We start from the raw sequence: 142,735 nt of genomic DNA on the forward strand, positions 1-142,735 counted from the left end.
TTCTAACGGCTTGATGATTGCGGTCACGTCATCAGTCTGAACAACTGCCTCTCTGGCGTCACTACCATCGAGTTCCTAGGCCACCTTGTTACCCCAAAAGGTATCGGGCAATTCGCCAACAAAAGGAAGACAATTCAAGGCTTCACTAAAAAGACTCGGAGTATTCCTGGGCCTACTGAACTGTCATCGCCGCTTTCTTCCGAAGTGTGCCGATTTCCTAAAGCCTCTGACCGGCCTATTGGCTATCAAAAAAGATCCGGTTGCATCACTTGAGTGGACTGAGGAAGCAACGCCTGCCTTCTGTGCTGCCAAGAAGGCGTTCGCAGACATCACCATGCTCATCATCCCCTTCCTGATTCCCTAATTCGTATCATCACCGATGCCTCGAGCATGGCAGTCGGCGCAGTTCTCAAGCAACACGTATCTGGTTGGCAGCCGCTTCGTTTTTTCTCGCAGGAATTGAAGCCACCTGAAACGAAATACAGCACATTCGGTCCGGGAATCCTTGCGGTGTACCTCAATATTGCTACGGCACAATATGTGCGATCACGAAAGGCCAGCAGTGTGAAGACGACGACGACGATTTAGAAGCTAGGGCGGGCTGTTGCCTCTTGGCCAAGCGCAGCGTATTTTCCTTGTAAATATATTTGTACATAGCTTGTCGTCTGTGTCTTCCTACGTAACATATTTGGTGGAGGTGGACGTTCCCTGTACCTCGTCACGGAGCTTCGCAGTGGACGGTACGTCGAGCCTACCTTCATGGCTCCCGGCGACGCCAACCCGACTCCACCGGCTCCGACACCTGCTGCCACTTCGACGACCTACATCACCCTCTCCGCTCCCCGTGATCCTGGCGTATTCTCGGCAAAAGATGGGGAAGAAGTCGAGGACTGGATCAGCCTTTACGAACACGTCAGCCGCAATAACCGGTGGGACCCAACTATCATGCTCGCCAACGTCGTCTTTTACCTCGGTGGCACACCTCGAGTTTGGTATCGGACGCACGAAGACGAGCTGACCAGTTGGGATTCGCTTAAGCAAAAGCTTCGAGACTTGTTCGGCAACCCCTACGGTCACCAACTTGCCGCGCAGAAGGCGCTTTCCGGTCGTGTGCAGATGTCAACGGAGCCCTACGTCACGTACATTCAGGACGTCTTGGCTCTGTGCCGCAAAGTTGACACCCACATGACTGCGTCAGACAAGGTTTCCCACATCCTCAAAGGCATTGCCGATGACGCCTTCAACTTGCTCGTTTGCAACAACGTAGCCACGGTGGATGCTGTTATAAAAGAGTGCCGCCGCCTGGAACTCGCCAAAAGCCGACGTATTGACCAGCAGTTTGCCCGTCTGCCCAACACCCCAGCGACATCTCCCTGTGCCGACGCTCCTCGTCCCAACAACACTGCCGATGTTACCAGGATCGTCCGGCGTGAGATCGAGGCCGCCTATCCGGCTGCCTTCGACTCCAGTCCCACCACCACATCTGCAGTCACGGTCTCACTGATCCAGGCAGTTGTCCGCCAGGAGTTTGAAAACATGGGTCTTCACACCATCTGCTCGGCCCATCGCCCTGATACCCGCTCGGCTTCTTCGCTTTCGCCCCGTCCCGCATCTTCTTACCCACCACGTTTCCGCAACCCATCTGAATGGCGCACTGCTGACGACAAGCCTATTTGTTTCCACTGTCATCGCATCGGGCACATTTCTCGGCACTGTCGTAGTCGCTGGAGTTCCCCGATCCGGTCTACTTATACTGCCTACTCTCGCGCCTCAGGTGGCCCTTCTCGTCCCTATGCCACACGCTCCGATAATGCCGCCACTGATTCTCCTGCAACGAACCGCCCCTATTCTCGTTCGCCTTCGCCCCAACGACGACAATCTCGCTCTCCCCAGCCCCGTCGCTCCTATTCGCCGACTCCCTTCGGACGCCGCTCCCAGCCGGAAAACTAGACGATGCAGCGCCTCGAGGTGACGCTGCATTGCCCCCTACGCCGCCAAATCCTCTACTGACTTTGCCCACTCATCTGAACCTTCTTGACGTGCAAGTCGACGGTGTTTCTGTGTCTGCTCTCATAGACACTGGGGCGCATTTGTCCGTCATGAGCGCTGACCTTCGTAACCGGCTCAGGAAAATTATCACGCCCGCCACGACGCCTGTTGTCCGTGTCGCCGATGGCGGAAGAGCCCCCGTCATTGGTATGTGTACCGCCCGCGTCTCCTTCGCCGATGGCTCAACAATCGTGCTATTCACAGTCATCGCCCACTGTGCCCACGACATCATCCTCGGCTTAGACTTCCTCTCCGCACATTCTGCTCTCATCGATTGTTCCGCCAGTACCCTCCGCCTTGACCTGCCTGTTCTGGATCCTGCTGAACCACACCCCAGTCGCCTCTGTTCCGCCGACTTCGTTCGCTTGCCACCTTCGGCACTGACCTACGTTGACCTAGTGTCATCCCCACCAGTCCCCGACGGTCACTACATCGCGGCTCCTATGCCAGACGTCCTCCTTACACACGGGATCACAGTACCCCATACAGGTTTATCTATTACGGCGGATTGCGTCTGCCTGCCAGTGGTCAACTTTGGCTTGACGACACAAGTGCTGCCACGTGGGATGTCTTTGGCCCAGCTTTGTTCTTTCGAGGATCACTCAGTAGCATCCATTGCAGTAGACGACACTTCATCCGATACTCCTCTCCCATCGCAGTCGACAAATTGTACCATCGCTGACTTACGGAAAATGATTGCCCCCGACTTGCCCTCCGAGCACGCTCGTGAACTCTACCGCGTTCTGTTTTCCTACCACGATATTTTTGACTTTAACGATCGTCCTTTAGCCCAAACTACAGCTGTCAAACATCGCATTAATACCGGCGATGCCCCTCCCATTCATCGCCGCCCGTATCGAGTGTCACCAGCTGAGCGTCAAGTTATTCACGCAAAAGTTCGCAAAATGCTTGCCAAGAACATTATTGAACCGTCATGTAGTCCTTGGGCGTCACCGGTTGTGCTGGTAAAAAAGAAGGATGGCTCATGGCGCCTTTGCGTGGATTATCGGCACCTTAACAGGGTTACCAAAAAGGACGTGTATCCCCTACCTCGGATTGATGACGCCCTTGACTGCCTCCACGGTGCTCGCTATTTCTCCTCTATTGACCTTCGCTCCGGCTATTGGCAGATTGCCGTGGACGATCTCGACCGCGAGAAGACTGCCTTTGTAACACCCGACGGTCTTTATCAATTCAAGGTGATGCCGTTCGGCCTATGTAACGCTCCTGCCACTTTTGAACGCATGATGGACTCCCTTCTTCACGGTTTCAAATGGTCCACGTGCTTGTGCTACTTGGACGACGTTATCGTATTCTCCCCAACGTTCGCTACGCACCTCGAGCGCCTCTCAGCAATCCTGGACGTTTTTCGGCGAGCCGGTCTGCAACTCAACGCATCGAAGTGCCAATTCGGCCGTCGCCAGATTACCGTCCTTGGACATCTCGTTGACGCGAACGGAGTGCAGCCGGACCCAGGCAAGATCCATGCTGTTACGCACTTCCCTGTTCCGAAGTGTGTCAAGGATGTGCGCAGCTTCATCGGCCTTTGTTCGTACTTCCGCCGTTTCGTGAGGAATTTCGCCGCCATAGCACGACCACTAACCGACCTTTTGAAAAAAGACGCTCCTTTCCAGTGGGGCGATAACGAGGCCTCTGCATTCTCTCATCTAATCGACATTCTCACAACGCCTCCCGTTCTCGCCCATTTCGATCCTTCTGCGCCTACCGAAGTCCGTACTGATGCCAGCGGTCACGGAATTGGAGCAGTACTGGCACAACGCCAGCGTGGCCACGACCGTGTTATCGCTTACGCCAGCAGGCTCCTCTCACCCGCGGAGCGCAACTATTCCATCACTGAGCGTGAGTGTCTGGCCCTAGTTTGGGCGGTTGCGAAATTCCGCCCATACTTATATGGCCGATCCTTTTCCGTTGTCACAGACCATCACGCGCTTTGTTGGTTATGCTCATTGAAAGACCCTTCAGGGAGAATTGGTCGCTGGGCCTTACGCCTCCAAGAATATTCGTTCTCTGTCACCTACAAATCTGGCCGACTACACAAGGACGCTGACTGCCTGTCTCGCTACCCGGTAGACGAGCCTGACGACGCCGACAGTAGTACCGCCGACGGCATTTTCTCTGTGTCTGCCTTCGCTAACATCGCCGATGAGCAGTACCGATACCTATCGCTGCGAGTACTCATCGAGCGTCTGCGCTCTACACCTACCGACGCATCCGTTCGCCGATATGTCCTCCAGGGCGGCATTCTGTACCGAAGGAGCTTCCTCCCTGATGGCCCTGATCTTCTTCTTGTCGTGCCAAAACATCTACGACAGACTGTGCTCTTTGAGATGCATGACGCATACACTGCAGGACATCTTGGGGTAACCCGCACGTACGACCGCGTCCGCCGCCGCTTCTATTGGCCTGGTCTCGCTCGCTCCGTTCGACGCTATGTTGCTGCCTGTGATCCCTGCCAGCGTCGGAAGACACCTCAGGTGCTACCTGCCGGTCATCTCCAGCCGATCACCGTCCCTGTGGAACCGTTCTTTCGTGTTGGATTAGACCTGCTCGGTCCCTTTCCCACGTCATCCTCTGGGCACAAATGGGTAGCCGTCGCGACTGATTACGCCACCCGATACGCCATCACTCGGGCTCTCCCTACCAGCTGCGCCACTGACGTCGCGGACTTTCTCTTGCGTGACATTATCTTGCTTCATGGCGCCCCGCGACAGCTGCTTACTGACCGTAGTCGAAACTTCCTCTCGAAAGTTATCGCTGACATTGTGCGTTCCTGCTCCATTCAACACAAACTGACGACTTCATACCATCCTCAAACCAATGGCCTGACAGAGCGGTTAAACCATACTCTTACCGATATGCTGGCCAAGTACGTTTCCAAGGACCACCACGACTGGGACATTGCGCTTCCTTACGTAACATTTGCGTACAATTCTTCCCGGCACGACACCGCCGGATTTTCTCCCTTTTATCTACTGTACGGTCGCGAACCTACCTTGCCCCTAGACACGGCACTTCCTCCTGCTGCGGTCTCAACAAGCGAGTATGCGCGCGACGCCATCGCCTTCGCCGACCATGCACGCCAGCTTGCCCGTGCTCGACTTACGGCCTCACAGACCACTCAGCAGTGTCAGTACAACACCCGCCATCGTGACGTACAGTTTTCACCTGCTGCGCTCGTGCTCCTGTGGTCGCCCTCTCGTCACGTCGGACTTTCAGAGAAGCTTCTTTCGCGATACACAGGGCCCTACCGCGTGCTGCGCCAGGTGACGCCTGTGACTTACGAAATTGCTCCTGTGGGCTCAAGCTCGTCCTCTCCTGTGGCATCTAGTGATGTCGTACACGTCAGTAGGCTCAAGGCCTACTACACTGCTTCCGAGTCCGATCTTTAGTCGCTCCGGGACGGCGCTTTTGCAGCCGGGGGTAGTGCTACGGCACAATATGTGCGATCACGAAAGGCCAGCAGTGTGAAGACGACGACGACGATTTAGAAGCTAGCGCGGGCTGTTGCCTCTTGGCCAAGCGCAGCGTATTTTCCTTGTAAATATATTTGTACATAGCTTGTCGTCTGTGTCTTCCTACGTAACAATATTAAGCACTTTCGCGACATTCTGGAGGGCCGGGACGTCAACTTCGTGACAGACGATAAGCCCCTGACATTTGCTTTCCATCGAAATCACAGCAAATACACTGCGCTGGAGATCCGAAAAGTCTGATTTACCTTCGGGTTCACAGTGGATCTTCATCACCTTCATGGATCGGAAATGCAGCCGCTGATGCACTCTCCCGCCTCCTGCGTCGATGCCATGGTGGCGCAACCACCTATAGAAATGGAGGGGCTAGCAGCCACCCAGTGCAACGATCCTGAGCTGCATCACCTTCGTTCCTCATTCACCTTCCTGTCATTCACTGAGTGCCCTCTTCTGTTTTCTTCCTCGTTGATAAAGTGCAAGGCGTCCAGTGGTGCTTCTCGACTCCTCGTGCCTTTGGCTTTTCATCACGCCATTTTTGATCACTTACACAACATGAGCCACCCTGGAATTTGTGTGACCCAGAAGCTAGTCACAACTCTCTTCCTTTGGCCTAGCGTCAATGAAGACGTTCATCACTGGGTGCGAACCTGCCTTCAATGCCAGCGCGTTAAAGTTCACCATTATATCGTCACGTCTAATATGCCATTTCGGCCTTCAGACACAAGGTTTTCCCACGGCTACCTCGACATTGTCGGCCCTCTCCCACCATCATTTGGGGCCACTTACCTCTCACATGTGTGGACCGCTTCACCCGATTGTCAGAGGCGTTTTCCATTACAGACATTACGGCAGAGACAGTTGCTACGGCTTTCATGAGCGGCAGGTTGTCGCGTTTCAGATGCTCTTCTGTCATCACCACCGACCGAGGCTGTCAATTTCAATCGGCCCTATTCACCGCACTTGCCAACATCCTGGGCGCTCGACACATTCATACTACCGCCTACGATACTTCCGCGAATGACATTGTGGAACGACTTCATCGACAACGGAAGGCCGCCCTCTCCAATTATAAGTCGTCGAAAGTTTGGCTCGTGCACCTTCCCTACGTCCTTCTGGGCATTTGATCAGCACTGAAGGCTGACGACGTAGGTTTATCTTCGGCTAAACGCGTCTAGTGCGTTCTCCTTCGCCTTTCTGGAGAATTCGTCGCGCCGTCGTCGCCATCTTGCGCCCATGATGCGTCCACCTACATCCGGGAACTGCGCACCACGTTTCATGACCTTGCTCCTGTAATTCCTCCTCACCGGCAGCACCAGTCTGTATTTGTCAGCCGGGGCATGGACTTGGCACAAGAAATCAAAGTTGCTGTCACAACCTGCAGATTGCTGTTAAAAGTGCAGGTTGTTAACTTGCACATGGTGGACAGTAATTTTCATACATATTTCAAACACGTTTTTGTCGCATGCCTTAGAGTCGTGCTGTGTTCCTGCCATCAGGCTGGTGTCATTGCGGGTCGACGTCATTCTTCATTGATGATCAGATCAGAAACAAGCCCATGGAAATCTGCTAAGGTTACTTGTACCTCTGATCTTAACGGTGCATTTTCGTGTTTGTGACCACTGAAATCGATCCTGTATGATGACTAGTAAATTGTATAGCTTACCCGTGACCTGTTCTGTTCTGCAGCTGAAACCAAGGATGAAAGGCTGCACCGAGCGTGTGGTAACTTTCTTGTGAGCTGATGTACCTGTGAACTCTGGGTTAATTTTTTTCTCTGTGACTGTTCAAGAAAGTCCGCAGAAATGCCCCGCTAAATATCTTAGTACATGTAAACTTCAATGTAGCTGTCTGTGGCCGCTAAGCCAGCGTGCAGTGACCCTTAGTAAAATGTTTAGACGCCAAGATACCCACGATCTTTTCAGAACTATTTCTATCTGCTACCAAGGAAGAACCGTCACGCTCTGCCTCTAGTACCTTCCATCGAGGCTGTCTGATACCCGTGAAATTTCAGGATGAGCTTGCGTTTATGTGTGGCCGCTGAAGCAAGCCCGCACATATCCTTTGTTGGCTTTTGGCACGGGCGAACTCGTATAGTGCATTTTTCTCTCTATGACTGCTGAAGCGAGGATGCTACAAGTATTTAGTTAATTGTGTAGTCGCCAGGGTACCTGTGACAGCTTGAGCAACATTTTGCTACGACCACGGAAAGGCCGTATTCGGCTTCTGTTTACATGCTTAGAGGCCTTCGAGCCTGTGAACACTCACTGTGAATTAGTGTTTCTGACCGCTCAAGTACACAAAACATCTTGTAACTTCTAGTACCCGTGAAATCAGTTTGGTTCTGTGCAGAAGCAAGTGTCTTGTAACTGCTTTTGTTTCTGCGAACTCTTCAGTAATGTTCGTGTTTGCAGCTGCTTAAGTGATCCTTAAATAATTTTTTAATGCCCAGTGTATCTATCAAATATTTAGTACTTTTACTGTGTGCGACCACTGAAGCAGCCACGCAGAAAGTCTGGAGCAGCTTCCTTCATGTCTAATAAACTTGTGAACTTTAGAGCCAAATATTGCATTTATGTGCCCGCCACTGTTTAGGGGAGCCAACCCGTTTTAGTCCTACTTCCTTTCTACCACCTCACCCTTGAAGAGGACTTTTAAAGTTATTTTACTGGCAGAGTTGCATCTGCAAATTATTAGCTCAACTGAAATGATCTCGTCACCACATGAAAGTGTTAGTGAGCTTTACCAGAACCTGTTATGGATGCATAGCGAATTTGCTATATAAATGGATCATCATACAGCAGCTGTTTCTGTTTATATATGACCACTGAGCTATATAAGACCACTCAAGTAATTTCGTTAATGCTCAATGTAGTGTGACATCTTTAGCATAACTCGTGTTAGTGTCTGCAACCACTGAATGCGACCTAAGGAAAGGCTCTGGCAACTTAAAGCGGCTAACATGTCCGAACTTTTCAGCAAATTTGGCGTTGATGTGCATGCGACCACGGAAGTGAATCCACAGCAAACCTCATGATAACTTTCGTAGTAACCCCAATGCGAATTCTTCAGTCTTCTAGCTACGCAAAGTGCACATGTATATAGTTTAAATCATGTGCACTTTTACTAAACATGGTGCGTCATAAATAACTACTAATGGCTGAGCTTGTATGATTAAATTATTCAGTTTATTGGTTGGCTTTGATGGGCTTTACAGAAAGCTGCTGAGTGCGTTTGAGCGTTGTACTCGTGATCTTCCTGCAACTGTTTTACTGACATAAATGCGGTATTTTAACGAGATTGTGAAATGATTCAGCAGCCTGCAGAACTTAGTTTTGTCGCTTGGTACCACTTAGCACAAGAAAGTATAGCTTGCATGGATGTATGCTTCGAGTTTATGCATTTTATCAAGCTGTATATGATGTATTAGCTTAGTGTAGCAGGGAATTGTGTGCACAATGCTCAGCTGCACTGCAGCCTTCTTCTAACGTGCTTTGAGATGAGGTGGGTTTTATTCCTGGCCTGTCTCGTGGTACTTCAGCTTTTGCATGACAAAAAATGTTTGCGCGCCTTATAAGATTGCTGGGATGGATCTTCAAGAGCCATGCAGTTCGTTTTCACCATTGCCCCACAATACAACACAAAACCAGGCCAAGCCTATTTTGTTAATAGTATGTAAAATGCAGTAGGCTTGCTGCACTACTACTGCAGGGCACATTCTGAGACGCGTCCCAATTATGGTAATTTATAATAAATGTGAACGCCCCGTGGATATCCTATATCCCATAGCGTTGCCCGGACTCACCACAAATCGTTTAGCTGGCCTTTCGGGCTACCCTGCGCCTGTATAGCAATGTAATTCATAGCGCAAGAGCTATGCCGCGCCCTTGTGCCATAAAATCCCAATAATCATCGTCTACCCGAAACGACCACCACCAACGCTGGGCTGAGGTGCGCCATTCGAATGCAGAAGGAGGAAATATATAAAACCAGAAAAAGGGATATGGTGAGGAACTAGAAATTACCAAAATCTATTACAATATTCACTTCTTATGAACCAAGAATCAGTGAGAAAATGAAGAGAAACTGAGTGATGTGAAGGCATTTCACAACAGTGGGTGCTGTAATATCACTCCGAGTTCCTGACGCACTTTAAGAGCTTTGAATGCGGTGCCTTAATGTTCAGATATCTATGTATGACATACGCTAATTAGTGCGTCGGTACATAGAAGCTATGCTTAGCCACGGGGTTTGCCTGCTCTAGGCTGGCTTTGAGAAGTCACGGCGTTGAGAAGCCACATGCGTGTTGCGCTCGGAACACTCTCGTCGTACTCTTCTTGTATAGTCGTCAAACACTCAAGGTCTCCTTCTCTCCTTCAATGTCTATATTGTCACGTGGTGGTGACGTTGAAGAACACAGTAGCAATAATGTGAAAGACAAAACTAAATATCATTGGGCGAGCTGTGCCCACAAAAACAGGCTACACTTATAGCGCAACAATAGAAGCTAATACAGTCGGTGATCGTCAAAAATCTGATCAGTGGGTCAAGCGCGTCGGCTTTTATACATAAGTCATCGAATGTTCCAGAGTAATCGCTGAGACCCGCGTGCCTTCCACAAAGTTCTACATAATTCGCGTCGCGCACACATGCAATCAGACTGCACAAGGTTCGGTCGCAGACAGCAGATGGAAGCAGCCATAACATTCCAGAAACTTCCGATACATGCAGGCGGGTCCTACACTGTGCGATAACATTTGTTAGGTGGTGAAACGTGTCGCCCGATAAAGACAAACACGTACACGTGTCAATATCCCATTCTTGAAAAGCATCAACCCGATGGTGCAAACAAACGAAAGCAATAAATAAAAACACGCGTAGCAAAGCAACAACAAACTAACGAAGTTCGTCAACGTGCGTAAGAGGGCTTAAGACGCACCACGTGGACCACTTACGATAGTGCGCGGCGCCGCTGTGAATGCGGAATGCCGTCTGGCACGACCTCATAATCTATTGCGCCAATACGTCGGATGACCTCGTAGGGTCCGAAATTGCGTCGCTATAGTTTCTCACTGAGTCCTCATCGGCGTGTCGGGGTCGAAACCCAAACACGGTCACCAGGCTGGTACTCGACGTAGCGTCGTCGGAGGTTGCACTGTCGGCTGTCGGTATGCTGCTGCTTCTTGATCCGTAGGCGGGCGAGCTGTCGGGCTTCTTCGGTGCGCTGGAGGTAGGTAGCGACGTCAACATTCTCTTCGACAGTGACGTGCGGCAGCATGGCATCAAGCGCCGTCGTCGGGTTCCTGCCGTAAACCAACTTTAACGACGTGCTCTGTGTTGTTTCTTGCACCGCCGTGTTGTAAGCGAAGGTTACATACGACAGGACCGCGTCCCACGTCTTGTGCTCGACGTCGACGTACATTGCTAGCATGTCGGCTAGGGTCTTGTTCAGGCGCTCCGTGAGACCATTCGTCTGCGGATGGTAGGCAGTTGTCCTCCTGTGGCTCGTCTGGCTGCACTGCAGAATGGCTTGGGTGAGCTCTGCTGTAACGGCCATTCCTCTGTCGGTGATGAAGACTTCTGGAGCACCATGTCACAGAAAGATGTTCTCGACACATGCAATCAGGTAACACAAGGTCCGGTCAAGCGGATGGAAGCATCCATAATATTCCAGAAACTTCCGCTACATGCAGGCGCGCCCTGCGCTGTGCAATAACATTTGTTAGGCGGTGAAAAATGTCGCCCGATAAAGACAAACACGCGCACGTGTCAATATCGAATAGTCCGAGACCACTCTGAAAGCCTTCAGGAACCTGCAACTAGGTAAGAATGTTACGCAGCAGGTCGATATGTTAACTGAATAAATTATTCAGTTCTAAATATGCAGAGTTTATGTGACAAGTACGGTAAGAAACATCATTTTGGTCATATCTTATGAATATCTAGCGCCTTGTGGCTGAACTGCATCGACAACGATGCCTTTTCCGGTCATCTTCAGGCAATTAAGCGAGAAGCACTCCGTAGCAATGACTTTAAGTGGATTTAATCATGCATGTCCAGCCCACCATATGGGTTTGTCGCCTTGTTGGCAGGGACCGTAAGATGCATTCAATATTGAAAAATGCTCTGGCGCGGGAAAATGAGCTATTCCTGCTCCTGCCGCAATTGACGATGTCATACTCGATACACCATCGATTGCGCACTGCACACTGTACTTGCGAAATGGTACCGTAAATTTCTCATTAAATTATCGCCGAATCTCCTAATGCTAGAATTGAATATGTAATTGCGTGGTACCGCACTCAATACTGCAATAAAGTTCACTAACTCCTAAATTCTTTAGCAGCAGAAGTGCGGGTGCGAGTCTAAGAAGTTGACCAATAATAATGGAAGATACAGGAAAAGCAGCGATGCTTTGAGCCAAGCAAGTGTCTTTAATTCATAGCTCCGCGCTGGTAGCAAAGGAGCCATTATTTGTGCATAGGCCAAAGTAAATTTGGGTGTGATCCGACGGGAAATTTGAACGTAGGTCCGCTGAAATCGCGTGAAAGCGTCCCCAATACTGCAATGAAGTTAACTAATTCTGAACTGCTTTAGCAGGAGAAGTGTGGGTGTGACTGTAAGAAATCCACCTTTAGATAATGGAAGATATAGGAAGAGCAGCGATGCTTTGAGTCAAGCAAGTGTCTTTAAATCACGGCTCCGCACTCGGGGCAAAGTAGCCATGATTTGTACATGGGCCAAAATAAATCTGGGTGTCAGCCAACGGGAAACTTGAATGGGGTCAACTGAAAGCGTGTGAAAGAGTGCTAAATACTGTAATAGAGTTCACTAACTTGTAACTCCTTTAGCAGGAGAAGTGTGTCTGTGACTGTAAGGAATTGCCCATTAGATAATGAAAGATATAGGTAAAGCAGCGATGCTTTGAGTCAAGCAAGTGTTTTTAACTCACGGCTCCGCGCTGGAGACAAAGCAGCGGTGATTCGTACATGGGAAAAAATAAATCTGGGTGCGAGCCAACGGGAAATTTGAACGGTGGTCAACTGAAATCGCTCGAAAGAGTGCTAAGTACTGTAATAGAGTTCCCTAACTCGTAACTCCTTTAGCAGAAGTGTGTGTGTGACAGTAAGAAATTGCCTATTAGATAATGGAAGATACAGGAAAAGCAGCGATGCTTTCAACCAAGCAAGCGTCGGTAACTCACGGCTCCGCGCTCAGGACAAAGGAGCCATGATTTGTACATGGGCCAAAATAAATTGGGGTATGAGCCAACGAGAAATTTCAATGTTGGTCCACTGAAATCGCGTGAAAGCGCGCTCAATACTGCAATGAAGTTGACTAACTCTGAAGTCCTTAGCAGCAAAAGTGCGGGTGCGACTCTAAGAAATTGACCACGATATAATGGAATATATAGGAAAGCGTGCGATGCTTTGAGTCAGGAAAGAGTCTTTAACTCACGGCTCCGCGCTCGGGACAAATGCGCCGTGATTTGTACATGGGCCAAAATAAATTTGGGTGTGAGCCAACTGGAAATTTGAACGTGGGTCAACAGAAATCGCGTGAAATAGTGCGAAATACGTCAATACAGTTAACTCGTAACTCGTTTAGCAGGAGAAGCGTGCGTGTGACTGTAAGCAAGTGACCATGAGATAGTGGAAGATACAGGAAAAGCAGCGATGCTTTGAGTCAAGCAAGTGCCTTTAACTCACGGCTCCGCGCTCGGAACAAAGGAGCCGTGATTTGCACATGAGCGAAAATAAATCTGAGTGTTAGCCAACGGGAAATTCGCATGTGGGTCAAATGAAATCTCGTGAAAGAGTGCTAAATGCTGCAATAGAGTTAATTAACTCGTAATTTCTTTAGCAGGAGAAGTGTGGGTGTGACTGTAAGGAATTGACCATTAGATAATGGAATATACAGGAAATTTCGTGAAGCTTTGAGTCAAGCAAGTGTTTTTAACTCAGGGCTCCGCGCTGGGCACAAAGGAGCGGTGTTTTGTACATGGGAAAAAATAAATCTGGGTGTCAGCCAACGGGAAATTTGAATGGTGTCAACTGAAATCGCGTGAAAGAGTGCTAAATACTGCAATAGAGGTAACTAACTCGTAACCCCTTTAGCAGGAGAAGTGTGGGTGTGACTGTAAGGAATTGACCATTAGATAATGGAAGACATAGGAAAAGCAGCGATTCTTTAAGTCAAGCAAGTGTTTTTAACTCACGGCTCCACGCTCCGGACAAAGGAGCGGTGATTTGTACATGGGAAGAAATAAATCTGGGTGTGAGCCAACGGCAAATTTTAATGTTGGTCCACTAAAATCGCGTGAAAGCGCGCTCAATACTGCAATGAAGTTCACTAACTTTGAACTCCTTAGCAGCAAAATGCGGGTGCGACCTTAAGAAATTGACAATGAGATAATGGAAGATCTAGGATATAGGAAAGCGTGCGATGCTTTGAGTCAGGCAAGCGTCTTTAACTCAAGGCTCCGCGCTCGGGACAACGGAGCCGTGATTCGTACATGGGCCAAAATAAATTTGGGTGTGAGCCAACTGGAAACTTGAACGTAGGTCAAATTAAATCGCGTAAGAGCGTGCTCAATACTACAGTAAAGTTCACTAACTCTTTAGCAGCAGAAGTGTGGGTGTGACTGTAAGGAAGTGACCATCATATAATGGAAGATACAGGAAAAACAGCGAAGCTTTGAGTCAAGCAAGTGTTTTTGACTCACGGCTCCGCACTCTGGGCAAAGGGAGCCGAGATCTGTACATGGGCCAAAATAAATTTTGGGTATGATCCAACAGAAAATTTGAACATGGGCAAAATGAAATTGTGGGAAAGAGTGCTAAATACTGCAATAGAGTTTATCAACTCGTAATCCCTTTAGCAGGTGAAGTGTGGATGTGACTGTAAGAAATTGCCCATCAGATAATGGAAGTTATTGGAAAACGTTCCAAGCTTTGAGTCAAGCAGGTGTCTTTAAATCAGGGCTTCACGTCCGGGTCAAAAGAGGGCAAACAAAGAGACTGAGGGTGTAAGTGACACATCATTGAATGATGATATCGATTATGATGGTGAACTAAGATCCCGAATAGTTCCGTTAACACAGTGCAGGCGTAAACCACGGCTACATTAAAGGCTGCCTCCGAAAGAAGCGAAACCTGTGCAAGTCCATCCGTTAACAATGACGAACAAGAGACAACAAGCAAGGGACGATAGAAAATATTACTAACAGCACAGCTGCTTGTTTTTTTCTTCCGTCGTCCTTCGTCTCTTGGTGCTTTGACCTAACGCGAAAGCAAAATGCTGCTTTATTTATTTAGGGTACACTGCAATATATGTTTATCTATACATATATCTAAAGCTGCAAAGGTGTCGTGCCGCCACCTATCGTGTCCCACTGCCACACATAAGTAAGACCTAATGGTACGCCTGGTTATAGGAGTGGTTATAGGAAAGGTCAAGAAGTGTGTCATCATCGGCGTACGTTTGCTATTTCGGTGCTGTATTTTAATTTCAAAGTGCAGACAGAACATGAGATGCAGAAGAGTGGTGTTTGAACAAAGTGACTAATGCATGCCAGGATCTGTGAGCTGGGCGTTATTCGAAATGCGGGAACATAACAGCAAAATATATTGTTGAAAAGGGGACAGCAATGGGAATGAGCATAAAATGGGGGCTACGTTACCTGGGCAACTGTACGAGTGTAAGTTTAGCGATGTTAGGGGCAATATCTCGCAGTTACAAAAACAGGTTGCGGAGAGAACAAACGTTGTTTTTATATTTACAGGCTATTACAACAGTGCGGACCGTACAAGTTGAGAAGTAGTCTGCATGAATTAGCAAACGTCGCTGCCTTGAGTACTGTCATCAGATTTGTGTCTGGCCCTACTTCGTAACAATTTTATTGAGTAGTGGAAAGAGTGAACCAAGTGCCTAGCCAGTAATTTTTTCTCAAACATGGCGGCATAGATAAGGGTTCTAAATGTAGCGAGATATTCAGACACACTACTCTGAATCAGCACAACAGGGAGTTAGCTAACTACTTAACTATAAGAAATAGCGAAAGTTGTGAAAACAAATTTTGTGGTGACTAAAGCCGGTAGTAACCTTGTGCTCGTAACGAAATCACAGTATCAGAAAGCGAGAAGTTACGGAAAGAAATTCGTAAGATGGATGGCATCTTTATCCATGGCATCTGAATATGATGTAAAAATGATTCAGCATGTCCAGTTTGAAGGTGACGGTATGTGCCTTGCCTGTGGTGCATGTACATGTAGCCATCTTGCCCGCGATCCTGGCCTTAAGACTAAAGGGCCTAAAAAAGTGCGGGGTAATGTTCAGTTACGTCTATCACCCTCAGTCAAATAGTGTAGAATGGTTGCATTCAGTGCTTAAGCGAGTTTTGCGGGCGCTCTGTCACGAGCACAAGGAGGACTGGAGGAATTGTCTTCCGGCCACTTTGTTTGCTTTGCAAGCGGTTCCTCATGAGGCTACAAGGTTCTCGCCAGCAGAACTAGGGTATGGGAGGACACTCCGTTCTCCGCTGAGAATGTCAAGAGAGATGGGGGAGGAAAGAGGAGAGAGCCCAACAGCGGTAGAATACGTGATAAATCTGCTGGAACGGCTAAGTGCATCCCAAGAACTAGTAGAAAAGAACATGGGAGTAGCTCAAAAGAACGCCAAGCTCTATCACGACCAGAATGCGAGGTTTTGTACGTTTAACGCCGTAGACAACGTAGTCATACTCAAACCTTCAAGGAAGAACAAGCTTGAAGTTCATTGAGACGGACCCTTTAAAGTGTTGCCCAAACTCATATACTAACTATGCTCTGAAAATGCCCAGCTGCGCGAAGGAGGTAAGGATATACCACTGCAATTTGATGGAGCCGTACGTAGAGCAGAGCGGAGTCGTTAAATGTACCACCAAAGAGCAGGATGACACGAGTACCGAGTTTAATGAGTATAAGGTGACCTCCAACTCTGAAATCAGCCTCGAAGAAGTGGTAAACAATTCCGTAAGCTCGCACACTCTTAGACCCGAGCAGCTACATGAGCTAAAATGGATGTTAGGGGAATATCTCGACAGATTCAGCGATCGGCCGGGTGGAACCGAACTAATAACGCATGAAATAGAGCTGACATAAACCGAACCCGTACGATCAAAGCCTTACAGGGTGTCTCCACGACAGAGAAAAATTATGGAGGCAGAGATACAGCGCACGCTAGAGTTGGGAGTTATTGAGCCCGCTCACAGTGACTACACGTCACCGCTAATACTTGTAGAAACCCATAATAAGGACCCTCGTCCGTGTGTGGACTACAGGAGGTTGAATGCCATCACTAGGGATAAGCTGTAGCCAATACACAACATTGAGGAACGAATTGAACGAGTTAGCGCTGCTAAATACATTTCAACCATAGATCACGTGTGGGGATCTTGGCAAGTTCCCCTTTCAGAAAGTGCCAGGCGCTATGCCGCATTTATCTTACCTGTAGGCACTTTCCTTCCTCTCGCCCCCAGCTTCGGGCTGAAGAATGCGCCGTTTAGTTTCTCTAAGTTAATGTATATTAAGTTAATGTATATTGTCCTAAAAGACTTGCAGGAGTTCGCCTTGCCATATCTTGATGATGCAGTAATTTTTTCGGACAGCTGAGAACAGCACGTATCGCACCTCAAGTAGGTGTTTTCACGGTTGACAGAAGCCGGCTTAACGATGAAGGTGGAACAGTGTAGGTTCGGCTGTTCGCAGGTTACTTATCTGGGCTATGTTGTCGGTCAGGCTATGTGGTCAGTAAACGTTTCTCAGCCGCACACGGAAACAAACATTCGTTCATTTTTGAGACTTGTGGGGTACTATCAACGGTTCATTCCGAACTACTCGCAAATGGTAAGTCCCTTAACGGACGCCCTCCGAAAGGTAGCACCGAATAGCGTGCACTGGGATAAGGACAAAGAGAACGCTTTCCAAAGTTAGAAAAAGTTATTGGTTTCTCGTCCTGTGCTTCGCTTGCCAGACTACGCAAAGGAATTCATAGTTCAGTGCGACGCAAGCGACAGGGATATGGGCGTGGTACGTAGTCAGGTCGGCGACGATAATGAGGAACATCCTATCTTCTACGCCATCCGTAAACTAACTGTAAGAGAGGAAGCCTACGGCGCTTCAGAGAAGGAAGGTGCTTGTTTAGATTGGGCAGCGCAGAAGTTGTCGCGTTACTTGTACGGAGCGAGGTTCATCTTCGACAGCGACCACTGTCCTCTGACGTGGTTCAATCAAATGTCACACAAAAATGGCGGCTTGCTCCGGTGGAGCGTCACTCTCCAATAGTACAAGTACTCCATTAGATATAAGAAGGCAAAGTTGCACAGCAATGCGGATGCTTTGAGCAGGCTAATTTGCATTCTGCGTTTAAGGATCCCGCCTAAATTTTGGGGTGGTTATATTTAATTTTGTTAAGCCAAGAAGGTCCCCTCTCCTTTAGCAGGACTCCATCCATGATTGCTGAATTTGTCAGCAGGAAATTGCTTCGAAAATTGGCGTCGCAAAATGCAGCATTTTTTGTTTCTGCACTTTTGTTTTCTTTGAAGCCTAGCGGGTCGAATGTGAGATTCAAGATACGTCATCTCGACGCAGAGCCGTGTTGTAAGGTTCGCTTTGCAGTTGCCTGTCTTTGTTGGATGTTTTGGGGTTGTGTCATGAATTTACAGCTGGTCGCCGCAAGCCAAGGCATCCCCCCTTGCCACCAGCCATTCTCTTCCTGCCCAGCGGTTATCAGCTCTGGCCGGTGGAGATTTTCCGGGCCATTAAAGAGCAGTCACGAACGGCCTGCAAAGGTACAGTCCTACAAAATTTTCCCAGCGAGCTGCTACTGCGAGGGTGGCGAGCTTCCCAGAAGCGACCATGGTACCCTTCCCCACCTGCTGCGGCGACACGCTTTGTAGGGGTGGCGATGTGCCGCATCAACAACCCTCGGCACCGCTATGACTAAACGCGGTCAGCGGTCCAAGTAATGTTAGTGGGTTCACCGTCGCCGTCACGGCTGGTTTGAAGCAGTGGAAATCCTGGGATATCTTTGGCGGCCGTCTCACGGGGCCTAGGAGTAGTCGGTCAATGAACCGACGCAGCGGCCATTGTCTGCGGAATCATCACTGGGATGAAGAGGCGCCTGCTCGGGGCACGACCCGAGTCTTCTCTGGGCGTGACGTTTTGTGAGGTGTTGTGACGCCATTGCTTGATGCCTTCTTGTGGCTATATATCTTATCAATCTACCAATCAAACCAGTTAGAAGTCACTGCTCTCTTCCTTCTTCCTTCTTCCTTTCCATGTTGCGCTGTAGCAGTTTGGGATTGCAATACCAACTCACCTAATTCTTAGCCCTAACACACTACTTTGCCACAACAATCGATTCCAGACTTCAGGTTCGCACAATATTTACAATCTTTTTTCTCAAACGCCCTCCACCGCATCCTACACACAACTTACAGACCTTAAAACTGAGATTTGTTAGATATAATGCTAAAATTTGTTTCATGAATACAAGCCTATCTATCGAATTGGTGTGTGACTGTTCCGACAAAGGGCGGTGAATCGGACTATCTTATTGTTTTTTCTGGTGTGACGCATCGATCGGCGCAGGGTGCTATTCTGTGGTTGCTATATATTAAACAAGTTTACAAATTTTTGGAACCAGGGGGAACAATATGGCTTTTCACAAACGAGTGTGTAATTTACTGCGCTGTATAAATAGCTGTTTACCGGATGAGTGTATTTTGATGTTTTACAACAAATGAAGTATGCAAGTTAAAACAACCTAACAATGTGTGTGACTAACCTCTCAAAAAAGTGTTTGTAAGTTCAATATATAAAAAAATGAATACCTCTGTGGTACGGCAGGAGTCTCAATAAGAATGTCATTGAAATAGGACATTCAGATCAATGAAGCATGTGCACATGCGTTTAATGAAACCGTATTTCAAGTTAGAAGAACAGCGGTGGCTACCCTTCCAGTAACATTACCTGCTTAGATAACACTGGGTAGGTCAATATTAGGATATGGCAGCTTAGTATGCAACCCAGACGAACAGGACCTAAATAGGCAATAGGATAGTTTATAAACGGGGCACTGGGATACATTCACATCAGGTGCAAGACATGACAGCATGGCCGCATTTTGCGTATGAGCATACAAATGAACACTTGCATGCTGGAAGTTGGCATCTTTGAAGCTTCTTTACCGTGACCTCACCAACTTTACAAAAACCGACTACTTGTTGCCTCCAGGGTGCCATTCCGGCAGGACAAACCATGGTAAACACATCATACCACTTTCATCACACTGCGAGACACTAAGATACCTTTTTTCTCAATAATGGCAGGCTCTGAACTGCCCGATTCATTGGCGCCCTCACTTCAATCGCACCTTAAGTCATTGCCAGAATGATTAACGCGTTCTTGTGCTCCTGGCGTAGCGCTAGTTTAGGGATAATTTTTCTCTATAGCGCATTTTTTAATGTGCTTATGTGGTGGTGGTGGTGGTAACAACTTTATTAACAATCCGGCAAATTCGTGGCCTGGGCCTAGGCCACCCCCGAGGAGGTCCGGAGATCCTGTCTCCTCGCCGCCTCACGGGCTTGCTGGATGGCCCATAGTTGATTTTCGAGGTTTGAGCTGCGCAACGCGGCTGTCCATCGCGCCGCAGCTTCATCTGGGGAAACTGCATTTTCTTCGCATATAACGTCACACTCCCAGAGAATGTGTCTAAGAGTTGGGTGAGCCCTGCTGCATAGCTTGCAGTTATCGTCTGAGTAGACGTCCGGATATATCCTCCTGAGATGGACGGGGTTGGGGAAGGTCTTTGTTTGTAGCTGCCGCCAGTCTACCGCTTGGGCCCTGTCGAGTTTGGGGTTAGGGGCGGATAAACCCGCCTTGAGTTTTGATAAAATTTTGTAATGTCACAGTATCTGGTCATTCTGTCCCTCTCTGTCCATGCCTCCGTTGGATTACCAACCCCAAGAGAGGATCCTTCTTCGCGGGCGCGGAACGTGAGACCTCGCGCTACGCAGTGGACCTCCTCGTTGAGGTTGGGTACGGGGGTGTCGGGGGACGTGTGAGCCGGGAACCATATAATGTGTCGTTCCTCCGTCTCCTCGGAGGTGACATAGTTCGCGTTAGCTTTGAGTATAGCCTCAGCCTTCGGCGAAATTCTGCCTTGTGCATAGTTTCTGACCACCGTCTGCGAGTCACTGATCACGTATGTTCAATTATTTTTTAATGGTTTGTTTCTACACCTCTCTTCATACGTTAATGCACGGGTCTTCTTTTTCCTTACTATACTTGACTCTGACATTGCAAGCAGACAATAAATATCCCTCAAAGTTCTATATACAGAGACTACTGTGTGTGAGCAACTACAGCGCTTGTTGAGAGATGCGTATTAGTTTCCAGGTGCACTCGAAAATTAGAAGACGGAATTGTTTAGGAAGCAGTCCTTGGATTTTATTCAGGAAATTATACACTACCTTCTAAAACTGGTATAGCGCAATATGGAGAGCAAGAAGCAGGCCACCGTGTCTGGATGTTGCAAACTTTATTTCTATTCACTTACCTATTCTTTGTGCCTTTCATTCTCTACGCAGGATTTGTTTCACCTCAATGAAGATTCATGGTTTCTTGCATTTGAAAGTGATATCCTCTAAAAATAGCACTGGTTTACCCAGCAGGATCTATTTCGCATGGGCACACAGTGACTTGTATGCGTCATGATAGCTAATTAAAGCAATTTCACGGTTTCAGAAGCCATTCACTACAGAAGTTTCTCATTTTTCAATTGACGCTATAATCCAAGTACTCAATGCTGTGGTCGATGTCCCTGTGTTCTCGCAAAAATAATGCGATTCAAGAACACTGGCATAGCATATTTAATGACTTTTATTTAGTTTGGATGCATTTTCCTAAGCTACATTGCTGTAGCACAGTAGTATAGGTTACCCGTGATGATCCCCACACATTGCAATAGAGATCAACTACATTGAATGCTTTGATAACTTCATTTCTATGTTGTCATTTTCAGCAAACAGTGTTTTGTGCCCTGTGACCACGGGGTGTGTTTCTCACAAAGAGTGAGCCTTACAGAGGCAAATTTTCTGATTACCTATTAAACATTCCCCATTCTGAGGAGTGTTTCACAACGCTTGCGTTTCTCCAAAGGCTTTGGACACTGCTATTTAGTATACCAACATGCTACTCTTAAAATATTAGCATTATTGCTACACACAGCGCGCACTAAAAAGACAGACACAGAAGATGCAAACGTACCTACTCGCCCAGCCAGCTACTGTAATCTTAAAACAGTTTTAAGCTTCAGTGTAGCCTTACAAGTGTACTCATCTGTAATGCTCCTTCAATTTTCATTATTTCTGATAGAGTTCAAAGCATTCATGCCACAGATAACAAAAGTTGGAAGTTTAGCGTAGGGAACCCAAATCAGTTTCCACTAGCCAGCAAAACATTTGTACAGCCTTACTTTATTTACAACGTTATACTGTGGGTTGTCTTGCCTGTAGCATCACTGCATCATGCATGAATGGGTGTGCTGAGCAACACACCTTTCCATGTTTCATTGTTAAAGTGCTTTATTAATTCAATATCCAGGTCTTTATAGTGAAATGAGTGCTTGAGACAAAATAAGAATTATGATATACTGTAAATGAATCACAATGTAATCACCTAAAAAGCATAGTCATATTTCGTTGTTTTTAATCTTGAATTCGTCTTGTTAGCTACTTAAGTTTATGTAAGATTTTAAATATTGTATTATGGCATAACGCTTACATTAAAAGTTGTTAAATCTACCCAGAAACACAAACAGAAGTTGCTGTCAGGGCTTTAGCTCTTAGTACTTTCGTGTGGGGCTCTGAAGAATGCTAGCAAAATATTTTGGGGGGAATCTCACTGTACACAGGTTCAACAAAATGCTACCGGCCTTTTCCGTTTTTATTTCACACGGTGCTGCGTTTCCGCAAGGACTGAACCACAATTCCTGCACTACAGCAGTGTCACGTAGCTGCAAGCATATTTAGCCTGCACTGATGCACTCACCACAGTTGTGGAGGGCTCATGCCGCTTGTCATACCACTGCTGCATGAGGAAGCAGTGACATTGAACTAGAAAAAGCTATTTAACTAAATCAGTTCAATTGAATGGAACTTGTGATAATACACGCTTGACAGTTTTTTTGAAATCATTGCTCCCTTTCTGCGATAACTGGGCCACGTGTGCTTGTTTTCAAGTGCTCGACAGAGGTCATTGTATAAAATCCGCAATGCTACTGGCTGATGTTTCTCGGCATGTCGTACATGCATCATCATTCTCCTGAAAGTCAAATAAAAGTTGTAGCGCTGAAGTTTGACAATGCAGCAATTTTCAAATATATGGCGTATACAAAATCGTTAGAAAAAGCATTGAGACCACAGGTTACGTCACATAACTATTTTTTTTCTTTGCAGCCTTGGCTGACACCAAGTGGTAAAGTCTGCATGCTCCTGTTAGACCAGTGTGATGCATTAAATATTTTATTCTGCATGGTTGTACTGGGCTAAATTTAAATTTGTGATGATAACATGGCTTCTAGACTTTCGCTTCCAACTTTATTTTATGCTGTTTCGCGAGGGCGCTCTTCTTGGAGTCAAACTTGTGCATGTCGTTCCGTCTGTTGTAATGTCGCACCTTTTCAGAGGAAGTTCTCAACACCACCCTTCCCATTGCAAAAGGTATTGCACTCAGATTGTGGGTTTCAGTAGGCAACACCTGGCACTCTTTAGTTAAGAAGGTGGTTCTTCAGCATTAGCAGGTATAGTGCCTGAATGTGAATACTGGTTTATAGGCTAGAACTCCATGGTACTTTACAGGTGAGGAAATGTCTCCCAAGGTGTCTGCTTGATGTGTTTGGTGGACATGGGTCTGAGGGGGAATAACACTGGCGACGAGGAATGCTTTGAAAGTTCATTTATCCTTTCGCCTACAAATCAGTCCCAATTCTATTATATTTTGACCTCCGCCTTTGAGGCGCAAATCTTTGCTGCTTTTATATAATGGTTTCAACTACGGATGCGGCGCCATTGCTTAAAATCGTGTGCAGGAAACCAACCCACACTAAGCTTTGCAGTTTTGGTGCCTCGCATTTGTCCTTTAGGAGCGGACTAAGTTGACTGTTCAATGTCATGACAAAAGTATGGTCAATTTCTGATGTTAACAATATATGAATAGTGCCTATTACAAAAACAGGAAATAGTATTTACAGCATATTATTGGAAACTGAAAGGAGTTTGGGATATCTCTTCCCTTGGTAAGCAACAAATGCCACTGCAATGCATCGGACACGTGAAAAACTAGCCAACTCATCAAAATTTCACATGAAGTTTGCGAATTGGAGTAGGTTTATCATTTCGAGGAATGCTGCTTTAACATTTAAAAAAATTGGTTTATGAAAAATATTCTTGTGCCAAAGATCTGGTGTGGGTAGTTGCAAATTATGCATGCAAAAATGTAATCCACGCTGTGTATACACAGCCATATTGTGGCAGCACAACCTCCCTAATGAGCAACCTTGTTCAAGCATTCTTGAAGCAAGCAAAACTAGCAGCAGCAATGTCACTGTGGCATCCGAACCTGGCAACGTTTAACGCTAGAATGTTATCTGTGAGGCAAGTCTAGAAGTGCTGTTGGAGGAATTAGAGGGCAGTAAATGGGATATAAAAGGGCTCAGTGAAGTTAGGAGGACAAAAGAAGCATATACAGCGCTAAAACGTGGGAACGTCCTGTGCTACCGGGGCTTAGTGGAGAGAGGAGAACTAGGAGCCGGATTCCTGAATAATAAGCTGGTAACATACATGAATTCTATAGCATTAACGAGAGGGTGGCAGGTCTTGTGAAACTTAATAAGAAGTAGAAATTGAAGGTGGTACAGGTCTATGCCCCTACATCCAGTCATGATGACTAAGAAGTCGAAAGCCTCTATGAAGACGTGTAATCGGCGATGGGTAAGTTCAACACAAAATACACTATACTGATGGGTGACTTCAATGCCAGGGTAGTCAAGAAGCAGGCTGGAGACAAGTCAGTGGGGGAATATGCCTTAGGCTCTAAGAACAACAGGAGAGAGTTCTTAGTAGAGTTTGCAGAACAGAATAATATGCGGATAATGAACACCTTCATCCGCAAGCGGAATAGCCGAAGGTGGACGTGGAGGAGCCTGAATGGCGAGACTAGAAATGATATCTGCACTAACCCTGGCACCACACAAGATGTCGACGTGCTCGGCAAGGTACGCTGCAGTGACCATAGAATTGTAAGAACTTGAATTAACCTCGACTTGAGGAGGGAACAGAAGAAACTGCTACATAAGAAGCCGACCAACGAGTTAGCGGTGAGAGGGGAAATAGAGAAATTCCGGATCAAGCTACAGAACAGGTATTCGGCTTTAACTTAGAAAGAGGACCATAGTTTTGAAGCAATGAACGACAATCTTACAGGAATCATTAAGGAGTGTGCAATAGAAGTCGGTGGTAACTCCGTTAGACAAAATAACAGTAAGCTATCGCAGGAGACGAAAGATATGATCAAGAAACGCCAATGTATGAAAGCCTCTAACCCTACAACTATAATTGAACTGGCAGAACTTTCCCAGTTAATCAACGAGCGTAAGACAGCTGACATAAAGAAGTATAATATGGATAGAACTGAACATGCTCCCAGGAAACGGAGGAAGCCTGAAAACAGGGAAGAAGAAACTAGGAATTGGTAAGAATCAGATGTATGCGTTAAGAGACAAATCCGGTAATATCATCACTAATATGGGTGAGATAGTTCAAGTGGCTGAGGAGTTCTGTAGAGTTATGAACAATACCCGTGGTGCCCACGAGGAGAATGAAGAGACAATAGTCTAGAGCGATTTGAAATCCCGCAAGGAACCCCGGAAGAAGTAAAGAAAGCCTTGGGAGCTATGCAAAGGGTGAAGGCAGCTGGGGAGGATCAGGTAACAGCGGATTTGTTGAAGGATGGTGGGAAGATTGTTATAAAAAAAACTGGCCAACCTGTATACGCAATGCCTCATGACCATGAACATAATTCTAATCCATAAGAAACGGGACGCCAATGACTTGACAAATTATAGACCGATCAGCTTACTGTCCGTTGTCTACAAAGTATTTACTAAGATAATCGGAAATAGAATCGGGAACACCTTAGAGTTCTGTCATCCAAAGGACGAGGCAGGATTTTGTAAAGGCTACTCAACAATAGACCATTTTCACACTACAATTCAGGTTATATAGAAATGAGCGGAATATAACCAACCCTTGTATATAGCTTTCATTGATTACGAGAAAGCGTTTGATTCAGTCGAAGTTGGTAGTCAAACTTAGTAACTCAGGGGACCCATTGGGATGCCTGCTCACTGATCTGGAGAGACAAAGCAGAAGGGTGGGTCTCAAAATTAACCTGCAGAAAACTAAAGCAATGTTTAACATTCTCGGAAGGGAACAACAGTTTGCAATAGGTAGCGAGGAACTTGAAGTGGTAAGAGAATACATCGACTTAGGGCAGGTAGTGACAGCAGATCCCGATCATGAGACTGAAATTATCAGAAGACTAACAATGGGCTGGGGTGCGTTAGGCAGGCATTCTCTTATCATGAACAGCAGGTTGTCATTTATCCCTCAAGAGAAAAGTGTATAACAGCTGTGTCTTACCACTACTCACGTACGGGGCAAAAACCTGGAGGCTTACGAAAAGGGTTCTACTTAAATCGAGGACGATGCAAAGAGCTATAGAAAGAAGTATGGTGGGTGTAACGTTAAGGGATAAGAAAAGAGCACATTGGGTGACCGAACAAACGCGAGTTAATGACATCTTAGTAGAAATCAGGAAAAAGAAATGGGCATGGTCAGGACATGTTATGAGAGGGAAGATAACCGATTGTCATTAAAGGTTACGTGCTGGATTCCAAGGAAAGGGAAGCGTAGCAGGGGGCGTCAAAAAAGTTAGGTGGGCGGATGAGATTAAGAAGTTTGCAGGGACAACATGGCCACATTTAGTACATGACCGGGGTACCTGCAGAAGTGTGGGAGTGGCCTTTGTCCTGCAGTGGGCGTAACCAGGCTATTGATGATGAGAATGAATGTCGCTGTGATATCTTGGGCTCTTACTCTCTGCACTTCCCTGTCTGCTGCTTGAGTTTCGCATTGCGCATACATAAAATAGCGCATACATATCGCGCAAAACGTGTACATGCCCTGGTACAACATGAAAACTTGTTATTGCTTACAACAGGAGATATTTAAAATTTTAAAGCACACATAGTGGCTCATAGATGTAGAAGTGTTTCAAGTAGTTAGTGGTAATGTGGGGACTAATAACTAGCTACATTCTCTTGCTTTCAGGTGATGAAGCTTCCAGCATCCTTCCAGTCATGCAGTCCCGTTTACGGAATCGGTTATAAGCTGCAAGTACGCTTTGTGCATGCCGTAGACAGAGACCAATTTTACAGTGAAATGTAAATCAGTGGATCGTCATCATTATCGCTTCATGGCTCGGTTGATGTCGTACCGCCGTCATCACACCATGGTCTCCATCTCATTGTCCTCTTTTCGTCATCGTCGCCACGTTGTGGTCGTTATTCCATGCTCATAGTCTAAGAACCTCTATCTCATTGTCGTTGTGCCGTCGTCGTTCTAAGTATTTGTCATGCCATTGATGTCATTTCTTCTCCCTCGTTCCATCGTGAATGCGCCATCGCCACACAGTCGTCAACATGCCACAAGGCTCATGGGCAACCTTGGCATGCGCGTGTCATAGCAAAGTGCAGCGATATCGGAGTATATCGCATTAACAAATTCCTTGAAAGCCTCAGAATTTACACTACCCCTGTTTGATAGACACGACTTCAGGAATATTGTCTTGGCTCCGTTGCTCTATTACTATTCATATTACCACCGACAGTAATCGCGAGACAAGTTCGGTATTAATTATTTCAATAAAGAAAGCCAGAACGAGCAGTTTAGCGGAATAAACATATCTTTAAAAAGAGCACTGTTACCATCAGGATTTGATCTTTCGACCTATGCAACACAAGCCCTGCACTGTACCACTATACCACGCTGCTTTCTGTTCTTTATTGTAAGGAATTATGTGTAGGGTCATTCGAAAATTGCTACATTACATTTGGGCGCACATGAACAACAAATGCATGCATGCTACGCAATCCAATGGAAGTTTAAAATTTGAGTGAACAAACACAAGCGTGCAGATGCACGCTTGTGCTTATTATTATTATTATATTATTATATTATTAAAATAAATAAATAAATAAATAAAGATGCGAAGTCCATTAGGGAACGGGTTCAATGTTTCCAACCAAACTACGTACTTGAGCAGCCTCTTCTCGAAATCAAACCTTGTCGAGTGAAGTGGCTGGGGATGTATATGGATCATTCGGCTTCTCCATTAGGAATAGAGTCCTAATAAGATAAGCAAATCCCATGGTGTACTACTGGATGTCTGTTTGAAAGGAAGCAACCAGATACAAAATTCGAGAAAGCAAGGTCATGTTTGATAGTTTTATGTAAAATGTGCCCAAAATAAAATGCGTCACAACAATCACTAAAACAATATTCTATTGTCTCCGTTTGACTGCAACATGTACAATTTGCATTCCAGGGTACATATAATCCTTTTTCCTGCAGCCATGTTTTAACTGGAACTGTTGAAGTGCGCAGCTTAAAAAAGAATGTTTTCGCTACTGGCTTAATACACATTCTACGGACACGTCAAAGAACATCTTGACCAGAGAGAGACAGATACGGCTTTCGATATATATGTGCAGGAAAAAGGTTACGCATAACTACTGTATTTAGCGACGTTGTATTAACGTTTAACAACTATTATAGTGTAAATTGGGCTATCAAAAATGAAATACTATTGAGAAGTTCCTTTAGGAAGCATCGTAACGGCAGTTGTTGAGCAATGCTTGTCGTGACCAAAAGAGAAGTGTGAAGCAGGACGTGTTCGATTAGCTGCGAGAAGGAATGGGTGATAGTAGTTTCTAAAATAAAGTACTTTCAGGACAAACTGTCGCGCAAACAAATTCATAAGACTAAGGCCTCCCTTCTCAAGTGGAACAAAAACGTTGTCCCTGCTCATGGCTTCCCATGATGAACTCCAAATCAAACATCCAAATATTTAATGAAATGCTTGAACATGGACACGAGTGCATTGCAAGACATGCGGAACATAAAGAAGCGTAGATGTAACAAATGTGTCATGCCTAAGCTCTCGCAAAATTGTAGAGGTCACGTCCCTGCCAGGTTGACACCTTTCGATGGATAGTGGTTAGCGTGGACGTCCGCTGAGGTATACTATTACGGAAGTTATCGTGAGACACCAAGATATCTCAGTGGCGACTGATTTTAATAAATATTAGAGAATACAGTGCGAGTTAGCGCCCGCATGCCTAGCCAAAAACGACCGCTTTTATGAATATTTACGCTAGCTTTTGCAATCTCACAGAAACGCAGGGTAGTGTTTAGTGCATCGGTAATACCGGGCTTGTCGACAAAAAAGAAAGCAATGTAATCCACATAAGCTAGCACTTTATTTTCTCGTCTCTGTACCTTTATCCCTTATTGCTTTAGTCACAAATCAGGCATAATCAAAATGGTTTCAAAACAAACTGCACATAGTAGAAAATGAGATTTGTGAGCGACGACTGCATCACTGCCGCTCTCCCCTGCCCACTCTGTGTCGATTGCCCGATATTTGAAAAACTTGACATCATCGGTCGCGTTATTGGTTCTAACTTCTTCGATAAAACTGTTCCAATTGTTGTTGTCACGGTTTTGAAACTGACATAAGAAGAGCGGTGAACAGGCGCCAAATGTAAACATGGATGCTGCTGCTGAGCAATAAGCCGTCGTTGACTCCGCTTGAGTGAGTGAAATATTAAAATTGGACTATTAAAAAAAAACGAGGTGGTATCTGCGCTAACGCATTTTTTAAAAAAAGCATAGGTATCCGCACAGTCAAAAAGAAAATACGAGAATCAGAAGTGATCTCTTGTGGTTCATATGCCTTCATAAACAGAGCAGCTCGCACACCTTTATTCCACGCTGCGAAACAAAACAGACATTTGCGACCGCAAAATATACTATTGTTTATGGCAGCAGACAATACTCATCTCCCATTCTCGTTGCATAATTTCCGAAAGTACGAGGCGTACACAGGCAATATCCTTGTGCAACGATATTCAGGGTGCTTCAGCGAACATGTTAAAAATTTTTTAAAGGTTGCTTGTGGCAGATGGCTGAATTCTAGTTTATGAGCCGATCTACTAATTATCTTATGACTCATACTGCAATTTATGAATTCTAGCAGTGGACTTCGCAAGGCGTATGTACTTGGAAATGATTCTCAACACGACTCCGGTTTCGAGATACGAATTCCCGAAGTTTGCCGAGAAATGCACTGGCGTTCCGGTTACTTGTGTGCTTCAGTGCATGAAAGGACGTTTTCATAACAACTTAACTGGAACATCAACGTATTTCTGCGCAAAGTTCGGGAATTTATATCTCTAAACTGGTGTCATTTTGAAAATTTGTTTCAAGTGGTTCCGCCTTGTGAGCTCCACGGCTAGAATGTGTAAATTGCGCTATGGCCCATGATGTAATTAGTAAGAATCTTAATTTGTATTTTTTATTGATTAGCCAATCTTGCATCTCAATTCCTTGTGCAAGTATTGTCCACCGCTTCGCGTAGACCAGCTCATGAACTGGAATGGCGATATCTGCCAGAGACAACTTTTAAAGATTTTCGTAAGTGTTCGCTGAAACACCCTGTATAGTTCTGGGCATGATTGGCTGGTTATTGGATACACTGTAGAGTTTTATTTTTGTTCTCCATATGATACGGTACAGTGAAACATGACATCAGTACAGCGAAAATTACTCCGTCTTCTACCATCGGACCCAAATAGACACACGATGGCCACCCTAACAATCGCAACATGGCTGAGCCGAATTCGCGCTTGCTACTGGCTCTCCGCCCTGTCAGCAAGAAACAAGAGGCCAAATGTGTTATCGCTAAGTCTAATCTCAAGCTGAGGTCAAATCATGCGCATATTTTGTGGTAATTATTGAGATCGGTTGTTAGTTTTCACGCTGAAAGGATACGGACACGGAATCAAGCCGTAAAAATGGTTTGATTTCTAGTTAGCAGATGGCGCCACAGTCCTAGCATTGGTGATGCGTTGTCAATGCGGAACGCTGTAAAAGCGTAATTGTTCCCTGCATCATTAATTTACTACCATGCTCTAGCGTGCTACGTGATGATGGCAGCGATCAAACGCCATGTAGACGCCGAGCAGACGCTGTGGCGCAGGTGAACGGCATTTGTATCGGCATTCGTCGAGACACTTGATAAGGAGGCTGAAAGGTAACTGCAGGGAACGTTTACAGGTAAAGCGAAGTCCAAAACATTTTTTGCACCATTACAGCAACCATATAGCATGTAAGAAGATGGAAAGCAGATGCTCAGCAGAGGACGCGGCACGGATGAGGACATCTCGACGGGCATTCGGCCATCCTATTGGCTATGAATGCGTGTGGCTTCCCCAATGATGCAACCAGCTTGTCAGACGGAGTGGTATCTAGCGATCAAATTGTACCATGCATTTAATATTGAATATATCTTCCTCCATACGTACTGCAACTTATGACAAACACACAAGCGTAGCTTCTAGTACACGCCAGCGAACTCCAGTGAGAACCAGTGCGCTTAAAGCACATATCAGGGCGCCCCGGCATCATGTCAGTGCAACCAGTGACTCGTCCAATGTGACTCAGCTCGTTCCAAGCGATGTCACTGGTGTTGCATTGACGTACCAGCTTCCCAGGTGCAATTCAGTGCTGGTTTCACACGCGAAATCAACGTAACGCGCTGGTTTTTGCAATCGGAAACGCAGCGCGCATGAAGCGACTACCCATTTCTGCTTGCTCTAAGGCTCTGCATACGCTCCAGATTACTTCCAAGATATGGCGAGGGGCCGTGAAAGCGCTCAGCCACGTCAACGGCCATACGCAGCCACGATTGTGCTAGAGGAGGAAACGCGTGCTCACCTGACCCACCGCCAAACACTTGATCGCTTTAGTGCGTGCTGACCCCCTCTGCCCCTTACCTTGAGTTTGTTCACGTGACCTCCTAAATTGCGCGCACGGGAAGACGGCGCACATCAAGCCGGGCGTCAAGCCGCCATCCTTCGCGGCTCCCATATCTCGTATTTTCCTTCGCATCCACAGTAATGGAGGGCTTCACGTGAGGGATTCTTAACGCACTTATATGTTATAAGGAAGATCAGGCAGATGTCGATGGAGAAAATTCGCCTGCCGCGTCCATATAATTGATATCGCAGTAAATTAAGGTGACGGATGTCCGAAGAAAGTAAAAGAATCACAAAAGTGATGTATGTCTGTAAGAACACAAAAAAGTTCACTGAAGGTGGCGGTGTTAGGAGGATAATGTTAGAAAGAACGCAAAAAAAATATGAGTGAGGTTTTGCGACAAACGAGAAGCGAAGGTAATTTCTTCTATAAAGCTAAGGAGGCTGCGATAAGCAAAGTCGACGCACGCACTACAGTGTTATGGACACACATTGAGGTTGGTGCACTGCAGGCCAAGAAAAATATAGTTCCTTGATAGTGACTATCGCTATAACCGAAAGAAAGCACAATTTTCCTTCCTAAGCGCACTTTTGTCGAAAAGACTTCATCGCTATGAGCAGAAATTAGAACGCACTCGTAAAAGAACATTACTAAGGGGGGTTTACGTCCGAAAACCCCGATCTGATTATGAGGCACGACCAAGTGAGGGACTCCGGAAATTTGGAACAACTAGGGTTCTCTATCGTGCACCTTCACCTAAGCACACGGGTGTTTTTCTCATTTTGCCTCCATCGAATCGCAGCCGCTGTGGCAGGATTTCGAACCCACGACCTCGTCGTTAGCATCCCAACACCATAGCCACTAAGCAAACACGGTGGGTTTGAACACACCCGTAGCGGCATCACTTCTTAAATTGCGAGGGTTTCATGACAAGCTTGAGCCGTGCCACACTGGCGCGGCTTGAACTCGCCGAAGCCTGCACAATATTCGAGAACTAGTCCGGGAAATTCAGCCAAACTTCTTTCGCAAATGCATACAACTTCATGTCATCTTCTGCGATCTTCAGTCGAGTAGATGGCTATGAATCTGAGATGACCGCCCACACCTCCTAACCATTATTTACTCTCATGGAGTATTCGGTCTTTTAAAAAATCGTCACACGATTACCTGCTAGGGATATGCATTAAAATGGTCACACAGGACATTATATAAACGCATGGAGCCCTGCGTGTTGCATGCACTTCATTCATTTGTTGTCCGTTATTCAACGGATATAGTGCTTTTCAACGTTGGGTATTAGATTGGCCTCAATGTTTCTTTTATATTGTACAAGTTATAAATCTATTAACAGAATTTAGCGAAGGCACTCCATGAACGTCCTTCATTAATGCCCTAGTCATTTGAAAAGCGCTGATACCTCGCAATTGTTAATCTGTACTGAAAACATAATACAGAAGTGTTCAAATTAATGTTTGTAATTCTCGATGTCCACACAACTGACAATTACATCTATTGAATTTCTTTTAGTTATATTGTTTTGATTCCTACGAATGTGTAAAGAAATTTTGGGTCTCCATGTATACTGCCTTTTTGTGCCGAGTAAGATATATATTTGATAATATATTCACTAGCATTGTGACATTGCTGGCATGAGTACCCTGGCAGTTGAGGCTTGCCTGCTGCCTCAACTGTAGGTTTTTTGCAAACCTGAGTTTCAATCTGACACTATCAGGCACGAGAGAGACAACTTGTCGTTTGGAGGCAGTGACTTCAAAAGGTTGTTTTGTGAGCTAGAGTTTCAATCTAGCACTATCAGACACGAGAAGGAAAACTTGTCCTACCTAGAGAGTTATTACAAAAGGTTATCTCCCAAACTAGTTTCACTCTGCCACTGTCACACACGACAGGGACAACCTGCTGTAAACAGATAGTTATTCCAAAACGTTGTTCGGCAAATCCGAGTTTCAATCTGACGAGGGCTCCTTTTGAAATGCAAGTGGTGCAATTCTTTTCATACGGCGAGCTTAGTTAGCATAACACACGTAGCAGAAATTGAAGCAGTTCGGGGCAGCGGGATGAATTTTGTAGGTCAACATAGTCGGCATGTCCAATTATTCCTCCACTGAAGGTTTTATTAGCCGGATCTTGGTAAGCGTGAGAACAACATAGGCGTCCCCGCTCTATCAACCCTTCAGCAGCAGATGAAATCGGCATGTCCACCTAAGGAGGGCGCTTACAGAATAGCACCCTCCCTCATAATGACATTAATGTTTTTGATATCAAGCCACGATGACATGGCCGCAATAGCCAATAGCGAAACACTGCGAATTCTGTATAAAAGGTCGGCACAATTGTTAAAACTCTAAACTCTGCTCTAATGCTAAACATGCAACGACTTCCTAGAATATCCATTGTTGTCGGAGTGTTTTCTCTGCCTCTTATTTTGGGCAAGGCTAAGAACCAGCTTCCGCCCGAATTTCCAGATGTGGGAAAGGTGAGGGATTGATATTGCCTGGCTGCGCCCATGTTCATTTAGTGTGGAATTTCACTCGCTTTTGTGCCCACTGCGTAGTGGGTAATGGCCGCACAGCATTCTCCCATCTTGTTTTAGCTGTGTCATTTCCTGGAATTTTGTCATAACAACCACGATGCTTATGATTACTTCGTATGAAATTTCTTTAGATTTGGCGTGTAAACAAATCACCTAAGCTGCGTGCGCTAATTAGGTTTTTATTACTACTACGCTCCAGAATATAGCCTCTATCCGCTTTCTCCAGGGAAGTTAGCCATGCATGGGGTGGCAACATGGGTTGCTATGTCTTCGATGCCTTCTTGCCCTCAATAGTTGAGTTTTATTTGTTTATTCAGGTAATTATTTATTGCTGATGTTCAAGCTCTGAACCAAAATTTTTAAACAAAGCTGTTTTTGAAGGTGGACGTTATTCACTGTTCCGGCGGGGTGACTACCTTGGCGTCCCAACCCAACCTGATGAATCGTCAGCAGCAACAGCAGGTTTTACACTGCTGCGAGTGCATGTTCCTGTTTGATCTTGTCTTCGGGCCGGCAGATCAGGCCTGCAGTAGCTAGGAACTGCACTTAGTGTCGGTGTGCAAATTTTCTTTCTTCAGTACTTGTTTTCCTTCCTCATACATCTATTGTGGAATATTCTACGCGGTTTACCGTCCACGTTTCCCTTTCCCGTTGAAAAATTCAGCTTCCCTACTTCTACGTCTTATTACCTTGTGCTTTGTCGGGGGCTTTCTTGAGCTCTTCTCTCATTCCCTGTCAATGTTTCTGCGGTACAGATATTTTTGTGCTCTAAGTACCATCTCTTGTGTGCCATAGTTCTAAATCTTTCTTAAAACATTTTACGAAGTTTTACACTGTGTATGCTGTTTAGAAATGTTAGCGTTAAACGCTATTACTCCTTTCCAAACTCCTCTACCGCGTCATATTTAGTATAGCCAAGAAATTATCTAAGTTCAGTAGAGGCATGTTCGCTTCTCTCTTCCCTCCGGGTTGCTCCCTGTTCCTTCCCCTTTCTTTTTTTTTTTTGACATGCGCTGAGCAGCTTAGAGCCGCAAGAGCAGTGACGGCTGATCTGGTAGGCACGAAGAGTGATGCGAGCCAATGGAGCCATGAACGAAGCGCTACACCCTGCACAGAAGCTTCCCAAGCTCGTTAAAAATAAATATTACCTCTCTCTCTCTGAGAAGAAGAAGAAGTGCAGCGCCCATAGCTTGTGTTTTCATCGGCTCCGTCTTCTCGAAATGTTTTCGCCGCGATTTTCTGTGCACACCAGCCCTAATTTTGTACCATTCGAACTGTGAGACCACCAGGACTCTGTAGATACCAAGTTATCAGGTGGGACATTTATTTTTCCGGGACCGCGACCACTTTTGTGTTACGATCACGCCGTCGCCGCGCTAAGGCTAAGCGCGTGCGCCAGGTGCTCGGCCTACATAGGCTACCTGGCACGCTCCCGCGCGTGTCCGTGCGAGCTCTGCTACGACGCACAAGCCCCTGGCCAAATCTGCGAAGCATGGAAGTCCAAGTATGTGGCAAAGATATTTCCCCAGAAGAGTTAACCACCGAGATGGGCTGGTGTACCGCCCGTTCCCGTCGGTGTACCGCCCGTCGCCCAGACGAGCAGCGGTGCCGAAAACTATCCCAAGAACAACAACCTAGGACGCAAGACTCTCGCTCTCGCTATAGACCCAGGCAGCAAGTTAAAACTCAGGTTCTCAAGGCCGGGCGCATGCTCCCACTACCAGCAAATGAGATCAAGATCATCGTCAGACCCAAAGGAGCACTCAATATTTCCAAGGTCGGCAGCCCTACAGTGACTGCAGCTATTCTTCAAGCAGCGCAACTTAGCTCAGAAGACAGTCAACACGACACAATATGCTCGAACAACCAGCAAAACATCATGGTGATCAGCACGCCCAGCCCGCAAAATGCAGACCGGTACGCAAGAATCAAGTCCATCCAAGTCAACGGGGTAACCCACGAGGTCAGCGCGTACGAAGCCGCCCCAGATAATACCACCAAAGGGGTCATCAGAGGCATCCCTCTCACCGATGACGCCAGACAAGTCGATGCTAACATCATAAATGATCGCAATCCTCTAGCCCTGGCCGCAAAGCGAATCGGTTCCACCACGACCATCGTCATTGCCTTCGACGGACCTGACGTACCATACATGGTTCGGTATGGCGCAACACTAATCCCATGCTCCCTGTACCGCAAGCAGATCGATATCTGTTACCATTGCGGCCGTCTCGGGCACCGCATGGACGTTTGCCCGTTCCCTAATAACAAGATCTGCCGGGGCTGCGGAGCTCGCAACCCAGATCAAGAGCATCAGTGTACACCCAAGTGCATGTTGTGTGGTGGACCCCACCCCACAGCGGACAAATCTTGTACTGCCAGATACAAAACGCCGTATGTTATACGAAGACGCCTCGGAGAACGCCGAGTAGCACAGAATTCAGCCCTTCAATCAGAAGATTTCCCGTCCATGGAGACCAAGGACCGGTCCCGGTCCCGCTCCCTCTCCAGACCGAGGTCGGATCGAGGTCGGTCCAGATCAAGATCCACGTCGACTGCAGGAGCCAGACATACCTCAGAAAAGGTGAGCTTCGCAGAGGCCCTGACGGGCGTCTCGCGAGAGGGTCACGTAAAATCCCCCCCGCTGCCTAAACCCAACACAGACAACACCGACATCGAACATCTTAAGAAAGAAAACGCAGTTATGCGTGATTTAATCCAAAAGCTTACCCAGGAGGTTCACAGCCTCAAACAACCCAAAACCCAACCTACACCTAACACCCCAGAACCCGCTAACAACAGCCAAACTGAAGAACTCTCAAGACCAGCCCCCAAAAAGCGTGCCCTCCAAGAAGGAGCTCAGGGCCAAGTACGCTCCGAGGTCAAGGATATGCTCGTAACACTCCAAAGCACGGTGGAAGCTTTACAGAATTCTCTAATCGCCCTTATGCACAGAGTCACCGCCATGGAAGCTAATATTCAAACCCTTTTCACACAAACCGCTTCCACCGCTCAAACCGTAGCCATGGACACCACAGGAGCCGTCGCCGCCACCCTGCCACCTGTGGCATCCCCTATCCTTCATCATGGCCCACACTAAAACTGACACAACATTGTGGCAGTGGAACTGCCGAGGCTACCTCCATAAACAGCCCGTTCTCCGTCAACACCTCCGTACTACTTCATGTCAACCCGACGTAATCTTGCTCCAGGAAACGCACAATACTCCGGTCAGCCTTCCAGGATATCACTCTTTCACTGCGAACAACGCTCCACACGGAGTCTCCACACTCGTTCGAAAAAGAATTACGGCAATCGAACACAATCTCAACGATCGGCGCACCGAACACCTCTTCATTGAGCTCATCCCGCACAGAAAACGAAAGGAAGGAATATTTATCCTCAACATCTACAATACTCCATCTCAACGCCATAGCCGATTTCTAACCCTCTTCAAAAAGGCCCTTAATATCGCAGGCAGCAGCCCCCTTATCATCGGAGGTGACTTCAATCTCCCGCACACAGGATGGGGTTACAGACACAGCTCTGCTGCAGGTCGTAACTTATGGCAAGACTCCCATGATCTCGGGCTTACACTCATTACTGACCCAGCCTTCCCCACTCGCCTCGGCACTTCTACTGAACGAGACACGACGCCAGACCTCACGTTCACCAAAAAGGCAGACAACGCCCATTGGCGCAACACCCAACACGACCTCGGGAGTGATCACTGCATCATCGAAATTACTCTCCCACACCTAACAGCCGTTATGGGAAGAACGAGGGACTTTACTTGGACGGACTGGGATGCGTTCCGTAAACGCCGTGTAACAGCAACGACGGACACTCCCATAACCGACATAGAATCATGGTCATGCGATCTACTGTCTGATACTAAATCGGCCACCCGCATTATCACAACAGACGCCCCGACAGAGCGCATGGACAGTAGACTCGCTCACCTTATCGAGGCCAAATCATCCATCCTCTCTAGATGGAAGGGACAACGGCTCAATAGAAGACTCAGACGGAAGGTCGCACTTCTCAACAAGGAAATTGAAGCACACTGCCGAGTTCTAAGTCGACAGCAATGGACAGAGCTATGTCACTCTCTAGACGGGCAACTCCACCAACCCCGCTCGTGGAAAATCCTCAGACATTTGATTGACAGCACCACCACCCGCTCATATCAACAAGATCGCCTCGCCAAGCTTTTATTCACAGAGAGCAAGACGCATGGCCAGGACCACGTTAAGAATAGCTTATGTCAAAAGTACATCCCATCTGGGCCCACTCAACCTCACGGCCCATACACAGGGACCTCCAACCCTGCCCTTGATGAAGATTTCAGCTTGGCAGAGACTCATGCTGCCCTACATAAGCTGAACAGCCGTTCGGCGCCAGGCCCAGATGGTGTTACGAATAAAACACTAAGAAATCTAGATGACCCATCGGTGCAACAACTCACCGAATACATCAACACCTGCTGGCGCCAGGGATCCATTCCCCCGACATGGAAAACAGCCAAAGTAATTCTCATCCCCAAACCCGGTAAGCCATCTAGCCTCGCCAATCTCCGGCCCATATCACTAACTTCATGTGTAGGCAAGGTCATGGAGCACGCACTCCTAACCCGTGTAAACACTCACCTCGAAGACACATGTGCTTATCCCCACTCGATAATTGGCTTTCGACAGCATCTTTCCACCCAAGACGCTATGCTCCAACTTCAGCATCAGATCCTAGATGGCAAATCCCGTCACACGAAGGCGATCTTGGGCCTCGACCTCGAGCGCGCCTTCGATAATATAAGGCACTCCACCATCCTTCAGCGCATCTCCTTGCTCAACCTTGGAGAACGCACTTACAACTACGTAAGTGACTTTCTATCCAATCGGAAGGCCTTCCTGTCGGTCGGAGACATTCGATCGGAGGAACTCTCCCTCGGCAGCACGGGCACACCACAAGGCTCTGTCATTTCCCCAATACTGTTTAATCTGGTTATGATCGGATTAGCCCAAGAACTACAAAAACTCGACGGCATTGAACACACCATATACGCCGATGACATTACAATCTGGGCTGCAAAGGGCAGTGACGGCCAAATCGAAACTGCCCTACAAGACGCCATTGACGTCGTAGAAAATTATCTTGAAGGCACCGGACTCCGCTGTTCCCCTGAAAAGTCGGAGCTTCTCCTATACCGCCCCACACTCCGTGGACGCCCCCCGCGGGGCTCCACAACTAAACGCCAATACGAGGAAATAGAGCTCAACCTGAGCGATGGCAGACCTATACCCGTGGTCCCTTGCATCCGCGTTCTTGGTATGACCATAGAAGCCAACGGAGCTAACTCTACGGCTATCTCAAAGATCCTTCGACAGACCGCCAATACATCCAGACTGCTGAAACGAGTGACCAACCGGCGAGGGGGTATGAAGGAAGACAGCCTCATCCGCCTTGTCCAATCTTTTATCGTCTGTCAGATTACTTATGTTGCGCCCTTTCTCAACTGGTACAAAGCTGAGAAGTCTAAACTGGACATCATCATTAGAGGAGCCTATAAGCAGGCCTTAGGACTACCCAACCACACCAGCACGGAACTTCTACTACAATTAGGTATCCACAACACGCTAGACGAGTTAATCGAGGCCCAACGTCGATCTCAACTAGAGAGACTTACTCTCACGGAAACGGGCCGCAGCATTGTAAACAAGCTTAATATAACCTACCACCGTCAACATGGAGATAAACACCCAATACCACGCGACATTCAGCAATGGATACACGCCGACCCTATTCCGAGAAACATGCACCCAGACTACAACAAAGAACGCAGGAAGGCACGAGCTACTTCCCTCATCAAAGCTTACGCCAACACCGCGGGCGTCACCTTCGTCGACGCAGCTGAGTACCAAGATGGACGGCGCTTTGCGGCGGTTACCACAGCAGGCGGCTTGCTCCGACATGCTGCCAGCATCATTACCAAAAATGCCGAGACGGCCGAGGAAGTGGCCATCGCCCTGGCCACTCTTGACCCAGCCTGTCACACAATTGTGAGCGATTCTCGCGCAGCAGTCAACAACTACATCAAAGGTCGCATTTCTCATCAATCACTCCGCATCTTACGACAAGCCCCGCATTCGTCTGAAAATCAGATCACGCTCGTCTGGATCCCAGCACACGCCGGCGTTGTCCACCCGCACCTCACCAACCTCAACGAGGTTACACACTCCGTAGCACGAGGACTAGTCAACCGTGCCGGAGACGGTGCAGGTGCACCCACAGGACGCGACCGCCTTACAAGATACAACGACCTTGTAAAGTCATTTTACCTCGCAAGAACAACCTTCCCCACCCCTCACTGCAAGTTAAACAGGGCACAGGCAACCACCCTTCGCCTGTTACAGACGAATACATACCCCTCCCTCACACGCTATCACACTATATACCCCGACATCTACCCGAGCCAGACGTGCAAGGTCTGTAAAACTGAATCGGCAACACTCCCCCACATGCTGTGGGAGTGCAAACACCAATACCAAGACCTTAATCCCGTGACCCTCTCGTCGAGATGGTACGCCGCCCTGCGCAGCTCCCACCTCGACGACCAACTCTGGGCGACCCAGCAGGCCTACGAAGCGGCGAAGAGGCAAGACATCGACGTCCCATCGTGGGAGGCCTAGGCCCAGCCGACAAAACTGCTGGTGCTTATTAAAGTTCACTCTCTCTCTCTCTCTCTCTCTCTGTTCTCGGCTGTTCTTGGTAGGGGTTTGTGCTCTTGTTTGCTTCACTTTGTATTACCTCAGAGCTACAGGGTGTTTCAGCGAACACTTTCAACATTTTATAAAGGTTGCCTGTGGCAGATAACTCAGTTCTAGTTTATGAGCTGATCTACTCGAAGCAGCGGACACTACTTGCACAAAAATTGAAAAGCAAAACCGACTAATTAGCAAGAATGCACAGATTAACTTTTTAGCTAACTATATTATGACCCATAATGCAGTTTACACATTCTAGCAGGGGACGTCGCAAGCGGATCCACTTGGAACGAATTCTCAGGATGACCCCCACTTTCCAGATATAAATTCCCGAACTTTCCGGAGAAATGCATTGGCGTTCTAGTCACTTGTGTGTTTCAGCGCATGAAACGGCATTTTGATAAAAATTGCCTGGAATTCCAATGCATTTCTCCGCAAAGTTCCGGAACTTATATCTCGAAACTGGTGTCATCTTGAAAATTCGTTCAAAGTGGATCTGCCTTGCCAACTCCACGGCTACAATTTGTAAGTTGCAATGTGGGCCACGTTGTAATTAGTTATAACCGTAATTAGTTATGTTTTATTATTCACTCGATTTTGCATCGCAATTTTTTGTGCAAGTATTGTCCGCTGCTTCGCATAGACCTTGAATTCAAGAACAAGAATTGTGATATGTGCCACAGGCAACATTGAAAGATTTTTGAAAGTGTTCACTGAAACTCCCTGTATATCACCAGCTAGCAATATTTAATGCTTGACTACGGTTATGCTTGCCTGCAGAATTTATACAGAAACCTTACCAGTTTCCTTGTTCAAGACCATAATCGCCAAATGTATGCGTTGTAGATAGCTTGAAAATATGCCACGTTTTTATCATATGTATTATTATTATTATTATTATTATTATTATTATTATTATTATTATTATTATTATTATTATTATTATTATTATTATTATTATTATTATTATTATTATTATTATTATTATTATTATTATTAATACAAACATATTCAGACATGAAAAAAGAAGGAAAAGCGGGCTAGTAACTCCCTCGAGTTAATGACGCGAGTTAATGACATCTTAGTTGAAATCAATAAAAAGAAATGGGCATGGGCAGGGCACGTAATGAGGAGGGAGGATAACCGATGGTCATTAAGGGTTACGGACTGGATCCCAAGGGAAGGGAAGCGTAGCAGGGGGCGGCAGAAAGTTAGGTGGGCGGATGAGATTAAGAAGTTTGCAGGGACGGCATGGCCACAATTAGTACATGACCGGGGTTGTTGGAGAAGTGTGGGAGAGGCCTTTGCCCTGCTTTGGGCGTAACCAGGCTGATGATGATGATGATAATGATGCTGATGATGATGCTGATGATGATGAACTCCCTCCAATAGGGACACCACATCGACACGTTTGCAGAGGAAACAAAAATGAAGAGAAAGAAAAGGAGATAAATGAAGAAAAATAACAGAGGAGTAAACAGTCACACAGAGAATAGCAGCATTACAGGCAACGGTCTAGCCTCGTGGTTGACAAGAAGTCCAGTACAGCTTTGTGAGCCTTATATGTAGCTGACCGCCCGACCGCTCAAACTGAAAATATCCTGAGGCACTGTTCGTGCGAAATTGAGTGGTTGCAATTTTCTCAGGAGCACACAGCGAACTACGGAATGGTGGACATTCTAACAGCAAGTGCTCAAGTCTTTCCCTGTTGTAGCCGCAAGCGTGGCTCGAACAGCTCGGCACACGTCCTTGTCGATGAAGACGATGTCCAACCTTTACACAGCCGATGCGCAACTTGAGCTCGAGAGACCCACTGCGGGTAATTAGAGCATGGCGAGTTAGAGCACGGCCAATGGTTTGTTTAGAGTATGACCCCGTCGCTACATCTTAATGCGGGTGTAAGCATTGTAGTTAGAAGCACGTACTCGCTAGCCACCGAGTACCACACATTGACCACTAGTAGCAGAACGTTTCCCGCATACATGAGCCGGGAACCGCACAAAATGCCGGTTGCAGATTTTGGATAAATCGATGCCTAATGCGCGTTTTCTTTTCAGTTGCCTGTCCGATTTGTTAGGGTAAAGAGTGAACAAAAATCCGAAAGAGGGGTCCTTAAAAGAGGAGTCGTCCGTCCTATGTGAAGTTTCAGCAGCTCTGCGCAATTTTGAACATTTCTATGCGAATTTTACATCGTTGTTCCTGCATATTCTCTGGAAATCTCCGTAAAACCAGCACTTCTGCCCACTAGTGATAAATAGCATAACAAGTATCCGTCCACGTTATTGTAAGCTTCCTTAATAGTTAAAGCACTAGACTAAATCGTCTGCCCTAAGCCACTGAAATGTCTATTCCTTGAGTTGGTAAAATGATATGATCCTCAAAACGCTGGCCTGGCTAGAATTTATTACGAAGTTGTAGTATTCCATTTTTTCTTCATTCATTTTCATAGCTCTACTTTTATGGCCTGCATTGTCATTTTATCTATCACTTATCAAAGTTCTTATTGCTACGCAACACGAACTTGCCTAAAACTAACCTCCCTTGCATTTACAGACTGCATTCGCCCTGTTTTTATGCCAATCTGTAATTATTTTGTGTTAATCACTTGCTCAAGGATGCCAATGAGCAGTGGCTTGTTCAATAAACCCAGCTGCTTGATCTAATGGCATATCATTCGGATAAAAAAAAAATTACTACACAAAGTTTCATTTCTTTTTCTATTTATTGTTTATTTTTAGGGCACACTTAATTTTGTCAACGTTTCGCGCATACTGCCTGATGCAAGTAAAATTCCGTCATCACCTGACAAGGCGGCACCTTGCCCGGTTCAGGCCGATCGGGTAGCGCCATTAATAACTTGTTCGCTCTCTTCATAGGAACGTAAATTGTGTCGTAGACTTTCGCTGCAATGTTCGGCCGTTATCTCTGGGTTCTTTTCAGAACCCATTCACAACATCGAGTGATGATAGCCTAGCGCCTATGGTCACACGAAGGCGAATTCGTGCTATCACTGCAGTAGAACGGTGGCACTGTCTCTCACCCAACAGAAAAAAGAGAAAAAAATACGGTTATGGCCGTTGCGCGGTGAACGAATGCGCCACTGTTCCTTTCCCGATAAATAGCTATCGTTTGAGCTAACAAGAACGCCCTGCCCAATGCTTTGAGTTGTAGTCGCTTAAGACGGTATACACAAATGTATGCGTTCCCTTCACTCGTGAACCTACACTCGGATATGAAGAATCAGTTTGATCAATTATGCCGCAAACGCTCTTTTCCTGGAAGTATTCCGCAGACTTCCGTTTCGCGGTAACTACATGGGATCAGGAGATAGCAAAACAGAACACAGCGCACATACATCTCGACAGCTTCTACGCAGAACCATCTGTACTATTATGAGCAGTATGAACGGGAACGCATTAACGCGTAGAAAACACCCTCAGACCCAGCTATATGGGTAATACATAGCGGCCACCGTCGCAAACAAAGTGGAAAGGGGGACGCTATTCTAACAACTGTTCGCCATCCCACCGTGCCTCTGCAAAGTGCGGAACTTCGCATCGCCAGCAGACAGTGATAACACTGTTGGATATTGCATCACTGGTAACTTTTTGCGTCGAATCGTTACAAAAGGTAGCACTGTTTCTGACTTCGATATTGATTTGTGGTAAATCTTGTAAATCGGGAAAAATGATCTTGAGGGTGAGTTCAAAGTAAGTTTATTGGCGCTTGCCGAATATAAAAAAGATATTTAAGCAAATGAAATAAGGCAATAGCTTCATCGCAGCTTATCCTCGTCGTTTGTTTTGTTCGTTGGTGGCCTAATAACGCGTCGTGCCACCGTCGACTTGAACGACGGCTTCTATTCTTTGGGGCAGGATCGCGTAGAGAGCCTCGATGAATGCGGTATCCCGCTGAAGGCGCTTCCACTCATGTTCTATTGCTTCCCATAGTTGGTCGTGGTTCGCCAATTCTAGTGAGCTCTTCGAAAGGTTCACTTTCATACGGCCCCAAACGTGCTCTAAAATGTTCATATCGGCACCGTTCGCGCACCACTGAAGTTGCATCACCTCTCGCTATTCCAAAAGGCGCACCATGTCTTTCAATGTGTGAACGGGAGACAAGTCATGCTGGAAAAAATAACACCCATCCGGGTGCGGCCCGTTCAACACATAGGGGATCATCTGGTGCTTGAGCAGAGTGCAATACCCAGTACTGGTGAACCTCCCATCAATTCTCACCAGTGGGCCTAGGCTTTCGTGAGAAATCGCCCCCCAGACGTTCACAGACACGCGTCCGCTGGCAGCCATCTCCTGGATATTCTGCGGACTAAAGCGTGTGTTTTCGGTCCGCCACACTCTCTTCATCGGAGAAATCTACATACTTCCACTCGCTCTCGCTCCAGCTGTGGTGTTCAGTAGCGAACCTCAGGCGAGCTGCTTTGTTGGCTGCGGTGAGCAGAGGTTTCTGTGCGCCGATGCGACTTCGCAGTCGTGCTTCTCTAAGTCTTCGTCGTACCGTGCTGTCACTCAAGTTGTCCAATCCAAGAGCACCTCGAACGTCCTTTGCGCTTTGGAATGGTTTGTCACTGATGGCAGCCACGATGCAAAGGTCTTGGTCGTTCGTTGTTGATCGGGGTCGTCTGCGGTGCGGCGGATCGTTTATGCGTCCTTCGTCTCGGTAAGCCTGGATAATCCGATGGGCGGTCTGTCACGAGAGCAATATTGCGCAGCGTATAACCTCTTTTAGACATTTCTATTATATCTTCCCGTTCTTTAAGAGGCACTCGAGGCATCTTGAGGCAACAAAACCAGAGTTAACTGCTCTGCGTGGGCCACTGCAGTGTGCGACGTCAATTTTTCTGAACGAACTTCGTGCAACAAAGTCGCACCAAAGACAGTTTATCAATGTTCTTTTTTTTATTTTTCTTTATTCTATTCCTCTGTCGTCATTGGTTCAATCGTCGCCACTGTTCGAGGTTGCACTGACAATCGCGTGCGTTGATTCAAATAAAGAATCGGTTTGAAATACAGGGCAAACTTGGTCTCGGAGTACTATCAAGCGGTTGCGCGAAGAAAAAAAAGAGAATGAACGAAAAGAAAGTGAATCGGCGGAAGTCACTGCCGACGATTACCATCTTATCGGCTGTACGGCGATCCATGACGTAAGCTGCTCCTTTGTAGAAATGCCAGCGTGGTGGGAGTGCCAACAGTTAGTGGAAGAGCGCCCTCCTTTCCCCCTTTGTTTTCCACAGCGCCATCCGCGTATCGCTCCGAGTCTGTTTCGAGGCTGTTTGCCACGCGTTCCTGTGTTCCCTTTCATATTGATCATGATAATACTTCCGCTACAGGTGTGCAGTTCCCGGCATTGTTAGTTAATTAATTATGGGGTTTTACGTGCTAAAATCACTTTCTGATTATGAGGCACACCGTAGTGGAGGACTACGGAAATTTTGACTACCTAGGGTTCTTTAACGTGCACATAAATGTAAGTACATGGGTGTTTTCGTATTTCGCCCCCATCGAAATGCGGCCGCCGTGGCCGGGATTCAATGCCGCGACCTCGTGCTCCGCAGCCTAACACCATAGCCACTGAGAAACCACAGCGGGTTCCCCGGCATTGTTCTCTACGGAATCATGCAACGCAGCAAGTAACAGTACCTAAATTCATTCACTGGAAAATATATGGGCATTCGATTCCATAACTCTTTGAAGTAATGAACTGAATTGATTTCCCTGCTTCTGTCTCTTGTGTTAAGACGACTAACATTCCACGTTTTCCTAAGTGAACTTTCTCCAAGAAGGGTCTATGCCTTCGTGCAACATTTTCGAGATGTGATCGTAGTCAAGCCCCAGCTGACTCGTTAAGATGCACGTGATTAGCACGCGCTAAGGTGCACGTGCGCGAGACTTTTATGGCGTATGAAAGTCAAGATGTCAGTCGGTAATAAGAATGAAAGCACAACGAGGTAGATACGTGTGGTTGTTTTTAAGATTAGTCACAACAAGTATGAAAGAAAGGAAGGATTTGGTAACGTGGTAGGCCAGCGGTATCTTCTTTCACCTCGCTTTCTTTGCGGCGGCTGTAGTGCGTTCATCTGGTCCCTTCATAGGTTGAAACGCAGGAGTGCTACGGCTCACGTGACGAACTTTGAGGAGTGTTGAAAAAAGTTGTGACACGCTCGAGCGTTCTTAACAAGCTTCGAAGCGATAGCGCTTTCGACTGCGCTAATCACAGAGGTAAGCGCAAGTGACGGCTTGGAAATTTCATGTCTGCACGCCAGGTCAACGCCTCCTAGATTGATGGCCTCAGCACTGTATTTTATGATGTCATGCTACTTGTACTGACATTCCAACTGTCAAGCACGGCGCGACGAAAGCGGTGACTTCAAAATCAGCATGGCTTACTCAGGAGCATCTCCATTAGATTCCAAGGCAGTCAGGCAAGCTAGCATGACGTCATGGATCGAAGTGCTCCTGCTCATAGCCTTCTCACCACCTCCTCATAGGCTTGTGCTTGCTAAATCCGTTGGCCGGGCGACCTGACTTTTACCCATATTTCAAGACTACCTACTTGTAGCAAAATGCGACGTGCAAGGCTAGAACAATCGGCCGGAACATTCAAGAGAGATTCTTGTTCGTATTTAGCCCTGCGTCATGTGCATGCGAGAGAGAGTCGTGAGAAAAACATGTGCGGAATTTTCTATAGAGCTTTGCGAGATCTGGCGACATTTCGGCGCGGACTCTTTCTTATCATACGCCTTTGCCTTGGTGCTACAGATGACGACGTGCCTTGCTCACGTGTAAGCGCTGCTCAATCTACCTGAATAAGGTTCAAATTTCTACGAACTTCTGCTGATATCGGCTTTTATGCCTCACCACACAGACCACCACGTGCACCACCGTGGTTTGTATTTCCCGCTAACAAGCTATCAAGTAGAGGCACGAATCAAAGGAATGCAACGGTGTGACTCAAATTCAAAATGTTTTTCTCAATGAAAACACAAATTACTTTGATTAAAATTTCCTTGATAAAAGTTGTTATTCTTCTCAATGATATACGCTCTTCTGCTTATTTGTTCATGGACCACCTTAGTGCGTTACTAGCTTCTAAACAAAGACAAAGATAGTGTTTTTGCAGAATTCAGGCTTTTATTTTGAAGCCTTTGAGCATCACATAGGCGAAAACAATATTTTGGGAGATAGTAGGCTTTAGTGGCAGTTCTATAAAAGTAATTCCATGTTTTCTTCCCTAACCCTTATTTGTCCAAATTTCGCAAAACTATAAAATTTGCGCATTTTCACCTCGGTGGTAAGGAGTAAAAAACATTAAATTATTTTGTGAAACTGTACAGTGAAAGCTCATTAATTCGAACTTCAATAATTCGAATTTATGGATAATTCGAACTGTACGATTTGGTCCGGCCAAGCTCCACAGAAGTCTATGTATAAAAAAGTCCGTTAATTCGAACACGAGAAGGTTCCCTCACGGATAATTCGAACTACGCTCGCATGGCACACGGCCGGAGAAACGCGCCTAGTGCCTACACACAAGGCTGTATTGCCTCCAAAACGGAGAGAATGGCGAGAGAAGGCGAAATCGGAAAAAAATCTAACCGACGCGGTGTCAACCAGAAGGCAGCGGCGGCCGCCGCCTCTCCGTTCTACGTAACCTCCGAGACTTCTTGCCCGTTGCGAATCTCGGAGGTTTTGCAAATCTTGTACAGCTGCTAATGTTGTGCGGAGATGGCACGGAAAGCGCCAAAACACAGCGAATCAAGTACGTCACAGCTGCGCTTGCAATCAAGAACCAATGAATCAGGGCCTTCGCCACCTTCACATGTTCAGCGTCTGTCTCGGCAGTCTTCATCGGTTGTGCACCTCTGTTTTCAGTTTAGGAGGTATCGGCCGTCGCGATTCATTGTGATGGTGTTAAGCCTCGGCTAACGTTCGTTTCGGTGGACGTCGGTGGTGTGGCACAGTCGGACCCAGAGCTTAGACTTGAAGATGGCGTGTGCCTGCGGTACACGCCATCACTTTCTGACTCGCCAAATTTCTGACATGCCCTACTGCTTCCAAATCGCAGTGTACTGTTGCTCTCCTTCACTTTCGTTAGTTCGAACTTTCGTTAATTCGAACTGAAGCGACTTCCCCTTGCGGTTCGAATTAACGAGCTTTTACTGTAATATGATGAAAGAACACTGTTCAGATAGGGCAAAACTCCAAAATTTCAAATAATATGGAAAGCGGTTGATTTCTGGCAAATTTATTTTTTTGCACCTGGTTTCCCATCATTTCGTGTAATTCAAATGGCGCTCACGCAGCCAAAAATGTTTTCCTGTTCAATATATTTTGCGGAAATACTTTTGAACTAACGCTTATATACGTGCAATATTTTCGTAATTTTTTTAGAGAAATTATTTTACTCGACAGCCACGGTTGGGGCAGTTGGCGTGGAATGATCCAATAGTAAAGCGTCATGTTTCTGTCGTCAAAGGTTGGCCCGTGTCACTGGTGACGCGCGTAGCTCAAGGTTCGCCGCTTCGCAGTGCGTCTTCTGCGCTATGCCGTCACCGCAGTCCTCTACGACGGCCGGAGTACGTGCCACATTGACCCGCTTGCATATGCACCGCCCAGCCGTGAACAAGAGCTGAAGTATAACCTGCCATTTAATATTACATAATAAAGGATTCGCGGTAATGATATGCCATTATTCATAGGTCGGCAGATCAATCATCTACCTAAGTTTCGTGGAGTACTTAGTTGGGTGTCAACGGAATTCGTGTACGATTTTGACTGGACGCTTGTGTGAATTTGCCCGACCTGCAGAGAAGACTTATGTACAAGTCAGCGCATAGACGCCTCTTCTTAAGTCAGCAAAATTCCTCGTCGGGCAATCTAACGAACAGTTGGACATTATAGGCACGATGCAACCAACTGCAGGTTCGAAAAGGTGTGGCCTCTTTGGACAAGTTCTACGTTTTATAAAATCTAAACGAGCCAATTTTTGGCCTATGCCTAACCGATAAGTGGGACATAGTGAGTGACCTTTCGGGAATTTATAACCCCGACGCCTGACTCAGGAAATACTCGCAAGATTTCTCTGTCCTCGTTGAAATTAGGGATCCCACTTCGGATACAATGTATGACAGTGATGCCGCCGTAGCGCTAGTTAAGTTGTTTTATTCGAAGTACAGCATGCACGTGCAGCAGCGCTACATAGAGACCAGCGCTGGAGCCGCATGCAACTCGGACTATAACGCCTAAAGGGCCTATAATGACACCGCTTACAGGTTAGAACGCTGATAATGTTTTGCATTTTTAATATTTGTTAGGCTGAGAAGACTCACGACAAAGGCATGCGCTGCGATTGTGATGTTTTATAACATTTGTCTGTGGACTGCCATTCTCATAATTTTGAGGAATAACTTAGTCAATAACGTAAAACCAGGTATCAACAAATTTAGTGATTGAATAGTTGAGCAATAAAGCCCATATATTTGGCAACCATAGGTCTATTATATGCTTATTCCTAAAGATATGAAGAGCCCCGCGGCCATGGCTACGTCTACGAGGAGGGTGAATATTCACTTGCAGCGTCATATAATTGATATCACAACAAGAAGCAGCTCAACGTTGGAGCGATGACCTGTTCTTCCCGCTGTCTACTTATTTTTTACTTATTATGTCCCTTCCCTAGTGCAGCACAGGAAGCAGCGCTCAAACCAGTTAATAAGACCCCCTAGATTGCGCCACTCCTCGTTCTCTCTCTTACTTTGCCCCTTCTATATTTCATACATATGCAGTTTATAGACATGTTTCATTTTTGCCTTCATGCAAGTTATATCCTCTGTGGCATTCTACAGCCCGAGAAGTGTGAGTCTTCATGCTATAGCAAAGCGAGCGTCACCTCTGAAGCTACTGTGTCACCCATTGCCTTGCTTTCTTTAGTTAATGTGTTTCCTGCGTACGTGGGGGAGTTACGCGAGAATTTCGCAACCCTTAGGCTGACATTCTCATTCGTACTCCAAAGCCTTTATTGTTCTATACGAAATGGCCAGTCTCTGGAGAGTTGTACTGATAGTTCAGCTAAAAAGGGAGCGCAGAATTGCTGCTAAGCAACTAGTATTGTTTATACGGTTGACCATAAGTTACTCCAAACTGATGCCAATGGCTTGATGGTCATTGAATATAGTGAGAAAATTAGAAACTCCATCCTCCAATAGAATGCGTAGTGTGGGATTGACAACGTGAGCTTTTTAATAGCAGAAGCATAAAACGCAAACAAGTAGACATATATGCACACACCCGGCGATGACTTCCAATAACAGTTTGTTTTAAAAACGTGCTGGCCATTATGGCTTCAGATTGAAAATAAACTGCGTTTGGAAACTGTTGCTTCTAAAAATAAATTCCTCTTAGAAGTTGGCTGCGTGTGTGTGTGTGTGTTTATGCGCCCTCTTGTGTACGCGTTCTTTCATGCGCTAGCAGAATACCAACAAACCCACATTCAAACAATTGTGCGGTTGAATGCACATTACATGTATGATGTCACCTGACTGTAACAGTCATACGTTCTCTTATCCATATTTTACAATTCCTGAATATTAAATCTGAAGACAGCTGGAAGCAAGGTCAGGAACCAAGATTGTTAGCCTAAATAGTAGTTGAGCATGTTCTTGTCTCCATTGCTTACGCGTTATTTCCACCAAGTTAAGCTCCGGGAGACTACAAGATATAGCGTTCTTTACTAGTCCAGAAAAACGGCGAATAAATGCCCCTTGCGAGAAAAATGTTAAGGATGATTCTGTGCTTATTTATAGAAAGATGCCAGGAACAGTTCTCGTCTTCCTCTTCAACATTTTTTTCTCGACAAGAGACTGTACTCATTTTGCAGACGAAGCCCGTTGTGAGAGTCATTGTTTATGACGGAATTGTAGTGTCTAAGACGTGCAACATCTGGAAATTGGGTTTCGCTAGACCACCGGCATGCACATAAAAGACGCCTCAAAACGCCAGTTAGGTCACTCAAGCAATCTAAATTTACAACGAGCCAGCTTAGTACGCAAACGTTAGTGGCACAAGCCTCGCCTGCACTGTTTCGTTCAAAGGCACACTAAATCGCCTTTACGAAACGAAACCGGCTGATGAGTGCTATCGTACCACTAATTGGATCATCGTTGCGATTATACCGTGCGAAGACGTGCTATCCAGCGTACTTCTTCCGCACAGCGATTGGTGATAGGTCTTGGTGATTGAATCTTCGTTGTATAGGGATTACGGTAAAATGGTGCCAAGGAAGGCCTTCAGCGATCGAGGACACGTAAATGGCCAACGTGTTCATCAGCGTTTGTTTCATCCATTCAATGAAACCATTGGTCTTTGGACGATATGGCGCTGAGTGCCAGAATTGTGCACCGCATAAACAAAACAACAGCTCTAAAGCTTAGTCGATTAATTGGCGACCACCGCCACTTATGACCACAGGGAGGTGGGTCATGGTCACAAAACAGCTGCTACACAAACAGCATGAGGTGACGGTATTGCTGCTGTTTCTGCGTAGTGGTTAAGGTGGTGAATATATATATATTGACCCATTGGTTGTTTTCCAATGAACGTAAAAAATGTCCGGGAAGTCAATACCAACACATTGAAAGTGTGTATGCGGAGAAATGAGTGGGTGAAGGAGGCCTTGATGGAATGCTTGAAGTTCGCCTATAAGGCTGGCATTGTTCGACGCTGACCACGTGCTGAACTGTTGAGTGACGCATCTGTGGCCAGTGAAAGAGCTCCTGGACAGGCTGCAGCGTGCCGGCGAATCCCGGTTTGCTTGTTGCGGGCAGATCAAAGCATGGCAGATATAGCTTTTCACTGCTTAGATTTTCCGGCATAACATGGAGGAAGCGAGCGCCACTCAGTGGGAAATTGTCTTTACAAAGCAAGTTGTGAAGAATTGGAAATCGACAACTTGGTATCGAAGGGCTCGCGGCAAAAAAATAGAACTTACGTGCTTACGACTTTACGCTGTTCCTGCTCAACGATGACAACATTGGCTGATAAAGAGCAATAGCAGACTGACAGTCATCGACGCCGTCTTCATCCCAATGTGTCATTGCCAATGGCGGGCGAGAGATGCAATCCGCGTCAGCGTGACGGTGGCCATTCTAGTAGATTTCTACAAAATTCCGTTCTAGAAGTCGTGAAGACCTTTGTGCTAGACGAGCAGACGGATCTCGACGACTTACAAGGGAGCGTACAGTATGGTGGTCAGTTATGATGTTTAATGAGCTGCCGTAAATATAACAACAAAATATAACAACGCAATAAAGAACAGCGGCGAAATATTCTGCTTCCCTGACAGACTTTTCGCTCAGAATTGCTCAGGCAACGACTGGAATAAGAAACAACACGTTGTGATTCAGTGTATCATTGTCCGATACTTATGCGAATGACGTCAGTATGGGCTTCAGAGCCAAACGAAACTTAAGGGTCGAAGTGGCGCGGGATAGGGCCCGACGTAAGTAGGAACTTGAGTTCAACGAGCGACAGTTCTGGTGGAGGTTGCGGGGTACCCAGAACCTCGTCCAAACTTCTTGCGTACGATTGCCTGCTTCTTGACCGAAGACCGTTAGCAGAGATGATCCAACTGAAAGATAGCCCGCTGAAATGCTAACGCTCGTAGAAGGAACTGCCGTGGTCCTCTTTCTCATTTTCTCGCCTCGTTACAATTTCTCGCCAGAAGTGCTTGTCACGGAAAAAGTGAAATTGACAACGGAGTAATATAATTAATTGGAACAATGTTAATATGCTGCTCTGAATATATTTTTTATTTGGCAGGTTTTCGAGGGCCTTCGGACGGGTCTTGCACTTTCCGACATCGACAACGACGGTGACCTTGACTGTGTAACGGCTACGCAAGAGGATTACAATGCCAGCGTGCCAAGTGTAACATACGTTTGGCATCTCCAAGCCGTAAACGGACATGAAGCGTAAGCTTAATTGCGGCTTAGACAGGTATTAAGTGATCACTGAACAGCAGACGGAGAGAGTCTTCATAGCCTAAAATGTAGTGTCGCAGCTTCACATGTATGTCATACAGAGACAGATTTACTTTACGGTTTAAGACATCGAAAGATTTTTCAGGCGTGAACCATTTTTCACCTTGCATTAAATGGAATTTGTGGTATCTCCTTATTTAACTTCCCTAAGCAGAAGGGATGACTCTCGGTTTGGCATTGCTTATCGCGATACGAAAGTACTTACTGTGGAATTTGCCGATAAGTTCCGCCGTCATCGCTTTCAATGGCTCTTCTTTCTTTATTGAGTTTTTTATTGAATACAACTATAATCGTGATCTGCGTGAGCCGCAGGCTTTAAATAATAAAGGCCACTTATATGTCTGCCATATCTTAATTCATATATTGGGAAAGGCAACTTCTGACACAAGAAGTGCACAATAACTGCTCCAAAAGTTTCAGAACACCATGTTTTCGAAAGACAAGTGACACTTATAAAGTGTTTCTGCACTCTCGTAACGCCGGAAGGACTCCATGAAATGTAGCTTACTAAAGACGCGGCGGCGTGTAATTTAGACATGTATGAGATAAGAGAAGCTTCTTCTCATAAATCACGCAGAGCAATGCTGCAAACCTACTTTTCTTGCGTTCCTCTGTGGGCTTGTGCGGTATTGCACTGCATAAGCTACATAAACAGTGCTAAACCACTCACTCCCCAATCTGGAGAATCATGTCAGCTAAATGCAGTGGTATTATCCCGTTGTCCGCCTCGCCAATCACTTGCCCAGACATGCGAGACTAGTCCGCCACATCCTTAGCAGAATCGGTAGCGTGCATGGTTCTACTGCCGGGGCTGTGTGCTTTCCACGTCGCCGCTGGAAAAGCACTGGTGCAAGAGAAATTTATAGGCGGCTCCTCTGAACAGGCGACCGGATTTTCAGGGGTGAGCTTCTTAGAAGGAGTTCCGTGCCAACGACTATGCTTGCTTTGCACGGACTAAATGAAAACAAAAATAAGCACCGTGTTGCCCAGCATGAATTGCACCTTACTTTCAGGGCTAAGGGCCTTGCCTTACCGCTGCTAAGCACGAGGCATGGCTCGCAACCATGGCGGTCGCATTTCAGATGGGGGTGAAATACAAAAACGCCCGTGTACCTTGCATGGGTGCACGCCAGAATCAATCTGGAGTCCCGCCCTACGGCGTTCCTCATCATTAAATTGTGCTTTTGGGACATAAGGTCCTAGAAATAAATATCTTACAGGGGGCCTTAAATGGCGTCTAAACCACCAGAAGTCGAAATTTAGTTGTGGTGATGCCGTTGTTCACGAGTCTGCAGCGAACACGTAGCCGCGAGAACTTCTTGGAATAGTGCAGTAATAGCGGAGTTATACGCGTCTGATGATCGAAATGGTGCCCCCGCTCTTTTCGCTCTTTGCTACGCTCCCTTCGCCGATTGGTCTCCTCCTCGCCGAGTGCTCCTGCAGACGTCACGTGAAATAGGTTATCGGCCAACGTGCTTTTCAAAACACTGTCCACTTCCGGTTACCGATACTCCGTGCTTCTCGGCTGCACGCTGTTGCTGCCGTATCTAATCGAACGTATCTAATCGCCGTCTTTGGCTCCCAGCCTTCCCGCCGCCAGCCGCTACTACTTGCTTCGCTGATTTGTATAGTTAGAAAACCCGTTTGGAATAAAAAACAATGAATGTCAGGTGTGAAATTAGAGACCGATTGCGAGCTGTCAGAACGCGATGCGAAAAGCAGAGAAGTTTTCATGAAGCTTAGAATGTGCGACTTACAAGTGAAACCTAATCCCAAAGTACTTTTCTGCTGGATTTGTGCACCCATACACAACGCAGTATGTAGCCATTACAACTTCTGGACGCCACCACGCTGACTACGCATTGCGGCTGCCGTGGAGGAAGGCGCGTTTCCCGCCTATGGCAAAGTGGCGCTGCGCGGTTGAAGTACAGGGGCGCTGGTAGCAAACTAGCCGTTAGTCGTAGGTCCTTTTTCGACCAATCGACAACGTCTGTTCATGATGACATCACCAGATGCACCCTCGTGAGGTTACGACGATCGCTGGGGATACCAAAAGGCCCAGAGAGGAGCACGGGATTGTTTTATGACCTTGCGGCACGCCCGTGGCGTGTAGCGCTGCAGCCTTTGTTATCGTTCATCTTGAAGGCATTTTGAACTCGAAGCGCGTGCTTATTTGAAATGTTACAAAATTATTGGAGAAGGTTTAGAAGCCCTTTGTGTAAATTTTTCTTGTGGTGCATCTCGTTTAAAGCTACGCTTTTATTTCCTAGCCCCTTCGCATCCCCTCTGGGGTTTCGTTTAAATGCTCTATAGTAGGCAACTTATGCAGCACTTACTGTCAACCAACAAAGTATAGTGTCAGTAATGGCAGCTATGTTCGGCATAATCAAATAATTAACTACCGGCTTGAGAACGCACCATCGTTTTTGCGATCGCAAGATGGATAGCATGGTTCATGCCATGTACTTCCCTACCAAAGCAAAATCAAGGCTAAGCAGGAAGTTCATTAAACATGATCCTCCCATTTCGCTCAGCCCGGATCATCATTCATGTTCCCAATGAATAAAACAATTATTAATAATTTGTTGAAACAAAACCATGTGCTTTGCCACCAAAATCTCAACCACAATGACCAGAGGGACGGGGTTTACGAATTCACTAAAGCCCAGCGAATAATCGACGAGCTAGATTTTATTGACATTTGATACCCACTGGTCTTTTGGCACTAACAATGCACTGTGAGTGTTTCATGAATAACGCTTTATTCTTTCTAATGCTACGATGGTGCACCTTATAAAGTACGCTGGACATTTATTGGAGAAAACAACGCCTGTCCTCGAAGGTATTCTTTACAAAAACGGTTGCCGTGAAAAGTAGAACGTAACATTACGCAGGGCACCTGTTTTTCCATCGCATAGCAGTGAGGTAATTAACTACGTCAGAGACCAAGCTTTTTCTTCCGCACGCAAAATTTCCATTTTTACCGGAAATATTGTTGCAAGTGATTCCTTCCCGCATTCTGAAGAACGTGCTCACTACGGCGACGAAGAGGACCATGAAAAGGGCTCACCCGTGGTTTTGGTTATTCTCCCATCTTGGCTTTTACTTCTGTGTAGATATATTGCAAATATAATTCTGCCTCAGCTTTATCAACGTTACATTTTTGGTATAAGTTCGGAGTAAGAGCTCATTACGACGGAGCTCCACAGCGGCCGTCGCTTTGATTTGTTGAAGAGAAACTGTCTTTCCTGGCGTTGGCTACTGGCGCACGCTACGTCACGAAAACGTCATGATGAGTTAGGTCAACGGGTGGCTTCCTTAGCAATGTTTCCAGCTATCAGTGTAACCGCCGGGGCACGTGTGCTGTGACTAGGCATAAAGTCTTCACTGAATATTTTGAAAGGGGCAAACACTGACCTGAAATAGTTTTGAGGAGTTGAACTTGTCGCCATAGCACTCTAACAGACACGAATGTATAGCCCTGTTTTGTTCTGTGTTTCGCGCCCTTAGTATATGCTATGAATCTGTGCCAATAAGCCAAAGTCTATATGCCCCACTACGTAGCGCGGCGGCGTAGCGCACGGCAAACATGACATAGGTTGTTCCGGTTATAATTATTTCTTTATAAAAGAAACAGAGCGCTAGAATTTTCTGTTCGCACTCTGAAGGCGAAAGGTTGGAAGCTATCGTAACTATCTGCCGCCCTCGTTTACAAGTGTGTGCCGCCACCTGCTTGAATTGATTATCCTAAAATGGGTCTCTAAACCGCAGATTATCATAACCTGTGCAGCTAGAGCAGTTGTTACAGTTGCTTCACTGGAAATAAAGCAATAATTGCAATTTGTTAACCTAGTCATGCATTTAACCTTTACTAGGTCAATAATAAAACATGCTAAGAGGAGCCATTTCCAAATGGATGTTTCGACTAGAGATACGAAGTGCGGAAAGAAACGGGAAAATTCCGGAAGAAAACTGTTTTCTTTTCCCGTTTTCTTCGGCATAGTTGGAAAAATTGGCCAATATTTCCGCGGGGAGAAACGAACAGAAATAAAGCTTATGAGACACCCAGCCTCGAACGTGAAACCGAAACGCTGAACGCAAAACCGGAACGTCCCACATGAAACCTAAACACCAAGCGGTGGCTGACCACTCGTCGTCGACATCACATAATGTCAGCTCCAGTGTCAGCGCAGCGTCGTCGTTCGGGTGCGGTTTCTCATGTTTTGGTGGCCGTTATTGTTCAAGTTTGACTTTCTCTCGTACACTTGTGCAACCTGTGGCGGAAGTCTCCATATAAAGCCGCGTGGAAGGGGATTCCGCAATGGTACGGTCAATTTCCGTCGTGTGGATGCACCTCACGTTTGGGTAGACCGTTGGCGGGAAACGGGGACCCGCTGTCTGTAAGTACTGCAACAGCAGCTACACTTTTCCGAATGCGACTCACCTTTGCTAGTGCATTACTAAGTGCGTGAAATATCCAAGACAGGAAGTGACACCACGAAGCCGCTCTCGCAGCCATTCATGTAGCAGTCTCAGTTCAAGAGAAGGTAACGGCGCAGTAAGCAGCACAGCAAGCAGCGCAGCCTCTACGACTGGAAAGGTTACTCACTTCGTCGACACGATGACACTTCAAGTGCAGAACACCGATAAAGCGTTGGCAAAGGCGATATATGCTTCCAACTCACCGTTTTCCTTGGTTATAAATGACTATCGGCAGGCAGCATTTAAAGCACTCAGACCACCTTAGAAGCCCCTGAGCCGGTACAGCTTGGCTGGTCCACTGCTCGAAGCTGAGTACGAGGCGGCTACCGTATCCGTGAATAATTCTATTGAAAAGAATTCATGCATCATCCTTGTCACTGACGGCTGGACTAACACCGAAAGAGAGTCAGTTATAAACTTTGTATACTGCACACCATAGGCATTGTTCTTCAAGTCAATCAACACCGGTAACAACAGGCATACTGCGGCCTATGTGGCAGAAGAAATCTGTGCTGTTATGCAATCGGTTGGTGGCTCAGAGGTAAAGGCTGTGGTAATCAACAATACCAGCAATATGAAAGCGGCATTGGCTCTCGTTATTGAGCGATTTACTCATGTTGCAACGATTGGTTGCGCCGCACACTCTCTGAACCTGTCGATGAATGATCTTCTTACTCTTGGCACAATCCACGATGTTCACAAGCATGTGAAAGTTATACTCAAATACGTGAAGAAAACCCAGGTTGTGTTGGCAACATTCAAGGAAAGGCAGGATCCGAAGTACGGCAGAAGTGTGAGCTGCAGCCTGAAGCTTCCAAGCAAGACAAGATGCAGTGGTGTCTGTCTCTCCTTTGAAAGCCTCCTGAAAAACAAGGAAGTCTTGCAAGAAATAGCTATAATGGAAATAGGAAGTTCGACAAGCCGGTCATTCTGGACGAAGAAATGTTCTGGGTCGCATTTAAATCATGCCATACTTTGCTGGAACCCATCGCAAAGGCTATCAAAGCTGTAGAAGGTGACGGGGCCTTGTTGTCCGACGTCACAAGTTTGTTTCACAATCTATCGGAGGAGATTCACTCGAATTTGCAGCGCTCTGTTCTTTCGCAGAGTGAGCGTGATCTCGCTGAAAAAGCCTTAAAGACACGCAAAGTATTTACACTTCATCCCGTGCACTGTGCAGCAAACCTACTTGACCCAAGATCCAAGTGGAAACATCTGACTGACGAAGAAGTCTTGTCTGCGTTTGACTGGATCTCGGAGCATAGCATGCGCATGAACCTAGAAGTTAGAAAAGTGTACTCCGATGTGGCAGAATACAGGACCAATTCAGGCATATGGTCAAGGTCCGGAATATGGGCTTCTGCTAACCACATGCTCCCTTCAACATGCTGGGAGAGAATCTGCACGAGTAAAACAGTGGTGCCTCTGGCTCGAAACATTTTACAGATTCCACCATCATCAGCTGCTTGTGAGCGGAACCGGTCCGACTTCGCCAACATTTATGCTCTGTGTAGGAACAGGCTGCGTAATGGAACGGTGCAAAAGCTTGTTTTTGTACACGTACATGTCAACATAATTAAGAATGCTACAGATGAAGCCAGTGATACTGACTCTGAATAAGAGGTAGAACTTCATCGTTTTCCCATCTTTATCAATGTTTCCATAGTCGAAGCCACGACGAAATAGTCACAGAAGAGACCTTTCAGTGTTCTTTGTTCCTTGTTTGAACTGCCGTAAGCATTCTAGGAAGCCGCACCGATTCGCAGAGAACTGAACGCGTTCGCGGTGATACTTCTGGTCTGCCTTCCATCTGTTAAACACTGCATTCGTTCGTGAAAAGGCAGAAAGCATTTCACATTTGTTATTTACATAACGAGAATTATGGCTGTTGATATTTGGCAGTAAACTACTGCCATATGCGAAAGAAAATTTATTTTCCATTTTTACGAAAATTTGGAAAGAACGTGAAAAGAAACCAGTTTTTTTTCCCGATTGCTCAAAATTTACGGAAATTTTTCATCTCTAGTATCGACCAAGCTAAGAAAATGCAAATGAAGGCGCCTGAAGGTTCAGTCTACTCTGGTACTTCCATATGGATAGCATTACAAAAGTTTTCTGTTTGCTTGAATTACCAGCATAGACCTAACACTGAAGACAAGGGAAACTGGTTCATTTTCTTCTTTTGAAAAGTTTCTTAAATGTCAATAGAATACTACATACTGCTCTGAGGGAAAGCTTTAAGCATTGGCGATATCTCTGCGCCTTTATGTGCTTATTCGTCAACAAGAATGAAATAAAACACTACCTTTCCAAGTTTCAATATCGAAACATTGTCAAAGTGTTTTAGAAAGTCGCAGTAAAGCTTTTTGATATTGAAAATAAACGTCTGCCTTAATGCAGGTGCGTGTATGTATGCCGGAAAGGGAAAGGTATGTATGCCACGTCCGCAGCGCGCAGGCGCGCTTCGGACGTGGCCTACATCGTTGTCGTGGCGAGTGCTCTGCGAGGATCCCCGCTCGCCGTTGCCGGCTCTCCAGGCCAGCGCCTAGCCAGCGCCTCGACGACCTGCTGGACGGCCTGTAGTTGTTCTTGGCCGTCGCTCCGCGTTGCTTCCTCGAGCTGCGGCGGTATACGTCCCGAGTTAGCTTCGCTTGGATGTTTGGAGCAATCCCATAGCATGTGCTCGAATGTGGCCGTCTCGCTGCAGCACGCTGTGCACTTGTCATCGGGGTGCGATTCTTGGTACATCCTATGCAACAGCGTCGGGCTTCGAAGCGTTCTCGGTTGTAGTTGCCTGAACAGCATGGCCTGCGACCTGCTCAGCCCTTTGCCGGGCGGCGGGAGAAGTGTGCGGGCCAGCCGAAAGGCCTTGGTCAGTTCGTTATAACTGGTCATCCTGTCTTTGGCACTGAACCACAGCGGGCGGCCGTTGCCTTGGGAGCGGTCAGTTAGTCCTCGCGCTCGGGCGTGTGCCTTTTCGTTGCGATTGGCATTCTTCTCCGACGCTTGTCCTGCGTGCGCCGGGGACCACTTGATTCGAGTCCTCTTGTCGAGGTCTGCCTGTCGGAGCAGGATGCGAGCCGCCGTTGGGGCAATTCCTCCTTAGGCGTACTTCCTCACCGCCTCTCTGGAGTCGCTGAGGATCGTGTGGCATTCTCGGTCTACGATGGCCAGCGCGATGGAAATTTCTTCTGCTTCCTCCACTTGCTTGCTCGATGTGCTGGCGGCCTGCAGCACGCTGCCTCTGGAGTCGACCACCGCGATCGCGAAGCCTTTGTGGCCGGCATATTCGGCTGCATCCACGTATCTGGCGCCGGGGTCTTCAGCGTGCAGGTACGTCAGTGCCTTAGCTCTAGCGCGTCTTCTGCCTTCGTTGAATTCCGGGTGCATCTTCCTCGGCAAAGGGCAACCCGCACGTTCCGTCGTACGTGGTCGGTGACGGGGCATTTCGGTCCTTGCTGTTCGTGATAACCGATACCTAGATTACACAGGATCTTTCTGCCGGCCTTTGTTGATGACAGTCTTTCCAACTGAGCGGCTCTTTGCGCCTCGGCGATCTCGTCGAGCGTGTTGTGTATGCCCAGCTGGAGGAGACGTTTCGTGTTGGCAGTTTCGGGTACACCGAGGGCTGTCTTGTAAGCCCTCCGGATTAGGTTGTCTAGCTTGTTCTTTTTGCTTTTCATACACTTGTGGAAGGCTGCCACATACACTATGTGGCCGAGTATAAAGGAGTGTAAGTCTGATGAGGTTTTCCTTCTTCATGACTCCCTTCTTGGTGGTAACGCGCTTGAGCAGTCTGGGCACGTTGGCCGCCTTTCCTGTGATGCGGGTGATGGTGTCTCCGTTCCTGCCGAGCGCTTCGATCGTCATGCCGAGGACGCGGATCTTGCTGACCGTCGGTGTTGTGTTACCATCCCTGGTGCGGATCTTGATCTTTTCGTGTTCCCTTCGCTTCTCGATTCTGTGCGTTTTGATTGATTGGTAGAGCAGGAGCTCCGACTTGCGGAGCAACGCAGTCCCGTACCTTCCAGGCTTTCTTCGATCGTGTCGACGGCCGTCTGTAGCATGGATTCTACGCGGGCATCACTGCCCCCGTTTACTCACAGCGTAATGTCGTCCGCGTATTGTTAGGAATGGCCGTACGGGGTGGCAACGTGCCAGCTTTCAGCCCGCTGCACGTGTTCCAAGCCCGCAAGACGGGGCGCCCTTCAGAGAACTGCGGATGACCGGCAGCCACGTGGCGCGCGGTCAGCTCAGGAATGTGGTACTCGGCAGCGCCACCCGGGACGGAGCAGAGTTCCACGAAGCCCTCTGACGTCGACACCGAGGGCTGTGCGGCACTGAAAGCTGTGCGGCACTGAAACCTTTGTGTGTGTGCAACACGAACATTTCCGTCCACTGGGACTCCGTCCACTGGGACTCCGTCCACTGGGAATCCGTCCATGGGGAATCCGTCCACGAGTCCCTCGAACGGTGACGTCGAACGATGACGTCGAACTATGACGTCAAGTGGAAAGGATATAAGCAGCGTTCGCCGGCTGCTACAGTGTGCTCGTCGTCGGGAGCTGAGTCCTCGTTGTCATGCTCGAAATGTAGTAGTGAGGTGTGTGCTCGTAAACTGTTTGCTGTATGTTAGTTTTGCGGGCTCCATATGGGAGTCGCCCTAGACTGCCAATGTATCTTGCTTAAAATGTAAAATATGTAAATAAATCCTGTTCACCGAGTTCCTCTCTACGAATTTCAACTCCTTCAAATGGTGACGACTGCTACATCTGGTTGACAGCGGTAGGATCGTCCAACGAATCTAATATGTGGTTGGCAGCGGTGAGATCAGCCTACGACTCCTAGATAGGCCTACGGCTCGTAGATTGGCATACGACTCGGAGACAGCGACGGCAGCTGACGGACATTGGCACATGGTGACCGACCGGCATCCTGATCAAGTTGGAGGCGACTTGAGATTGACCACCTCTTGCAACTGACTGGATACGGCGGGGAAGGACTGGTGATATGGTGCTGCTTCAGTGGGTAAGCGTTTGGTTTCGGCTGTAAGTTTTGCCAGGCTTCAATTTCACTGTGTTTTTTGATTTGATTCGCTGGGATCTTTTACTTGTATTTTGATTTGCGTGGGTATCGCAACATGTATTGTGTGACAGCAGAGCCAAAGCTTAAAGTAGCGACCATGGTCCTAATGTGTTTCATGAGGGCTGACCTGTTTGGTTGTGTGAGGAGATAGAGGTAAACGTAGAGGAGGACTTGACGGAATCAGAAATTCGTAAGACAATTCTAGAAATTAACAATGATTCGAAATGCATAGAACAAATGGGTAAATGAATTCTAAAGAAAAGACAGGAATGGGAATCAATTAGGCAAGAGCACCAAGAACGTGAGCAGAGACGGCAAAAGCTTGAAAAAGAAATTGCAGCACTAAAGAAACAGATACAAGATTTGCAGCAGTTAAACGCACGAGGAGAACAGCGGCTTCAGAAATCTGTAGGCTGGAAGCAGCGAAAGTGGGAAGAAGCAGATAGTAGATTTCAGTCGAAAGCCGAGGGAAGGAGTAGTACCTGTGAGAGTAGCAGCACGTTCATAGGTGAACTCGAATTGCTACCAGCTAATGAAGCCTTAGTGGCAACACAGGCCGTTAAAGGCCAGAATGAGAGCGACGAGGTGCTGTGCGAGCAGAGGACTGTAGAGACAGCTAGGCCAGCTGCGAACAAATTGGCACAGTTACCACGCGTGTGCCTCGCATCTCATGCTAGCGAGGTCGTTAGCGGGGTACAGAATACTACGGACTTGACAGACGCGAGTACCCATGTCGAGTCACATCTGCGTGCAGAAGTAATGTGCCAGCTGGACGATGCAGTTGAGAGTAGTTCTCGGAATGGCGAGCTCCGTAGTTCACGAGATAACAACTGCATTGTCCAGGGATCGGTGCGGCTCTCCGCCAGTCTAGGTAGCCTAGAGAGGGATGATTTAATTAGGAATCATTCGGACTGTGCGCGTGAGACAGCGATCGAGACCGACGGGCTATGTGTCGATGCACAGCGGGAGCTGGGCAATGCAGTAGAGGGCAGTTCGCAAGAGTGCGAGTTGCATACCTCGAGTAAAGCCTGCTGCATTGTGCCAGAGTCGGTTGAGGTTGAGGTGTCCGCCAGTAGAGGCAGAGAGAATGCTGATTTAAATGAAAATCAATCAGACTGTGCGGGTAAGAGACCAATCCGGGCCGACGAGATGTGTAATGGCCAGCACGAGGCGCGAGATGACGGTATGAAAGAGAAGTCAAAGAGAAAGTGCCGCAGAAAGAAGCGCCGAAAAGATCGGAATGCGGTGACTAATGTAGCGCCGCCAAAGACGGCGAGAGGCCCATAAGGGCAGGGCGCGGAGAAAAGACAGGTGTGGTCGTCACGGACGATGTTGACGCATCAAACACGTTCGAGCCACTTGTCAAAGGGGGACCGAGAAGCATGTTCTGCATACACGCGGACAAAGGGCACGGGGCAGTTAAATTCCTCGTCGTTCCGTCATTCTCTTCGCAGCTCAGCGTGCAGTACAAAGAAGCGCAAGGTGGCAAAATGAGACCAGGTGGGGAGTAACGACGCGGTCAGTCGAGGTCATGTTGAAAGCGGGGCACCAGGACGCAAATTGGCAGGGGACTGTAACGTCTTGGGGGAGGTGATAGTGAGTCAGCCGTTTTATTCTTCCTCGGTAGCAAGAGTAGCTTTCGTACCGCGACCACCTCGGGTACGGCTCAGAAATGAGTCAGTTGTAACCGTTTGAAACAGGGGGGGGGACCAAGAGAGCTTCCGTAGAAGTGAAACGTGTTTTGTTTTTTATGCGAAGCATATTACGAGAGCACAACCCAGCTCCTCAGGCGCGGCGGTGCTGCCTTCAATGACCTTTGACCCCATGCCATACCACGTGACACCGTGACGTCACGACAGAGGAGAAACGGGGCTCCAACTCGCGCCGTCGCGGCGGTATATAAGCAGCTGCGCTTGCCTCTGCTAGACATTTTCTAGGTGGCTTTGATCGGACGCGGTGAGCGTCGAGCAACGCAGCGTTCGGCGCGACAATGAAATTTCTAGGTGGTTTTTGCTTTTGCTCAACTCTTGCAAGATGGGCTGGGTGGGAATCGAACCAGGGTCTCCGGAGTGTGAGACGGAGATGCTACCACTGAGCCACGAGTATTTTTTTTTCTTTATTACTGGCTTGGCAAGTACATACAAATATTGTCAAATAAAACCGAATGTTAAAACGTCTAGTCGTTAATAAGACTGACGTGTCATGTTAAAATGGCTTCATTGAAGCCAAACTGTCCAACACTGAAAGCCAATTTGGCGGATCACTTAGCAGTTTCAACACTTCGCTTGTATAATTAACATTCTCGGTAAAATAATACATTGCTGGCCTTGCATGAACATCAGCATTGCGTACAGCCTTACCAGTTCGCCACACACTTTGCATACACAATAGCATCAACATGTCCACCGGCACACCGACAGGTTCAGCACATGGCAAAAATTTAATTCCGAACGCAGTGATAGGAAGCTCCTTTTTATGCGAAGCATATTACGAGGGCTCAACCCAGCTCCTCAGGCGCGGCGGTGTCGCCTTGAATACCACGTGACACCGTGGCGTCACGACAGAGGAGAAGTGGCTTTGGCTCAACTCTTGCAAGATGCGCTGGGTGGGAATCGAACCAGAGTCTCTGGAGTGTGAGACGGAGACGCTACCACTGAGCCACGAGTACGATGCTTCAAAGCGGTACAAAAGCGCCTCTAGTGAATGCGGTGTTGCCTTAGAAACGAGCTGTTTCTAAGGCTCAGGCGTGCGTCGCTTGCTCAGGCGCACATTTCGTTGCCGCGCCGAACGCTGCGTTGCTCGACGCTCACCGCGTCCAATGCAGATGAGTTGTTTCTTTGTCTAGCCGAACCAAATATAGCCAAGCAACAGCAGTTCACCAAGCTAAACAGTGGTTCAACAACTAAAATAAAGGCTAGTATGCTTCGCATCCTGGGCTTAACCTTACCTAAGCCACAGCCATTTTTTAATGTTCTTTGCAGGATGTCCCAAAGAAAGCGGGCATCGTGGCAGTCAAGAAAAATCTGTTCGACAGTTTCTTCCTTGTTACATATAAGACAGTTGTCTGACCATGGGACAAACAAGCCCTTGCTTCTTAGCCATGGCTTAACAGGCAGTGTGCCGGTATGCAGTTTGAAAAAGAATGATTTTGTGTTAGCTCGTACAGGCATATTATTGACTCGCTTGAAAACATCTCGTTCAGGCCCTAAGTAATACATAGAACGATACACTGGTGCAGGTATAAACACTTTAACAAGATCCTTATACAATTGTTTTCGTGACACTGCAAACAAGTAGTCTTTCGAAAAACGAGCGTTCAGAAGACGTATCGCCATGGAAACTTCACGCAGATAGCCCTTTAGTGCCATCGGTTTGATTGCGTCTGACGATACAACAAAATCGGGAAAAGCGTCGCGCAATCTCACTTGGATTACCGTCCGCAGAAACCCATCGCTTTGGTCGCGGAAGAAAACAAATCTCGATACAAGTTGCTTGAAAAACAAATGCGTTAAACCAACTCCCCCATTGCGCAATGTGTGAAACAAATTACTTCTGCTCGTGCGTTCCCACTCCGAACCCCAAATAAACTCTGCAAACACTCTGTGTATTTTTTGAATTGAAGATCGGCTCATGCATAGCACCTGCAGGACGTAGAACACTTTAGCTACTAAAAAGATATTACATACTTTGGCCCTAGCAAACATCGAAAAGTTGTGGCCTCCCCATTTGTTAGTTTGCTCTTTCATTCCGTCTCTCTCGCTCGTCCAGTATTCGATTGGCTCACGGTAGGCACTGAGTGGAACCCCAAGATAAGTGCCGGGTAATACACTCCATTGCATTTTGCAAAAGACCTCTCAGTACGATGCTTCAAAGCGGTACAAAAGCGCCTCTAGTGAATGCGTTGTTGCCTTAGAAACGAGCTGTTCTCGTGCGTCGCTTGCTCAGGCGCACATTTCGTTGCCGCGCCGAACGCTGCGTTTCTCGACGCTCACCGCGTCCAATGCGGGGCGCGTAGTCGCTGCGCCGCAGCCCATTGTCTTACACCCCTTGGCGGGTCGACGGGAACGATGTCGCATTCCACTCTTGAAGGCGAAGCGGAGTAACGCATGAGTTGTTGCTTCGTCTAGCCGAACCAAATATAGCCAAGCAACAGCAGTTCACCAGGCTAAACAGTGGTTCAACAACTAAAATAAAGGCTAGTATGCTTCGCATCCTGGGCTTAACCTTAGCTAAGCCACAGCCATTTTTTCGAGCACCTTGTAGTTCTCGCGATTTCAGTTTCTTTCAATATGTAAAAGTATGAGCTTTGCTTGCGTTTTCTTTCGAGAAGCTCGAGATTTAAAAGACGCGGTTTTTGTAAACATATAGTATCGCGATGTGTTCATTAATAAGTATATAGGCTTTCTTTTTTTGTTTGCGTGAGTAACCTGAAGGTCTAGGTTATCGTTGAGAGGCCTATCGTAACGCGCGCGTGTGTTATTTAACCTTCTTTCTTTTTAAGTGTTTTTTATTTTCTAAGGTTATAAGCGCGTAGATTTTCAGTAAGTGCGTGATTTTCACTGAGAAGAGCTCTTGGGTAAATTAGCGCGTGTCCTGCGCGGACGGAAGGAAGCAGAACGCTGATGACTGGGTTGCTCGTGTGTGTCGAGGGCAGCCGTGTTCTGATTTCTCTAGTACGCGTGCGAAGAGCTAGTTAGTAAAAGACACATTTGTTCAAAGGCACATTTGTTCACATTGTTCCTCTGTGTTGCGTAAGTTACGCAAGTGTGGTTGTTTGTTTAAGGAACGTGTCCTGTGTGGATTAAAGGAACAAATGTGAGTCAGCGTGATGAAAACTTTGTATGATGCAAGCACGTGTTCGGAATAGCGATCACAAACTTAGCGCGTTTGTGATGACGTACCTGTGGAGTTGGCCAGACGGTTCAGTGGCAGCAGTACATGAAATAAGTACGCCACTGCGATAGGGTAAGAACAGGCTGTTCGTGAAGTTAAGCTGCTCAAGTTATGTTTGGGTATTGGTGTTTGAAAGCCTTCGGTTTAATTCTGCGTAAACCTTTACTCTTGTGCAGCTCGATGGTCGGGTTTGGTTGAACTGAGGAGGAACGTGATCGCTCGCTTTGGCGGCACGAAATTTTGGGGCAAAATTTGGGATTTCCAGCTGAGTGACTTGCATGGAAATTGTGATAGGAGGCCTGGTGGGTTAGCAGCTAATTCCGGGCGTTTGAACGCTGAGCGGTATTGTGTTGCCGGGTCGCTTCGTCTGTGCCAGTTGTTGTAAGATGGTTGAAGACATCCCAAGTTCGCAGGGGTTGCAGAGAGCAAAGCCGTCATCTTGCTCACCAGGCATTCTCTTCCTGCCCAGCGGTTGCCAGCACTGGCCAGGCGAGATTTTCCGGGCCATGGAGCAGCTGTTAGGAATGGCCGTACGGGGTAGCAACGCGCAAGCTTTCAGCCCACTGCACGTGTTCCAAGCCCACCAGACGGGGTGCCCTTCAGAGAACTGGGGATGACCGGCAGCCACGTGGCGCGCGGTCAGCTCAGGAATGTGGTACTAGGCAGCACCACCCGGGACGGAGCAGAGTTCCACGAAGCCCTCTGACGTCGACACCGAGAGCTGTGCGGCACTGAACCCTGTGTGTGTGTGCAACACGAACATTTCCGTCCACTGGGACTCCGTCCACTGGGAATCGGTCCACGGGGCCCTCGAACGGTGACGTCGAACGATGACGTCGAACTATGACGTCAAGCGGAGAGGATATAAGCAGCGTTTGCCGGCTGCTAGAGTGTGCTCGTCGTCGGGAGCTGAGTGCTCGTTGTCATGCTCGAAATGTAATAGTGAGCTTTGTGCTCGTAAACTGTTTGCTGTATGTTAGTTTTGCGGGCTCTATATGGGAGTTGCGCTAGACTGCCAATGTATCTTGCTTAAAATGTAAAATATGTAAGTAAATCCTGTTCACCGAGTTCCTCTTTACGACCTTCCACTCCTTCAAATGGTGGCAGCGGCGAGATAGTCCGATGACTCCTGCATCTGGTTGACAGTGGTAGGATCATCCGACGAATCTAATAGTATATTGTGTGCTTCATTCCTTCAAGCTGGCATAGTACTTTTAGCAACTTTAATCATAACAAGGTTAACTAGCATGGGTGTGATGACGGAGCCTTGGGGAGTGCCCTGGCTCCTTAATATCTTCTCGTCCATCTTCAGGTCACCGGCTCAGCTCCGCCGTGCGGCCGGTGAGGAAGTATTTGATATATTTGTACCTCTCGCCTAGGTTTAGATAGGATACCTGTGCGAGGATGGTAGAGTGCGTCACTTTGTCGAAGGCGCTTTCTAGGTCGAGCCCGAGGACGGCTTTGGTGTCCCTGGTTTCGCCGTCGATGACGTGATGTTTCATTGGGATCATGGCGTCCTGCGTGCTCAGGTGTTGGCGGAAGCCGATAATCGTCTCGGGATAGAGATCTTTGCTTTCTAGGTACTCTTGCCATCGGTTGAGTAGGACATGTTCCAGGACCTTGCCCGCGCAGGAAGTGAGCGAGTTCGGGCGGAGGATGTCCGTGCTCAGCAGCTTCCCTGGTTTGGGGATGTGAATTGTATTGGCCTTCTTCCGTTGCTTCGGCAGGCGGCCGCTCCTCCAGCATTTGTTGCAATACGCCGTTAGGTTCTCGATGGAGCGGTCCTCGAGATTTTTAGAGCCTTGTTTGTGATGAGGTCCGGACCAGGTGCCGATCGGCTGTTCAGGTTGTGCAGGGCTGCGCGTACCTCTTCGATTTCTATGTCCCTGTCCCAGGCGCACGTTGGTTCAGTCGTGGTATGGACCGTGGTGGACCGACGGTGTCGTCGGGACGTACTTGTCTTGGAGCTTCTTTCAAACGGCGGCATCCCCGCTCTCCGTGTTTTTCGATGTAGAAGCCTGGCGAGACGATCTTTTTGATGGGACTTGGTTTTGGTTTCATCCAGCAGGTGTTTAAGTAAATTCCAAGTCTTGTCGTTGTGTATCTGGCCGTCAGCCGTGTTGCATAACTCGTTCCATTGCTGGCAGCAGAGCGTGTGGCAGTGCTCTTCGATTTGCGCGGTTGAGCTCGGCCACTTTCTTGCGGAGCCTACTGTTGAGTCTCTGCTTCTTCCATCTGTTTAGTATGGATTTCGTTGCCCCGATGAGGTGGGCAAGTCGGCTGTCCATGCTGTCGTTCTCGACGTCTGTCTCGATATCTCGGGTTGAGTCGTGCACGTTTCGGACGGCCTTCTAAGCCCACGCGCCGATGTCCGTGACCTCGTCCACCACGGCTTCTTCTCGGTCCCCGAGTTTCCTGAACTCGGTCCAGTGAACCCAGGTGTACTTTCTCGTGCCACTTGATTGGTCTGCCGGCCTGGGTACAACGATATCGACGATCGTGTGGTCGCTGCCCAAGTCTTCTCCGGTGTTTGTCCAGGTGATGGTGATGGGTTCGTTGTTCTCGACGAACGTTAGGTCGGGTGTGGTGCCGCGAGATACCGAGTTACCAATTCTTGTGGGTTATGCCAGTCCGTGATAAGGGCGTAGTTTAGTTCTAGTGCGTCTTGTGCTAAGTTTCTCCCCTTGACACTGTTCTTGATGTATCCCCATGTCTCATCCATGGCGTTGAAGTCTCCGCACGCCAGGAGCTTGGACTTCCCTGCTGCGGTGCTCGCCTTCTGCATCACAGACTTCAACCGCTATCACGTGTGCGACAGGTCGCTGTATATGTTTAGGATGAAAACGCTTTCCTTTCTGCATTTGGCCGGCACGAGCTCCGTGAAAGTGTGCTCCATCTTGACGCCTTTGAGTTCGTGCTCCACGAAGGTAGGTCCCTTTCTGACCAGGGTATACTGGCCCCTGCCGTCTGGCGGGCCCGCTTGCACTTTGTAGCCGGGAAGGGACGGGGTGGCGCTGAGAGTCTCTTGTAATAGTAGCACGTCGTGTTTTCGGTTGGCGCGCTCGATGTGTTGTTGGATCACTGCGCGCTTCCGTTGGAGGTAGTGGCAGTTCCACTGCCACACGACTATGCTTGCTTGGTCGGTGGTCATGTTTGTCCGAGGTGTAAGTTGTTGCCGGGTGCTTGGGTACTTTGCTTTTGAGCGAAAATCGGGTGGCTCATCATTAGTCGAATGCGTCTCTCCTGGACGGCGAGTTTGCTGTCGTACTCTGCGAACTTTCTCTCGATGGTGGTCTTCAGTGACATGATCAGCTTCTCGAGCTTGTCTAAACTGGTGTCGATACCAGAGAAGCGAGCGTCGAAGTCGCTGGCTGTCTCTTTACTTCCTTGCACTCGATAGCTCTTTTCTTTGGTGCAGGCTCCTTGGCGGAGTCGAGCTCTTTCGTCACTGTCTGGCGAATACTCGGCTCCAGCGTGCTCGGTGCGGTCGGCGCTTGCTCCATTCGTTCTTTGTTGTTGATCTCCTTGCGGATGTTCTCCATCTCCCGGCTTAGTTGCATGATCGTGGCCTTCAACTCCCCCGTTTTCTTTTCGCATCGCCTCGAGCGTCTAGGTCTCCTGGCTCCGCGTTTGTTGCTTCTTGCGGTCGACGCTTGCGTCTGTTTTTTTCATTGCGTTGGAGCATCGGACGGCGTCTGCCCAGCTCACTCGCTCTCTCAACGGGGATCTTTCGGCATTATTTGCACTAGAGTAGCGCCTGTGCGGTCTCTGTTGACTTTCTGCTCTCGATTGCGAGCGATTCTTGAAGGGAGTTCTCGACTTGCGCTCAGCTGGCGGCTCAAGCGACGGAAAAACGTCTTTTCGTTGACCGTTGCGTCCGCACTGGTGGCAGACGTCCACCTGTTTTCGATTTAATTGGCATTTCATGAGAACGGAACCATATCTCACGTAGTTGGGCACCTTGGTGCCGCTGAAGGCCACGATGATCGTCGTCGTCGTTCCAATTCTTTTGGCGCACAGGGCCAGCGGGTTGTGTTCGTTGACGATGCTGACGTCGATGTCCCTCGGTGTTTCGCTCACGGGTATTCCCCGGATGACTCCCGTGACTCTGACGTGCCGGGCCGTGCGTTATGCGCTGACTTCGTGCAGCTTGCCTCGAATGTTAATTTTGCGGATTTTCTCGTAGCGACACGCGTGTTCTTCCTTGCGTGTACTGATCACTACGATGTTTTGCTGTGTGTTGAGGCACAACGCGTCGGATTGTCCGGCTTCCTTGGTAATTCCGGCCGATGCGTGTATTGCTGTTACGACGTCGATCAGTCCGGTCTTGGCGACGCTTAGGCCGCCCCTCGGCTTAACGGCGATTTTCGTTTCCACGCGCGGCATAGCCGGCATTCTTGCTGCTTTGATGGCTGAGGCCTTCGTTTTCTTGTCGTCCAACGTTGCCTTGCGATTGACGGCGTTGTCATTGTTGAGCTTCTTGTCTGCTCCCCGCTGGCGGTTTCTCGACAGGCGGTCTCCCGCCAGTTTCCAACCGGTGTCGTCGTGAAATTATTTGGGCGAAATTTATTCACCCATCACCTGCACATGCATCTAGGCATCCGAGCTTGTTGTCGGAGCCAACTACTCCATCTCCGAACTGCGCGACAGGCGCCGGGGTTGGCGGGCGCGCAGCAGGTGCGGCGTGTAGGCCTAGCATCGGTGGAGCGCGCCTAGGCTACGGCATTCGGTCGCACGACGTTGACGTGAAAAGTTCGATAATTCGGCAAAAAAATGACTTGCCGTTGGTGCTTTCGGTGTCTGTCGATGCCGTTTGACTTTCGGAACACATTGGTGAAGAGGAAACTTCGGTATTGGCTAATTAGCACTGCGAGAAGGCTCGAAAAAGACGGTGCCGATGTGAAACCCGTCCGTTTGCCTCGGCGACCGCAGCGCCTCCCTCGACATGCGACAAAAATCACCCTTTTAAAACGACGAATACCGAACCCCTGTGAAACAGGCTTTAGGAATCATTTCAACGCAAATGCGGAGTGCGGTATCCATCGTTGAGGCGATTGGCACACTGCCGTCGTCCTCGCACGAGTGAAAATAAAGGCAACCTTTCGTTCAAGCCTCCGAATAGTGCTATTTCTTTTGAGATAAGTGCGAAGGTAAATGCGTTACTCCTACCACTCTGTAGAGAAACAACACACGCGCAGCTATCCAGTACATAATAATACAGCAAAGTGATAGCACAACAAAAGTGATCAGAACTATAGGTTGCCAACAGCGCTCATATATTTTCACTGAATGACTAACCACATTAAAAGCCTAAGACCTCACATGCGGTGAAGCCCCGCATACGGCAGGGCTTTGCGACCGACGCCGTTTCGAAACATCCGAATGGAGGTCGTTGAGAGGGAATTAGGTAGTATTTTGGCTTGTCCAAGGCCTTCTTTAAAATAAATACGCAATACATTCTTAGTAGCCCGCATACTCGCTCCTAGGCGTTGGAGGTTATCAAGAAAGTAGGTTCAGTGCCCCTAAGAGTACTCGGGATTGTGGATACTGGTGTGCTTTTTCTGTATTTGAGCTACAACGGGCCGCTTTATTTCTTTAGAGAATATTAAAATGTAGATTTCGCAATCAAGCCGTCACACCCTGTCTTGTGGCGAACTGAACATAATGCCGAATTGAATTATTTTTATGCATGTCTTTTTCACGTAACATTTTTCCGATCATTGCAGGCGAAATATTTACTTCAATGTCCACCCCGGCGATGGCCCTGGCCAGGTCCTTTACAAGGACAAAAATGGTAAATATCTTCTCGCGGTAGAGAAGAAACGCATTACATAACTAGATGCTGTTTTTAAAGAAAGAAACAAAGAAACGAGAAAAATGGTGCTGCCTAATAGCATCTGATTATATGACTAAGCACCGCTTGAAAGGAAAAACAAATTTGGCGCGAAAGGTCAGCGTTCCGCTAAGGATAACTGAAAGGAAACCGATAAAGAAACGTACTAAATTTGTGCAATTGATGAAGGATTATTAAGCGAACGAAACAAGCAAGTATGGCTATGCTTATAAAAAAAATTAAACGTGACCACAACGAAAGCAGCACTTCGGATCCGTGGCGCCATCTAGCGAATCAGAGTTTGTATAGAGGGGGCGCAGAGTTTTTATTGCACTTAGTAATTATTTTCTAATTATCTGCTTATGTGAAGTGTCGGCAGATACTTAAAACAAACAAAAACTTACACGAAAAAAGAGTCCCATTTTTTATGAATTCCTTATCCAAAAACAACTATGTAACAAAACAAGGTTTCACGCGTTTTATGACAAAGTGTCGCAAGATGTTGCTACCAGCTTTGTCACTGGCGTCCACATTTGCCGTACTCTGGCACATCCCTAAGGAGTGATATGCGTGGGGACAAGCTCAAGCGTTCCTGTGTTCGCGAAAATGGATATTTCATACTCAGCACATAGTTCTCGTATTCTGCAATGCCTGAATCTTAGGCACTATGGTCATTCTTACGTTACAGCACGCATTGAGACGCACAAGCAAATAAAACGTCTTTGGTCATCGCAGTATGTTAGAACGGAACGATAATAGCGTACCGCATACTGCACTTTCCGTACCATAACCTGGCACTACTACTCTCTAGACTTGTAAGAGCACGGCATAAAACACTTTCGTGTTAAATAAACTTGCTTCGATCCCTATGTTTGAACGACGAAGCTGGTTATGCCCTAAGCTTTTTGATTCTATCTTCCATAATTCTGCGGGAATCGGCTCATCTGAAGACCCCGTATTATGTTTTCTTGCGTAAAGAGCATCCACCTAAAGTTAGACCGTGCCATTGTAGGACTGATCTCCTTGATTATCATTTTTTTCCAATGACTATTCTCGCCTGCTATTAGCCGGTGGATGAGCCGGCAAGTTTCGTACGGGCCCACCGTACACCACTTTACCACTCACCGCAATCGCCTTAATGGTGCTGCTGGACATGTCGAAATGCACATTAGAGCTCAAATAAACAGTAAAACACGCGTATATTGTCACGTGATAGTGACGGTAAAGAGAGAACACAGTAGCAGTACTGTGAAAGACAAAACTAGCTTTTATTGGGCGAACCTGTGCCCACAAAACAGGCTACACTTAAAGCACAACGATACCGGCGAACACAGTCGGCGATCGTCGAAAATCTGATCAGCGGGTCAGGCGCGTCGACTTTTATAGAGCACTCGTCGAATGTTCCAGACTAATCGTTCGGACCCGCGTGCCTTCCACAAAGTTCTACACCATTCGCGTTACGCGATGAAATCAGATAACACAAGGTTCGGCGACAACAGACAGCCGGGTAGAAGCATCGATAACTTTCTAGAAACATCGGATACATTCAGGCGCATCCCTCGCCGTGCGATTACCGTTGTTAAGCGGCGAAACGTGGTCGCCCGATGAAGATAAGTACACGTGTCAATACCCCCCTCTTAAAAAAGCATCGACCCGATGCTACATACAAGCGAAATAAAAACACCCGTAGCAAAGAAAACAACAACAAAAAATAAGGAATTTCGTCAGCGTCCGTAAAAGGGTTTAAGGCGCACCACGTGGACCACTTCAGATCGTGCGCGGCGCCGCTGTGAATGCGAAATGCCGTTTGGCACGACCTCATAGTCCAGAGCGCCAATACGTCGGATGACCTTGTAGGGTCCGAAATAGCGTCGGAGTAGTTTCTCACTGAGTCCTCGTCGGCGTATCGGTGTCCAAACCCAAACACGGTCGCCGGGCTGGTACTCAACAAAGCGTCGTCGGAGGTTGTAGTGTCGGCTGTCGGTCCTCTGTTGGTTCTTGATCCGTAGGCGGGCGAGCTGTCGGGCTTCTTCGGCGCGCTGGAGATAGCTAGCGACGTCAACATTCTCTTCGTCAGTGACATGGGGCAGCATGGCGTCGAGCGTCGTCGTCGGGTTCCTGCCGTAAACCAGCTTAAACGGCGTGATCTGTGTTGTTTCTTGCACCGCCGTGTTGTAAGCGAATGTTACGTACGGCAGGACGGCATCCCACGTCTTGTGTTCGACGTCGACGTACATCGCTAGCATGTCGGCGAGGGTCTTATTCAGCCGCTCCGTAAGACCATTCGTCTGCGGGTGGTAGGCCGTGGTCCTCCTGTGCCTTGTCTGACTGTATTTCAGAATGGCTTGGGTGAGCTCCGCTGTAAAGGCCGTTCCTCTGTCGGTGATGAGGACTTCTGGGGCGCCATGTCGAAGCAGGATGTTTTCGACAAAGAATTTCGCCACTTCGGCTGCGCTACCTTTCGGCAGTGCTTTAGTTTCAGCGAAGCGGGTGAGGTAGTCTGTTGCCACGACGATCCACTTATTTCCGGTTGTTGACGTCGGAAAGGGTCCCAGCAAGTCCATCCCGATCTGCTGGAATGGTCGGCAAGGAGGCTCGATTGGCTGTAGTAATCCGGCTGGCCTTGTCGGCGGTGTCTTGCGTCGCTGACAGTCTCGGCATGTTCTGACATAATGGGCGACGTCGGCGGTCAGGCGCGGCCAATAATACTTTTCTTGTATCCTCGATAGTGTCCGGGAAAAACCGAGGTGTCCAGCGGTCGGATCGTCATGTAGGGCGTGCAATACTTCTGGACGAAGTCCTGACGGGGCAACAAGAAGGTAGTTTGCGCGGACTGGTGAAAAGTTCTTCTTCACGAGTAGATTGTTTCGAAGCGTGAAGGAAGATAATCCGCGCTTAAATGCCCTGGGGACAACGTCGGTGTGCCCTTCCAAATATTCCACCAGGTCTTTTAGCTCCGGGTCTGCCCGTTGCTGTTCAGCGAAGTCTTCCGCGCTTATCATGCCAGGGAAGGCGTCGTCATCTTCGTCATCTTGCGGCGGCGGGTCAATGGGGGCGCGTGATAGGCAATCGGCATCGGAGTGTTTTCGTCCGGACTTGTAGGTTACAGTGATGTCGTATTCTTGTAGTCTGAGGCTCCACCGCGCCAGTCGTCCTGAAGGATTCTTTATACTCGCTAGCCAACACAATGCGTGATGGTCACTGACGACTTTGAATGGCCTGCCATAAAGATAAGGCCGAAATTTAGCTGTAGCCCAAACGATGGCGAGGCATTCCTTTTCGGTCGTAGAATAGTTGCTTTCCGCTTTTGACAGCGACCGGCTAGCGTAAGAGATAACCTCTTCGACTCCGTTTTTCCTTTGGACTAGAACGGCACCGAGGCCTAGGCTACTGGCGTCAGTATGGATTTCTGTATCGGCGTACTCGTCGAAGTGCGCAAGTACCGGCGGCGACTGCATGCGTCGTTTGAGTTCTTCAAATGCGTCGGCCTGCGGCGTTTCCCACTTGAACTCAACATCACATTTAGTTAGACGTGTCAACGGCTCGGCGATGCGTGAAAAGTCCTTGACAAAGCGCCTGTAGTAGGCACACATGCCAAGGAATCTACGCACTGCCTTCTTGTCGGTGGGCTGCGGGAACTTTGCGATGGCAGCCGTTTTCTGGGGGTCGGGGCGTACTCCGGATTTACTGATGACGTGGCCTAGGAACAGAAGCTCGTCGTAAGCGAAGCGGCATTTTTCTGGCTTCAGAGTGAGCCCTGACGACTTGATGGCCTCTAGTACTGTGGCAAGCCGCCTAAGGTGGTCGTCGAAATTTCCGGCGAATACAACGACGTCATCCAAGTAAACGAGACAGGTCTGCCATTTCAATCCCGCTAAAACCGTGTCCATCACGCACTGGAACGTTGCAGGCGCCGAGCACAGTCCAAATGGCATAACCTTTAACTCGTAGAGGCCGTCTGGGGTGATGAAGGCGGTCTTTTCGCGATCTCCTTCGTCGACTTCTATTTGCCAATAGCCAGACTTGAGGTCCATCGAGGAGAAGTACTTAGCGTTGCAGAGCCGATCCAATGCGTCGTCTATCCGTGGAAGGGGGTATACGTCCTTCTTCGTGATCTTGTTCAGACGACGATAATCGACGCAGAAACGCAGGGTTCCGTCCTTTTTCTTCACCAGCACAACAGGGGATGCCCACGGGCTTTTCGACGGCTGGATGATGTCGTCGCGCAGCATTTCGTCGACTTGTTCTCTTATAGCTTGGCGTTCTCGCGGCGAAACTCGGTAAGGGCTCTGGCGGAGTGGTCGAGCGTACTCCTCGGTGATTATGCGATGCTTGGCGACTGGTGTTTGTCGAATCCTCGATGTCGTCGAAAAGCAGCCTTTGTATCGTCGGAGCAGACTTCTGAGCTGATGTTGCTTAATCACTGGGAGACTTGGATTAATGTCGTAGTCTGGTTCGGGAACCATGGTCGTCGGGCTACATGCGGCGGAATCCGAGAGGACAAACGCATTACTGGTTTCCACAATTTCTTCGATGTACGCGATCGTCGTGCCCTTGTTGATGTGCTTGAACTCCTGGCTGAAGTTTGTCACCAACACTTCAGTTTTCCCTCCATGCAGTCGAGCGATCCCTCTTGCGACGCAAATTTCACGGTCTAGCAGTAGACGTTGGTCACCCTCGATGACGCCTTCTACGTCGGCAGGCGTTTTGGTGCCTACGGAAATGACAATGCTGGAGCGAGGCGGGATGCTGACTTGACTTTCGAGCACACTTAAGGCACGGTGACTACTAGAGCTCTCCGGTGGTATCGCTCGATCTTCCGACAGCGTTATGGACTTCGACTTCAGGTCAATGATTGCGCCGTGTTGGTTCAGGAAGTCCATGCCGAGAATGACGTCTCGCGAACACTGTTGCAGGATAACGAAGGTGGCAGGGTAAGTACGGTCATGAACGGTAATTCTTGCCGTGCAGATTCCAGTCGGCGTAATGAGGTGTCCTCCAGCGGTCCGAATTTGGGGACCCTCCCATGCAGTCTTAACCTTCTTTAACTGGGCGGCGATGTGTCCACTCATTACAGAGTAATCGGCCCCTGTGTCGACTAAGGCAGTGACTGCGTGGCCGTCTAGAAGTACGTCGAGGTCGGTGGTTCTTTGTCTGGCGTTGCAGTTGGGTCTTGGCGTCGGATCACGGCTGCTTCGTGTTGAACTGAAGCTGGAACGTTGCGTCGTCAAGTCGTCTTTCGTCGGTGTAGTCTTGGCTTCGCGACTTCTTCGGGATGGCGGCGTGTCGTCATTAGGCCATCGAGATGATTTCTTCGTCATGTTCGTCGACGGCGGAGGATCTTCGTCAGTTCGACGAACAGCAACCGCACCTCCATCGGTTGCTGCTTTTAGTTTTCCGGATATGGGCTCGCAGAGCGGCCCCGCGCTGGGCCGGTGTATGGTCGGCGCTGCGGCGACAGGTAGCGGCCTGGTGACGGCGAACGGGACGGTCGTCGAGGGCTCCATTGAGTAGCGGCGAGGTAGTCGGCGATGTCACGTGGGCGCTCTCCAAGCTTTGGACGCGGCGCGTTGACGGCGAACCCTCTCAGTCCCATGTCGCGGTATGGGCATCGGCGGTAGACGTGACCCGCTTCCCCGCAGTGGTAGCAGAGTGGGCGGTGGTCAGGAGCGCGCCAAACGTCGGTCTTCCTCGGGTAGCTCCGCTGGGCGACGGGTGGGCGCGCTGTCGGCGGCGGCGGCGGTGGTCGACGGAATTGCGGCGTTACAGGGCCCTGGCGCGGTCGCTGAGGTGGGCCTTGACGGCGTACGACGGCGGCGTAGGTCATCGCTTCGGGTTGGGGTTGCGGTAATTGAGGTTGCACCTCCGGAACTCCAAGCGACCTCTGAACCTCATCTTTGACGATGTCAGCGATCGAGGCCACTTGAGGCTGCGACGACGGGAAGATCTTCTGAAGCTCCTCTCGTACGACTGCCCTGATAGCCTCGCGCAGGTCTTCGGAGGCCAGTGATTGAACTCCGGCATAGTTTGTAGCGTTGGTGCGGCGGTCGAATTGCCGGTTTCGCATCTCGAGTGTCTTCTCGATGCTAGCGGCCTCGCGAAGAAACTCGTCGACAGTCTTCGGCGGGTTTCGTACCATACCGGCGAAAAGTTCCTCCTTAACACCACGCATTAGTAGCCGGACTTTCTTTTCCTCGGACATTTCCGGGTCGGCGTGGCGGAATAGGCGGCTCATTTCTTCTGTAAAAGTCGCCGTGGTCTCGTTGGGCAGCTGCACTCGGGTTTCCAGTAGTGCTTGGGCTCGTTCTCGGCGAACGACGCTTGTGAATGTCTTCAGGAAGGCGCTTCGAAAAAGGTCCCAGGTCGTTAACGTGGCTTCTCTGTTCTCGAACCACGTCCTGGCAGCGTCTTCCAATGCGAAGAAGACATGTCGCAGTTTGTCGTCGCTGTTCCAGCTGTTAAATGCAGCGACCCTCTCGTACGTCTCGAGCCAGGTTTCCGGGTCCTCGAATGTTGAACCGCGGAACGTGGGGGGCTCCCTGGGCTGCTGCAGCACGACGGGGGATGCTGGGGCTGCCATTGGGGAGGACTTGGTGGCAATCTTCCTGCTCGTCTCAGGTAGGAGTCCGTGCTCTGGGGGCAGTCCTTGCAGCCGGCGGCTAGCTCGCTGGTCTTGGGCGACGTTGGTTTTGTCCTCGGGCTTCGGACTTGGATCGCGGCTTTGCGGGGGCGTTCGGTACATGAACGCACAAGCACCTCCACCAGATCTCACGTGGTAGTGACGGTAAAGAAAGAACACAGTAGCAGTACTGTGAAAGACAAAACTAGCTTTTATTGGGCGAACCTGTGCCCACAAAACAGGCTACACTTAAAGCACAACGATAGCGGCGAACACAGTCGGCGATCGTCGAAAATCTTATCAGCGGGTCAGGCGCGTCGACTTTTATAAAGCACTCGTCGAATGTTCCAGACTAATCGTTCGGACCCGCGTGCCTTCCACAAAGTTCTACACCATTCGCGTTACGCGATGAAATCAGATAACACAAGGTTCGGCGACAACAGACAGCCGGGTAGAAGCATCGATAACTTTCTAGAAACATCGGATACATTCAGGCGCATCCCTCGCTGTGCGATTACAGTTGTTAAGCGGCGAGACGTGGTCGCCCGATGAAGATAAGTACACGTGTCAATATTTACATTGGTTAGCGTTTTTTTCTTACGAGCCATTTCTTATGCTAGTTACTAACGACGTCAAGGTCAGAGAGCACTCGCTATTTTCACATGTTTTTCACCACTCTATAGTTAATTGAATCATCAGTCAACTGATGAATGTTGAAGAATTTTTACATAATCGCAATATCGTGCCGTGCTTAGTGAGTTCAAACCTGACTCGCTTGAGTCGCAGTTACACGAATCAAAATTGACGGATTCGTGCTAGTTCAAATACTTCGCAATTTAAGCCTGCTGTTAGCACTTACCAAGTTTCACCTTTCCGCCTCTTATTTCCCTGCTCCTTTGTCTTTCAAACAGGGAATTGTTGACTGATACTTTTAAGATTGTTTATTTTATGTCTAAATCCCGTACTGAATGGATGAAGGCACAATTGCTGGACGCTAATGACACCAGCATAGCGAAAGGAATTCACAGTTTCAAACTCATCATTTCTTGTGTTAACTGTGAGCTCTGCATATACTTAGTGAATATTGCTTTCTCCCCCTATTTTCTGAGAGAATACAAGACATGTGGTAAGCGACCCTATTTTCCTCGGTCTGATAAACTAGGCGATGACCTCACATTTTTAGAAATTGCGCACGTTACGTCATACGTGCATGCAAAGTTTCGTTCATGCCGTTAAGCACCGTGTTATACAAGCTCTATACTCCCGTATTGATGTGCCTTGAGAGAACACAACCTGACACTGGCTTTTTACGTAGAACAAATGGCGGTACAGCGTATATACTTTGCAATGTGATATGATGGCAAAGCTTTAAGCAGTTTTAATATTATTACAGGCGAATAATATACCTACTACAACTGCTCGACACAAACAGATTATCTGGAAATTATACTGGACTCTGTGAGGTCGCACAAAATATGTGCGTTTTTTACATTGCCAAGGGTGCTATTAACGTAAAGCTAGGTTCTATAACGAATAACTAATCTGCTTTTATTCCAATCTCCTGACGTCAAACTTACCTAACCGCCGAAGCAAGCATCTAACGGTGACCCCCATTGTTGTCTTAGCACGCAATGAAAAGCTGTCCTCGATTATAGGAGGTCAGTTTTGTTTTCTTTCCAAATGAATACAATTGCCTACATTTTGCTGTTTTTCTTACCTGACTGGCTGGCAAGAGGCGAGGAGCACGCAAAAGTGGAGAGGCTTTCCGTAGGGCCGTGCCAGCGCAGGGAAAATAGACACCTGGACCAGGAGGGTGGTGACGGCGTCTGCGATTAGTCCTCTCCCACTTAGCCCGCGGTGGCTTGTCCAAAATCGAAGCGGCGTGCAATGGAGCGTAAACAATGTCGCTGAAAGGGATCCGGTCATAACAGGCGCTGAAACGCCAGTCATGCGCCGTCACAAAAGCCACGATAGCTTCCAATCTGACACGACGTGACATGACAAACTAATTCAAAATATATATTTCTGATTCGACCCCTTTTCGCCATTAACCTTCTGCTACTGGTGAAGAGGTTTCAGGCTGCACCCACGGCACGTGTCTGTCACTCGACGCCAGAAAACCACAAAAGCTTATTGTGTCAAAGTGACGTGTGCATGTTAAATATGCATTAATATGCCAAACAGAACTGCATTTTTTAAACGTTAGTGGCCGCGAACTTGCGAGTTCGTTGTGGCGGTGCTCCGAGCAGACACATGACGTAAGAACGCGCGCCTCACAGCGGGTATATCTCTCTCTCTCCCTACCTAGTCACTTCTGCGCATGCGCCTATAGTATTACTGAGCCACGGTTGTTACGCCGCGGCGCAGCGCCGCGCCTTTCTTCTGCTGCCGTGTGGTATGACGTCATACGCGTTCCTCGTCGTTGCGCTCCCCTCCGCTCGCTTCGCCAGCTGCGTCGCGTGCCTAATAGCATGTCGGAGGATTGAAAATGAGAGCTCGCGTGCGCCGCAACCACACTTGAGGTGGCAGTATGGAGAGCGACAATTCCCATAAGGAGGAGGTGGCCTGGAATCGACATCGGAACGAGATGAAGAGAAACCGAATCGCTCAGGAAACAGACAAACAACGCGCGGAATGACTGGCTAAACGCCGCAACATAGCTAGACAACCAGACTAACCTGGACTTGCAATCAAGATAAACCAAGGCTAACCATGCTATGCCTTAGCTATCGCTACGTGTACCCTGGCATAGCCGAGCTAAGCCACTGCCAGTTTTTTTCTCAATAGCCGGAGACTGCCCCGTTTGAAAAGATATAGAAGATGGCTGCCGCCGATCGCTCAGGCACTTGCTACTAGCACATGCCCGAAAGTAAGGGTTTATTTGCATACGACAAAACTTTCGCGCGACAACATAATGTTATCGAGCTCTTTGAGCATTTATACACATCCCTCTGCCAACTCTTCTTTGTTGTGGATGTGTTACAGCGGCATTTGTAGCTGTCCGCTGTACGCCGCAGCGATTTTAGACAAGCCATCAGCAAATTAAGGGATAGCGAACCAATAGCAGATGGTGGCACGTTCCTCTTCATCCGGTTATCGATTTTCAGTGCACTGGCTCGGCCCCACTGTAACCCGCTCCACTTGAGCATGCTCCTCACCTCTTGTCAGCCAATTAGACAAGAAAAACCACTCAATGTACGCAATTTATTGCTTTTCAAAGCAAACAAAGTGACCTCCGATAAATAAGGAGAGTGTTTCATTGGGTTGTTCAGGCAACGATGCGGGTCACCGCCCGATGCTTGCATCGGCGGTTACGTAAATTTGGTGTCAGGAGATTGGAATAAAAATTTATTGGAATAGTTTTACGTTATAGGATCCCAGGCAAAATCTTGGCAATATTTCAGTTGTATATTAAAATAATTATTTAGGAACAGGACGTCCTTGATAAAACTTGTAGCGTAGCGCTTCGAAATCTTCCGTCATACATGGCAGTAGCCTTTTCCAAATTATTTAGCCTTATAGTCATATAATTGCCGAGATAACAATTTTGCTAATTTTAGCCAACTAAACCTTTTTCCTATTAGCACCCCTGCCTGTTCCCTTTTTTCCTCTTTTTTCTTTTCAAGCAGTTTTACAAACATCCCTACCAACAAATAGATTATCGTAACTCGAGCTAAAGCGGAAGATTTATTTCGGGGTATCCTATCAAAGTAAATTGGAAATCGGCAATCTTTGTTTTAAGCAACGATTGCACCGATTTTGTTGAGTTATGTGGAATTTAGAAGAAATGGCTATAATGTAGTCATTTCGGAAGGTGAACTGCTACAAATTTGTTTAACAAATATTCATAAAGATAACAAAATTCGTAAAAGCAAAACGCAGCATAGAACTGTATACGGTAGCAACTAAAAGCGACATTGAAGTTTTGTAAAGAGGATGTAATGTTATGTCTAATGGGGAATAATGATTTCTCATGCGCCCGCTCAAATATACACCTAATTTTTTAATATGACCTTTGCACAACCGTTTAAGGTTTTGTACTAAGTTCACATAATTTGTAAGCTCGTACATCTAACTTTTCCACGTTATATGCTCTAACAGGTGCTGTTTATAGAATAACGACTTTTCTTTTTTTTGCTGAGTTATTGATTTGTAAACTTCGTGCTTATTTCCGAAATTACCGATTTCCAACAATTTTTCCGCCAAATACCGTGCCCAATATAAAACGTTTTTGCGGCACCACTCCAACTTTCTCTCCTGAGCAGAAGTTTTATTCAAATTGGTTCAGTGGATTTCTCATAAAAGCTTCCCTGCGTCTTAGATGTATTTGACTACTCGGTATCGGAATTAGGCACAAGCTAAAACTGCCTCTTAAACAATGCAACACACTGTTCCTATACAAACCATGAAACAGAACGCTGACGTAAGCTAGCTCGCAGACAGTGTGGTGCACAAATAAAGAAATCAAGGCTCTGAAGTAGAAAACTCCAGGGAGACTTCGCCGGAGCCGTTATCTCGGCTAGACACCTCATCTGGAATGCCACAGAGCTCTCTGGCCGGACATCTGGCAAAATCATCCAGTGATTGCCAGCCACGCAAGTAGCTTGCGATCTTCGTGATAAGCCTGACACCTAGGCACACTCATTTGCAGGTACTGAATTATAGCGTTAGTCTCACGGTGCTTTTTTATTGTGTTCTCTTTAGTTTTGTTTTATCGAATACGTTATGACAGGATTCGATTGGATTGGACAAGGTTTAATAAAGGCCCTGAAGGATGCACGTCAGCGCGCAACGGGCGTTCCCCACGCAGGGACCGACAGGGAGTACATGGCAGCCACTGGGCGAGCCTTTTGGACGGCCCATTGCTGGTCTTGTCGGAGCGGGCTTCGTAGAGTCTTCTCCCACTTGGCGGAGGTAGAGTGGGGCAGAGCGTTTCTACACTCCCAGAGCACGTGTGCGAGTGTCGCCGTGACCCCGCACAAGGGGCAGGCATTGTCAAGGTAGACGCCCGGGTAGATAATATGCAACGTGGCGCGGTTGGGATAGGTATGAGTTTGTAACAAGCGTAGCGTTAGCACCTGCGGCCTGATAGATTTCATTACACGTTACTGGGGCGTACCTGTTCGCCTTCAACTCATCGAGGAGGGAATCTCAATTTTTTTTATGGTTAGTATACCACGTCTAGTTAATAATGTTAATAATAATCTTTATTTCACTCATGAAGTGAGGGAGTGCGGGAAAAAAAGCTGACAAGTCAGCTTGACTAGTTCCCAGCTCCCCGGAGTACAACATAGAAGAAACGAACACTTTTTCGCATGGCAACATAAAAACCACAAACAAATGATAAATACTAATACAGCAATAACTTGTCGATAGCATTGAGAATAAGTTACTGTAGAAATAAAATGTTTGTTAACTGCGTGATAGAACAATGTTATAGAAAACGTACAAACATGAAGAACTGCAAGTAAAAAGCGCTACATAATGAAGGAAAAAACGAAAAATAAAACGGCACACATTGGTGTAGTATGAAACTGTACATTGGTACATTGCAATGCGTATATCGTACATGCGCAGAGAGAAAAGAAAAGTAAACGAAATTTCCCTAATGAAGTAAGAAAATTGAAGTAAGAAAAGTAAACGAAGTAAGTTAATGAAGTAAGAAAAGTAAACGAAGTTTCCCTAATTCCGGGGTTTGGCGCATGGATGCTGGGGCCACTGCCGCATGTACTGCCTTTTGGGTGGGAAGCACGAGTTCATGTTAGACCGTATGGCATGTTTCGCCAGAATGTGTTACGATTTCAGGTTAGGGGGATGTGGGGAGACTCGACTCTCACGTCTACCGTGATGTTAGTTTCCCCACAAGGCTCTCGCGTCCCCTGTGATCCCACTTACATACATATAGATGTGCCCCACCGGAGTTCAGTTTAGTTAACAACAGTACGAGAGGCGATGAAAGTGTTGGGCTGCGAACGCCACCTCACGACAGCATTACTCGGGTGCAAGAGGGAGTAGTCTCTTTCCTTTTGGTCTGGGGTGATGGTGGCGCGCGGACAGCGGCGTGCTCGCGGACATGTGTAATATGACTGCAACGCAAAAAACTTCGATGCGGGTGACCGGAACGAAATAAGTCGATGGCTTGAACCTGCCATCACTAGCGGGCCTGTACTCGCAAACGATTTCGCGTTCGAGTTCGGCATGGGGCGAACATACCCGTTCAATTTTCTTCCGCAGTGAGTCGGATTTGCTCGCTTTGTCAGCGCTCATCGGCATGTTTATTGGTAGTGGTTCGGTGGGATTGCGTGTGGTATAGAAAGCGCAAAGAATGCCCTTTTAATTCTTCCCAATATTCTGTTGCCATTCCTTTGTCCCAAGAGCCCTTTTGAGACCTCATACATTTACCTCTAAGCGGCGATAAGACATAATGCAGGAAAGGAGTCATACTTGCTTAACTCAAAAATGTTGCACCTAATTTTTCTTCAACTTCCCAAGTGCTAGTAAACCCACTATAGTGATATGCGAACCATTGCTTTAAGTAATGCCTACTGCTGACACCCGCGCCGAATTTTGGCTTCTCCTAGGGCCGTAGTTGGGCGCCGCGTGAAGCAGCCTAAAGTCGTCACATGTTCGAGCTGCACGGACTTCCTGCAGAAGATCGTGTAGATATATAAGGGCCGGATTTAACCGTCTCCTTCTCCTTGCAGTTGATGGGCCACTTCAAAAGGGTACACTGTTATACTCTGACTACAAGGACTGCATCGTAATGGATTTGCCTTACGGAAATTATCAAGGTAAAAGACAGCTACGCTGCTAATCACCTACTGCCTTAGGAATACATTTTCGACCGCACTTCTTGAGCAGCTACGAATTCAATAATCGCTATCAGATTAACAGAACAGCATTTCAGTGAATGCACGGGCGCTTTTTAATGTATTTTGTCATTTCATTCATGCAATAACTCTAACATTTAAATGAAGCAGGTACATAAATATAAATTGTGACTACACTGCAGACACACTTAAGCATTATCTCCATTTGGCTTACCCAACATCGACTAGGGTTGCTGACTGAACAACCTGAAATTGCCTCGCTCATTGCTGCGGGAAGTTTTGCAAAGAGAAAAAATGGTGGCAGGAGGGCAACGCCGACAACGACACAGTGACTCACTCTTGGTATACCTGGAGTGTTTGGGGAAAAATTCATATGAATATTTACTACTATTACTTGCTGCAAGGTGCCAGAAATGCTAACGCGCTGAAGAGATACGGTCATCTTTTTATGACAGTATTTTATGACAGTAAAACAATTGTCGGCTGCACTGACATAGATTACCTGGTAACTGTAGTCTTAAAGAAAGCACTGTCTGTTTTATTTCGGAAATTTCTAGAGCATAGCAGAAGCAGCGCCAGTATTACTTGCGAGAAACGTCGACAAGCTGCGGACAAGTACTTCGTAGCGAAGGCATATCAACGCGCACTGGGACAATCACACTGAAAAACACAAGTAGAAGCATTTATCTTTATATATTTTTATCTCCAGCTTCTTGTTTGGTTTGTTATGTGTTCGTTGCGCGTGAACGAGGTAGATTAGCAAATAGTTATCTTGCAACAGGTACTGTTTCCTCTATTATTGCCAAATTTATCTCCGAAATCTCGCGGTAGTGCAGCAGCCACTTGAAGTGAAGCTTTCGGGATGCCTGCTAACTAATGACTTTAGTGCAAACGTCATCGCAGTATAAAGTATAAGTGCTGAACTCCACGTCGACTCAATCGGAAGCGAACCTCTCAAGAGAATAGCACTTCCGCAAAAGTAGCCAACGCCAGCGAGATTTGGTGTAGGATACGTGCATTGCGAGATTGCTTGGTAATAAATCCATTTATTTATTTATGTATTCATATTTTTATTCAGATATATATTTACTATGAATACCATCAATCGCCGAAACATTAAATAGGAAAGTGGTGTTAGAATTGAAACAGCATTGGAAAATTGAGGAAATAAAGGTGGCAACACTACACAAGTGTTAAGAAATATAAGAACACCGGAAAACATAAATTATAACAAACTGTAAAATTAGCCTGACCTTAAATTTGTATAGTGTCTTGTAACCCGAAAGGAAAAAAAAACAAAGAAAAACAAAGATAAACACCAGCGGTTATAATATGCCCAGGTGGGTATACAATGTTATGTACCAAGTGCATGCGCACCACGCGAGCAGATATATATCTTTATTTCAGGTGCATATGACATATATCGTAACAATAAATTTAAGTACATCAGGAGTTGTATCTCAAGAAAAATATAAAAACAATCATTTTCGAAAAAACTTACTGTCGGTGACAGCTGCAATAGAAGCCGGCGGGCGGTTCTAGTCTGTAGTTGCGCGTGGCATGAAATAATTAGTCAAAGTCTTTGTACTGCAGCGGATGTAACCGACGTTATTTTTGTGGTGAACCCGAGACGAATAATAGGTGGCTGTAGAGATGAGCTGGTCTCTCAAATACACGTGATTGTAAATTTGGTGGAAAAGACAAAGACGGAAAGCTTTTTGACGTGAGCACAGCGACGGCAATGATAAGCTATCTTCAACTAGGGTTACGCTGACTGTGCGCTTGTAATTAGAAAGGATAAAGGGTGTTGCGTTATTCTGGATGAGTTCATGGGCTTGAGATGGGTTAGCTTGTTTAGGGTGCCAGATTGAAGGTGCATAGTCTAATTTTGATCGAACAAGTGTCTTACACGTGAGTATTTTTTAAGAGGCAGGGGCATTACAGAAGTTTCGCTGAAGATACCCTAGCATTCGGTTAGCATTACAGATTATTGAGTGAATGTGGGGTTTGCAAGTCAGAGTAGCATATATGAGAACACCTAAATACTTACACGCAGATACTGTCTCTCTTGAAATATTGTTTATGTTGTAAGACGGATGACAAATGTTCTGACGTGAAACGCGCATCAGTTTACATTTGCTAAGGTTAAGTTCTATTTTATAAGATTTGCAGCAAATTGCGACAGAACAAAGTCGGCTTGTAGGGCCTGCTTGTCGGTGAGGTCACTGAGGTCACGGACTTCGCGATAAAGAACGCAGTTATCTGCATATAAGTGTTTTATGAGCACACTTGGTTTGGCATGTCATTAACACATATTAGAAAAAGTAGCGGACGTAAAACAGAACCCTCAGGAACACCAAATGTTACCTCAGATAGCAGTTAATTGTGGTCGTTAATAGTAACATACTGAAAGTGATTCCTAAGTAAACACTTGAGCCATAGTGGCAGATTATAATGAAAATTAAGTAAGGACCGCTCATACATGGCTAATTTATGGCTTACATTGTCAAACACCTTGGAAAACTCAAGAAACATACAATCAGCACGGGAACCCTCATCAAGCATAGCATACAGAGAATGCGTGAAAGGAAGAATTAACGTTTTGCAGGAAAACGAGCGTCGGAAGCCATGCTGTGACGATGTGAAAATCGCCCTACTTTCAAGGAAGGTAAAGAGTTGCGAGTGTAATATATGCTACATTATTTTGCAGTGAGTTCCAGATAAGGAAATGGGTCTGTAGTTTAGTAGTGAAAGTCTGTTACACCTTTTATATATCGAAACCACCTTCCCTGTTTTCCACTGCTGGAGTAAGGTGCCATTGTCCAAGGATTGTTGAAAAATTTTGCCAGAAAAATGGAGCTTTAAACTTTTGTTTGTTTTGAGGAATGTTCAGTTGATGTGGTCGGGCCCACAGAATCACGATAATGTTAACGAATCAATCATGTTCACAATGCAAACAGAATCAATAAGACTAGCAAACATCGGAAAGCAATTAGGATTAGAGGAAAAAGGACTGTCAAATTCCAAAACCGAAGAATAAAGAATGCTACTAAATACTAGAGTTAGAATTCTAGAGTTAAAAACTAGAGGGAATTCTTTGGCATACTGGCTCGCCGCTTTCATCACAAAGAGAAATATTGCATTTATATTTGGTATTAACAGTGGACCTGCACTGCATATTTAGCAATGCGTCACAAAAGAAATGCTCTTTAGCAGCGCAAAGGCCGTTAGTATAGTCTGTGGATACGGAAGAATACGAATCCCAGCTAGCATCTGTTTGTCGCGACTTAGCCAGAAAAAATAGGCGCTTTCTTTATACAAATACCACACATGAGTTACGTTATACTATGGTGCTCTAGAATTAGTTCATATTTTCTTCACAAGTATATATGTGTTGATAAGTTCGTTAATTTTTGAGCGAAGCAAATCTCAGTTTTCTTGAGCGGAACGCTGATCGATGTCGCTGAGATACTAGATAAGTTGACACCTGTTCATTGATACAAATGAAATTGGCGCTATGATAATCATGACTGATTTTTAATTTTGATTGGCTGCTTGGGCTTGGTGAAACCTTTAAATCAAAGTGGAGCACAGCGTGGTCGCTTAGGCCGGGTAGTAAAGAAATTATAGAGAGAAGTTCGGGGTGAGTAGATAGTATTAAATCTAGTGTCAGCATAATGTGTGGTAGATGTATGTGGGCTGAAAACGAGTTGAGAGAAATTGAAACACATGCAAAGGTCTAAAAATCTTTGACATTTTGATAAGAACGAAGAAATTACGGGATAAGCGCTGACCCAATCGATGTTGGGAAAATTAAAATCTCCTAACAATATCATTAGCAAATAAGGATAGCGAGGAACAATGCTGTTGATGACGTCATGATCAACCTCGTCGACAAATAGTACTGCAAAATTTAGAGGGATAACTTGTTCTTTGGAAAAACCTTCATAGCGGACGTTTCGATCGCCGTCATCGGGACTGAACCTGCAATTATTGTAGAAATCTTGTGGCGTATTTTAGATTTAACGTTACACTCTTGTATACTAATAAGAATGGTAAATACAGAGACACATTACCTTATTTATTTCCAGAGATAGCTTTCCGCGGCTGAGAAACTAAAAGAAAGCGTTCATTCATTCTTGTGCTGCAGTTTAATACCACGTAAGTTGTTTTGTATAGTTTACTGTTCTGATTGCGTCTTTTGCCTCCGCAGAATGCATGTTGTGGATATCTTGGGAAGCAAAGAACAACGTTCCTCAGCGTTGTATGGACGAATATGAAGACAAGTGCGAAGACGCTAAACAAGCATTTGATGATGAGACCTGTAGCCCTTTTTTGAACGTGAATGGATCATAGGATTGTTATAACAGGGACGCATGAAGATTATATATTGCACTATGGCACGTCGCTTGGTTAATCTGTCCCAAATAGGTTTCTCACGCTTTCATGGCGTCTAGCACACTGCGGTGAAATACCAACTATAAGCACAATTATGGTTGATCCTGTGGAGCAAACTTTTGAAGCATTCACCAATAAAATCGCGGCTGAAATGCACCTGTGTGGAAGCGAGAACTTTTCATGGTGGTATCGTACACACTAGGGCATAGACGAGAATGCCGAAGAAGTTGTAAAAATGCGTAAAATATTTTTTATGAAGCATTATATGCTTCACAGATGTCTGGTGCCTAAGTCCTTCCAGCAACGTATACTCATATTTGTTGCGCGCCATTGCGTGGTAACACTGAGCATTAATACCTCGTAGCCCAGTTAGCGATAGCGGTCGAGCGACTACAGCATCGGGCAGGTGTACTCGGTCACTTCGATTTCATATCACCAAGCCCCACAGTTTTAGAAGTCTTACATTATATAAGAAATGCTGCCGGAGTACGGTAAAAACCTCTAATTAAGTCCGGCAACGTAGACTAAGCAGATGACTATCGTTCAAACATAACCAAAAGAGGCACTAACTCGAAACGAAGATATTTGTTGGCCGAAAACTAATTTTGATGGGAGGAAAACAGGTTCCAGTCATAGCAGCTTGCTGCTGCCTTCTCTTCCCATCTTGAAGCGGCAAGAGCGACCAACGAGAGGTGAAACTGATGTGTTCCAGAGTAGACGCTGTCTCTATCGGCAACTGCAGTTCAAGGTGGCGTGCCAGCGGCAGCACTAGACAGCACTGAAAATAGTTTCCGGTAGCTTATGATGCGACTTCGTATCAGCAACTTTATCACTCATGTTGAGGTACACTTGCCGAGCTTTTGGCCTGAGTGGTTGCTTAACGGTACGCTAGAACGTGGGGGTGCACGAGCTCATGGCTTCAACTGGCGTTTACCGGAACATCGCACACGACAAAGCGCTATAATGGCAGCACCCATCGGGCTAAATTAAGAAGATGTTGATACCAGCAGGTGCTCGTTATAGCGTAAATTGGATGCTATTTTTTTTTTGTGGCCTCCATGTTTTACATTGTCCACCTATTTCAGTTTCACATTCAAACAGCTAGACAACCTCGTTGCCGGTCTTGTTTTCCCGTTCTCGGGAGATGTAAGCGTCCGTGCTTGTCGAAAAGCTAGCGAACACGATTGCCCTAGCAATAAGTGTGGCACCAGCGGCCGTCGTCACCCTGAAAGTACCTACATCGCCACATTGCTGTACTCTTTAATAAACAAAGTGGCGCGTTTTGGGCGAATTCATTCACATTGCTGCTTAGTCACCTTACGTGGGGAAGCTTGAAGGCACTGTATTGCACATGTTTCATTGTAAACAGCCACCTCTGCACAATTCTATGTTGACAGAAGTAATTTACCTTGAAATAACAAAGTATGCAATTAACTGTGTAAGACAATTGCGACCTTTTTGCGTTATTTAGCCTTTATTACTTCAGGTAAACAATTCTGACTCGAAATATTTGTTTCCATTGTTTGGCAGGAAGCAGACGACGTGCATAGCGCTCGGACGTGGCTCAAAATTACTCTGTCGTTTTTCGTTTCTGTGCGCCTTCGACTTCTAAATTGTTTTTCAATAGCTAAGGACACGAAACGCTATAAATTTTTATGTCCTTACTGCTTCTTGGCAGATCATCAGTTTCAGATATGTGCCATAGTATAGAAATTAAAATCATTAACACGCGGCCACCTTTTCTAAGAGCTAACTGGCGATGGCAAGATACGTGGCAAGAGCCACCTGCTTCTTGGCAAGTTCACCATAGTAGACATGTGCAATGGCACCGCTGGTTTTTTTAGGTTAAGGCTCGTTGCATGAAAATCATTATCATCATAATCAACACGCCGACATACTTTTCGTGTGATCTCACGCTGTGGCTAAGTGCTACGCCAGGGAGGAGGAAATAACTTCCTTTTGTGCCCTGCGAGTTTGTTAGGTGACTACAATGCCAGCGTAGGCAAGAAGCAGGCTGGAGACAACTCAGTGGGGGAATATGGAAAAAGGTCTAGGAATAGCAGGGGAGCGTTATTAGTAGAATTTGCAGAACAGAATAATATGCGGATAATGAATACCTTCCTCCGCAAGCGGGATAGCCGAAAGTCGAGGTGGAGGAGCCGGAATGGCGAGACTAGAAATGAAATAGACTTTATACTCTGCGCTAACCGTGGCATCATACAAGATGTAGACGTGCTGGGCAAAGTGCGCTGCAGCTACCATAGGATGGTAAGAACTCGAATTAGCCTCGACTTGAGGAGGGAACGGTAGAAAATGGCACATACGAAGCCGATGAGTGAGTTAGCGGTAAGAGGGAAATTAAAGGAATTCCGGATCGAGGTACAGAACAACTACACGGCTTTAACTAAGGAAGAGGACCTTAGTGTTGAAGATATTTTCACGCGTTGGTGACGTTGAAGAACACCGTACCAATACTGCGAACGACAAAACGAACTTTTATTGAGCGAACCCGTGCCCACAAAACAGGCTAAACTTATAGCGCAACGATAGCGGCAAACACGTTCGGCAATCGTCGAAAATCTGATCAGCGGGTCAAGCGCGTCGGCTTATATACAGCAGTAGCCGAATGTTCCCGAGTAATCGTTGGGACCCGCGTGCCTTCCACAAAGTTCGACACCTATCGCGTCACGCGATGAAATCAGATAACAGAAGGTTCGGCGATGACAGACAGCGGATACAAGCATCGATAACTTTCCAGAAACTTCTGATACATGCAGGCGCGTCCCGCGCTGTCCCATATGTTAGGCGGCGAAACGTGGTCGCCCGATAAAGATAAGTACACGTGTCAATATGAACGACAGTGTTATGGGCATCATTAAGGAGTGTGTAATAGAAGTCGGTGGTAACTCCGTTAGACAGGACACCATTAAGCTATCAAAGGAGATAACAAATTTGATCAAGACACGCCAATGCATGAAAGCCTCTAACCCTACAGCTAGAATAGAACTGGCAGAACTTTCCAAGTTATTCAACAAGCGTAAGACAGCTTACATAAGGAAGTATATTATGGATAGAATTGAACATGCTCTCAGGAACGGAGGAAGCCTAAAAGCAGTGAAAAAGAAACTAGGAATTGGAAAGAATCAGAGGTATGTGTTAAGAGACAAAGCCGGCAATGTCGTTACTAATATGGGTGAGATAGTTCAAGTGGCTGAGGAGTTCTATAGAGATTTGCACAGTGCAAGTGGCACCCACGACGATAATGGAAGCGAGAATCGTCTAGCGGAACTAGAAATCCCACAAGTCACGCCGGAAGAAGTACAGGAAGCCTTGGGAGCTATGCAAAGGTGGAAGGTGGCTGGGGAGGATCAGGTAACAGCAGATTTGTTGAAGGATGGTCGGCATATTGTTCTAGTAAAACTGGCCACCTTCTATACGCAATGCCTTATGACTTCGGGCGTACCGGAATCTTGGAAGAACACTACCATAATCCTAATCCATAAGAAAGGGGATGCCAAAGACTAGAAAAATTATAGACCGATCAGCTTACTGTCCGGTGCCTACAAAGTATTTACTAAGGTAATCGCAAATCGAATCGTGAACACCTTAGACTTCTGTCGACCAAAGGACCAGGCAGGATTCCGAAAAGGCTATCTAACAATAGACCATCTTCACAGTATCAATAAGGTGATAGAGAAATGTGCGAAATATAACCAACCGTTATATATTGTTTTCATTGATTACTAAAAAGCGTTTGATTCGGTCGAAACCTCAGCAGTCATGGAGGCATCACGCAATCAGGGTGTCGACGAGCCATATGTAAAAATACTGAAATATATCTATAGCGGCTCCACAGCCACCGTAGTCCTCCATAAAGAAAGCAACCAAATCCCAATAAAGAAAGGCGTACAGGGAGATACGATCTCTGCAATGCTATTCGCAGCGTGTTTACAGGAGGTATTCCGAAACCTGGATTGGGAAGAAGTGGCGATAGAACTTAGCGGAGAATACCTTAGTAACTTGCGATTCGCTGATGATATTGCGTTGCCTATTAACTGAGGGGACCAATTGCAATGCATGCTCCCTGACCTGGAGAGGCAAAGCACACAGAAGGGTGGGTATAAAAATTAATCTGCAGAAAACTAAACTAATGTTTAACAGTCTCAGAAGAGAACAGCAGTTTACCATAGGGAGTGAGGCACTGGAAGTGGCAAGGGAATACATCTTCATAGGACAGGTAGTGACCGCAGATCCAGATCATGAGACAAATCATAAGAAGAATAAGAATAGGCTGGTGTGCGTTTGGCAAGCATTCTCAGATCATGAACCGCAGGTTGGCATTATCCCTCAAGAGAAATGTGTATAATAGCTGTGTCTTACCAGTGCTCACCTACGGGGCAGAAACCTGGAGGCTTACGAAAAGGGTTCTACTCAAATTGAGGAGGACGCAACGAGCTATGGAAAGAAGAATGATGGCCGTAACGTTAAGGGATAAGAAAAGAAAAGATTGGCTGAGGGAACAAACGCGAGTTAATGACATCTTAGTTGAAATCATGAAAAAGAAATGGGCATGAGCAGGACATGTAATGAGGAGGGAAGATAAGCGATGATCATTAAGGGTTACGGACTCGATCCCAAGGGAAGGGAAGCGTAGGAGGGGACGGCAGAAAGTTAGGTCGGCGGATGAGATTAAGAAGTTTGCAGGGACAACATGGCCAAAATTAGTACATGACCGGGGTAGTTGGAGAGGTATGGGAGTGGCCTTTGCCCTGCAGTGGGCGTAACCAGGCTGATGATGGTGATGATGGTGGGTTTGTGGGGAGGGCCAAATCCCTCGCCTAGGTGACGGCCACGAGTTCGTGGGCGCTGGTGGCATCCGCGGCAGGAAAATTGCAAGAATAATCAACACGGAGCGATCCTCTGAAAGCTCTGGTAGGTTACACGATTTGTACTTCCCGCATCTTGGCCAATCCCGCTTTGTGCCTATGAGCCATAGAATGAAAATCCTCGTCATACCACGTGGTACCCATTTGAAAGAGATATTTGTTGTGGTACAAGAGAAAGAAGTATAGGTGCGGGGCCATACGGTTTATGCACTAGGCTACTGCGCTGGCCGGTCTACGTTCGAGCGCCACTGCGGGACGCGCTTCTGCTGTTACAGCGAAGCTGTATACCTCTACCGTACAAGGAAATTTTAGTGTCGTAAAAAAGTAAAAAAAGTAAAAACTAAAAAACTGTAAAAAGTAAAAAACTCCCATAGGTGGCCGATCCCGAAGATAATGCGATGCCGGGCCGACCCACGGCGGAGGTGAAGCAGGTGTTAAGCACTCCCCATACGTGGGCGGATCCCGAAGGTAGTGCTATACCGGCACGACCCGCGGCGGACGTGAAGCAGGCGTTAAGCACTCCCCATACGTGGGCGGATCTCGAAGATAGTGCAATACCGGCACGACCCGCGGCGGAGGTGAAGCAGGCGGTAAGCATCCCCCATGCATGGGCTGATCGCGAAGACAGTGCAATGCCGGGCAGACTCGCGGCGGAGGTGAAGCAGTCATTAAACACTCTCCGTACGTGGGCCGATCACAAAGATCGTGCAATGCCGGGCAGCCCCGCGGAGGAGGGGAAGAAGGCGTTAAGCACTACCCATACGTGGGCCGATCAAAAGGATAGTGCAATGCCGGGCCGACCTGCGGCGGAGGGGCTGTTCGCCATTAAGGGTCCCATATACACAGCTTCACTGGTAATCCTTCTTCGCAGTGTGGAAGGGCACTCAGATTTTATAAAGGGACACTGAAGCAAAGCAATAAACCAGTTTAGACTAATGAAGCATTGGTTGAGAACCCTGCAGGCAGTCATTTCAAAAAATTGTTTGATTATTAAAGGAGAAAATGAAGGTCCAAGAATCAGTATATGAATTTCGCGCCTAAACCCCAGCGCCTGTACGTCAGCGTGACGTCAGGGATTCTGAAGTATGCTTTCGCATTTGGGCCGCGTCAACTGAATAAAGGTTCCCGAAACTTGCCATGTTTAATATTCGGTTCCTTTAGAACGCAATGTAGTCAATCTGTTCCGCTATATATAATTAGTAGGCCCTAGAAGATGCCATCGAAATCCAAGACGTCCAAGCCCCCAGGTGCGGTAACTTAAGTTGGCTTCGCCACCCGTATTTCGTTCTTGCACTTTTTCTGGCTTACCAAACGTCTTATCGTTGCAAGAGTGGTGTTTTTGGTGTTGTGGAACGGTAATTTGCTGATGCAGAAGAAATCATTTATCACTTTAGTGTCCCTTTAAATAATCAGCTTGAATCTGCACGTCACGAACCCGAACAGCAACGGAGCATCGTAGAAGAAACATTGGGACGGTAGGCAAAGAAAGTTTCGCTTTATGAACTCAGCTGTGACCGATGCAGCGCGCGTTTGTCGCGTCAAGCACAGCGCCATAGCACCGTTAAGCTAGGGTGCCATGAAGTGAAACATGTTTTTGAAGCAGGGTCAAGCCATGCGAACGTTGCTTTGGAACAAAGCAATAAGGTGAAATGTTGTAGAGGTTCCTAAGCTCCTGCACGGCTTACACCAGTGACGGTGCCTCATGTGTGTACGTTTAAACGCATGAACTATCACGTGCTACATTTTGCTTCCGTCGGTGAGCAAGACCTACAAACAAAGGGAGTTCGCGCTCTCTTGCGCGAGCGTGTATGCATGTACAAATATGTATATCGAGAATGTGTCACTGGTTCTTGTTTAATTTTAGCTTTTGTTGCAGAGAGGACAATCCAAGTGCACACTGGAACATGATAACCGAGAGTGAATGGCATTTTTATACGCGCCGAATACAGCTCCGTACCAGAAACAAAAGCCGACACCGCTGACAAAATTATTTTGGTGCCGTTTTTTATGCGAAGCATATTACGAGGGCTCAACCCAGCTCCTCAGGCGCGGCGGTGACCATGAAATCACGTGACACCGTGACGTCACGACAGAGGAGAAGTGGCTTTGGCTCAACTCTTGCAAGACGGGCTGGGTGGGAATCGAACCAGGGTCTCCGGAGTGTGGGACGGAGACGCTACCACTGAGCCACGAGTACAACGCTTCAAAGCGGTACAAAAGCGCCTCTAGTGAATGCGGTGTTGCCTTAGAAACGCGCTGTTTCTAAGGCGTGCGTCTCTTGCTCAGGCGCACATTTCGTTGCCGCGCCGAACGCTGCTTTGCTCGACGCTCACCGCGTCCAATGCGGGGCGCGTAGTCGCTGCCCTGTAGCCCATTGTCTTACACCCCTTGGCGGGTCGACGGGAACGCTGTCGCGTTCCACTCTTGAAGGCGAAGAAGTAATGCATGAGTTGTTTCTTCGTCTAGCCGAACCAAATATAGCCAAGCAACAGCAGTTCACCAGGCTAAACAGTGGTTCAACAACTAAAATAAAGGCTAGTATGCTTCGCATCCTGGGCTTAACCTTACCTAAGCCACAGCCATTTTTTTTTAATGCGACACCTTTCTTGGCGCACATTTGCGACTTTTGACAATATCTGCCTATCTGTCGAGCCACCTACGTCTCGGTGCCCTAATGGTCGTTTCGTTAGCTTCGTAGGTACCAAAATTATTATGCTACGACAAGAGTGCATGAAGAGCATAAATGATAGGCAATCACATGAATATCATGGCAAGCGTATCACGTAGGTCATGAACAGCCGCCAACGCCTTGTGCTGTCATGGTCATTTCATTAACTTGGTAGGCTCCCCGCGCACTGCATTGCACAACATCGATTCCCACACGGCGTGCGATTTGCAGGTTTTTTCCTTGTTCAACTAATGAGGACTTTCGTTCAAAAGCCGTTTTCCCTTATTGCAGGCGTTTTCATAGCTCCCTCGTTGCCCGAACTGCGACACGCAACCCTGGAACGGCACCACAGAACTGAACGTGAAACGGCGGCGCAATTGGCAGCTGATATGCGGGGCTGCAATGGGTTTCGTTTTTCGGAATCGTAGGCAAGATGGCGAATGGTGTTTCTGCGCTTGTCAGGAAATGGTGCATTACATTTGAATATCCCCCCTTCTGGTGCCAAAATGCATGCAAGAACTTACTCTTTACTAGTACATATATTCGTAAAGGTAATTATTTGAATAAAATGCACCAGCTCACTCAGGCACGTGCCCAGGACCTTTCTTCGGGGGGGGGGGGGGGGGGCAACCCAAGGTAAATTTTCTAAGTAAATGAGGGAGGGGGTAGCTTTACTAATACAAATGTGAATAACGCCCACCATTATTCCCCATAAAGACGCGTAACCCCGCGAAAGGGAAAGTAAATAAGGAGTATCTCACAGCTACGCCTGTGAGATACATCACTCCTTGACTTGGCAAACCAGGAACCACGTCTAGTTACTTGAGGAGGACAAAATCGCAGGAACAACGCTTCGAGAACAAGTAAACAAGCGAAAGTGTAAAATGAAGATTTCTACAGTAGAATGTTTTTCATTCATTCATTCATATATTGATACTGTCAGCCCTCATCAGGGTATTGGAGCTTAAAGAACAGCAGTTTGCAGCCAACGCACACAGACAGTGAGGGGTTGTGTTACTCCGCCAGCCAATCACAGGAGCAAACAAAATATATCATGGGGCCTTTTCAAAATGGCGTTGTACTTGATACCTCCGGAGCGTCTGCTATTCTTAACGACCATTTTCATCGGCGCGAGCAATGAGGGGTTCAACAGATATGGACAAAGTGCATGGAGTATGGGCGTTTTGCTCTTCAAAAGTCTGCGGTACCGTTAATTTCACTTCTGAGCCCGTTTTACTCATGAAACTTCACTGCCAACTGAAGTGAAATTTGAAAATAAAAGGTTGTAGCGAAGCAAGTCTTTATTTCATTTCAATGAAGATTTAGGCTTTCACCATTCCACTATAACAGGCGAGGGAAAAGGTATTAAATTACTTGGTAATAATTTATTTTTGTGCTTACCGCCTTATTTGGGTGACGGCAAAACTTTGAAGTAGGAATTATTTGCAGCCTCGCGGGAGAACAGTGGCTGGCGGTTATGAGGGTGTAGGCGGGGCTTCACTGCATACTCAAGTTGTATCGAACAATAGTAGCGTTTCATGCGAAGCATACTAGCCGCACAACCACGCTCTGCCTTGCTGCGCCGCGCGCGGCCGCGTAGCTACCATATGACGTCATAACAGCTGCAAAAGCGGAGACTCAACTCGTGCGCTCGCTTGCGGCCGCGTAGCTACATAGCCGGGTCCCAGCTCGTGCGCTCGCCTGCGGTCGCACAGATGGTACTGCGGCCTAACTCCCGCTCCTCCCGCTCCTCCCGCTAGGGCACTGACGTCACAACAGCTGCAAGCCGGGCTCAACTCTTGCGCTCGCCTGCGGTCGCACAGCCGGTGCTGCGGCATAACCCCCGTTCCTCCCGCTAACGCATGAATTGTTTCTTCGTCTAGCCGAACCAAATATAGCCAAGCAACAGCAGTTCACCAGGCTAAACAGTGGTTCAACAACTAAAATAAAGGCTAGTATGCTTCGCATCCTGGGCTTAACCTTAGCTGAGCCGCAGCCATTTTTTTTAATTAGCTCTGGAAGATTTACAGATAAATATATATTGGCAACACAACCACAGTTCTTTTGGATCCCTCGTTTACTGCTCAAACAAGTGCCAAAACCGACTCACATTGTTATTTAGAAAGTTGCGTAACGATGCGTGGCCACCAGTCCCGTCAAACTGCAAGCACAGGACGCTGCGGTTCTAGAGGTACTGCGCCCGCCGCAGAAGGTTAGAAAAAGACCTACATAAGCACAGCAGAGAAGTGGCTACATGAGGCGGCTCGACTGATAACTGTAGAAGCGTCATTCAAAACACACAGAATTGTTCTCCACTTCCGGTGGCGTTTTCTCTACGTCCTTTTTAAATATAAAGATGTTGCTCCATATATACTTTTATAAGCAACGGCTAAATTTGTTAATTTTCGCTTTTCCTTCCTGTTTGGGTGCTGCCTTGGCTCTCTCCCTTAGTAGATCGCTTAATTTCTGAACTTGTGATTCTTGTTTCCAGTAGCCAATTGTGCATGAAACGTGCTCTACAATTAGAGGAACCCAGACAAGATAACGGGTGACAGTCATAATGCTTATGAGTTTAAGGGTTACTGCAAGGTTTCATGATGGGCTCTCTCTCGCATTATTTTATTTTCCACTATTTCTAACACATACCTGGGGTATATGATTCATAGATTCTGCCAGCGTCGTGGTGAGCCGTCAGTCACGGAAATAATGAAGCAAAAGAAAATGTTAAGTGCAACTGGCGTTTTCTCCGACCGCAACTCGAGCCACGAGTCTACAGACCAGCTGACCACGAACCGGCTGGATCAGTATGAACAAGGAAGGTTGAACTAACGAAGCAACAGCGATGCGCGTGACCAATGCACAATTGTTGACCATTGAATGCGTCTTGAATGATCGCGTGGGCACCGAATCGATGAGAAAACAATTCTTCACACCCCAGGAGATGCCGATAACTACCGCAAAAGGCAGCGAAACGTTTACCGCCGAATAGCTGTCAAGTCTCAACATGAATTTTGCGGTGGTTTAGAGATATGTGTGAGGAGTGGTGGGGTGGGCGGGGAGAGGGGCCCTCTACGGACGCCCTGCAACCCCCCCTCCCCGGGTACATGCCTGACCTCACTCTTCATACCCAGGGTGATCTGTGCGTAAACGTCAGATGTGGTTATTCCTGTAATGTATATTGAGTATCTGTACTTGAGCTAGAATAGTAACACCCCCGCACTTTTTAAAAATTTGAACGAGGGGTAATTGGCTGTAATATAGCCGACATAGAGCAGTATTTTAAATGATTGGGCTATAGTAGGGAAGATGTCACCCAATATGCGTTGCGCAACCTAGTATTTTAGAAAAACTATGTATGGGAGTATTCATTCAACCCATTATCCATTTCACTTGAATAGTAGGATTTAATTGACGCATCGCCTAATAAGAAACTTATGAAGGTGACAAAGAGAGATCATCGTATAGAAACTTAAATACCACTTTGCAATGACGTCTCTCAAACTACCATTTGTCGTTCTCCGGCACATACGACTTCCATCTGCCGTTAGCAACTACACACGCGAGGGTGTTAAAGGTATCCAGCCTCCAGCCGTATAACAAGAGCTGGTCTTATGGGATGCGTCACTTTGTCGTCTGTTGTCTGTCGTCTGGGGCAGAAGGCGGCCGCCATCAGGGCCGCTCCCACCCGAAGACTCCCAAAATATATATGGTCTGTGCGCATAGGCTTGCGAGGTAAACAAAAGCCAGAGAGACGGGGAGATAAAGACCCTTGTGTTATGTGACGGGTTCAATTTTAGGTCGTGGTGGTGAGCACAGACTTTAGAAGCAACAAAAGCTGGAGCTTCACAGGAGCAGGGCAAGCGTGTCAATTGATTAGCCATGTGGGTTGAAGGATTCTGACCACGTCTTTGCGCGCATTGCGCTTAAAGGGAAGCTGAAGAGTTTTCCGGAAAAAATGAGTGAAGACCTGTGCGTAATGGCTTTCAACCCTCCGAATCCGAATATTGCATCTAAATTCATCGAAAGAAAGCGAAAACAGGTTTTATTTCGACGAAAATGCAGCAGCAGACACGGGCAGCTCACGTGCGTCATTTCCGCCTGTGATTGATCGGGCGCCTCGTGACGACTACATTGGTGCTCGTCCGGACCGACCGCTGCCACCACACATGTAGCTGGTGTAAGGTGGTTCGGCGCTGTGGTTTGGTGAGACGGTAATGGTAAATTTCGAGAGCTTGGCTTCTCTGAGGAGTTCGGCGTTACTCCCTACATGTATACGTAGGCGGCCTCTCCAAGTAGCAAAGGATGCGGGTAGCGAGCAGTACTTTCGACGCGAACGACAGCGAAGTGTTAGCATCTCCTGTTCGAAATGTTCTTTGGTGAGTATGCGTTTTGCAAAGCTGTATTCAGCGAACCCAGTGAGTTCTTTTCCGGGCAAACAACTGTAGTGTTATGTTCCTGCATGCCTCCTCGTGGAACGTATGGAGGGATGCAATCGTCGGCATTTGTGCGCTGCTCCAAAGCTGTCGGCAATCTACACAGACGGTTTATAAGTGGGAAAGGTTTTCTGGCTCCTGTAGCACGTGTTGTGGCCTTCGTCAGCGCGCCATCCGCACGCTAATCGTAACCGGAGCCGTAAAGGCGGCGAATTTCGTCGGCTACGTGAGACAGCCGCTTTCTCTCTGTGCGCGAGAGGGAGCGCAGCGTCCTGGCTTGCGCCGGCTTTCAAACACATGAAAACTCTACACTTGCACTGCATTATGGTAGCTGCATGTTGGCTGTTTCACAACACACGTGCGAATAGAAAACTAACGGTGCTTTGCGGCCAAACCTGCGTCGAGGGTGGAAGATTAACATGTACCTTCCGTTCTGCATGCTAACACGAAGAAGCTAGCAATGAATCAAAATCCAGGTTTGGACGAGTTCGTGTGTTCATAAGGTTTTCCAAGACCAGTTACCATTCGTCCGCCCGCACCCGTCCCGCCTTTGTGCGTTCGTTGCCCCGACCTTTTTGCGCTGCGTTTAGAAAGAGTGCTTGCAGAAAGTCGTACTCTCACTAATTCACGCCGTATTGATAAACTCTGCCATGGTAGTAATCGTCGTCACGGAAGTGGTTAGAGCACAGCACTGTTGTTCTTGAGCGCTTGAAATTCTTTAGTTTCCTAGCAGCCTCCAACTTAGCTTGAAGTTTCTTGACTTGCGGAGAGTAATGGAACATCATCGCGGCCGCTGGTGTTCGTGCAACCGTAAACTGCACAGAACGCCGGCATGATCGGACCACCACTTCAATTGATGCTGCGCACGTCAACTACCACTCGACATACACACAAACAAAGGAAGGCAGGCTCGAGCGAGGCAGATTATGATGGCACGCACGCAGAAACAAGCGCGGTCAGGCCCGATCGCGGAGACTGCGAAGGAGCGGAACAGCGGTGCTGACGTCACTACGGCACGGTTTGCGGTCTCCGCTCGTATCGTCAGGGTCAGCAGCAGCGCGCGGCGCTGGACGCGGGGCGGAGCGACAGCGCAATTTTAACCCGCAACTACGTCGTTCATAAGTGAGAAATCCCGCCAAAAAATTTTACGTGCATGGTTTATAAGGTTAGCGCATCCGTACATGAGCATCTTATTGATTTCGAGAGACTCTTCAGCTTCCCTTTAGGTGCCGAGGTGTGTGGACTTGTGAATTCGATGAATTTATCCGCAATCGTACACTGTAAAAAATTGCGTTTTTTTTTACGGCAGATATGCCGTAAAATATGCCAAATCTATACCGTAAATTAGAAAGCAGTGCCACCACTGTTAAAAAGCTTCGAGAGCCTGGAGAGGGACGAAGAGAGAGGAGTTTAGAGAGAAGAAGGACGAGCTGCGCGGATGCTCATTGGCGCGCCGCCGTTCGCGGCGCGCGAAACGCGCATGCGCAAAGGCATTAGCGCGCGCTGTAGAAGGCAAGACGCACGCTACAGCAACTTCGGCCGTCCCGACGCCGCGGCTTTGGAGCCAAGTGGAAATCGTACAAGTGCACACAAAGAAGAACGGTTGGTCGCCTTGTAAGTGCAGGTAGGTCGAGTCATTATGCACGGGTCAGTGGTGTTCTGCGAAGCGTATGCGATCTTGTTTGAGTGTTGAGCTAGCGGTTGAGCTTGCCAAGTCTGCGGTGTCGCCTGCGGAACGCTTCCGCACCACTCTTCGGCTTCGCCAAGGTTCCTTTCTCCCGCTTTTGATTTAAACGGGTTTGGCACATTCATTGACTTGCGCACGTGGTAGTGCTGTTGCAAATTGTTCGCTATCCAGTCTCAGCACTACACGTGATGCAGTGCTCTTCGTCACTTTTGCATGCTTTCGTGAGCCCGCTGCGCCTTTGTTGTGAGCGTTGTGGCCTTGTTTGCAGATCGCGGCGCGGCGGCGGAAGCGGGCGTTGCAGCGCCATTGGGGAAGTCGAGGTGGTTCACGTTGCGACTTCCTCAACTATGTTTCTCTTCTCCGCCCGTCACCGCAAGAACTCTGGACGTTCTGTGTGCTCGCATGCCACGGACTGTGTGCGACGCATTTGCAGCCATGTCTCATTGTAAGACAGGTTGATTTGATTTGAGGACACACCGCTTTCTGCCTGCATAATCGCAGCAGGTACGTGCATTCAACGTATATTTGGCATTTCGTTGGCTATAAATGGTGCCAAAAAGCTTCAATTTTTATTGGATAAAGAAGTTATAATGTAGCATCCGTATAGCCCGGAGTGTTTTGATGATTTACCTTAACGAATTACATGAGGCACTTGCAGTTATGGTCTGACCTATTACACTGCCATGCTACAGAAAGCAGACCGTAGTGATGATTTCACCGTTGTACAGGCCTCTTTTATTTACGGAACGGCAGACCAATAAAATTTGGTGTTCACAGTCTAGTTATTGAGAAAAGAAGTCAATATAATGTGAAATGAACGTTAAGACGGTGTAATAAACTAAAGTATGTAACTTTTGTTCTCTGTTTTATACCAAGTATAGTGATCGGAAAATTAGGGCTAGTTATTGTTTTAGACTGGCGCATTTTTGGAAATATCTAACGCAAGCACCCAGTTCGAAATATTAGGCTGGAAATGTTGGTGCCAAGTACATCAGCACTGTATATGGTTCTACAACTGAGACCTCCATATACAAGGGTTTACAAACCAATATGGAATGTTGGTATACTTGAAGCCGATATTTCAAGGCAAGTGTTTTAAACCGCATGCTCTCTCTCTTGAATTTTACAAATATTGACTTACAATAAATATTCACTGGGGCCATTTCTATAATTTCCACATAAGCCGTGAAACCTGTGATGAAAAATATAACTAATGACTTCCTGTCAATATCCTATGCTGACAGTATGTTAGTGTCTCATTATGTTAACGACAGAGCTTACTACACAACAGCGAAAATTAATATTTAGTACTCGGTTTTCTCAGGACAGTTCAGCAACAAAATGCAGCCAATATGTGTTATTATTCCCTTTAAAGAGTGATCTTCGTGTGCACCATGTAGGGAAGTATGAGCATGCTATATAGTTATATTTGGCTGAAAACAAGTGAAAGAGCATACATTTAATCACTGAGCCTGTTTTTTTTTTTGCTCTATGCAAAATTTTTGTTGCTGAATTGCAGTTTTAATGTTCTTCCACATATTTTATATAGCAGTTCCATGGGTTACGCAGTCTGCCAACTACATGGACATATCCTTAATATTCAGTTCATTTTCGGGTTGCTTTCTGTTATTCAGTATGCTGCCACAGAGCCAGTATCTGCATTTTTTATGTGCCAGCAGTCTTCACAAGTAACTGTATAGCAATGGCTTGTAAACCGCTAACTGTATGCAAATGAGTCATAGTCAAGTATTAAAAAAATTGGGTCAAATTTGTCGCAAATTTATGTCTTTGAATGGGTATGCATATGGTAGACGCTCTTTTTGTTCGAGTATGCCTATAGTTTCACTTCTCTTTATTTAAATACTCTTGATAACTTTGCCCAAAATAGTTTTCAAAAGCCATTTATAGTTTCTTTCCTGTAACACTATTTTGTGGTTTAAAGAAAACTAAAGACCTGCTGGTTTAGGAACAAGTGGCACACAACACTCAGTGAAAATTAGAAAGTGCCCTAGAACGTAACTTTTAGAATGCATATACTTTGCATACGACTGGTAAAGAACAGTTGATGCAGCAGTCAGCCCTATCATGTAAAAGTGACAAGTACTCTTTTCATTTTGTTTAGGTGATGACATCTGGATGCCTGAAGAGTACCTATTGCTTGTTGATGGCCATGTTGTGGCAGCAGCAAGGATGTTCAAGCAAGCATTCCGCATGCTGTTTGCAGCTTACTGCTGCTTCCACATTTGTTATGCAGAGAAGGCGTCATGCACACTTGAATTCATACAAAGGTATATTTGATTTTCTGTTTATGCTTGTATTTGTTTTACATCATGCGCATTAATAGCATATATTATACTGTCCTTAAAAGAACGAAACTGTATACAAGCACCTTTAACAGTGCTGTGGATATTGTAAATTCAGTGTCCTAGCTTGATAAAAGAAATTGACGGTAGTTGGCAGCAGGAACCAGCAGACATTGCTTCTGTGTAATCAAAAATAACACTGGATGATTTGAAGCTTAGTCCACTTTCTTCAGCTCCATAGTACACGTCTGTAAAGCTGAAAAATGTTGAGGCCTAAGTTTCAAATTACACAAAAGTAATGCGTTCCGGTTCCTGCTTATTAGAGTTATTTGGAAGGTCAAGCTGCTCCCATATTTATAGCAGCGAGATTTATAATCAATTTGCAAGCCCCCAAGGTAATAAGCAGGTCTAAAATATCCATAGGTAAAATGTGTTCACATTAAAGAATAAAAGCACTTTAGAGATTTGTTGCATCTAAAAGCAAAACCCATCTGTGGCTTTTTTCTATGATGAAAGTCAGTCAGACCTCCCACGTGCACCTTACACCAGATGCACCTGTATGATAAAAGTCAAAAGTCACATCTCCTGGGTGTTAGGTGGAGAAACGGTGCACGAAAATCGGGGACAAGACGAGAAGTACTCAGCAGGCGTTGTCGGTTGCTAGATTTTTTTTGCGCTGTTTCCTATTCAACTTTCTCATAAAACAACTTGTCCAACTTTGAATCCTTTCGTAGGCTGGTGTTCTTTAAAAAAAAGTGTATTATTTGTATGTCATGCCTGAAATCAGCGTGAGCTATGGCATTAAAAATATTCCAGATTTTGCGAATCATTTCTTTATTGCCGTTATATATAGGCTTTATTGCAATTTTGCCTGCCTTCTCTTTAACGGGGGGGGGGGGAGCATTTAGGGCATTTTCGGCATAAACCCAGACCGTGGACGGAAGGGCAAAAAAGGAAATGTGGCGGTCAGCAAGAAAGTTCTTGCCTTGGTGCAGCGCATTACTGAGTGTGAATAGAATGTCCAGGTAAGTCTGCCCCATATACCTGCCTTCTCTGTTTTGTGCTTTGAAAATATGTTATAAGTCATTCTACCTTTCATAAAATGCAAACCACTCTTTTCAAGAGCACTCACATTCTGTGTAAGCACCTCTTTATAGCATTTGGAAGCCCACTGAGTCATTTTTTTTACTTTGCCCCACAGCATGGACTAGTTGACCACACGCAGGGATACTTTTTCGTCTGCCAAGCAGCCCAGAACTTTACCATGCGAACTACAGAAATGGTTCCCTTTCACCAAGTCATCTACACAAGAAATAATTTTAAAGCTACGTGAAGTGCAATAAAGTGTTTGGAAATATTTGTTGTTCATTATAAAACATCACTGGATGTTTCCCAGTGTAAAGTTTTCATTCTGTATCAGTGGTGCTTCAAAACGTGAGCTGGCCATTACAATAAGTTAAGCTCCTCGCTTACTTTATTTGTATTTGATCCGTTGACAGGGCTGATATTTTGTAGCGATGCCTTTTCTGATTCTGTACTTTTTCGTGCTTGGCCATTGGTCAGAGCGACGGTGTGCCCTCATTATCAATAGGATCAGACAGCCATTTGTGGTGGATTATAAGAATAGCAAAGAATAAGGCATCGCTACAAAATAGTGGCCAGGAGTATGGTGCCCCTAATTACCTGCAAATTACTGGCAGCTGTCTCAGTACATTGCATATTTTCTCTGATGCGGTATTTGCACTGCATTGGTGCTTAGTTGTGTTGCAGCCTATTTCAGCTTCAGTCAGTAAGTGCGATATATCTTGTTGCAGGAAGGGGAGAGTTCCGCATCCCGACTACCCTGACTAGAACATTCAGATTTGGAACAGTCAGACCGCGTGAAACAAGCGATTAAAAGTACAGCATGCGAATATATTGTTTTTAAGGGACAGTATGTTCAATATTGAAATTAACGATGCAGTTGTGCAGCGTCTAGCTTCATTTTCGCAGGCGGAATTGATGCCGTAACGGTGGTATTTAATAGCAAAGTAAAACAACTGACGAGTGATTTTCAGCAGGAACTGTAAAATTTACTGGCGGTACCCGTAAAAAAAAAATTACGGGTCTGCGTTATTTTTACTGGAAAGGTGCGAATTTCACGAGCAACGCCCGTGACTAAGAATAACTGAGATCCGTAATTTTTACGGGAACAAGTTGGCAGCCAAAACTGACGGTCGAATTCCCGTAAAAACAACGGACAATTTTTTACAGTGTACTTTGCCGGAATACTTAATTTCATATTCTGCCCTGGAAATCTGATTAAGCTTAGCTTATGGTGCATCGAGGTTGGGTAAAGTTCTTGTGAATGGGTGGGCATCTTGCGCCACCTGCAATTCAAGTAGCATCAACCAAGTCATTGCTATCGTATGGGTGCAAGTAGATAGGATTACGGGTTGCGTTTGGTTCACGAAGCCGACTCGTCCTTGTCGCAAACAAGTCGCGGCATCCGTAACTTGCTAGAATGACCCTCCGGGTTATTCAAGCACCCCATTTTGAAGACATTTTGGTTTGAGCTTAAAAGGAAGCTGAAAGGTTTTCCAGAAAAAATGAGTGAACATCTGTACATAATGGTTTTCAACCCTCCGAATTCGAATATCGTATCGAAATTGAGCGAAAGAAAGCGCAAATATATTTTATTTCGACGAAAAGTGCAGCAGCGGACACGCCCAGCTCGCGTGTCTTGTTTCCACCTGTGATTGGTCGGGCGCCTCGTGACGTCAACTCTAGTAACCGACCGCTGCCGCTACACATGAAGCGTGGTGCCAGGTAGTTTGGTGCTGTTTTTCTGAGACGGTGATGGAAAATTTAGAGAGACTGCGTTTTTCTGAGGAGTTCGGCGTTACTCCCTACATGTACGAACCGATTGCGAAGAGCCGGCCTCTCGAAGAAGCAAACGATGCTGGTGCAAGCAGTGCTTTCGACGAGAACAAAAGCAAAGTCTTGGGATTTTCTCGTGTTGGAAATGCTCTTTGGTGAGTATGTTTTTTTTTTTTGCAAAGCGATCTAGTGATCTCGCCGATCTTTAGCCGATCTAGTGAGCTCGTTTCCGGTCAAACAACTGTAGTGGCGTGTTCCTGCATGCCTCCTCGTGGAACGTAAGCGGGGATGCGATCGACGGCATTTGTGCGCTTTCCAAAGCTGTCGGCAATCTACAAAGACGGTTTAAACGCGTGAAAAGCTTCCCGGTTCATACAGTGCGTGTAGTGACCTTCATTGATTGACTACCACGTTGACTACCACTCACGTTGATTACCACTCACGTTGACTACCACGCACGTTGACTACCACTCTACATACACGCAGACGCTCAAACAAAGGAAAGCAAGGTCGATCGAAGCAGATTACGATGGCACGCACGCAGAAACAAGCGCGGTCAGGCACGGTCGCGGACGCTGCGAAGGAACGAAACGCTAGAGTTGACGTCACAACACCGCGGTTTCCGGTCTCCGCTCGCATCGTCAGCGTCAGCAGCAGCGCGCGGCATTCAACGGGGGGCGGAGCTAAAGCGCAATTTCAACAGACGATTACGTCGCTCCTGATTGAAAAAAAAAAACAAATTTTACGTACATGGCTTATAAGGTTCCCGCATCCGTATATGAGCGTCTTATTGAATTCGACAGACTCTTCGGCTTCCCTTTAACAGTGCCTCAGGAGAATGTGGAAAGAGACAGAAAACGCGTCCTGTTGCCATTCCGCATATACACCGATTTGCTCATTCGTTAAAAAATGATGCTTCTAAGTGCGATGTCACGGTAGTATGTTCGGCTCCTCGAAATTTTCTCGCATGTGTGCGTGCGTATTTTCTGTGAAAAAATGTCGAGTGTGTGAAGAACGACGTAAAGTGTTTGACGAAAAAAAATGTTCCGCTGGCGCCATATAGAATATTCTTTTAGACAGTGGCATATACATATGCCAGACTGGGTGCTTTATAAGTGATCGCCTGCGAGAGCAGGCTTTATCAATCAAGAATAAGACAGACTCGCATTTGCCGTATCACTGCAAGGTGTACAGGTGTGAGCCTTTGCTGGGAAACCAGCATATTACGCAAAAATAAGGACACGTTAGCATGGCAACTAGCAGAGGCGATGTATATCAAAGTTTGGTGACCAGTGTATGAGCGTTCCGTCATTGTCTCTTCACGAGAATGAGTTTAGCTTCCTGGCTAAGATATGATTAGGTTTGGTTTTCATATCATGTGACCTCACCTGCGTGTGTTCCTGTTCTCACGCCTGAGGGTGGATGTGAAGGAATGGGAAAAAATAAAAATCACTTGCGATTGTGTGCCTGTCCGTGTTTTTTATTCTGTTGTGCGTGTCTTATTTTTGCGCCTAAAATAATTTCTGAAAGACCCTCAGCGGCGTATCGTCCTCTTCGACGTTATACACGCTTTCCTTGTTAATAGTGAGAGGCGCACTGTTCAAGTGCCCTTCAGTTTGCGCTCATGCGTCGGATTAGTTTTCGAGGGGTCGTCAAGCAATATCTAAATGGTGACCGAATTTGCTATGGCGATCTGGCTTTCGTATTATTGAGCAAATAAATGATGTGCATGCCGATTTTCAATCTGGAAGCTACCGATAAGTATGAAAGTTTCCCGCCAAGCACATCTGAGCGCACAGCCTGTAAAAACGAAACTCACCGGTACATGTTATTTTTTCTACTTATATATACTGCTTATCCGTATTTTCTTGCACACGATACCTTGTATAGTGCAAACAACTTGGCTTTGGAAGTCCCATAGAAGCACCAGAGAAATGAGGACTGAATTACCTATTTCTAAAGCACTTCGGTGCACTATAAGCAAATGGTACATGTATAGGATAGTTTACTGTACTTTCCGCACTGCATTCTCTCTTGGAGATTGCAACGCGGTAAGATTATGTCCCTTTCTTTCTGAGCTACTGGCTTCGCTAAACTCGAGCATCAGCATGTATACAAATGTGGACATGTAGCTCCCCTATCCTCAGGCCCGGTTTGTGGGCCACAACTCGCTCCGCGTGCTGCGGCCGTCAAGGAATTGGAAGGTAGCTCCCGGCTGTGCAGCGTGCGCAGTGAAATATAAAAATAACAAAGAACTGTTCAAAGCCCAACCTTGCCGGAGTTGGGTTATCCTCGCATTAGTTCCAACACAGTCGGCGACTCGGTAAAGAACATACTGCTCCAGCCCTCCGGCACGGATCCTGCCGGCTCTACTGCTCTTTCTGCCGGTGATGATGCCCAGGAGGTCTCCCAACCTGGTGGTGCTGCGCTAGCCACGTTCCAACTCATCAAGCTGCTAGCTTTTTGTCCAAATAGCCCAATCGCCTGGCTCCTACAGGTCGAGGCGTACTTCCATCTCTGACATATATTCATTCAACGGACTAAGTTCTTACATCTGGTGTCCTCCTTACCTCCGGACTTCGTCGAGGACTTGGCAGACGTTATCACCTTGCCGGACCTGACCCATCCCTTCGAGCTGTTGAAGGCGGCTATTATTGCCCACAAGTCAGAGTCTGAGCACAGCAGACTCCTGCAGCTCCTCACAGCTACTGAGCTCGGTGACAGTCGCGCTTCACAGCTCCTTCGACGCATGCGCGAGTTTCTTGGCGGAGTCTCCACCTTTCAACAGGAGAAGCTGCTGCGTGAGTTGTTCCTCCAGCCGTTCCCACAGAACGTAGTCCCAGTACTCGCGGCTGCGCGTAATGCGCCATTCGACTAGCTCGCTGAACTGGCTGACCGAGTTGCAGACTACTCGCGGGCTCCTAAGTATCAGCGTCGTTAGGATTCCGCATCCGGCTACTGCCTCAGCCTCTACGCTCGTGAACATAGGAGGCCGTCTGGACGCCCTTGTAAGACGTCTAGATGACCTCGTGCCCTTCTTCGCCGAGGTTCTGTTGCCGCAGTCGGTCTCCGGCGCCACTGCACCCGAAATAGTTTCGAATATCTGACGCGTGACGCGAAAGCTCGCCTTCAGCTGTGTGCTAGTACCACTGCGTATTCGGCACTTCTGCTCCCAAGTGCACCCGTCCGTGTTCCTGGTATAAAACTGATGCGACTGCGCACTGACGGTCGCAAGGCGTACTGGCCGAAGGAGATGCTACCTATTCTACGTTTCTCACAAGATCACTCACACTCACTTCCTTGCCGACACAACATGCCAGGTTAGTGTGATACCAGCCTCTTGTGCAGATCGTGGTCGCGACGAACAATCCTGCTCGCACCAAGCGATAAACAACTCCGTCATCTACACATATGGCCAGCGGTCTCTTACACTTAACTTTGGATTGCGCCGTACGCTTCGCCGGATTTTCATTCTTGGTGATGTCTCGCAAGCTGCTCTCGGCGCTGACTTGCTCAGTTTGTTTAACCTTGTGGTAGACATGCATACTCATCGCCTCATCCATCCCAGCAGGCGCATCTTCATCAACGGTGTACTCTTCACTGTCTCGCAGACGGGACTTCGAGATCTTGCACCCGCGTCGCCGTACGCTGTTTGATCTGGAGGACAAACCAAATTGTTGTCTCCCAGATATTGGACCTTGCCGTTCAGTGCGGGAGTTGGCCGTGGTTGAGAAGGACTTTGAGATGAAAACTGTAGGTTTATTTACATTATTTACAGTGAGAGTACAAAGAAATTAACAGTTATAAAGCCCATGGCAAGAAGCTCGAAAGAGATGAATGAAGGAATGCTTTTCTGCCGCTCCCAGTCTCTGGCTTTTTAACCCCTTCGGGGAATTTAAGTCACGTCCCGTTCGGCCAATCGGTGAGCCCACTCAGGTGTCGTCATTTTCGGCCAATGGTAGGCGCCTGGGCTAGTGTACGTCACATTTGGCTCCGAGGGTCGCTCCTTGGGCTCCAATTGTCCGTGGGAATATTGTCTGCGGTATTGCCTTCCTGGTCTGCAACTGCCGTCACAAAGACGCACGGGGGGGATTGCTCCCAGAGCTTCACGGTGCATTACGGCCGTCGTTGCCTCGCGCCTTGCAAGCGCCGTCACAATAGGCAGATGGGAGGGAGACGGGTTGTCTTCGAGCGACCATCAGAACAGCAAAGCAGCTTTCCTCGGGACCCAGGTTACCTGGAGCCGTGCCAGGCTCCCGCTACATGTTCAGGAAGAGTCAAACAGTGGTACAAGAGCTCCACATAAAGGCGCACGAGATGGGAAACGCCACCTTGTTTGGACGTGCTGTGCATCGGGAACGTGGTAGATGTGCTCATGCGCTCCTTAATTACGTGTGACGAGATTAGATGTGGTCTACTGAACTCGAAGGAGGCTCAGAAAAAGGTCCCGTATCTAACAACGCAAAAATCTTCACTGATTTTCCCAATTTAACGAAGCCGCGTACCAGACAGGTACCAGTGAAGCACTCAATCACTCCCGACATTGTGACCACGGGACCAAGTCTTTACTCGGTCCCGCCCACTCTCTGGAGACGGCCTCGCGAAGGGTCGCTGCTAGTTTGAGCGCATGCTTGAACTGGGCATTGTGCGACCTTCGTAAAGCAACTTCATGCCGCTCCACATGGGGCCAAAAAAGGACCCTGCGACTAGAGAACATGTGGGGATTATCGCGCTCTGAACGGCCCCATTTTGCGAAACCGCTATCGACTTCCTCACATACCAAATGTCACATTGAATTTGGCTGCGTCCACGATCTTCTCTAAAAGTGACTGAGTGAAAGATTATCACCAAGTTCCTATGGAGCCAACTGGCGATCCGAAGCCACCCATTACAACCCCTATCGGCCTTTTCGCATATGTGAGGAGGCTTTTTCGATTGCGCAACGCTGCACAGACGTTTTCAGCGCACTGTCAACAAGGTCACGCGAGGTCTCGACTTCTTTGTTGGCTTACTTTGATGATCTCCTCGTCGCAAGCTCATCTGTCCCCGAGAATGAAGTTCACTTGCAAGCCCTTTTCCAGTGACTTGATGATTACGGTCTCGTCATTAATCCGAAGAAGTGCCTCTCTGGCGTCGCTACGACGAAGTTCGTAAGCCCCACGAGGTATCGGGCCTCTCGCCAACAAAATGAAGGCAATTCAAGACTTCCCACCGCTGACTCCACAAAAAGAGAATTCTTGGGCCTACTGAACATTCATCGCTGCTTTCTTCCGAGGTGTGGCAATTTCCTGAAGCCTCTGACCGACCTACTGGATGTCAAAAAAGATCCGGCTGCTCCACTCGAGTGGACTGAGGAAGCAACGCCTGCCTTCGCTGCTTCCAAGAAGGTTCTGGCAGACGTCGCCACGCTCATACATCCCCTCCGTGATATTCTAATTCATATCATCGCCGATGCATTGACAATGGCAGTCGGCGCAGTTCTCAAGCAACACGTATCTGGTTGGCAGCCTCATGGTTTTTTCTCGCAAGAATTGAAGCCACCTGAAGCAAAATAGAGCACATTTGTTCGGGGACTTCTAGCGGTGTACCTCGCTATTAAATATTTTCGCCACATTCTGCAGGGTAGGGACTATAGCATCGTTTGAGACCATAAGCCCCTGACATTAGCCTTCCATCAGAATCACAGCAACTACACTGCGCAGGAGATCCGCAAACTCTGATTTACCTCCGGGTTCACTGTGGATCGTCATCACGTGCATCGATCGGAAATGCAGCCGCTGATGCACTCTCCCGCGTCGATGCCGTGATGGCCCAACAACCAATAGACATAGAGGGGCAAGCAGCCTTCCAGCGCAACGACCCTCAGCTGCATCACCTTCGTTCCTCATTCACCTTCCTGTCCTTCACTGAGTGCCCTCTTCCATTTTCTTCCTCGTGGATAAAGTGCAAGACGTCCAGTGGCGCTTCTCGACTCCTGGTGCCTTTGGCATTTCGTCGTGCCATTTTTGATCAACTGCACAACATGAGCCAACCAAGAATTTGTGCGACCCAGAAGCTAGTCAAAACTCGCTTCCTTTGGCCTACTATCAATGCAGACGTCCATCGCTGGGCGCAAACCTGCCTTCAATGCCAGCGCGTTAAATTTCACCATTATACCGTCACATATAATTACCCATTTCGGCCTTCAGACACGAGGTTTTGCCACGACCACCTCGACATTGTCGGCCCTCTCCCACCATCATTTGGCGCCTCTTACCTCTGACGTGTGTGGACCGCTTCACTCGATGGCCAGAGGCGTTTTCCATTACAGACATTACAGCAGAAGCAGTTGCTACAGCTTTCGTAAACGGCTGGTTGTCGTGTTTCGGATGCCTTTCTGTCGTCACCAGCAACCGAGGCGGCCAATTCGAATCGGCCCTATTCACCACACTTGCCAAAATCTCGGGCGTTCGACACATCCATACTACTGCCAACCATACTTCCGCGAATGGCATTGTGGAACCATTTCATCGACAACGGAAGGCTGCCCTCTCCACTTATAGGTCGAGGGAACAATGGCTCGTCCACCTTCCCTACGTCCTTCTAGGCATTTGATCAGCACTGATGGATGGCGTAGGTTGCTCTTCGGCTAAACTCGTCTACTGCGTTCTTTTGCGTCTTCCTAGAAAATTCTTCGCGCCGTCGTCGCCATCTTGCGCCCATGATGCTTCCACCTACATCCGAGAACTGCGCACCTCGTTTCATGACTTTGCTCCTGTAAGTCCTGCTCACCTGCAGCACCAGTCTGTATTTGTCAGCCAGGGCATGGATTGAGCCAGGGCATGGAACTCGTGTTGATGTCTGCAACTACTGAATACGACCTAGGGAAAGGCTCTGGCAACTTAATGTGGCTAACATTTCTGAACTGTACAGCAAATTTGGCATTGATGTGCGTGCCACCACGGAAGTGAATCCACAGCAAACATCATGATAACTTTCGTAGTGACCCCAATGCGAACTCTTCAATCTTCTTGCTACGCAAAGTGAACATGTAAATAGTATAAATCATGTGCACTTTTACTAAACATGGTCCGTCATAAATAAAGCCTAATGGCTGAGCAATTATGAACAAATTATTCAGTTTTATTTGTTGGCTTTGATGGGCTTTACAGAAAACTGATGAGTGCATTTGAGAGTTGCACTCGTGCTCTTCCTGCAACTGTTTTACTGAAATAAATGCTGTATTTTAATGAGATCGTCAATTGACTCAGCAGCCTGCAGAACTTACTTTTGTAGCTTCGTACCACTTAGCACTAGAAAGTATAGCTTCCATGAATATATGTTTAGAGTTAATGCATTTTTATCGAGTTGTGTGTGATGTTGTTAGCTTAGTGTAGCAGGGAATTGTGTGCACAATGCTCAGCTGCACTGTAGCCTTCTTCTAACGTGCTTAGAGATGCGGTGGGCTTTATTCCTGGCCTGCCTTCTGCTACTTCAGTTTTTGCATGACAAAATGTTTGGTCGCCTTATAAGATTGCTAGGATGGTTCTTCAAGAGCCATGCAGTTCGTTTTCACCATTGCCCCACAATACAACACAAAACCAGGCCAAGACAATTTTGTTAATGGTATGCAAAATGCAGTAGGCTTGCGGCACTAGTACTGCAGGGCACATTCTGAGACGCGTCCCAATTATGGTAATTTATAATAAATGGGGACGCCCCGTGGATATCCTAAATCTCTTTGTGTAGACCGGATGCACCACAAATTGCTTTATCTGGCCTTTCGGGCTAGCCTGTGCCCGTATAGTAATGTAATTCACAGCGCAAAAACCATGCCGCGCCCTTGTGCCATAAAATCTCAATAATCATCGTCTTTCCGAAACAACCACCACCAGCGCTGGGCTTAGGTGCGCCATGGGAATGCAGAAGGAGGAAATATATAAAAGCTGGAAAAGGGATATGATGAGGAACTAGAAATTATCAAAATCTATAACAATACTCACTTCTTTTGAACCAAGAATCATTGAGAAAATGCAGAGAAACTGGGTGGTGTGAAGGCATTCCACAACAGTGGGCGTTGTAATATCACTCCCAGTTCCTGGCACACTTTAAGAGCTTTGAATGTGGTGCCTTAATGCTCGAATATCTATGTAAGACATACGCTGATTAGCACATCGGTACATAGAAGGCACGCTTAGCCACGAGGCTGCCTGTTCTAGGATGTTAATTTGTTCAACTCAAGCTTACGCTTAGTGTCCGTTTACGGCGCTGAGAAGCCGCATGTGCGTTGAGCTCGGAACGCTCTCATCGTACTCTTCTTGTATAGTCGTCAAACAGTCAAAGTTTCCATCAATGTCTATATTGTCACGTGGTGGTGACGTTGAAGAACACAGTAGCAATACTGTGAAAGACAAAACCAAATTTTATTGGGCCAGCTGTGCCCACAAAAAGAGGCTACACTTATAGCGCAACAATAGCACAACAACGATGATAGGGAACTAAGATGCCGAATAGTTCCGTTAACACAGTACAGGCATAAACCACGGCTACAGTAAATGCTGCCTCCGAAAGAAGCGAAACCTGCGCAAGTCTATACTTTAACAATGATGAACAAGTGACAACAAGCGAGGGACCATATAAAAATTACTAACAGCACTGGTACTTGTTTTTTTTTTCTTCCGTCGTCCTTCGTCTCTTGGTGCTTAGACCTAATGCGGAAGCAAAATGCTGCTTTATTTATTGAGGTTACACTGCAATGTATGTTCATCTACATATATTGGTTAATGGTTAATGCCATTAAATATTTCCAAAACTAAACTCATGTCTTTCACCAATAGGCCACGAATTCTAACCACCTACTCCCTTGATAACAACCCTGTGGAACTCGCAACTACTTACAAGTACCTTGGCATCAATCTTCAATCAAACTTATCATGGAATAATCATATTAACCTTACCCTTGCCTCTTCAAATCGTACTCTCGGACTTATTAAACATAACTTAAAAAAAGCCCCAATGCATGTTAAAAAACTAGCATACAGAACATTAATCCGTCCTAAACTAGAATACGCGTCTGCCATCTGGGATCCCGAACAAACGTATATCATAAGTAACATCGAAGCCTTGTAGAACCGTGCTGCGCGATTTATATTTTCAGATTATTCACGTTACACCAGCGTCACCGCGTTAAAGAATAAAGCTGACTTGGACAACTTAGCACTTCGCCGTAAAATTTCTCGCCTAACACTTTTCCATAAGCTTTATCACCATCCATCACTTCACGATGATTTCTTTCAGTCACCAACAGTTATTTTTCCACGCCGTGACCATCCATACAAAGTCAAACGCATTAACTGCCAGTCATCCCATTATGCATCTTCGTTCTTACCACGCACAATAACTGAATGGAACGCCTTACCATCAGTCATTGCCACGGAACCAGACTTGACTAAGTTTCAACATTTAATTCGCTCACGACTTGTCGACTAATCGTATTATTATTCTTTTTTGGGACTTTTACAGTGTTTTTCGATATTTGTTGGTGTTTTTAGTGCAGTTGCCTTATGTTCTCCTAATATGTACTAATGTTTTCTCTGTAATAATTGTGACCTAATTATCTTGTATGTTAACTATGTTTCACTGTATTATTACTTCTGTTAACCTCTCTTGTTTTTAGTATGTACAAACTACAACCAGTGCTTGTGATTGACCCCCCCCCCATGTAATACCCTCGTAATGAGGGCCTTTGGGGGTATTTTGAATAAATAAATAAATAAATCTAAAGCTGCAAAAGTATCGTGGTGCCATCTATTGTGTCCAACTACCACACATAAGTAAGACATAGTGGCACGCCTGGTTATAGGAGAGTTTATAGGAAAGTTCAAGAAGTGTGTGATGATCGTCTTACGTTTGTTATTTCGGTGCTGTGTTTGATTTTCAAAGTGCAGACAGAACATCAGATGCAGAAGAGTGGTGTTTGAACAAAGTGAATAAAGCATGCCAGGACCTATGAGCTGGGCGTTATTCAAAATGCGGGAACATACCAGCAAAATATATTGTTGTAAAGGTGACAGCAACGTGAACGAGCCTAAAGTGGGGGCTAAGTTACCTGGGCAACTGTATGAGGACAAGTTTAGCGATGTTAGGGACAATATCTCGCAGTTCCACCAGCGGGTTACGGAGAGAACAAACGTTGTAATTATATTTAAAGGCTATTACAACAGTGCGGACCGTACAAGTTGAAATGTAGTCTGCGTGAATTAGCGAACGTCGCTTTCTTGAGTAGTGTCAGAAGCTTTGTGTCTGGCACTGCTTCGTAACAGTTTTATTGAATAGCGGAAACAGTGAACCAAGTGCCTAGCCAGTAGTTTTTTCTCTAACATGGCGGCATAGATAAGGGTTCTAAATTTAGCGACATATTCAGACACACTGCGCTGAATCAGCCCAACAGGGAGGTTGAAAACTACTGAACTATAAGAAAAAGCGAAAGTTGTGAAAACAGACAAATTTTGTGGCGACTAAAGCCGAAGTAACCTTGTGCTCGTAACGAAATCAGAGTATCAGAAAGCGCGAAGTTACGGGAAGAAATTCGTAAGATGGATAGGATCTTTATCCATGGTATCTGGATATAATGTAAAAATTATTCAGCGTATCCAGTTTGAAGGTCACAGTATGTCACTCGAGATCCTGGGCTTAAGACTAAAGGGGCTCAAACGTGCGGGGTAAAGTTGATACACAGTTACGTATATCACCATCAGTCAAATAGTGTACATTGGTGGCATTCAGTGCTTAAGCGAGTTTAGTGGGTGCTGTGTTACGAGCACAAGGAGGACTGGGATAATTGTCTTCCATCCACTTTGTTTGCTTTGCAAGCGGTTCCTCATGAGACTACAGGGTTCTCGCCAGCAGAACTAGTGTATGGGAGGACACTCCGTTCTCCACTGAGAATGTTAAAAGAGATGTGGGAGGAAAGAAGAGAGAGCCCAACAGCGGCAGAATACGTGCTAAATCTACTGGAATGGCTAAATGCATCCCAAGAACTAGTCGAAAAGAACATGGGAGTAGCTCAATAGAACGCCACGTTCTATTACGACAAGAATGCGAGGCTTCGTGCGTTTAACGCCGTAGACCAGGTGTTGATACTCAAACCTTCAACAAAGAAAAAATCTTGAAGTGCACTGCGATGGACCCGTTAAAGTGTTGCACAGACTTTTGGATACTAACTATGCTCTGAAAATGCCTGGTCGCAGGAGGGAGGTAAGGATTTACCACTGCAATTTGATGAACCCATACATAGAGCGTAGCGGAGTCTTTAACTGCACCATCAGGGAGCAGGATGACACGAGTACCGAGTTTATTGAGTACAAGGTGATCTCCAACTCTGAAATCAGCCTGGAAGAACTGGTAAAACATTCGGTAAGCTTGCACGGTCTTAGATCCGAGCCGCTAGGTGAGCTAAGAGGGATGTTCGGGGAATATCTCGACAGATTCAGCGATCGGTCAGGTAGAACCGAACTAATGACGCATCAAATAGCACTGACATCAATCGAACCCGTAAGATCAAAGCCTGACAGGGTGTCTCCCACCACAGTGAAAAATTATGGAGCCAGAGATACAGCGCATGCTAGAGTTGGCAGTTATTGCGCCTGCTCAGAGTGACTACACGTCACCGCTAATACTTGTAGAAACACCTAATAAGGACCCTCGTCCGTGTGTGGACTACAGGAGGTTAAATGCCATCACTAGGGATCCGCTGTAGCCAATACCCAACATTGAGGAACGAATTGAAAGAGTTAGCGCTGCTAAATACATTTCAACCATAGATCACGTGTGGGGATACTGGCAAGTTCCCCTTTCAGAAAGTGCGAGCAGCTATGCCGCATTTATCTTACCTGTAGGCACATTCCTCTCTCTCGCCCCCAGCTTCGGGCTGAAGAATGCGCCGTTTAGTTTCTCCAAGTTAATGTATATTAAGGTAATGTATATTGTCCTAAAAGACTTGCAGGAGTTCGCCTTGCCATATCTTGATGATGTAGTAATTTTTTTCGGACAGCTGAGAACAGCACGTATCGCACCTCAAGTAGGTGTTTTCACGGTTGACGGAAGCTGGCTTAACGATAACGGTGGATAAGTGTAGGTTCGGCAGTTCGCAGGTTACTTATCTGGGTTATGTTGTCAGTCAGGCTATGTGGTCAGTAAACTTTTCTCAGCCGTGTACGAAAACAGACATTCGTTCATTTTTGAGACTTGTGGGGTACTATCAACGGTTCATTCCGAACTACTCGCAAATGGTAAGTTCCTTAACGGACGCCGTCCGAAAGTTAGCACTCAATAGCGTGCACTGGGATAAGGACAAAGAGAACGCTTTCCAAAGTAAGAAAACGTTATTGGTTTCTCATCCTGTACTTCACGTGCCAGACTACGCAAAGGAATTCATAGTTCAGTGCGACGCAAGCGACAAGGATATGGGCGTGGTACGTAGTCAGGTCGGCGACGATAATTAGGAAAATCCTATCTTCTATGCCATCCGTAAACTAACTATAAGAGAGGAAGCCTACAGCGCTTCAGAGAAGGAAGGTGCTTGTTTAGTTTGGGCAGCGCAGAAGTTGTCGCGTTACTTGTACGGAGCGAGGTTCATCTTCGAGAGCGACCACTGTCTTCTGACGTGGCTCAATCAAATGTCACACAAGAATGGCGGCTTGCTCCGGTGGAGTATCACTCTCCAACAGTACAAGTGCTCCGTAAGATATAAGAAGGGAAAGTTGCACAGCAATGCGGATGGTTAGAGCAGGCTAATTAGCATTCTGCGTTTAAGGATCCCGCCTAAATTTTGGGGTGGTTATATTTAATTTTGTTAAGCCAAGAAGGTCCCCTCTCCTTTAGCAGGACTCCATCAATGATTGCTCAATTTGTCAGCACGAAATTGCTTCAAAAATTGGCGTCGCAAAATGCAGCATTTTTTGTTTCTGCACTTATGTTTTCTTTGAAGCCTAGCGGTTCGAATGTGAGATTCAAGATACATCATCTCGGCGCAGAGCCGTGTTGTGAGGTTCGCTTTGCAGTTGCTTGTCTTTGTTGGATGTTTTGGGGCGGTGTCATCAATTTACAGCTGGTCGCTGCAAGCCAAGGCATCCCCCCTTGCCATCAGCCATTCTCTTCCTGGCCAGCGGTTATCAGCACTGGCCGGTCGATATTTTCCGGGCCATGGAAAAGCTGTTACGAACGGCCTGCAAAGGTACAGTCCTACAAAATTTTCCCAGCCAGCTGCTACTGCTTCCCAGAAGCGACCATGGTACCCTTCCCCACCTAATGCGGCGACACGCTTTGTAGGGGTGGCGATGTGCCGCATCAACACCCCCTCGGAGCCGCTATGACTAAACCCGGTCGGTGGACCAAGTAATGTTAGTGGATTCACCGTCACCGTCACGGCTGGTTTGAAGCGGTGGAAATCCTGGGAGATCTTTTGCGGCCGTCTCACGGGGCTTAGGAGTAGTCGGTCAATGATCCGACGCAGCGGCCATTGTCTGCGGAATCATCACTGGGATGAAGAGGCGCCTGCTCGGGGCAAGACCCGAGTCTCCTCTCGGCGTGACGTTTTGTGAGGTGTTGTGACGCCATTGCTTGATGCTTTCTAGTGGCTATATATTTTATCAATCTACCAATCAAACAAATTAGAAGTCAGTGCTCTTTTCCTTCTTCTGGCCGGCACGGCTTGTTTCTTCCTTTCCATGTTGCGCTGTAGCAGTTTGGAATTGCAATACCAACTCGCCCAATTCTTAACCCTAACACACTACTTTGCCGCAACAATCGATTCGAGACTTCAGGTTCGCATAATATTTACAATCTTTTTTCTCAAACGCCCTCGACCGCATCCTACGCACAACTTACTAACCTTAAAACTGAGATTTGTTAGATATAATGCCAAAATTTGTTTGATGGATGGAAGCCTATCTATCGAATCGGTCTGTGACTATTCCGATAAACAGTGGTGAATCGGACTATCTTATTGTTTTTTCTGGTGTGACGCATGGATCGGTGCAGGGTTCTATTCTGTGGTTGCTATATATTAAACAAGTTTACACATTTCTGAAACCAGGGGTAACAATATGGCTTTTCACAAACGAGTGTGTAATTTACTGTCCTGTTAAAAGAGCTGTTTACCAGATAAGTGTATCTTGATGTTTTACAACAAATGAAGTATGCAAGTTAAAATAACCTAACAATGTGTGCGACTAACCTGTAAAAAAAGTGTTTTTAAGTTCAACATATCAATTAATGAATACCTCTGTGGTACGGCTGGAGTCCCAATAACAATGTCATTGAAATAGGACATTCACGTCAATGAAGCATGTGCACATGCGTTTAATGAAACCGTATTTCAAGTTAAAAGAACAGCGGTGGCTACCCTTTCAGTAAAATTACCTGCTTAGAAAACACTGGGTAGGTCAATATTAGGATACGGCAGCTTAGTATGCAACCCAGAGGAACAGGACCTAAATAGGCACTAGGAAAGTTTATGAATGGGGCACTGCGATACATTCACATCAGGTGCAAGACATGACAGCACGGCCGCATTTTGCATATGAGCAGACAAATCAACACTTGTATGCTGGAAGTTGGCCTCTTTGAAGCTTCTTTACCGTGACCTCACCAACTTTACAAAAACCGACTACTCGTTGCCTCCAGGGTGCCACTCCAGTAGGACAAACCATGGTAAACACATCGTACCATTTTCATCACACTGCGAGTCACTAAAATACCTTTTTTCTCATTAATGGCAGGCTCTGAACTGCCCGCTCGAGTGAAGTTTGTTCGCCATCTGCGAATTCGTTTGTGCCCTCACTTCGATCGCACCTTAAGTCACTGCCAGAATGATTAACGCGTTCTGTGCTCCTGGCTTAGCGCTAGTTTAGGGATAATTTTTCTCTATAGCGCATTCTCTTAATGTGCTTATGTATGTTCAGTTATTTTTAATGGTATTTTTCTGCACCTTTCTTCATACGTTCATGCATGGGTCTTCTTTTTCCTTAATATACTTGACTCTGACATTGCAAGCAGACAATAAATATCCCCCAATGTTCTATTCACAGAGACTACTGTGTGTGAGAAACTACAGCGCTTGTTGAGAGATGCCTATTAGTTTCCAGGTGCACTCGAAAATTAAAAGACGGAATTGTTTAGGAAGCACTGTTGGATTTTATTCAATAAATTATACACTACCTTCTAAAACTGGTATAGCGCAATATGGAGAGCAAGAAGCAGGCCACTGGATCTGGATGTTGCGAACTTTATTTCTATTCACTTACCTATTTGTGCCTTTCATTCTTTACGCAGGATTTATTTCGCCTTAATAAGGTTAATGGTTTCTTGAATTTGAAAGTGATATCCTCTAAAAACAGCATTGGTTTACCCAACAGGATCTATTCGCATTGGCACACAGTGACTTGTATGCGTCATGATAGCTAATTAAAACAATTTCATGGTTGCAGAAGTCATTCACTACAGAAGTTTCTCATTTTTCAATTGACGCTATTATCCAAGTATTCAATGCTGTGGTCGATGTGCCTGTATTCTTGCTAAAATTAATGCGATTCATGAACATTGACAGAGCATATGTAATGACATTTTTTTAGGGGGGATGCAATTTCATAAGCTACATTGCTGCAGCACAGTAATACCGGTTACCCTAGATGATCTCCAGAAAATGCAATGGAGATTAACCACATTGAATGCTTTGTTAATTTCACTTTTTATGTTGTCATTTTCAGTAAACAGTGTTTTGTGGCTTGTGACCACGGGGTGCGTTTCTCACAAGCAGTGAGCTTTACGGAGGCAAATTGTCTGATTATATGTTGAGCATTCCCTATGCTGAGGAGTGTTTCACAACGCTGGAGTTTCTCTAAGGGTACTAGACATTGCTATTCAGTATACCAACGAGCTCCTTTTAAAATATTTGCATTACTGCCACTTACAGCACGCACTAAAAAGACGGACACAGAAGATGCAAATGTTCCGACACGCTCAGCTGGCTACCGTATCTTTAAAACAGTTTTTTAGCTTCAGTTTAGGCTTACATGTGTACTCCACTGTAATGCTCCTTCGATTTCAATTATTTCTGATATAGTTCAAGGCATTCATGCCAACAGATAACAGATGATGGAAGTTTAGCGTAGGGAACTCAAAGCAGTTTCGACTAGCCAGCAAAGTATTTGTATAGCCTTACTTTATGTAGAATGTTTTAATGTGCCCTGTCTTGCCTGTAGCATCACTGCATCATGCATGAAAGGGTGTGCTGCGCTGCACACATTTCCATGCTTGATTGGTAAAGCGCTTTAATAATTAAATCTCCGCGTCATTGTAGTAAAATTAGTGCTCGACACAAAATAAGAATAATGATATACTGTAAATAAAACACCATGCAATCACCTAAATATCGTAGTCATATTTCGTTGTATTTCATTTTGAATTCATCTTGTCAGTTTATGTAACATTTGAAATATTCTATTATGGCATAACACCTACAATAAATGCTGTAGAATCTACCCAGAAACAAAAAAAGTTGCTGTCCGGACTTTAGTTCTTAGTACATTCGTGTGGAGCCTTGAAGAATGCTGGCAAAATATTTTTTAGGTACCTCACAGTGCACATGTTCAACACAGTGCCACCTATCTTTTCAGCTTTTGTTCCATGTGGTGCTGCGTTTGCGCAAGGACTGCACCGCAATCCCTGCACTACGGCAGTGTCTTGTAGCTGCAAGCATGATTAGCCTGCGCTTATGCACTCACCACAGTTATGCAGGGCTCATGCCACTTGCCATAGAACTGCTGCGTGAGGAAGCAGTGGCATTGAACTAGAGAAAGTATTTAACTAAATCAGTTGAATTAAATGGACCTCGGGATAACACATGCTTGACAGCTTTTTTTCAAATCATTGCTCACTTTCTGCGATAACACGGCCACGTGCGCTTGTTTTCCAGTGACAGAGGTTACTGCATAGAGTCCGTAGGGCAACTGGCTGATGTTTCGGGGCATGTCATGTATGCATCATCCCTCTTCGGAAAGTCAATCAAGAGTAGTAGCGCTGAAGTTTAACAATGCAGGAATTTTCAAATCAAATGGCGTATTTAAAATTCTGAGAAAAAGTACTGAGACAACAGGTGACGTCACATAATGTTTTGTTTTTCTTTGCAGCCTTGGCTGACACTAAGTGGTAAAGCCTGTATGCTCCGGTTAGACCTGTTTAATGCATTGAGTATTTTATGCTGCATGGCTGTACTAGACAAACTTTAAATTTGTGGTGATACCGTGGTTTCTAGATTTTCACTCCAAACTCTATTTCATGCTGTTTCGCGAGGGCGCTCTTCTCGGAGTCATGTCATTACGTCTGTTTTAATTTCGCAGCTTTTCGGCGGAATTTCTCAACACCACCCTTCCCATTGCAAAAGCTATTGCACTCCGATTTTGGGTTTCAGTAGGCAACATCTGGCGCTCTTTAGTTAGGAAGGTTGTTCTTCAGCATTGGCAGATAGTGCCTGAATGTGAATACTGGTTTGTGGGCTAGAACTCCATGGTACTTTACAGGTGAGGAAATGTCTCCCATTGTGTCTGCTTGATGCATTTGGTGGAAATGGGTCCTATGAGGGATAATACTGGCGACAAAGAATTCTTTGAAAGTTTGTTTATCCTTTCTACTACAACTCAGTCACAATTCTATTATCTTTCTACTTCGGCCTTTGAGGTGCAAATTTTTTCTGCTTTAATATGAAGGTTTCAGCTACGAATGCAGCGCCATTGCTTAGAATCGCATGCAGAAAACCAACCCACATTAGGCAGTGCGCTTTCGGTGCATCGCAGTTGTCCTTTAATAAGGGGCTAAGTTGACTGTGCAATGTCATGACAAAAGTTTCATCATTGTGTGATGTTCACAAGATATGTAATGTGGCTATTAAAAAAAGGAGATAATGATTACAGCGTACTTATTAGAAACTGAAAGGAATTTGGGATATCACTCTCTTTTGTAAGCAACAAAAGCCACCGCAATGCCTCTGACATGTGAAAAAGTATCCAACTCATCAAAATTCCACATGAAGTTTTGAATTGGAGTTAGTTTATTATTTTGAGGAATGCTGCTTTAAAATTAAAAGAAATTCTTTATGAAAAAATTTAGGTGCCACAGATCGGGTGCGGGTAATTGCAAATTATGCATGCAAAAACGTAATCCATGCTGTGTATACACAGCCGTATTGTGGCAGAACAGCATCGTTTACGAAAAACTTTGTTCAGACACTCTTGAAGGATGCAAAATTGGCAGCAGCCATGCCACTGTGATATCTGTGTCTCCTACTTCCGGTTCTTCCAAGTATGCTGCTTGAGTTTCGCATTTCGTATACACATCAGGCAAACCGTGTGCAACAAACCTGGTACAACATGAAAAACTTGTTATTGCTTACAACGAGAGATATTTAAAATTCTAAAGCACACATAATGGCTCCTAGATGTGGAAGTGTTTGAAGTAGTTAGCGGTAATGTAGGGAATAAGACCTTACTACATTCTTTTCTTTTCAGGTAATGAAGCTTCTAGCATCCATCCAGTCATGCAGTCACGTTTTTCTTTATTTTGCAATTAATTCAACTCTTCTTAAGACAAGCAGTTGTTTGACGGACAAGGTGATAAGCTGCAGGTATGCCTTGTGCACGCCGTAGACAGAGACCACATATACAGTAAAACGTAAAGCAGTGAATCGTCGTCATTCTCGCGTATTGATTCGGTTGTTGTCGTACTGTCGTCGCCACACCATTGTCTTCATCTCATTGTCATCATCGTCACGTTGTCGTCGTTATACCACGGTCATATTCTAAGAACCTCTATCTCATTGTCGTCGTGCCATCGTGGTTTAAGCCTTTGTCATGCCATTGATACCCTTTCTTCTCCCTCGTTCCATCTTCAATGCACCAGCGTCACACAGTCGCCCACATGCCGCAAGGCTCATGGGCAACCTTGGCATGCGCGTGTCATAGCAAAGCACGGCGAGTATGTGGCTTTAGCCGAATCAATTGGAGTGTCAGAATTAACACGACCGCTCTTATGTAGACGGGTCTTCAGAAATATTGTCTATGGCTACATTGCTCGATTACTATTCGCATTACCACCGACCGTAATCGCGAGACAACTTCTGTACTGATTATTTCAATAAAGAAAGCTAGAGCGAGATGTTTAGTGAAAGAAACATTCCTTTAAAAGCAGCATGCACTATTAACATCAGGATTTGATCTTTCGACCTACGGAAAACAAGCCCATTACTGTACCACTATGCCACGCTGCTTTTGTTTCTTTATTGCAATGAATTGCGAGCAGCGTCATTCGAAAACTGTTACATTACGTTTGGACATACATATATCCTTTAAGTGACCACAACTACTTCTTTGGTTGGTTGGTTGGTTGGTTGGTTGGTTGGTTGGTTAAATGTGATTTAAGAAATGCCCACGTACTATGCACTCCAATGAAAGTTCGAAATTCGAGTAAACAAGCACGAGCATCCAGATGGGAAATCTATTCAGGAACGGGGTCAACGGTTCCTCCCAAACTACGCACTTGAGCAGCCTCTTCTCGAAAAACAGACCTTGTCGAGTGAGGTGGCTCGACATCTATGTCGATCATTTGGCTTCTCCATAAGGAATATTGTCCTAATAAGATAAGCGATTCATATCGTGTATTCCTGGACGTTTTTTTGAAAGCGTGCAGCCGGATACCATTACATGTGAGAGGAAGGTCTTATTTGATACTTCATTGTGAAATGTAACAAAAATAAAATGCGTCACGACAATGAATAAAGCAATATTCTATTGTCACCATTTGACTGCAATATGTGCAATTTTTATTCCAGGGTACACATAATCCCTTTTCCTGCAGCCATGTTTTAGCTGGAAGTGTGGTAGTGCGCCGCTTAAATAAGAATGTTTTCGCATTTCGTAAAGCTTGTCGGGACCAACGGAAAAGGGAAGTGTGAAGCAGGACGTGTTCGATCAGCTGCGAGAAGGAATGGATGATGGTGGTTTCTAAGGTGAAGTATTTGCATGACAAACTGTCGCGCAAACAAATTCATAAGACTGAGGCCCCCCTTCTAAGGTGGAAGAAAAAGGATGTCCCTTCTGATGGCTTCCCATGATGAACTCTAAAAAAACATGCAAATATTTAATGAAATGCTTCAACATGGACACGAGAGGACTGTAAAAGCTGCGGAACATCAAGAAACTTATGCGCAACAAATATACTGCATGCCTAAGCCCTCGAAAAATTGTAGAGGTGGCGTTCCTGCCAGGTTGTCACCTTTCGACGGATAGTGGTTAGCGTGGGCGTCGGTTGAGGCATACTATTACGGAAGTTATCGAGACACCAAGATATCTCAGAGGAGACTGATTCTAATAAACATTAGAAAATACAGTGCGAGTTAGCGCGCGCATGCCTAGCCAAAAACCTCCGCTTTTGTGCATATTTGCACTAGCTTTTGCAATTTCACAGAAAGGCAGGGTATGTGTTTACTGCATCGGTAACACTGGGCTTATCGACGCAACAGAAAGCACTGTGATCTGCGTAAGCTAGCACTTCAATTTCATCGTCTGTGTACCTGTATCCCTTATTGCTTTAGCAACAAATCACGCCTAAGCAAAATGCTTCTAAATATGTGGCGAAAAGGAAAGGCGAGAGTGGACAACCCAGATGGATGGGTGATTGTACCTGTATTATATCTGAGAAGGTACCATTGTCAATTAATTTTGTAATGCAATGTTTACAACAAAATTCAATACCGTTGTATACTACATCCCCTAAGTGAAGATTTCGCAGTAGTCGAACAGGAAATTGTGCTGAGCCTTATCAAAGGCGTTGGCGAGGTCAATCTGAAGAAGAGGTACTTGATTCATACAGCCTTCTAGGCACTCAAGGGTTGAACGTGCGATATGAACAATTGTTTTATGGAGCGTCCTCGAATTCCGCATGATTGAGGGCCACCTGCTAATTTATCAATGACTGCGTGCAACCTATTTGTCAGAACTTGTGCAAATATTTTATCTTTGACGTTACATGACGATATCAGCTTCTATTCGTTTACTCTATTGCTGTATTATCGGTGCTCTTTGGGATTAAGGTCCTGTGGCCCTGATAAAAACACGGATGAAGCTCATCATGTTTATATGCTTGCTTGGAAAGCTGCTCAAGAAAAGAACAGGGAGTCCTGACATTTTATATAAAATTCAGCACTAAGGCCATCAGGGCTAGGCGTGTTGTTTTCCTGCAGAGTTTCGACGGGAAATGTAAATTCTTCTGGAGTTAGTGGACCGCGAACGCTCAGTGGCATAAGGGAAATAAATCGATCAGCTTTTTCTTTTTCTTCGAAGCAATTCTAAGGCCTAACTGCAGTAAAAATATATTTCTAATTAGCTTTGAATATGGTTATTATTTGCGACGTTTCTGTGTAGTTGAAACCCCTAGACTAAATTTTTATTGTGTGCTTGGAAAGCGCGTGTCGCTTTTCATCACCGAGAGCGCTTCTTGCGTGCTCCTGATCTGTGAAACAAGTTTTGCGTGAACGCATCACTGCTGCTTTGTACACATTCGTATCATTTTTAGGTATTTATGCCCGAACTGTGGTTATCTAATCGCTGTAGAAGCCTTGTTTCTTGCTTTCGAAAGCGTGCAGCTTGTGAAGTAGGTCATAAAGATGTTTTCAGCTTTTCTTTTCTTGGAGATAGCTCACATGAAATATTATTCGCATCATTTTTACTCTCTTTGAACGTTTCCTATTGAACAAACAGGGGAAGCTGTCGACAGTGTGTTATCTCTAGTAATAATTCTATGACTTTGTTTACAAAATTCTCCTCTCGTAAAAGTTGTGTGTAAAGTTGCCACAATTACTAGCTTGGAGAAAACTTGCGAAACTTTCGGCGACACCATCAAACAGCTACTCAACAATGGTCTGTGAAAAGTATAAGCGCCTTGGCACAGTTGTGAATGTGCGACCAGCAATTCGTAGAAACACAAACGATCAAGGGGAGCATGACAGACGCCTTGAATGTGCGTAAACCTCACCCTAGAATGCGTGTATGCTCCTACGTCTATTACATTACGGTCGTTCGTGAATTGCTGTAGCAGTGTAGCGCTTCCATCACAACTATTCGGTAAGTGTGAGTGATCTGTGGAATCACAAACACAGTTGAAGTCTCCCAAAGCTACCTAATATCTGTCAGTATCAGGGAGTGGAACCAAAGAGAGGAAGAAAGCCTTCCTGTCATCGACTTTTGCGGAACGCAAACGCAAATAAACCGCCAATTACGGTGACGAAATATACAAAAAAAAACGAACGAAAAAACGAAATAACGAAAAATATACGAAAGAAAAACAGGATATAAAGCGACCTTTCGCATCAAAATGTCGCGACAATGAAAAGCGATTTAACTGCTTCCTAACTAACGAAAAGCCTCCAGCGGAAGCACCAAATGCTTGGCTAATGCACACCTCGTAATCTGGTTGAAAAGTTTGCAGCGCTATTTTCACATCGCTACGAGATCAAATCTTGGTTTCTTCCACTGCACAAACATCAATCTCACGCTGCCTAAGCACGTGGAGTAACTGCTGCTGACGCCTTATATTCCATAGCCCGCACACGTTGAGTGTTGCTACACACAAGGGGAGGATGAAGATGGTAGCCATTTTGTTCACATAAAGCTCTACTTTTTATCGCCTTTGGCCACAGGTAAATCTGTGGTCTTGCTCCCTTTGCAGTTCTTTGTGGCACTAACCTGACTGCTGTGACAAAACCGGCGCGGCACATCATCACCAGGGGAGGGAATTCATTGAGCACTGCAAGGCACTTTTCCGGCTGCCCGTACTGCACACTCTGTTGCTTCGTCATTGCACGGTGCCGAACGTTTCCTTGCCTGACTGCTGTTTATTGTTTCTTCTTGCTCCTTGTCGCCATCAGTGCGCTTTTCATTAGGTTTTGCTAGGCCATGTGGGCAAACCGAGTTATCCTCGCCTATAGCTTCGTCAGTGTTACATGAGCTGCTGTGGCTGCTCGGCATTGGCTTTGGAGAGTTTTCTTCTTTGTCCCTGATGCCACTTGTAGTTCTTCCGGTAGCATCTATTACCTCTGTAGCATCCATGACTTGGTCCAGTTGTGGTTCGTCTGCGCTATATTGCCCAGAACGAAGCTTATTGGCGTAGGTCGACACGCAGGCGTCCGCCGAGTAACCTGACCGGTGGGGCTGCGAGCATCTCGATGTTCTGTATTATCAACGGACTTGTCCCAGACGCTTGCAACGAAGGCCTAGTGGAGGCACACCGAGGAGAAGTACAAGGCACTGGTCTTCATAAATGGCCATGTTGTGGGGTAATGAGCTTACGGTAAAGGTATTCTTGAGCACAAACAAAACCCACAGGTGTGTTGTTACCTACTGTTCCATGCCAGTGCACCTCAACTCTTCTTTCTCCACAGACTTCACTTTACCATACCGCTGGAAGGCCTCTTCAACATGTCGATGTTCAAGGTGTGGTGGAAGCCAGTAGTAACTTCTTAAGCTTGATATTTTCATTCTCCGGATCTATCAGGATACACGTCAGTTTTTTTACTAGGAGCTCACCACAGGCAACGAGGGTCTGTCTCGCTGCACTCTCAGGGAAGGTAATTATCCACACGTGGCTTGTTTGATACTGCCCGACGCCCATAATATCTGCAGCGTGCACTACTTCAAGCGGAGCTTCTCGGAAGTCAGGAGCACGGCATCGTGTGCCACTCAAGTCGGCGTGAAGAAAAATGGAATTCAAAACATTGTTACGGGCTCGTATACGCGAGAGGACAACTTTCTAACTTCAATCTACATTCGGAAACGGGGTCGGCGATCCTCTACTTCGGACCGATACGAAGTTTCCAGCAGAGAACATTTTCAAACACAGCCGTTTCACACGGCTCCTTGTTTTTTTTTTTTTTGCTGTTGCCTCTTGCACGCTCCTTTTTATGCATGATATTATTTACCGGGAATAATTGTTTGTGTGCACAGTACATATTCACAGTATTATAAGCACAAGATGTTCATAACCAATGACAGGTAAACGAGCACAGGATAATAGGAAAACGTCATGGAAAGCGACACCGTTCATCACAAAACAACTTAAAAGGAGAATTTAAACGTCTAATAAAAAGTGTATACCGATCCGACTGACAGTTATATTGTTGTTAATGTCCTTCCAGTGCATAGTCATTCAAGAGAAATGTGCTCTTGGAAACATTATTATTTCTTCATTGTGCTTTTGCACAAGATATTTCAATACGCCATGATTGCCTTTCAGTAAAAACATAGAATGCCACAACATCACACGGAACAAGATATCGGGTACTATGAGTATATAGATCAAGGTATTTCTGCAAATTTTTATGGTGTTCACCTCCGAAAAATATGGCATCTTTACAGTGATTAAAGCAGTTTTCAATAGTTTGATGAACGTCAGTTAATGATGAGACGTGATTAACTTAACCACGTCAATACAGAGACATGCTTTCAATGAGTGCTGACACATCGCGCACAGATATACCAGATGTGCATTTTGCAGTGAACAAAAACATATACCTCCGTAAGGCGGAAAAAAATGTTTGTCCAAGTCGAATAGTATGTTGTCACGTGGCACAGCACTGATTTTCTTTTACGATTAGCGCATTAATTTCACAAAAACTTTCTTATTTGAACCGCCAACTCAGGACGCTGTACGAGCTGTTACTGGCAATTCCAATAGCAGTTTTTCGTTCTTCACAACGGGGAAATGCACCATTACCTTAGTTCAGCAATTTGTTCAAATCTACACATATCTGCAACCACATATCTCAATCAGGGAGGCGTCGGTGAGTATGGCTGGCAGCCTTTAGACACAGCTCATAGACGTATGCTTACAACGCGTCGCATCGGCACTCGCTGCTTCTTGCATGGTCACTGCAGAGACACACAAAAAAGAAAGCGTTTAATTCAAACCACTACGGCGAAACTCAACAATACAGTGATTTTTAGTCGGCAGGCTTCGTTATTATTGAGTGCAGACGGGTCGGTCGCGTGTGCACGGCCTCAGCCGGCCCGTTCGGCATTATCCTCAGCTGAAAAAAAAACGGTCATGGTGCCGGTGCCTGGCGAACCCTCAAGTTTGTGTATTTAAGCTTGAGAATTGTTTTACTACTACACTTCAGAACACAAAGGCAAGCGCAAGCGCCCAAATCGCCTCAGCTTTGTTACAGGTGCGATAATATCAATCAAGGGAACTATTCCTGGCGTTCGTTAGAATGCATTCTAACTTCTGCTGGGTTTCTTTATTTCGTGTCGACTGCGCGACATTAGAAAAACTTGCCTCCATCGGTCGCTTTATTGGTTTCAACTTCTTGGATAAAGCTGTTCCAGTAATATGTCATCGTTTTGACATTGACATAAGAAGAACGGTGAACATGCACTGAATGTAAACACGCATGCTGCTCGTTGACTCCGCATGAGTGACTGATATACCGAAATCGAACTTCTAAAAAACGAGGCGGTATCTACGCTTGCGTATTTTCGTTAAAGAACATAGTTGTCCGCACTGTCAAAAGGAAAATACGAGAATCAGAAGTGATCTTTCGTGGTTCGCATGCCTACATACGCAGAGCTGCTCGTACACCTTTATTCCTCGCTGCGAAACAATACAGGCACTTGTGAGCGCAAAATGTAGTAGTATTTATGGCAGCGGACCATACTCATCTCACAAGTTGGTTAAAATTTGCCGTAGGTACGAGGCCTACACATGCAATATCCTTGCGCAATGATACAAAGGGTGTTTCCGCGAACACGTTCCAAAATTTTCAAGCTTGCCTGTGGCAGATAGCTGGATTCTAGTTTATGAGCCGGTCTACTCAAAGCGGCGGACGCTACTTCAACTAAAAACTGAAATGCGATATCGACTAATTAGCAAGAATTTGGTAATTATCTTATGAGCCATATTACAATTTACCAATTCTAGCAGTGGACTTCGCAAGGCGGAAGCACATTTAAGAAATTCTCAGGACGACACCAGTTTCAAGATATAAATTCTCGAACGTTGCGGAGAAATGCATTGGCCTTCCCGTTACTAGTGTTGTTCAGTGCATCAAGCGACGTTTTCTTACCAACTTAACTGGAACGCCAATTCATTTCTCCGCAAAGTAAGGAATTTATATATCGAAACTGTTGTCATCTTGAAGATTTGTTCCAAGTGGACCCGCCATGCGAACTCCACGGCTAGAATTTGTAAAGTGCAATATGGGCCATAATGTAATTAGTTAATATTTAATTAGTCAATTTCGCATCGCATCTTGTGAAATTATTGTCCACCGCTTCGCGCAGACCAGGTCATGAACTAGAATTGCGATATCTGCCTCAGGCAACTTTTAAATATTTTCGAAACTGTTCACTGAAACACCCCGTATAGTTCCAGGCATGACTGGCTGATTATTGGCTACACTGTAGAGTTGTATTTTTGTTCGCTACATGGTACTGTACAGCGATATCTGACATGTTAGGACATCTGCGCACGCACGTATTAACGCGAAAATTACTGCGTCTCTTACCCCCGGACCCGAATAGCCGCCCGATGGCCACCCGAACAATGGCAACATGGCGGAGCCGAATTCGCGCTTGTTACTGGCTCCGTCCTGTCAGCAGGAAACAATCGGCCAAATGCTCCATCGCCAAGTCTAATCTCAGGCTGAGGTCAAATCATCCGTATATTAACGCGACAGCGATAAGGAGCTCGTGTCGCAGAAAAGCCGGTGTCGTCGGCGTCAGTGTCGGTGTCCGCGGCGTTGGTCGTGAGCGATAAATCCCGGCAGCACTTCATGAATAAAAAACAACTTGCAAGATGGGCTGGGTGGGAATCGAACCAGGGTCTCAGGAGTGTGAGACGGAGACGCTACCACTCAGCCACGAGTTCGCTGCTTCAAAGCGGTGCAAAAGCGCCTGTAGTGAATGTGGTGTTGCCTTAGAAACGAGCCGTAGAAAGTTATACTGCAGTGTACATCGGTAATTATGAACATGTAAATTACAGAAGTCGCAGTTACACGAGTAGCGCAGTGTGCTGCCGCTACATTTCTTCAGCGCTTTCCGCACACGCCGAGCCATCTTGCCGCAAACACAGAAGACCCCCTCCTCTCAATGTACGGCGCTGCCCCGACAGGTGGCGCACCACGCGCGGATTGGGGTTGTGCGGGGACAGGTGCGAGGCGCGTCGCGTCCCGGACACCTCTCCCCTGACGACGTTTCTCCTCGCTCCCTCACGGGTTGCAGAATCAAGCGTCCTTCCAGTCTTTAGATCCCTATCTGTCTATCTCTTTGCCCGTGCCGATCACGCCGTTTGGCTGGCGTGCATCGTTTTTTGTCGTAATTGTTAAGATCAGCTGGTTGTTTTCACGCTGCTAGGACTAAAGACACGACACGGAGCCATAAAACTGGTTTGATTTCGAGTTAGCAGATGGCGCCACAGCCTTAGCATTGGTGATGCGTTGTCGATGTAGAAAGCTATAAAAGCCTAATTGTTCACTGCATCATTAATTTACTACCACGCTCTAGCGTGGTACATGATGACGATAGTGAGCAAACACCAAGTAGACGCTCAGCAGACACTATGGCGCAGGGGAACATTTGTATATTCATTCGCCGAGTTACTTGGCAAAGAGGCTGAAAGGTAACTGCAGGGAAAGTGTACAGGTAAAGCGAAGCTCTGCTGCGGCATGCATGTAAGCGAAGTTCATGGTTACGGCAACGAAATACTTTTTGCGTCATTAGACCAACCATATAGCATGTAACACGATGCAAGCAGATGCTGAGCAGACGACGCGGCGCGGATGAGCACATCTCGACAGGCATTCGGCCTTCCTATTGGCTAAGAATGTGTGTAGCTTCCACAGTGCTGCAACCAGCTTGTCAGATGGTGCAGTATCTAGCGATAAAATTGTGCCGTGCATTCATTATTGAATACTTTTCTTGGTCTCTTCATATTAGCAAAATAATTAGGTGTACAAACCACCGCTTAGTTTACCTCTAGTACAAATTTTCATCTGCTCCTGTTCCTTTAAAACTCCTCCTTTACATATCTTTAGTGCGAAGTAAACTCGAATATACCTCTTCCGTCAGGGACCTCAACACTGCTATATTAACCTCTGCTCTCGAGCTTGTCCAAAATAACTGTCAGCTTTATTCCAGGAAACAGCAGTCGTGCTGCCAGTATCACTTTAATGAAAGAGTCTCTACAGCTTGCGTCACTCGCCTGTCGCCGCAAGTTTTCTCGCTTATGTCCCTTCCACAAAATATACTACAGTCCCGCTCTACACAACGATCTTATTCTTCCTCCATCATACATTTACCCTCCTTTCGATCATGCCCAAAAGGTGGGAATAATGTCGTGCTCAATGAAAACATGTTATCAATCACTTGTACCCCACACCTCACAGGACTGGAACCACCATCCGGGATCAGTCACGTCAACTGCTCACTATTCCCAGTTACATGATGTTTTAAACATAAGTGTATTGCAACGTAACTGTTGTGTCTTCAAGTACGCAGCAGCCTACTTGCAAGAACACATGTTTATTGCCACTTGCAATACAACGGAAAATAACCACATGGCACTTACGTGGCCGTCTTATGTAGCTATACAGTGCCACTAATCAGTGACATCACAGACACACACACACACAAGCACGTGCGCTCTATCTAAGATACACATTTCAAGACTTCAGTGAAGTCAGAGTGCCACTGCCGGTTCTATCTAAGAGGTGATGACACAACAGTAACTAACCGAATGTATAATTATATTTGTTATCGATCAATTGCTTGAATTTTTGTTCCTTCCGCTTTTAGCTAGCGTTGTATTAACAGAACAAAAACCTGTATCGTGTCTTTTTGCTTCGTACGTTCCACTCCCCTCTCTAATGCCTGTGGCGCTGAAGGTTATATTAATAAATAAATAAATAGATAAATATTCTGCTCCTTACGTACCTAAGCTTATGACAAACACTCAACAAGCGTAGCTTCTAGTACGCGCCATGAACTTCCCGTGAGAACCAGTGCACTTACAGCACATGTCATGGCGTCCCCGCCTCATATCAGTGCAATCAGTGACTCGTCCAATGTGACTCAGCTCGTTTCAAGCGACCTCACTGGTGTTCCATTGACGTGCCAACGTGCCCGGTGCAGTCCAGTGCTCGTTTCACTCTGGAAATCAATGTAACGCGCTGGTTTTCGCAGTAGGAAACGCAGCGCGCACGAAGCGACCACCCATTTCTGCTTGCCCTTATGTTTTGCATGCGCTGCAGATTACATCCAAGACATGGCGTAAGGGCCGTGAAAGCGCTACGCTGCGTGAGCAGTCATACGCACCCACGATTGTTCTAGTGGACGAAACGCTGACCCACCCTCAAGCACTTGATCACTTTAGCGCGTGCTAACCTCCTCTGCTCCTTACCTTGAGCTTGTTCACGTGACCTCCTAAATTGGGCGCACCGGAAGACGGTGCGCATCAAGCCGGACGTCAAACCCCCATCCTCCTCGGCTCCCATATCTCATGCTTTACTTCGCATCCACAGCAACGGCGAGTGTGGCGTGAGAGATTCTTAACGCAGTTATATGTTATACAGGACATCAGGCCGACATCACTGGAGAAAATTCGCCGGCAGTGTCCATATAATTGATATCGCAATAAGGCAAGTTCATGGACGCCAGACGACAGTATAAGAATCACAAAAGTAGAGTATGTCAGTAAGAACACAAAGAGTTAGCTGAAGGCGGCGTTGTTAAGAGAATGTTGGAAAGAGCGCACAAAGAAATTTGAACGAGGTTTTGCCACAAACGAGAAGTTAATTTCTTCTATAAAGCTAAGGAGGCTAGGATAAGCAAAGTCGAGGCACACAGCTACAGCGTTATGGACACACTTCCAAGGTGGCACACTGCAGGCGAAGAAAGAAATAGTCCCTTGATAAGGAGTATAGCTATAACGAAAAGAGCACTATTTTCCTTCCTAAGCGCGCTTATGTCGAAAAGGCTTCATCGCTATGAGCAGAAGTTAGAACGCACGCGTAAAAATAATTTAATTGCAGGGTGTTACATCCCGAAACCCCGATCTGATTATGAGGCATGCCGTAGTGGGGAACGTCGGAAATTTGGAGCACCTGGGGTTCTCCATCGTGCACCTTAACCTTAGCACACGGGTGTTTTTCACCCTTGGCCTCCATCGAAATTGGGCCGCTGTGGCAGGAATTCCAGCCCGCGACCTCATCCTTAGCAGCCTAACACCACAGCCACTATGCAATCATGGCGGGTTAGAACACACCCGTAGTGACACCACGTCTGAAATTGCAAGGGTTCCAAGAGCAGCTTGTGCTGTGCCACAATGTCACGACTTGAACTCGCCGAAGCGTGCACGGCATTCGAGAACAGCATAAAAAAATTCAGTCATACTTCGTTTGCAAATGCATACAAATTTATGTCATGTTCCTTGATATTTAGCCAAGTAGATGGCGACAAATCTGAGACGACGGCGCACACCTCCTAACTACTATTTTCTCTCATGGAGTATTCGGTACTTTAAAAAAATATTTATGGAATTTTCTGCTAGGCATATGCATTAAAAATGGCCACACAAGACATTACATAAACGCATGCAGCCCTGCGTGATCCATGTACTTCATGAATTTGCTGTCCTTTATCCAACGGATATAGTCCTTTCAACATTAAGTATTACTTTGGCCTCAATGAGCTTTTTTTATGTTTTACGAGGTATTAAAGCTATAAACAGAATTTAGCGACGACACTCTTTGAATGCCCTTCATTTGTGCCCTAGTCATTTGAAAAGTGCTGATACCTCGCTATAGTTTATATCTACTGTAAACATAATACGGAACTGTTCAACTTAATGTTTGTCACTGTTGATGTCCACACAACTGAAGATTTCATCTATCCAATTTCTTTTAGTTATTTTGTTTCGATTCCTACGTACGTGTAAACAAAGTTTGGGTCTCCATGGATACTGCCTGTTTGTTCTGAGTAAGATATTTGATAATAAATTCACGAGCATTGTGGAATTGCTTCCATGAGTACCTGGCAGTTGAGGCTTGCCTGCGCTCATTGCTCCTAAACTCGAATCCAATCAAGCCAAATAAAAACACCATTTTTTGCTATAGTCACACAATCAGACACGAGGTGAACAACGTGTCGTATGTATGCCGTTATTCGAGTGGGTTCTTTTGCAAGCCTGAGTTTCATTTGACACTATCAGGCACGACAGAGACAACTTGTCGTTTGTAGGCAGTGACTGCAAAAGGTTGTTTTGTGAACTACAGTTTTAATCTATCCCTATCAGACACGAGAAGGAAAACTTGTTCCTAGAGAGTTATTACAAAAGGTATGTTGTGAACTAGAGTTTCAATCTAGCGCTATCAGACTCGAGAAGGAAAACTTGTCATACCTAGAGAGTTATTACAAAAGGTTATCTCCCAAACTAGAGTTTCACTCTGCCACTGTCAGACATGAGAGGGACAGCCTGCACTAAATATACAGTTATTCCAAAAGGTTGCTCAGCAAAACCGAGTTTCAATCTGGCGAGGGCTCAATTTTCAAATGCCAGTGGTGTATGTATATATTT

General features: G+C 46.6%; 1 protein-coding gene and 1 long non-coding RNA gene across 2 annotated transcripts; both read left to right on the forward strand.

Moving 5' to 3' along the window:
- The first annotated feature begins 24,566 nt into the window (after positions 1-24,566).
- LOC139054298 (uncharacterized) lies at positions 24,567-92,385 on the forward strand. Its single transcript, XM_070531082.1, has 7 exons — positions 24,567-24,854; positions 26,971-27,032; positions 34,144-34,234; positions 53,886-54,037; positions 74,293-74,360; positions 87,723-87,809; positions 92,062-92,385. The coding sequence occupies exons 1-7, from the start codon at positions 24,567-24,569 to the stop codon at positions 92,202-92,204; spliced, it is 891 nt and encodes a 296-aa protein (XP_070387183.1). The 3' UTR covers positions 92,205-92,385.
- A 13,274-nt stretch (positions 92,386-105,659) lies between these two features.
- LOC139058990 (uncharacterized) lies at positions 105,660-109,481 on the forward strand. Its single transcript, XR_011513786.1, has 5 exons — positions 105,660-105,857; positions 106,189-106,424; positions 108,043-108,208; positions 109,132-109,248; positions 109,425-109,481. It is a non-coding gene; the product is annotated as an uncharacterized lncRNA (long non-coding RNA).
- Positions 109,482-142,735: the final 33,254 nt, after the last annotated feature.

The sequence above is a fragment of the Dermacentor albipictus genome, chromosome 1, assembly GCF_038994185.2.
Source record: "Dermacentor albipictus isolate Rhodes 1998 colony chromosome 1, USDA_Dalb.pri_finalv2, whole genome shotgun sequence".
NCBI lineage: Eukaryota > Metazoa > Arthropoda > Arachnida > Ixodida > Ixodidae > Dermacentor > Dermacentor albipictus.

Excerpts from the sequence above, each read along its gene's own strand:
- LOC139054298 (XM_070531082.1), top strand. The coding sequence starts at position 24,567 with ATGGGTAAGTTCAACACAAAATACACTATACTGATGGGTGACTTCAAT. Across the intron at positions 24,855-26,970 it reads ATGTCGACGTGCTCGGCAAG|GTGATGAAGCTTCCAGCATC; the intron begins GTACGCTGCAGT and ends TCTTGCTTTCAG. Across the intron at positions 34,235-53,885 it reads AATTTCCAGATGTGGGAAAG|GTTTTCGAGGGCCTTCGGAC; the intron begins GTGAGGGATTGA and ends TTTATTTGGCAG.